Raw genomic sequence first — 144,179 nt, 5'->3', positions numbered from 1 at the left:
TGTTTTCGAACAAGGTGTCAGTTGGGTTGAATGTTTACCGTTGATTGAGTTTACTTACAATAACAGTTTTCATTCTAGTATCGGTATGGCACCATTCGAAGCTTTGTATGGTTGAAGGTGTAGGACGCCGTTGTGTTGGTATGAGTCAGGTGAAAGTGCTTTGTTAGGACCGGAAGTTGTGCAAGAAACTACAGAAAAGGTTAAGATGATTCAAGAAAAGATGAGAGCATCTCAGAGTAGGCAGAAGAGTTATCATGATAAGAGGAGGAAGGACATTGAGTTTCTGGTTGGTGATCATGTGTTTTTGAGAGTGAATCTTGTAACCGGTGTTAGTCATGCTTTGAAGTGTCGGAAGTTAACACCTCGTTTTGTTGGACCGTTTGAGATTATTGAGAAGGTTGGGGATGTAGCGTATTGGATTGCGTTATCGCCATCTTTGTCGAATCTTCATAATGTAATTCATGTGTCTCAGCTGCGGAAGTATGTGTATGATGCGTCTCATGTGATTCAAGTGGATGATTTGGAAGTAAGAGACAATTTGACTGTCGAGACTTGGCTAGTTAGGATTGAGGATCGTGAAGTGAAGCGTTTGCGTGGCAAGGAGATCGTTTGGGTTAAAGTGATTTGGGTTGGATCAACTGGTGAGAGTGCCACTTGGGAATCGGAGAGTAGGATGAAGGTTTTGTATCCGGAGTTGTTTCCTTCAGGTAATTTTCGAGGGCGAAAATTCTTTTTAGTGGGGGAGAGTTGTAACAGCCCGATTTTTCGTTAGATTTATTTTATTATTTATTTATTGTGTGTTATATGTGCTCTTATGTTATTATTTGCCTCTGTGTGTATTTTTGGTTGGGAATCGTAGAATTCGGTGTTAGAAGGGTATTTTAGTCATTTTGGACTTAGGGGTATTTTGGTCATTTTGAGAGTAAGGGTAATTTTGTCATTTGTTGAAGATTATTTTAGAGCTTAGTAAGAGTTGTTATTTTACTAAGAGCTAGAGAGTTGTAGTGATTTATTTAATTACCGGTAAGTCAGTGTTAGCGTTATATTTTACCGTTAAGTGAGTAAGTAACATTTTGGGTTAGAATAGAAATGGGTTAGGTCCATTAAGACATTATGAGTAGAGCCCAATTGAGTGGAGCCTATATAAACTCTAGTTGTTGGTGAGAGTAGGGTTTTACCAACATTTTCATTTTCATTAGAGAGAAGAGGTAGAGAGAGAAAGAGCAAGAGGAGAAAAGGGTTTGAAGAAGAGGAAGCTAGAGAGAAAGCTAGAGGGAGGTCAAACTTCAAGGATTGGAGCTAGGATTGGAGCTAAAGTGAAGCCCTAGTGTTGATTGTGAAGAATTAAGGTAAGGGGGTTAGACTTTAATCATAATTAATAGTTGTAGATTCTACCCTAATTCCTTAATTAAGTGGTTAATTTGATTTTAGATGTAGAAATTCGTGCTTAATTGTGATGATATGATTATATGCATGAATTGAATGTTAATTGTGTTGTTGTTGTTGAATTTGTTTGTCAAAATGGGTAGATATGAACATGATATGTTTTTATATGAAATTGATGATGAATGAAGTTATTGTTGTTGAATTGTGGATGACATCATGTTCAAATGTTGTTGTTGTTGTCTTGGCATATGTTGTTGTTGAATTGATGCAATGGGTCTCATTGGAACGATGAATTATTGATGAGTTGTTGTTGTTGATTGAAAGTTGTGGAAAATTGGTGAGTTGGTGAACTTTGATGAAGTTAAGTTGAATTGTGATGTTGATGATTTTAATGAATGAAACAAGTTGATTATCATGAGTTATGGTATAATGATTTTCTATTTTTGGCCATTAATTAGTATTGAGAAATCGTTTGGGAGAAAATTAGGATTTCTTGTAAAAGTGATTTTTAAGTGCTTTTGGAAATATGTGATTCTGGGATAAGCTGGTTTGAGAATGTGAAAATATAGTTTTTCAGAAGAATATGATAGGATTAATTGAGTAGAACGCGTAGGCGAAAACGGAATTGAATTTGGGTTAACGGTCGAGATTTTATGGACAAAACAGCGAACCAAAAAAGCCAGGACTGCACTGAACTGCAGCACAGGCGTCGGGTTGCTGGCTGCTCACGCTTGAGCGTAGCACACCTGCGCCTAGGCGCAGACAGGCAGCCCCTTCAGGGCAACAATTTTGTTGTTCCTTGATGGGGCGCTTCAGGACCAATTCCGGACTTCCAAAACCGATTCCTTTGATGTTTTCGCTATTTTCTAGGTCTTTTAAACCTTTGGAAACCTCAAAAGAATTGGGTTGAACTTGGCTCCTTGGATTTAATCAAGCTTATTGTTGATTGTTCAAGAAATGTCCAAGAACGCTGATTTTCTGAAAACTTGTTTTCTCAAGAGAATGAAGTAAGGTTAAGTATGTATGATGTTTATATGACTTCTAAAAATGATTGTGATTGGTTTCATCAAGTTTGAACTTGTTTTGATTTGAAAATGGAAATTTTGGGAAAAGTGGTAAAATGAGATGAACTTTGGGATTTTCATGATTTTGTTATGTTTAGCCGGTGAAACGCCAAGGTATCCTCTACTGCACCTATATGTAACCTAGATGTATACTTAGTTGAGGCATTGCATCTTGTTTACTTGGTTTGGTTCAATAATTTCGATTATTTTGAAAATGAGATAAGCTAGACGAATGTTATTAAAAACGGTTCCTTTGGACCAATTGCCTCGTGAATCTCTTGTGAATGGCTTTATATGATTAATTGAGGATATATGAATGGTTGTTGAAGGTTGAATATGATGTTTATCATAAATGTTGTATTATTCCACTTTGCTTGGTTTATGAGAAGTATGTGGGATTGTTGTGGGATATTATGTAGTTGATGATGATTTATGTGATGATGACTCTTATGTGAATTATGATTGTTGAATGTGTGGACATGTATACTTGATAATGCAATGTTGTTGAGATAGTCAATGTAATTGGAGGTGTACTTTTACATTGTCGTTGTTGTGGTGAAGTTGCGCATTATCGGGTCGTTGTTGTATGTCCATGCATCATATCATATTGAGTCATATGTTGAAATGTAAAAGGAGGTGTACTTTTACATAGTTGTTGTAAGACGAGGTGTACTCTTACATAGATGTGCGGTTGGCATCTAATGACTGTTGTTATGGTACCACATGCGAGTGTAGGCGCATTGCATATTGAAATGTTATCTTGTTGTTGTACGTGATTGATGACTGTTGACGATAAGTGTGTTTAATGAATACATACTTGTGACATTTGTAATTTAATGGTTGATGAGTTGTGACATAATTGAATATGTGACTTGAATAATTTGTGTATTGGTGAAATTTGGTGAATGTTGTGATTGTGTGGATTGGCGTATATGTACATTGGTGGATTTTGTTGATGGTTGTGAATAATTGAACTATGTTCTAATTGCATGTCTCACTTGTTTGTGCTTATACACTTGGTGAATTAATTTGATGATAACTATTTTGATAATAATGATGAGGTGAGAAATGTATAGGTATTTATATGATGTGGTGATTTCTTTGATGATGATGATTGCTTACTTATAACTTTGAAATGATGAATTATACTTGTTGAGCTAAGTATGCTAAATGAGGAATAGGGTGAGTAATTCTTTCATTGATTGATGTTAATAATGATGAACTCTTGTCGATGACTTGATTAGAGATCAAATATGTCTGTCATGCTATGATAATAATGTGATAGCTTGAAGTGCAAGTAATGGGGGATAATAATCATGTGATGCTAGTATTCTAGGAGGGATGGTTATGTATATGTGATATGTATGAATCCTTGAATGCTTATGTTTTCATATGTTGATTATGATTAATGTAATGCTTACCCCAGTGGTTTCGACCGCCTACCTATCTGTATGGATGGGTAGACGTTGTGCAGGAGTAGTCGCTCGGTGAGTTGCTTGTGGATGTTTGGATAGCGGCATCTATCTCCGCTATCACTTTGGTGTAGTAGTCTAGGGCTCTGATTAGGTTGAGTCGGTGTCCTAGTCTTGTTAGATTATTTTATGTTGAGTTGTACTCTCTGTTGAGATTTTAGAGGATTTTATGATGTTGATGTTATTTGACCGTGGCATATGTATGGATTGATTTGGAGATGTATTGATTATATTCACAGTGACTCTGGAAATATTTTATATGTATGTATTAGATGTTTGGATTTATGTGAGACGTAGCGTCTATTTCTTGAATATTTGTTATATTCGCGTGTTTTATCGCTTTAATAGAAATAGGGCGTTACAGGAAACAACTCCGAATACGAAACCTTCATCCTACTCTCTGATTCCCAAGTGACACTCTCACCAGTTGGTCCAACCCAAATCACCTTAACCACAACGATCTCCTTGCCTCGTAAACACTTCACCTCGCGATCCTCAATCATAACTGACCAAGTCTCAACAGTCAAATTATCCCTTACTTCCAAATCATCCACTTGAATCACGTGAGACACATCATACACATACTTCCGCAACTGAGACACATGAAACACATCATGAAGATTCGACAAAGATGGTGGTAACATAATCCGATACGCTACAACCCCAACCTTCTCAACAATCTTAAACGGTCCAACAAAACGAGGAGTCAACTTCCTACACTTCAAAGCACGTCCAACTCCGGTTACTGGATTCACTCTCAAAAACACATGATCACCAACCTGAAACTCAATGTCCTTCCTCCTCTTATCATGATAACTCTTCTGCCTACTCTGAGACGTTTTCATCTTCTCTTGAATCATCTTAACCATTTCCGTAGTCTCTTGCACAACTTCTGGTTCTAACAAAGCACTTTCACATGATTCATACCAACACAACGGTGTTCTACATCTCCTACCATACAAAGCTTCAAACAGTGCCATACCGATACTAGAATGAAAACTATTGTTGTAAGTAAACTCAATCAACGGTAAACATTCGACCCAACTGACACCTTGCTCCAAAACACAAGATCTCAACAAATCTTCCAAACTCTGAATAGTCCTCTCAGTCTGCCCATCGGTCTATGGATGACAAGTAGAACTCAACCTCATCTTACTTCCCAAAGCAGCTTGTAAATCCTCCCAAAACTTAGAAGTAAACCTTGGATCCCAATCCGACACAATACTAGAAGGAATACCACGCAACCTAACAATCTGCTCAATGTAGATCTCAACCAACCTCGCCACAGACATACCGGTCTTGATAGGAACAAAATGTGCCGACTTCGTCAACCGATCAACAATCACCCAAATTGAATCAAAACCCTTAGCAGTCTTCGGCAACGCTCCGACAAAGTCCATAGAGATACTACCCCACTTCCACTCTGGCACAAATAACGGTTGCATAAAACCCGATGGTTTCTGATGTTCAATCTTCGACTTCTAATAAACCAAACAAGCATACACAAACTATGTGATCTCTTCTTCATTCCAGGCCACCAAAACAACCTCTTTGAATCCTGATACATCTTAGTCGCTCCTAGATGAATACTCAGACTACTCTTGTGACCTTCTTCGAAAATCCGTTTCTTAAGCTCAAGCACCTCTGGCACGCAAACTAGGTCACGAAACATCAAAACACCGTTCTCATTCAACTTGAAGTCCCCACCTTTACCTTGATTAACCAACACCACTCATTCCACAAGTTCCAAATCTTCCTTCTGACCATTCTTAATCTCTTCCAAAATATTACTTTTCAGCTTCAACATTCCTAACCTCACACCATCCGGCGTCAACTCACTAACCAAACTCAAATCTCGAAAGTGCTCAATCAATTCTAACTCTTTAACCAACAAAGCAGACATATGCAACGACTTCCTACTCAAGGCATCAGCAACAACATTCGCCTTCCCGGGATGATAACTTAACTAAAAATCAAAATCCTTAAGATACTCCAACCATCTTCTCTGCATCATATTCAACTCTTACTGATCAAACAAATACTTCAAACTTTTGTGGTCATTGAACACTTCAAACTTAAAACCATACAGATAATGCCTCCAGATCTTCAACACAAACACAACTGCCGCCAATTCCAAATCATGAGTCAGATAATTCTTCTCATGCACTTTCAACTGCCTCGACGCATAAGCCACAACCTGACGATTCTGCATAAGCACACCACCAAGACCCATCTTAGAAGCATCACAATACACAACAAATGATTCCTTCAGATTCGGCAAAATCAATACTGGCACTGAAGTCAAACTCTTCTTCAACTCTTGGAAGCTCTTCTCACACTTAGCATCCCAAACATAAGCTTATCCTTTCCGAGTCAACTGCGTCAATGGCAACGCCAACTTATAAAATCCCTCAATTAACCTCCAATAATAACCTGCCAATACAAGAAAACTTCTAACCTCAAAAACAGACTTCAGAGAATCCCTCTGCAACACTGCAACAACCTTCGACGGATCCACCGCAATACCACCTTTCGAAATCACAGGACCAAGAAAACTTACTTTTTGCAACCAAAACTCATACTTCGACAACTTAGAAACAACCACTTCTCCTTCAAGACACCCAACACAATCCTCAAATGCTCAGCATGCTCCTCCTCGGACTTCGAATACACCAAAATATCATCTATAAACACCACCACAAAACGGTCCAGAAAAGGATGAAATATTCTATTCATATATTCCATGACAACACCTGGTGCATTAGTCACTCCAAATGGCATCACAGAATACTCATAGTGTTGGATATTTGTATGTTGGCTTCACTTTTGCCTAAAACAAATATTCACTTCAGATGTGGAACACAATGTTCCAACATCCAGACCTGATCTATACGTTCTGTGCTTTGCCTATGTTTACGCACGCGCTTGCTTGATTGAAGGAATCCACACCAGCTTGAGTTGGTCTGAACCGTGTGCAATTATGAGGAGAACAGAACATATGTGATTTCTTATGGAATTGTTAAAATGACTTAGGAAAGTTTTTTAAGGAGATGATAATGTGACTTTTAATGAGCCTACTTTCTAGGAGTTTCCTTATCCGGCTATGTTGTTTGAGCATTAAGTCACTGATCCGATCTGAAGCATGATTGAAGGGATGACACGCCTTGCTTCAGTATATAAAGGAGGCTGCAAGACCTGAAGAATCATTCAAGACATTGTTTACAAAATAGAGTTTTGTTTAGGTTTTGAGTCTTATATCTTGTGAGCCTTTCGTGTATCATCTTGATGCATGTTTAGGATTGTACTTTGAGTTGTAATATTGTGCACTACTCCAAAGCTTTTAAGCAAGGAGTTAGATAGATTGTGAACTGCATCTTAGCTTTTAAGCAAGGGTGCATGTTGTTATTTTTGAGGGTAACCTCATTTGATTTGAGTCTGTAATTTGGGAATCACAGGGGTTTGTGATCAGTTGTGAGGGAGTGAGATGGGATCTCAAATCTAGGCGTTCCTAGGTTGAAGTCTAGTTGGGTTGGTCCTAGGTCATAAGTGCAAACGTGGTTTGCTGAGAGCTTTTGAATACGGATTGCACTAGTGGATTTCCTTCCTGGCTTGGTAGCCCCCAGAGTAGGTGACGTTGCACCGAACTGGGTTAACAACTTCTCTGTGCCTCTTTTCTTTCTTGTCTGATATCTTTATCTTATTTTGTTTGTTAGCTTAATGTTCTAAACATCGTACACAACATCTATTATATGTGTTTCGTGTTGAAACATCGCATAGAACATCGTAAGACTAACGTGCCAGAATATTAATTGGCATCAGAGCAGGCACCCTGCCTGTTATTGGGTGAGATCCAGAGGAAATCTATTCTGGCAATATAGAGAAAGAAGGAGGCTTTGTTAACAGACCACCATTGTTGGATGGCTCTAACTATGATTGTTTGAAATCACGTATGAGTGCTTTTCTCAAATCCATCGATAGCAAGACTTGGAAGTCTGTTCTGAAAGGCTGGGAGCATCCTGTAAATCTTGATAAAGATGGGAACAAAACTGTTGTTCTAAAACCTGAAGAAAAATGGACCACAACAGAAGATGAGTTGTCTCTTGCAAACTCCAAAGCCTTGAATGCACTTTTCAATGGGGTGGATAAGAACATGTTTAGGCTAATCAAGAAATGTATAGTGGCCAAGGAAGCATGGGAAATTCTTAAAACTGCACATGAAGGCACATCCAAAGTGAAGAGCTTAAGAATCCAACTTCTGACCACCAAGTTTGAAAGCTTGAAGATGAAGGAAGAAAAGACCATACAAGACTGCTATATGAATGTGCTTGACATTGCTAATACATTTGACTCTCTTGGAGAAAAATTATCAGATGAAAAACTGGTAAGAAAAATTCTCAGGTCTCTACCTAAAAGATTTGACATGAAAGTCATTGCTATAGAAGAAGATCAAGATATTTCCGAAATAAAGATAGAAGAACTCATTGGATCTCTACAGAGTTTTGAAATTATCATCAATAATAGGGTTGAAAAGGAAGATATTAATGTTTTCTCTACGGATACTAAAGAAACTCAAGGGAATCTTAAGAATGATGAGAACTTGGCTGAATCTGTAGTGCTCCTAGGAAAATTGTTCAACAAAATTGTGAGTCCGGCTAACTGGAAGTCCAGAACAGATGGGCATAACATTAGATCCAACATCAAAGAAAAACAGAAAGATAAAGAATGTGAAGACCAATGTCATGATTGTGGAGGTTTTGGACATATAACAACAGAATGTTCTAACTTCTACAAGAAAAGTGCCAATGTTGCCTGGTCTGTGAAAGATGTTTCTAAAAGAATAAGTGAAGGTATGTTCTCTAGACAAGTAACTGCTCTAACAAGAAAAATCTATTCTGATGATGAGACTTGTGATGAAGAGTTGGACTATGATGATCTAGCTACTGTATATAAGGATTTGCACGCTAGAAGTACAGAAATCTATAAGATGCTAGGAGAACAAAAGAAGATAAATAAGCAACTCCTTTCAGAAAAAAAATGTTCTTCTAACAAAGGTATCTGAACTCAATGTTAAGGTAACTTGTTTAAACTCCCAAATTGAAGAGTTCAAAAACCAAGTTGAAAATGGGTCTACAATTCTGAATAATGTTGTAGATGGTGAAGGCAAGAGACAAGCAAAAGGTATAGATTTTGATTATCAGTCTCTGAATCGAAAACAACGCAACAAAAAAATTGCATATGCTGTGGAAGATCATGGAATGATAAGAAGAGAAGAACCTAACAAGCATAATAAGGCTACAGACATTACACGGAATAATGGGACTTTTGGTAGCAAGACAATGTTGGAACCTTCTCAACAACATCTGCATGAGAAAAGGAGAACTCGTCCTTGGATTTGTCATCATTGTAAGAGAAAAGGACACATTAGACCCTTCTGTTACAAACTATTTGGTTATCCAAGTAAATTCAATCACAAATGGATGCCTAAGAGTGTCAATGTTGGCTTAGCAGGTCACATCTCTAAAAAGTCAACATCTAAAGAAGTTTGGTACTTTGAGAGTGGTTGTTCCAAACATATGACTGGGAATGACAGCTATTTTGAATACATAAGACCTTGTGAGAAAGGGTATGTTACCTTTGGAGATGATGGTAGGGGAGAAATACGAGGTAAAGGTAAGTTGATCAGTAATGAGCTACCCAAACTTGATAATGTATTATTTGTTGAAGGACTCTTCTCAAATTTAATCAGTGTGAGTCAGCTGTGTGACCAAGGTCTGGAAGTGAGATTCAACAAACTTGGATGCAGGGTAACAAATGAGGAAGGACTAGTTGTAATGAAAGGAAGAAGGACTAAGAATGACTGTTACAAATGGATCCCAGAAGAACAGGCTGACATGTTGGTTAGGATACTGGAGCATCAGAAAGGTCAAAAGGTATCACACACTCAAGAAGGGACTAGAGGTTCTCAAAGAGGCTCACCTCTAGAAATTAATAAAATTCAGAAGAATCTTAGTGAAAATCCTGGAGAAGAAACCAGCTGCATCCCAACAGAAGAAATGGTAAGTGATAAATATGTAGAATTGATGGACTTCAAAAAGTTTGAAAAAATAAAGGACAAATTGGACATTTCTCTAAGGAAGAGGTTATAGCAGTTATCTAGGGGCAAGCATGCAAAAGAAGGTGGTGTTTCAGGTTACTTATTAGTGCACGCATATTTAGGCAGTTTTTCCCCAATTAACTTCCCTCTCTCCAGCAACCGCAATCATATCACACAAATCACTCCTAACCCTTGTCATTCTCTTCTTTCTCCTAAACCTTTCAAAACCGTTCACACTCTTTCTTCTCCAACCGATCTTCATAACTCTTTTCCTCACTCCATTCGATATCATCACTTTCACTTCACCATGAAATTCAAAAAGGACACTTCTGTTTCTTCTGAAAAGAAGGATGTTGCTCAACGTGAAACCGACTCTTCTGCTCCAAGGATGGTCAAACCGCTCAGCACTATTCCTCCTCCAAAAACTATGAAGAAAATTGCTGAGAAGTCTTCATCAAAGAAGAAGAAGACTACAAAGAAGGGTGAATCAAAAGTTGCTCTAACCATGACGGATCTCTATAATAAGGAGAATCCTTTTAAAGCCACCAAGGAAGGCACCTCTACGAAGAATGCTGCTATTGGTGAAGAAGGCACCAAGTTGTCCACTGATGTTGCAACACCTACTGAAGAAAAAGGTAACCCTGATTCTGTCCGTAACTCTGTTGAAACTAGTTCTGGTAAAAAATTAGGATTAGATGTGTTGAATGATGCTATAGAAAGTACTGAAAACTTGGGTGTTAGTAATCCTGATAATGAAACTGTTGGTGATGATTCTATTGAGAATGTTCCGAAAGAAACCCTAGGACAGGAGAATGTTGAACCGGATGTTAGCACATCTCTGGGTCAACCTGTTAAGTCGTCTGGTGAAGAGGAGGATGTGAGTGATGAAAGGGTACCTAGTGTTGAGTCTGATTCTGAAAAGGAGATGGTTCCAGAAAAGATTATGGACAAATCTCAAATAGAAGAAAGTAGGGACTCTGGTGATGATACTAAAAAGAATGACGAAGAAGCAAATGAAAGTGAAAGAGATGTGGTGGATGTTGATAAACTCAATTTGGAGGATGTTCCTCAGGAACAGAACATTGGTGATAGCATGGCCAAGAGATTAAGAAGTAACAAAGGAAAGTTTGTTCCATCTGCTAGCAAAACCTCTAAGAAGCCTGATACCACTATGACTGAAACCCCCAAAAGCAGGACAAAGTCTGCTGGCGTTGGTCCCAAGAAAGGTTGGAGTAAAGTGATGGTGAAAACTGCTACTGGTAGTTCGAGAAAAAGAAAGACTGTCTTTTCTAGTGAGTCTGAATATGATGCTGAGATGGATGTGTCAAACATCATCCCTTCTGAAACCAAGAAAGCTGATGGAAAGAAAGATCTACAGATTGTAGAAGACATGCCTATTGACAAAGTATCTTTTCATCTTCCAAGCTTTGCTCAGAGGTGGAAATTTATTTACCATCGGAGGCTTGCTTTAGAAAGAGAGTTGAGTGAAGAAGCCATGAAGTTTGAAGAGGTAATGAGTTTAATCAAAGAGGCTGGTCTGGAGAAAACAGTGTGCAAGCTAGGAGAGTGCTATGAAAAGCTGGTTAGAGAATTTCTGGTAAATATTCCCAAGGACTGTGATAATCCTCTCAGGAGAGATTATCAAAAGGTATATGTTAGAGGAGAATGTGTCAACTTCTCCCCCAACATCATCAACAATTTTCTAGGAGTTGAAGGAGGGGCTGCTAAAGTAGAGGCTACTGACAACCAGATCTGCAAAGAAATCACGGCCAATAAGGTGAAAGTTTGGCCAAAGAAAGGAAAGATTTCCTCTGGAAATCTGAGTATGAAGTATGCAGTTCTTAACAGAATTGGTGCTGCTAATTGGGTTCCCACTACTCACTCTTCAGATATTGCAACAGGTTTGGCTAGGTTTATTTTTGCTGTAGGAACTAATACTAAGATGGACATTGGGAGGTATGTGTTTGATCAGACCATGAGACATGCTAAGACTGATGCTGTAAAATTGCCTATTGCATTTCCCACCTTGCTATGTAAGATTATTCTGAGCCAACACCCTACTATCATCTCTGCTGCTGATCTGGCTATGAAGAGGGAATCTCCTCTCACTTTCCACCAGAAACTGTTTAGAGATCATCATGCTCCAGATCTTGTTGGAACATCTGCTTCTGTTCCTAATACATGTGTCATGCTGGATGAGAGGAAGGCTAAGTTTGAACTGATGATCCATACCCTGGAAGGAAAGGACGCTGGTGCAGAAGATAAGGAGGCTGAGAGTGAAAAGGAAGATGATGATGAGGATGAATCATAGAAAGTGGATGAAGAAGCAGAAAATGAAGATGAGGAAGCTGATAACAAGGATGAAGAAGAAGCTTCTGGGAGCAGCTCTGAGGCAGAAGAATAATTTGAGCATTTTATGTGCTTTGGTCTGTAACAACATATTGTTCTTTTCCTGCACTTTATGTTTCTTGGTACTCTTGTGTTGAACATCTTTGCAATTTGAAGACTGCTTTTCATCTAAGTATATGGTATTATTAATTTGGCATATTTTATGGCTAAAAAGGAGGAGTAGATATCTATGCCATGATTGTCATGTTTGTTATCAGTTTGTTATGCTCTTATGAAGAACTCCTGAATTGTGGTCAAATGTGCCTGTTGATGTTGAGACATTCTGATGGATGTGTTGGATGTGTTGAAGTCTTTCCTGTTTGTGCATGCATGTTTTCATATTGATCTAGTTTGAGCAAGATTCTTTTAGTATGCATATATTCAGGGGGTAAAAGATATATTTTTGTGCTCCTTGAGGGGGAGTAAACTTATGTGTCCCTGAATGTTCTTGTGGATGTTGGAACATGCTACTGGTTTGAGCTACTGAATATTGTTTTCCTATATTTCTCTAAGTAGCGTGTTGTGAAAGTTGATTGTCTGTTAAGGATGTACATGAATTTATTTTTCCTTATACGTCCTCTGCTGCAAGACTCTGATTTTCTCTCTGATGCCTTCTAGTTTCTATTGTCTGCTTTTTCCATGTGTTAATTATTGTGTAAAAATATTGGAAGTAGAATCTGAGACCTGTAATATATTTCTTCCATGTCCTGAAGATTATGTGTGATGACTGAAGAACTATATTTTGGTATCTTTTAGAAATATAAGAATGTGAACCTTTCTTCAAGGTAGATTTTTATTGTGAAGATTGAAGGAAAGGATGTGTGTGCTATCTCTCTGTTTTAACAGGTGTGGGCTTAATTTGTTTTAGCCAAAAATTTGCCAAAGGGGGAGATTGTTGGATATTTGTATGTTGGCTTCACTTTTGCCTAAAACAAATATTCACTTCAAATGTGGAACACAATGTTCCAACATCCAGACCTGGTCTGTACGTTCTATGCTTTGCCTATGTTTACGCACGCGCTTGCTTGATTGAAGGAATCCACACCAGCTTGAGTTGGTCTGAACCGTGTGCAATTATGAGGAGATCAGAACGTATGTGATTTCTTAAGTAATTGTTAAAATGACTTAGGAAAGTTTTTTAAGGAGATGATAATGTGAGTTTTAATGAGCCTACTTTCTAGGAGTTTCCTTATCCGGCCATGTTGTTTGAGCATTAAGTCACTGATCCGATCTGAAGCATGATTGAAGGGATGACATGCCTTGCTTCAGTATATAAAGGAGGCTGCAAGACCTGAAGAATCATTCAAGACATTGTTTTACAAAATAGAGTTTTGTTTAGGTTTTGAGTCTTATATCTTGTGAGCCTTTCGTGTATCATCTTGATGCATGTTTAGGACTGTACTTTGAGTTGTAATACTGTGCACTACTCCGAAGCTTTTAAGCAAGGAGTGAGGTAGATTGTGAACTGCATCTTAGCTTTTAAGCAAGGGTGCATGTTGTTATTTTTGAGGGTAACCTCATTTGATTTGAGTCTGTAATTTGGGAATCACAGGGGTTTTTGATCAGTTGTAAGGGAGTGAGATGGGATCTCAGATCTAAGAGTTCCTAGGTTGAAGTCTAGTTGGGGTAGGTCCTAGGTCATAAGTGCAAACGTTGTTTGCTTAGAGCTTTTGAATACGGACTGCACTAGTGGATTTCCTTCCTGGCTTGGTAGCCCCCAGAGTAGGTGACGTTGCACCGAACTGGGTTAACAACTTCTCTGTGCCTCTTTTCTTTCTTGTCTGATATCTTTATCTTATTTTGTTTGTTAGCTTAATGTTCTAAACATCATACACAACATCTGTTATCTGTGATTCGTGTTGAAACACCTCTTAGAACATCGTAAGACTAACGTGCCAGAATTTCACATAGTGTCCATACCTTGTTCTGAACGCGGTTTTGGATATATCTTCCGCCTTCACTCTAATCTGATGATACCCTGATCTCAAATCAATGTTGCTGAAAACCTCCACACCAACCAACTGATACATCAAATCGTCAATCCTCGGAAGCGGATACCGATTCTTAATCGTCACCTTGTTCAACTGCCGATAATCCACACACAACCTCATGCTTCCATCCTTCTTCTTAACAAACAACATGGTGCACCCCACGGAGAAACACTGGGCCTGATGAACTTCTTCTCAACCAACTCTTCTAACTGCTTCTTCAATTCACTCAACTCTGATGCAGACATCCGATATGGTGCAATCGAAATAGGACTCATTCCTGGTACCAAATCAATTGCAAACTCCACTTCCCTCTCCGACGGTAATTCGGTAATGTCGTCCGGAAAAACTTCTGGAAACTCTTGCACTACCGGCGAATCGCCAATTCCTTTCTCACTACTATCCTTCAACGAAGCAAACATCATAAACACACTTGCTTCACCGTCCAAAGACTTCTTCACTGGCTCTGCGGTCAAGAATTTCCCACCTTCCTCAGCTACCAGCTTAGAAAACGTTATAGTCTTGGTCAAACAATTAATGTTAACACCAAAAGATAACATCCAGTCCATACCGAAAATCACATCCATATGCTTCAACGGAAGACACACAAGATCCAACTCAAAATCAACACTACCAAAACGAAGAGGACACTTAAGACAAACCACAACCAACTGAGCCTCTGCCGCCAAAGATATTTTCCCTTGCCAGACCAACACACTAGAAGTAACTTGCTACTCCCCCACTACGATCAAACCCACCTAAAAGAACGGAACAACACAACAAATACCGACAATACTCCCTTACATGTCGCATACAACAGGGAAAAACAACCGGTTTTGGTCTGAACAAGACCAACCAAGCTCTGATACCAATTTGTAACGCCCTATTTCTATTAAAGCGATAAAACACGCAAATAATGAAAATATTCAAGAAATAGACGCTACGTCTTCACATCAAAATTCAAACGACATGCACATTTAAAATTCATCAACAGTCGCAGCGGATATAAGTCATACATCTCCAAGTATACATGTCACAAACTCCAAATACATCAATACATAAAATCTCCAAATCCCGGCATATGGGTAAAATCTCAACAACATAATCAACATAAAAAAAAATAACGACTGACATCCTAGATCAGAGCCTAGTCTAAGACATCGAAAAACAGATAGACGAGGTAGCTCCCGCTATCCTCAAGCACTCACCAAGCAAGCGACAAAACTAAACCTGCACGCCGTCTACCCATTCATACAAACAGGTAGGTGATCCACCACAGACCACTGGAGGTTAGCTTCACATCAATCATAATCAAACATAAATAACCATAAACATTCACGGATCTCATGCATAACACATATACATACCCATTCCTCCTATAATACAAACATCACATGAATATTGTCCCCCATTCCTTACACATCATGCTATCACAACTCTAACATAGCATATCAAGCATATTCAATCTCTAATCAAGTCATTGATATAAGCTCATCATTTATCAACATAAATTAATGAAAGGATTACTCACCTTATTCTTCACTTAGCATATTTAACTCAACAAGTACAATTCATCATTTCAAAGTTAAAAGCAAGCAATCATCATTATCAAAGAAATCACCACATCATATATATATATATATATATATATATATATACATATACAATTCTCACCTCATTACTATTACCAAAATAATTATCATCAAATAGATTCACCAAGTGTATAAGCACAAACAAGTAAGACATGCAATTAGAGCATAGTTCAATTATTTACAACCATCAACAAAGTCCACCAATATACATATACACCAATCCACATAAATCACAACATTCAACAAATTTCACCAATGCACAAATTCACCAAGTCACATATTCAATTATGACATAATTCATCAACCATTCAAATGTATGCATTGTTCTAGACTCTTCTAGATGCATGCGGTACCAAATCACCTCAAGGTCGTCACCTTCGATGCAACAAAAACATCGTATGTAAGATTTCACACCCGTCTTACATTTTGGATATAAAATCCGTCACCATCAGTCATGTATGCATGAACATATGACTTGACACAATGCATATGTTCACACAACAATTCACCACATCATCACCATCATTTTGCATACATGCATTCACCAACAATATCACCATCAAAATTAGCATGTATGAATTCATAACCAACAATCAACATTTAACATGTTCAACAAACAACATAACATAAACATGTTTATCGCCATTCATTCATCAAATGATCATCACCATTCATTTAACATATATGCATTCACCATCAAAGTCACCAACACTTGACATATATGCAATCACTAACAACATTCACAATTCAATCAACATATATGTATTCATCAATATCAACTTCTTCACATAGTTCAATACAAACATACAACTTCTCACAATCCAAGTAAAGAAGAAAATACATCATATTAAGATAAATATCATTTTCAACACCTAGCAATCATTCATACATCTTCATATAATCATAACAAACTATCCACAAAAGATTTGCCAAGATATTCGGCCTTAAAGATTATTTTTAACAAAGTTCGTCTCTCATTTCACAACTTTACAATAACTGAGACCATTGAACCAAAACCAAGTAAATAAACCCTAGGGCCTCAACTATGTATATACTTAGATCACATGAGTGTAGTAGCGTATACATGTGTGTTTCACCGGACAATACCGATAAATTCCAAAAATTCACCTAAGTTCGTTTCATGGTATCATTTTGCAAGACCAATTCATTTTCAAAATGAAACCAAATTAAATCACTCTTAAACATCACAACTTCATGTTTACATAATCATTTATTCACTATAAATACTTCTTAAAACTTTATATAAATTTTGAGGTTGTTTAATGATTTAGTGAAAAAGTTATGACAGGGTTTCATGAAAAATGCCGCATGACCTATGTGTAGTAACTTGGCCATAAATCAAGTTCTATAAAACATTTTGAAGTGGAACGAAAGCCAATAGAAAGATGGCATCCATATCTAAAACTTTTATGTTTACAACTAAGGTTGAATCGATTCACATCCTATTTGAATTGATTCAAACATGTCAGAAAGAAAAATGAGACGATTCAAAACTGTCTGAATCGATTCAAATTTGCCCAGAAGCAGATTGATACGATTCAAACCGTTCTGAATCGACTCAATAGCATGAAAACACATTTTGAGCTACGGGTTCATCCCCAAATCATCCCAAAAATCCCTATTTTGATCCTTAACATACCCAAAACGATAAAAATCATCTTCCAAAGTTCGAATGCAACAATTAGACTCTTTTTGCAACAATACTAAACAACTTATATAACAATTCACTTAATTCTTCAAGGTTCCAACAACAACTTACACACAACAACACATATGCCACCCCCAATTCATGAAATGACATTATCAACAATAATTAACAACGAAACACAAGCCACAATCATGAATTCATCCACAATTCAACAATACAATATCACAATTCATCAATTTGAGCAAAATTCATAAAGTACCCATTTATATATAACATGAACATGCAAATTCATCATCAACAACTCAATTATCATCAAACTCACATACCCAAACATAGCACTACAACAAGAGCACAAATTTCAACAATTAAAATCATGGTAATCACCTTGCAAAAATAATCACTTATGCATAGAATTAGAGAAGAAGCTACAACTAAGAGATTATGATTGAAATCTAACCCCCTTACCTCAATAATCAATAATCCTAGCAAAAGCTTCAATTTAGCTCCTAGAATCTCTATCACCTCTTTGATCTTCAAGCTTCCCTCTTCTAACCCTTTTGCTCTCCCTCTTGCTCTTTCTCTCTCTACCTCTCTCAAATTCTTACAAAATGAATGTGAACCCTAGTTTTCTACAAAGACTATAGCTTAAATAGTGTCCACACTAATGGGCTTAACCCTTAAAAAGTTTTAATGGGTCTAAGACCTCTAATAACTAAACCACAACTTACTCACTTACGGTAAAAAGTTATCGAATACTTATCGGCTCACAACTAATTACCACAACCCACCAGTAACTTAGTAAAAAAAATAATGGTTCTCACTTGAAACACTAAAAATAATCCTCACAGAGAAATTACTAAATTACCCTTTGCCACACATGACCAAAATACCCCTAAGTCTAAAATGACTAAAATACACTTCTAACACCGAATTCTAATAATCCCAACCAAAATACACACGGAGGCAATTAATCACGTATAAGCACGTGTAAACACATATAAAAACAATTACAATAAATCTAACGAAAATCAGGTTGTTACACAAAGTCTCCTACGAGTTAATCGACCATAAAACATTAGTTTGACAAAGTTCGGTTAAGTTATGAAAACTAGCATTTTCCGACAAATTCGCCAAAACCAAAGTAAACAAGTTCAAACGCCTCAACCGAGTATATACACAAATCACATGTGCGTGCAGTAGCATATACATATACGTCCCATAGGCTAATTCCGATAAATACAAAAATTCACCCAAGTTCGTCTCATTTTTTCATTTTGCAAAACTGATTCATTTTCAAAACGAAACCAAGTTAGATCCATCATGCTATAGGTTAAATACTCTTAAACATCTTAATTAAACTCTTAGTACTCAAGTTTTTAGGTTTGGAACCAAACTATAGCTTTTGGGTTCACTTAAAAATAGTTATGCTGAATTTTCGTAAAATTTCACCAAGGCCTACTTGGAGTATTTTTCATCATAACTCAAAATCCACAAATCATTTTCAAGTCAAACAAAAGCCATTAAAAAGCTAACACATTTATCTAAAACTTTCAAGTTAACACCAAAAGTCATTTCAAAAAGGAAAATGGTGAAAAATGACACACAAGAGGGCCCTGGGTGCTGGGTGCCATGAAGGGTGCTGAAGCGCCACCTCAAGCGCTAGCTCTCTGGAACTGGGCGCCTAGCGCCCCAGTCCAAGCGCTAGCGCTGCAAAAAGGGCGTTTTTGAGTTGTTTGTCCTCGGGTTTCCTGCAAAATCACCCCAAAAGTGCTTATTTTGATTCCCCATTCACCCAAAGTGTTTAGCAACTTATCCCAATGCTCAAACACATGAAATAAGCTCTTTTCACAACACTCAAAATGGCTTATACAACAATTGAATTGATTTTTCTTAAAACATCAAAGTTCCAACAACAACATTTCATTTCATTCAAAATCAACATAATCAACAACAACAACTCAACTTATCAACACGCAATCCATGAATTGACATTATCAACAACACCCAACAACATTCATAACATATAATCATGAATTCATCACAATTCAACAATAACAACATCATATTCCACCAGTTTGAGCAAAAACAACAAAGGTTTCATATCAGTACAATTCAACCATGTAAAATAAAAACAACATGTTTAACGTCAATTTCACATACCCAAACTTAGCATCAAAGAAGGGACACGAAATTGACATTAAAAATTCACAAAAAGAATCACTACTCACAAATAAGCACTTATTTAATTAAGTAGAAAAATAGATTATAGCTTATTCATGAAAGAGCACTACCCCCCTTACCTCTAACCTCCAAGAATTAGAATCCTATCTCAATTTTGCTCCAAAGCTCCAATCCAAGCTTTCTCTCTCTAGATCTTCTTCTAACCCTTGTTGCTTCAATTTCTCTTTGTACCTCTTCTCAAAAATGTTTTGCAATGTGTAAATGAGTGTAAAAATGACCTAGTTTCTCTTAAGACTAGAGTTTATATAGAGTCTTCATAAATGGGCTCAACCCTAAATTGTCTTAATGGGCTTAAAGTTTTCTCTAACTAATATGTCAAGTTTCTACTCACTTAACGGATAAAAATTAATGAATAGCTACAGTCCCTTATTTAATTACCCTAATTCACTAGTAACTTAGTAAAAATATTTATTGCCACCCAAAACACTAAAAATAATTCTCGTAACCAAAATAATTTTATCCTTGCTCACCAAATGACCAAATTACCCTTGGGTCTGAAATGACTAAAATACCATTCTTAAGCCAAAATCTACTAATCTTGAATAAAATACACACATAGACATATAATCACATACAAGCACATATAAACACACATAATCAATAATTAAAGGCTAAAGTGCACTTTCCCCTCTTAAGTTTTAAAAAGATGCGATTTTGACCCCCTAAGAACAAAAACTACAATTTTGGCCCCCTAAGATTTAGCCCCTTTGCAACTTTAATCCTTTTGGTCAATTTTGACCAAATTAACGCTGACATGGCATCTCATTAAACCAGTTGGCATGCCACGCGTGTAATTAACTATTTTTTAAAAAAATAAAAATGTCATGCGTGTATATGTTCAATTAAAAAAATTAAAAAAAGAAAGGAAATTGAAAAAACCAAAAAAAAAAAACTTTTTCTCTTCTACGGATCTTCCCTTATTCTTTCTCTTCTCTCTCTATCAAAAACTCTATTCTTCTTTTTCTTCTCTTGAAACCAAATCTGAATCTTCATACATACCAAGAAAGATCCAGGATTTATTTATACATACCCATAAATTTTAGAACCCAGGAATTTTATCACCACACCGGATCCAATTTTAGAAGAGGAATTGAGGAGGTATCAGACAGTGTGTTTGTAGTGTTTTCTGATTTTCGTTTGGATTTTGGGTATAACAGGCAATTAATATGATGAACTTAGGCATGTACTTGTGTTTGGCTAAGGCGTGTTTGAGGCTTTGTGGTTCTGTGGCCGCAAAGTTGATACGGTTGGGGGGAGTTTTTTGGCCTAACAGTATGCCTGTTGTTGCTGGTTCTGTTTTTCTCTCTAGGCTTTCTAGGCATTTTTTTTTGTTTTTGTGCTGCATTTTCCTCCTGTTGTTGGTACATGTATTTGTTTAAAATTAATTTGCTGCTGTTTTTGTGCTCCTGAACCTGGAAACTTAATTCCATATCCAAATCAATTTGATCTGATTGTTCCATAGGACCGTATGAAGTTCCTCTACCTAGTTAGTTTTGGCCTCGTCGAGCCTTCTGCCTATCCCACGAAGAATTACCCCGTTCGCTGATTCGGCGAGGTCGTTAGCTTGAGGATGTTCGACGGAAGTGAAGCTCTATATGATGTTTAAGTTTCTCAGGCAATCCTGGAATTTGCGATCAATAAATTGAGTCCCGTTGTCTGAGATTACGAAGGTAGATGCTCCGAATCTTGCCAAGATGTTTCTTTTGAAGAAACGAGTACATTTTTTATCGTAATCTTCGCCAGAGGTTCAGCTTCGAACCATTTTGTTGAGTGGACAGCCGCTACGACCAAGTATTTTAATTCTCCAATGACTTTAGGAAAAGGTCTTAGAAGATTGAAGCCCCACCACGCGAATGGCCAAGGTTAAGTCAGTAACATGAGCTCGGCTAGAGGGCGATATGCATGTCCCCGTGCCTTTGGCATTTATCACACATAGTGACGTAGTCCTTAGTGTCTTTTAACATGGCAGGCCAGAAGTATACTACTCGTAAAACCTTTTTGGCGAGGGCCTTGGCTCCAAAATGTTGTCTGCATATGTCGTCATGTGTTTTGGCTAGGGCTTATTGGGCTTTGGTCGGTCCAAGGCACTTAATTAGTGGGGTGATGATGCCTCTTTTGTACAAGGTTCCTTCTACTAAAGTAAATGAGCATGCTCTTCGTTTTAGCTTCGTTCTTTCATAAGAATCTGATGGGAGTTCGCCGCTAGTTATATAACGAATCAAGGGTCCTCTCCGATCCTGGATTTCAGAGATCTTGTTGATCTCGAAAAGACGAGTTTTTTGCCTTTGAACGCTTGGTTCAGTACGGACTTCTTATATGATGGTTTTGTTTTAGTTAGCAATCTGTGTGCTTGCAAGTTTGGAAAGAATATATGCTCAGGCATTTTGTTCGCGGGGAACGTTTACAACATCCACAGAATCAAACTCTATCATTTTGGTTTGCATGAGTTGGACATACTCTTGTAAATTTTCTTCCCTGACTTGGTATTCGTCGATAACTTGGGAAGCCATGAGCTGGGAATCAGTACAAATTTTGATCCTCTTGGCCCCCATGTCCTTAGTGATTCGAATGCTAGCTAAGAAGGCTTCATACTCTGCGGTGTTATTTGTCATTGCAAAGGATAGACCTAAGGACACTTCGGTCACAATCCCTTTGTTGTTCTCAATGATCACTCCGGCCCAGCTCCCTTTAGAGTTGGGGAAAGTCTTTTCTAGATGACCCGTCGACAAATATAGTTCAAACTCCTTCTCCATTTTCCTCTGTGGGAAAAGTCATTTCAGCAACAAAATCTGCAAACACTTGCACTTTCAGTGCTTTCATGGACTCATAATGTATGTCGAATTCAGATAATTTAAGTGACCACTTCATCATCCTTCCAGCGACGTCATGGCAACCCAAGATTTGTCGTATGGGTTGGTCGGTTCGGACTATGATTGTGTGAGCTAGAAATTATTGTCTGAGCCTTCGATCTGTTGTTACTAGGGAAAGGGTTACCTTTTCTATTTTTTGGTACCTCGTTTTGGGCTCTTGTAAAGCTTTGCTAGTGAAATAAGTAGGTCTTTGAGATAAAGGTACAATGTTTCACCTTGATATGGTCTAGACAAAACTGAAGGTTGGGATAGTGCGCTTTTGAGATGTTTCAAAGCGGTTTCACATTCGTCAGTCCATTCAAACGTTGTTTCTTTTCTTAGAAGTTTGAAGAAAGATAGATCATGTTGGGCGGACTTGGCGACGAAGCGAGGGAGTGAGGTTAACATTCCGTTAAGGGTTTGGATGCACTTTTTGGATTTATGCGTGGGGAACTCCGTAAACGCTCAACATTTGTCTGGGTTTGCACGCTTGTACCCCAAATGTCCATTTTTTCAAAATTTAACCTCATGTTGTATTTTCTGGTTTGTTCGAACACTCGTTTGAGATGGGCTGTATAATCATTCTCGTGCTCGGATTTTACGATCATATCGTCCATGTAAACCTTGTTTTATCTTGGTTTTTCGGGTATCAAACATTGATTACGTTTGAACCTTTTTACCCTTTGATATCTCATTTTTTCTTGGGAAGGGAAAAAATAAGCAAAACCCTTGAGAATCGAGGTCCGGGAGTTGTTTTCGCTACGGGAAGGTGTTAGGCACCCATAACGACTATAGTATCCTATAGGAACCGTCTTTACTTTCTACGCGCGCGCTTTATTTTTAGATGCTATTTGAAAAGTGATATTTACACCTAAGAGTTTACTAAGTGAAGAATTGGAGGGAGAAAAGATGTGTTTGAATTTCTAATTTATTTGAATTGAAGGAATATGGGTTCCTTGCCTACGTACCCTTTTAAGGGATCAAATCCACCGTAGTTCTCTTCCAACGATGTTTTTGTTTTTGTTGGTTGATTTTAATTTTAAAAATGGAATTTTGAAGAATAAGAGGGAGAGGCCTCAAGGGCATAAGATTTGGAAAATGTGGGGTGGAATTAGTTATCTTGCAAAATGAAGTCTAAGTATGATTAAAATTCATTAAGATTTTTGTTTAAGAAAATAAAGGGAAAATCAATGGGATTTTGATCCCAAAGTTTATTTAGAAAATGATTTGAGTGATGTTGTTCATATTTTTTGGAAAAGATAATTTTTCTAAGTATCGCGATTCCTAAGCATACATCTAAACATACATTTCCTAAGCATACATCTAAAGTAACCATGTGATATGTGTGCATGTGTCGGTGCTTGTGTCGATGTACATCATTAGAGTCCATTGTCCTTTACATCATTGGCCTAGATACATGCTATGGTCTTGCAAGAATTTAAGAGCGTAAAGTAAAGTACAAAATCCCTAGGCTTTACATTCTAACTTTTGCATGAATTTTAAAGTGTAAGAAAATAAAGACTAAGAATATAAGATGGAGGATGAGATGCTTATGGAATGTATGAAACATGAAGTAAAGTGGTTAGTAGCATAAGACATGATAGAATGGAAATTAAAAGCACAAGAAACACTAAAAAAAAAAACTTGACAAAAGATAACAAGACTCTTAACCTAAAAGTAGCAAAGTATGCCTAAAGTTTACCATAACATCAAGGCAATAATATGACCTATAATCCTCACATCATGACAATTTTCTAAAGGCTTTATTACAATTAATGATATGAGAATTATAAGAACACATGCAAGTCAAGAATCATGATATATTTTAGACATATTTGGCACTTTATTTTCACAAACAAACATTCACATGACTTGTAAAACAAGCAAACACATACAATATATCCACATGCAGTAAAAAAACACTTCAAAACAGTAAGAAATTCATTACAAATTCACAATTCACAAATCAATATCATGTATCATGATTAGGGATCAAGAACATGCACTTTTCACAAATTTTTAATATAAAACATCACAAAATAGCAAGAAAAGCATCACATTATTTTTTATCAATTTTTAATATGCAAAATCATCATAAAAATATCACAAAACTAACAAGAAATATACATGGAAATTTTTTAGAATTTTAAAAGATTTTTAGACTCAAGAACATGCAAAACTTCACAAATTTTAACAAAAATAGTAAACAATTTAGCAAGAAATACCACATATATTTTCCCTCAGGTTTTTACACAAAAATATCACAAAAATGTCAAGAAAAAGTCAAGAACATGTAGAAAATTTTTAGGAAATTTTTTATCAAAGTTTTGAACACATAGAGGTGCAATTATCAAAAGTAATGTACAAAATAGCAAGAAACAAGTAAAAAACGAAAATCTGTAAAGAAGCAGGTCCAGGCCCAAAGGGAAATGGGTCCTGGATCATCCAAACGCATCAGGGGCGTTGGATTGATCCAGTTCGTCCTAACCTTAGATCTAACGGTTGAAAGCTTGGTCCAGAGGTGAACCAGACTGGTTCAAACGAACCGGTCCGGTTCACACTCCCTTATAAACACAAGAAGCCGGTCTAAACCTCATTTCTACACTCTTCTTTCTCTCTCTTCTCTCAAATCTAGTGAGAGAAGCTCTCACCTCTCTCTTCACCGGCGTTCTTCCCTTCGCCGTTTTCTGGAAAAGAACGGCTGAGGAAGATGAAGATTCATCGGAATCTTCATCATCACCGCCGTGAATTCCAGATTCCGGCAACACTTCAGACAAAACGGTTTGTATGGATCTAAACCCTAATCCACTTGTTTTTTTCCCACAGATTACGAATATGAACTCAGTTCTTAAAAATAAACGGTGAATCTTCGTAGATCTATGTTTTAGGGTTCGGTTAAAACTTTTTTGAATCTTTTCAAAGTTCTTTCGAAGGAAAGTGTTTCTACGTCACCGATCTATTCTGATTCACCGTTTATTTGTGTTAATAGACCTTCGTTGAGCTTTTTGCAATGAAAAACGAGGAAGTTTTTGTGGTTACCTGGATTGAACTGGAGATTCGAACAAAGATCCTCCAGAAAGCTTCTGATTCTTCTAGTAAGTGTTGAACCGAAAATAAATCGGTGAAACTGTTCTTCTTCTTCACCGGTTCAAAACTTTGCTTCGATCTTTCTTCTTCTCACCTTAAACTGTGATCGTACAAATTCGTCTTTTGGTGACGAATTTGTGCTTGAATTGCAGTTATTCTAGTTCGATGATGAAGATTCAAGTTCGAATCTCTGAGAACTGCGATGAATTCACTTAATTTTGCTTCAATTTCTGGTTCTGGAAATTTAGGGTTTGATGAATGTTCTTGGTGTTTCTGGAAACAGTTACGATTTTGATCTTGATGAAAAGAGAGAGAGAATTGGATTGTGTTTGTGATGTGGCACTGAATGAATGGTGATTCCTTCTGTGCATTGATGAGTTGGCTCGTATTTATAGCTGACATGTGTACTGCTGGACCAATGAGCTTGTGACATGTGGACTTGGGCTTGTTTGGCTCGGCCTTGGACTAATTTTGGCTTAAGGGCCTTTGTGCAATTCTGGAAAGTTAGAGGACCAACTTGCAAAACTAAAAAAAAAGACAAAAATAAACTTGATACAAAATAAGGATCATTCTGCAATTGTTAGAAAAAAATGGGACTACTCTGCAATTTTAATAAAAGGACTAAAAACAAATTCGAAACAACAAGGACTTAAATGCAATTTTAGAAATTTGAGGACTAAAAATGAAAAATTAAAAATAAAATTGAACTAAAATTGGTAAATTTGACTAAACGTAAAGTGAAACAAAAAATAAAATCAACAAAAGGACTAAAATGAACCAGTTACATAAATGAGGTACTTCAAAGTAACCTCTCTCTGTAAAAATTTTATGTGAAATGACCAAAATACCCCTGGGGACTAAACTGACTCAAAATGACTCAGATGCAATTTTAAAATGGTTTTTTAACAGGGAGTTAAAACAAGAGTTTGTACAAGCAAATTAAAAGACTCAGGGGCAAAATTTTTAGAAATTAAACAGAGTTTTAACACTGGAAATGACTAAAATGCCCTTGAGGACTAAACTGACTCAAAATGACTCAAATGTAATTTTTGAAATGGACTTTAACATGGGATTGAAACAAGGACTTATACAAACCAATTGAAAGGACTCAAATAATTTTCAAGGACTAAAATGGGTTTGAATGCAGGAAATGACTAAAATACCCTTTTGTTATGAATCTTGCAAATAATATTGAAATAAAATGCAGAGAAACATGCAATTGATCAGAGACAACTTCAAAATGACTTGATTATGCAAGAAAACATTTGGATGGTTTTAAATGCAAGAAAACATAGACAAATAAACAGTTGAAAAGATTTTTAAAGCTAAACTGGGAGATAAAGCAGGGTAGAATATCAGTGTAAAACAACAGCAAACTGGCAATCTTTCAAGAGTAATGGACATATATCAAAGATGGAAAAACATTTTGAGCAAGTATTTTTAGGTCCAAAATTAGGGTATAATAGCTGCCCCTATTTAAGTTTCTTTGTCCGGAGGGTAAAGAGACGAAGTCTTTGACTTGACGAGACGAAGATACTTAAATATTAAAATTTGCACTGTTTTTGGACATAAAAATACGCTTTCAGATTTTCAAAAACATGAATGCCATGCAACATTTTGATTATGAATGCAAGACAAACAACTGGAGTCTACAAAGCATGTCATATCACTGGGGATTTAGGTAGACATTGACAGGGCAGACAAACCAGAGGACAAAAGATAGGTACAAGCTGTTCTTTGGATCGAACTAGCCACTTGACCATGTAATACAAACAGAGAGTGAGTACAAGCTGTTCTTTGGATCGAACTTGCTGCTTGACTGAGAATAGAGGTATAAAACAGGTACAAGCTGTTCTTTGGATTGAACTTGCTACTTGACCGGAAACATAGACATGTAAGTAGATACAAGCTGTTCTTTGGATCGAACTTGCTACTTGATCAATAACACAAACAGATAAACAGGTACAAACTGTTCTTTGGATCAAACTTGCTATTTGACCTGGAGACATAGACAAAAAGGTTGATACAAGCTGTCCTTTGGATCGAACTTGCGGCTTGATCAATGTCACAATATGTAGGTTGGTGCAAACTGTTCTTTGGATCGAACTTGTCGTTTGACCGATAACAAAATATAAGCCGGGTACTAACTGTTCTTTGGATCAAACTTGCCGTTTGACCGGAAACACAGGCATATAAGCAGGTACAAGTTGTTCTTTGGATCGAACTAGCCACTTGACCAATAACAAGACATATAGCAAGATACAAGTTGGAAGTTTGATTTGAAAAGATACAAATTGAGAGCAAGTTGATATTAACTTGATTTGAAGATAGACATGACCATTATTGTTGGCCCAAGAGCAAATTGAGGGTGGATTAGCATTGATCGAGACATTGAATTGGAAGTTTGATATTGAAAGAGACATTGAAATTTGAAAACAATCAGAGACATAGACAAAGACATAGACATAGACATTGAATTAAATTGAGAGTTTCACAGAGACATAGACATTGAATTGGAAAATTGAAATTGAGTTGAATTGGAAATTGAAATTGAGTTGAATTGAAAGTTAAGATTGAACTGAATTGAAAGTGGAGATTGGAGATGCAACATGTATGTATGGTATAACAACATCATCGAATGTATGAGCACATAGAATGCATGATTATGCATGTATGAATGCTTGGAAATGCATGATTAGTTTACAATTTGGCAGAGAAGTTTCGCAGAGACAGACAAAATATTGGAAGATTGGGCACGTAGTGGCTCGTGCTATAATATATACACATAGAAATCCTCTTTGAAGAGACCGTCGTTGAGAGACGTATCGAAGCCATGGCTGAGGGCACTATATCATATCACATACAAACTTGTAGAAGAGGGACCTTGGAAGATTCTTTGATACAGGTCGTCGTTGTTGGGCGTGTCAGTGCTGGGTAAGCATCGGATGTTTGTAGCTGTGGTCAATGCTTTTCATATCATTTTTCACTCTTTCCTTTTTATTCTTTCATTTTTCAATCCCATTTTTGCATGAATCGCCCTTTCAGGTTTTCGACTCACCGGGAATAAATTCTTTTCATTGCCCTATTTTTGCCTGAATTGCCTTCGTAGGTTGTCAATCAGCGGGGTGCTCATTTTTGCCTAAGCCGCCCTTTCGGGTTTTCAACTTAGCGAGCTTTTCATTTGCATTTTTTTCCAAATTTTCTTTCGTTTTCTTTCTGTTTTTTCAATCTTGCCATTGACCACAGATCATCCTGGGGAACAACCTGCTTGTAACACGTATTGGAATAGACGTTGACACTCATTTATTCATGCATGTTTCACTGGAATATACCCTATTGCTCAGGTTTGCTTTCAAAATAGAAGGAAAAGATTTTTCAATTTTCAAAAATGTTTGTTTCAGACATTGACATTATCAAAATGGAAAGAAAATATTTTTTATATTAGCATTGAAAGTAGAAAGAAAATAGAGTTTCAAACAATAGCACATGCTCAAATTGATGTAGAAGAGTGAGAGTCAGCCAAAGGCATGACTTCACGGATTTACAAAGCTTGGAAAATGGTAATTTTATTGGTTGGTGGTACATTGAACACGATGACCTCTACGTTTCATAGAAATTTTGAATTCACAGGTACAGAAGCTTCTGATGAAGATGATCATTGACAGTTGCAGATGCCCCAAGGGGTGATGGTGGTTTGCCAGATATAGTTACTTGTCTTTTATTATCAATCTCATTTTTGCATGAACCGCCCTTTCGGGTTTTCGGCTCATCGAGACGCTCATTCTTGCCTGAGTTGCGTACAATCTCAGCGAGCTTTTTCATATTCATTTTTTGTCCCTAACTTTTGCCTGGATCGCCCTTTCGGGTTTTCGATCCACCGGGATGCGCATTTTTGCCTAGGCCGCCCTTTCGGGTTTTCGACCTACCACACTGTTCTTTTCTTTTTAGATAAAGTATTTCTTGACTATATCGGCATTGACAGGATTCAGAAGTTCAACACCATCCATGTGTGTAAGGATCAATGCACCACCAGAGAAAGCCTTCTTGACAACATAAGGACCTTCATAGTTAGGGTCCACTAGCCCCTTGGGTCGGGTTGATGGCCTATCCTCCTTTTCAATACAAGTTCGCCTTCCTTGAATTCTCGAGGTCGGACTCTCTTGTCAAAAGCATTCTTCATTCATACTTGATACAGCTGTCCATGAGCCATACCATCCATACGCTTCTCTTCAATCAAATTCAACTGATCATACCGACTTTGACACCATTCAGCCTCAGTTAGTTTTGCTTCCATGATCACTCGAAGAGATGGAATCTCCACTTCCAGAGGGAGAACTGCTTCCATGCCATATACCAAAGAGAAAGGAGTTGCCCCGGTTGAACTGCGCACTGTAGTACGGTAACCATGCAAGGCAAAAGGTAGCATCTCATGCCAGTCTTTGTAAGTAGTGACCATCTTCTGAACAATCTTCTTGATATTCTTGTTAGCGGCCTCGACTGCACCATTCATCTGAGGTCTATAAGGAGAAGAGTTGTGGTGTTCGATCTTGAATTCTTCAAATAAAGCTTGCATCATGCTATTGTTCAGATTGGAACCATTATCAGTGATGATCTTGTTGGGAACACCATATCGACAGATGATGTTATTCTTGATAAACTTCACTACCACTTGCTTGGTTACATTTGCATAGGAAGCAGCTTCAACCCACTTGGTGAAATAGTCAATTGCCACTAGAATGAAACGATGTCCGTTGGAAGCCTTTGGTTCAATTCTTCCGATCATGTCAATGCCCCACATAGAGAAAGGCCATGGGGAAGATATAACATTGAGAGCATGCGGAGGCACATGAATCTTGTCAGCATAGATTTGACACTTGTGGCATCTCTTAGCATGTCTGTAACAGTCACGCTCCATAGTTATCCAGTAATAGCCGGCTCTTAACAGTTTCCTCGACATGGTATGGCCCGTAGCATGGGTTCCAAAAGTACCGTCATGTACATCATGCATCAATTTCTCTGCTTCTTGTTTATCAACACATCTCAACAAGACCATGTCATAGTTCCTCTTGTATAGGATTTCTCCGTCCAGAAGGAATCTACTAGCCCATCTTCTCAGGGTCTTTTTATCCCTGTTGGAAGCACCAGGTGGATATTCATGACTCTGCAAGAACTGTTTGATATTATAATACCAAGGTTTTCTGTCATTCACATCTTCATCAGCCTGATCTGGCATATTTTCAATAACAAACACATGAGCGGGTCTATCAAGACGCTGCACCTTGATTACGGGCACATCATTCCAGTGGTTCACACAAAACATGGAAGACAAAGTAGCAAGAGCATCAGCCATCTGGTTTTCATCCCGAGGGCTATGGTGCAACTCAACCTTGGTGAAGTATGTCAACAGACGTCTTGCATAGTCACGGTAAGGGATCAGCTTCTCATGATGAGTCTCCCATTCACCCTTTATCTGATTAATAACAAGTGCAGAATCTCCATAGATGTCAAGGTGCTTAATTCTCAAGTCAATGGCTTCTTCAATGCCCAAGATGCATGCTTCATATTCAGCTACATTGTTTGTACATTCGAAGATTATTCGAGCTGTGAAAGGAATGTGGTGCCCCTGCGGAGTTACGATAATGGCCCCAATCCCTTTACCATAAGCATTGACAACACCATCAAAGACTAATCCCCACTTGCTATTAGGATCTGGCCCTTCATTGATCAGTGGTTCTTCACAGTCCTTTGCTTTCAGATACATAATCTCTTCATCAGGGAAATCAAACTTAATCGGTTGGTAATCATCAAGAGGTTGACAAGCAAGATGCTCAGCAAGGATACTTCCTTTGATTGCTTTCTGAGCTTTGTACACAATATCATATTCAGACAACAACATTTGCCAACGTGCAATCTTTCCAGTAACAGCAGGCTTTTCAAAGATGTACTTTATTGGATCCATTCGGGATATCAACCAAGTCGTATGATTCACCATATAATGACGCAGGCGTCTGGCAACCCAAGCTAAAGCACAACAAGTCTTTTCAAGAATTGTATATCGAGTCTCACAGTCAGTGAACTTCTTGCTCAGATAGTAGATAGCATGTTCTTTCTTTCCAGTCTCGTCTTGTTGACCGAGAACACAAGCCACGGAATCATCTAACACTGACAAGTACATAATCAAAGGCCTTCCTTCCACTGGCGGGACAAGGATAGGTGGTTCCAACAAGTATTCTTTAATGCTATCAAAAGCTTCCTAGCATTCATTGTTCCATACAACAGGCTGATTCTTTCTAAGCAGTTTGAAAATTGGTCCGCAGGTAGTAGTCTTGTGAGATATAAATCTTGAAATATAATTCAGGCGTCCGAGGAAACCTCTGAATTGCTTTTCAGTTTGAGGGGCCGGCATCTCTCTGATGGCTCGGACTTTGTCAGGATCAACTTCAATGCCTCTTTGGCTGACAATGAAGCCTAGCAACTTTTCAGATCTTACACCAAATGTGCACTTGTTAGGATTCAACCGCAGCTTGTACTTTCTCAATCTTTCGAACATCTTTTTCAAATACACAACGTGCTGCTCTTCATCACATGATTTCACAATCATGTCATCAACATATACTTCAATCTCTTTGTGAATCATATCATGAAATAGAGTAGTCATGCCTCTTTGATAGGTGGCACCAGCATTTATCAAGCCGAACGACATCACTTTATAACAGAATGTTCCCCATGGAGTGATGAAGGACGTCTTTTCTCTATCTTCAGGTGACATTCGTATCTGGTTATAGCCAGAGAAACCATCTATAAAAGAGAACACTTTGGATTGAGCAGTACTGTCAACGAGCACATCAATATGAGGCAATGGGAAGTTATCTTTCAGACTGGCTTTATTCAAATCTCTGTAATCAACACACATTCGAACTTTCCCATCTTTCTTCGGTACTGGTACAATGTTGGCAATCCACTCAGGATATTCAGCTGTCATGAGGAAACCTGCATCAATTTGCTTTTGTACCTCAACCTTGATCTTAAGAGCCATGTCTGGACGAGACCTTCTCAATTTCTGTTTGACAGGAGGGCATTCAGGTCTTGTCGGTATCCGATGTTCCACAATCTTGGGATCTAGACCCGGCATGTCCTCATAGGACCATGCAAAGACATCTGGATAATCACGGAGAAGCTGAGTAATCTTCTTTTTCACCTCTGGCTCAAGTACAGCACCAATCTTGATCTCTCGCTTGTTCTCTTCAGTACCCAGGTTGATAAGCTCAATCTCTTCCTGGTGAGGCTGAATGACTCTTCTTTCTTGCTCCAGCAGTCGAGTGATCTCATATGGTATCTCTTCATCATCTTCCTCATCTTCAGCTTCATATACAGGGAATTCAAAATTTGGAGGAACCATAGGGTCACTGTGTTCAACGGGTTTATTGTGGTTCAATCTGCATAATATGATTGGGATGATTTTAGAAAAAAAATATTTCATGCAGATTTTTGAAATTAATAAGAAAATATAGATGTTTTGGTTTTTTCTGGCATTACCATTATTTCCAAGAAAAAGGCACTAAAAAGTACAAAAACAAAGAGTCGCGGAAAAGACGACAACTTTTATTGATAACGGCAATGCCGAAACAAACATGCCCTTACAAGGATATCACTTTCGCCTTGGGCAGAGCGAAAGGATTGTTATTTTGAAAACAAAGAAAAGCATGAGCAACAAGACACATTACATGGAAGCATGCATGACTAAAGGAACATCAATGGCCTCCCAATTTCTCACAGTGCCTCCTGGTACAACAAACGTAGGCACATAACTACTTTCAGCAGCATCTTCAGCAATAGCGTTAATGAACCCAGCACTGTAGAAAGTTCTTGTTGAAACGCCTGAGGTCAGGGAGAACCCAAGGCCCTCTTTACGCTTGTTTTCCAAAATCTGTATCACTTTGCCCCAGCCAGCAGCTTGCCCTTCTTGAACAGCTTTCTGGGCGTCTTTCAATGAAGCCATACTAGCACTAGCTCTCCGGGGTTCTGCACCTTCAACAGTCAAGCCTTGGAATGACGTCCCTTCAGCTGACCCTGCTTCAACACAAGAGAAAGATGACACTTGGCTAACCAGATATGCTTCTTCACCATGTACAGTGACAAGCTTACCATTCCTCACAAACTTGAGCTTTTGATGTAGAGTAGAAGTTACTGCCTCAGCGTCGTGAATACACGGTCTTCCGAGGAGACAACTGTAAGAAGCATTAATGTCCATGACCTGGAAAGTGATCTGGAACGTCTCAGGACCAATGGTAATTGGCAGATCTACTTCCCCAAGAACATCCTTGCGAGATCCGTCGAAAGCCTTAACCAAATAGCTACTTCCCCTTAGAGCAATTCCATGATGACCTAATTGTCTCAACGTAGACTCAGGCATGACATTTAAGGATGATCCAGTGTCCACCAGCACATTGGATATCATGTCAGACTTACAGTGTACTGAGATATGCAAAGCTAAGTTGTGGTATTTCCCTGCTTCGGGGAGCTCATCGTCACCAAACCCAAGTTATTGCAAGCAGTAATGTTACCCACTATTCCGTTGAACTGATCCACGGAGACTTCATGATCAACATAGGCCTGTTCCAGTACCTTCATTAACACTTTCCTGTGAGCTTCTGAGCTTAGGAGCAAAGACAAGATGAATATTTTTGACGAAGTTTGCAGCAGTTGGTCTACAATCTTATAATCACTCTTTTTAATAAACCTCAGAATTTCGTCCAGATTAGACTCTTCGATGGACTGGCCTGATGGGCTGGCGTTCTTGTCAATAGGAGGAGCAACTGGTGGAGTTATTGTGGCAACAGGTGTAACCACCTTCTTTTGGAACAAGGGTGGATGGACTTTTCCGCTTCTCAGAGCTGTAATTTCTCCAGCAACGTTATCAACCGTAGCTGGTGATACCAACGGCACTTCCACTCCATTCTTAACCATAGTTGCATCATACTTGTAAGGGATTGCCTTGGTAGAGGCATAAGATACCGGACCAGGTAACCTGATCACTAAGGGTTCAACATTCCTTGTCTGAGATGCACTTTCAGCCGGAGAATCATGAAACACTGGCACAATCACACAAACATCACTGGCAATCATGCGTTTGTCATCCATTAGGCTCTGTATATCATCTTGCACCACACAACAACCCATGGGATTTTAAAGACATTTTGAACAAGAAGCGTGATCGTGATTAAACAAAGAAGCCTGGCAAAGTTTGACATGTAGCGGTACCAAAGGAGTAGCAACATTACGGACATCTAAAGTGGGGGCTTCTCTAGGAACACAAACTCCTTCGAAAGCCTCGATCATGTTAACAGCAGCATGGTTTGGAAGTGGGTTGTCAAGAACATGAGGAACACTATTTTCAAAAGTCAACCGTCCTCTGTCTATCAGGTCTTTTACCACATATTTCAGAGCATAGCAACCCTCAACATCGTGGCCTTGAGCGCCCTGATGGAATTCACAAGTGAGATCCTGTCGGAACCTGGAAGGCAATGGTGTAGGCGGAGGCTTGCCTGGTCTGGTGACGCAGTGGCCTTTAGCAAGTAGAGTTGGGAGCAGATCAGCATACCGCATTGGTATTGGTGGGAAATAAGTCATGGGCCGAGGACCATGTTGTTGCTGCTGTTGCTGTTGAGCAGGAGACTATTGTTGTACTTGTTGAGCAATGGCATTAACGGGCACTAGTGGTTGGCCCGGTAGCAGAGGATATTGCTGGTAGAATGGTGGGAAGAAAGGATGTTGAGAGTACTGCATATATTGGTAGGGTAGAGGTAACTGAGTAGCAGCTGTAGACTGGTTACCAGATACCATCCCTGCTTCGGATTCCTTCTTCTTATGGTGGCCATTACCATATTTCTTTGGTGCGCTAGCTGAGGACTCACCCTTTTTAAAAACAATGATACCTTCCCTGACAGCCTCCTCTAGACGAGTTCCCATAGTAACCATGTCGGAGAAATTATTCGGAGTAGAGACTATCATTCTTTCAACATATTCATTCTTCAAAGTTTTCAGGAATGTTTGTGTCAGTTCTTCCTCATCAAGCCGAGGAGAAACACGGGCAACTGCCCCTCTCCATCTCTGAGCATATTCACGGAAGGTTTCATCTGACTTTTGAGACAAAGACTTAAGAGAATCCCTATTCGGCTTCAAGCGGGTGTTAAACTCATAGTGATTTTCAAAAGCAGCAGCGAGTTCATCAAAAGTATGGATATTGTCTTTGCTTAAACCAATGTACCAGTCTGCCGCATCTTCCATCAAGTTATCCTGGAAGCAATGGATCATCAGCGCATCATTATCTGCGTAGTTGGCCATCTTTCGGACGTACCGAATGACATGGCTATGTGGACAAGAAAATCCATTGTATTTGTCAAAATCTGGCACTTTGAATTTCTTAGGAACCTCAAATCGGGACACCAGGCATAGATCACGAGCCTTAGCAGAAACACCGTTCCCACGGCTAGCTTTGACCTCGCGGAGTTCTCCAGCCAACTCTCTTAACTGTTTTCTCATAGCCTCCATCATAGGGTCTTGTCCACGCAGGGTATCAACATCGATCACCTGTTGCACAGTGTGTACAATAGGATCGGTAACAACAGTAGTCACTTGAGGCATAGAGGTAGATGTAGGAGTAAAAGTTGTCACCGGAATCTGTCCTTGATTGCCAATACCAGAAACACCAGCCGCAATATTAGGAGCATAGAAAGCGGAGAGTCCATAAGGGCGTCCATTGGGCATAACGAACCGAGCATCAGAAACCAAAGTAGACAGGGGAATAGATGGAATCACTTCAGTAGAAGCTGGAACAGATGTGGCTGGTTGTTCTTGTGCAGCCATCATAGTAGACATAGCGTCATGAGCCTTAGCCAAGTCTTCTTTCATAGCAGCCAATTTGGCACGGAGCTGAGCATTTTCTTCTTCAAAGTTAGCCATGTTTCTTCTCTTGTATAATCTTGTTTGATGAACTCTATCTGGTTGGTAAACCTTACGAGCACGAGCCACTTTTCAGACTGCGGCAGAAGAACCAGGAGGCAATGAGCACGAGGGAAGTCTTTCGTGACCAATGAATGCATATGATGCGTGAGATGTGTAAATGCATATGCAAAAAAGACTCTTTTTATGCTATCGAAGGGTTTTAGACAAATTAGAAATTTGTAAACATTACTAAACAATTGAAACATCAAAACCAGACAAAACAATCAAACATCACAGAGTCTTACAAGATAATTCCCTTTGAAATACTAAGCCAAGGGATAGACTTTGAAATGAAAAACAATAACAACTGGAAATAACAACGGGAACAAAAATCCTCAAGCATAGGAAGTGGAAGTATCCTCAGACTCAGATTCAGACTCATAGCTGCAGTATCGGGCATAGAAGTTACGGGCCCCCTAGCCCTCTTGGAGTCCCTCAAAAGCAACTTATCCTTTTCTTCAATTTCTCTCCTAGCTTTAGCCAACTCTTTCTTCAGTGTCAACACCTCATAAGTCTTCTGCTCATCCTTCCCATCCAAGGTCATGATCAAGTTCTCAGCCTCATAGTATCTAGTCTTCCACTGATGCTTCTCTCGGCTCTCCATAGCTAGATGCTCCTGATACATCTCCTGAGTAGGTGGGAGTAGAGTCAAAGGCATGATTGGAATAGATGCAGACACATATCTCATGGCGGGGTAAGGCATACCAATCTTCTCAGCTTGGTTTATCACCCACTGTGTATAGGCCTCATGAGCAACACCGGACCTTACACCCATATGCTTCACCTCTTTCTTCCGGAGTTTAGACCAAGCTTCTATGAAATCTTCTCTTCTTCCTGTGGGTGCATTGGAGTAGTGGAAGAAGTAAGGAGATGTAGCAAGATGGATGGGCTTTTCTTTCATCGGGAAACCAAATTGTCGCAAGGCGAGCTCCGGGTTATAGTTGATTCCACCCCGGGTACCAAGAAGAGGTACATTAAGAAACTTTCCACCACCAAGGATAATCTTTTTGACCCTAGCAGCGGGAGTGAGCCAAACCACTTCATTAGGAGTGAGGGCCATGATCATCTGTGAAATAGTCCAATTCTCTAGATTATCATGGAAAAACTTCGGAAGGTGCGAAATAAACCACCTATAGAGGAGAGGTACATAACAAAGAATGTATCCACGACCCTTGTCGGATCGATCGTGAATAGCATGGTATGCGTCAGCTAGCAAAGTAGGAACCAGATTCTTGGAGTGGAAGATCATAATAGCATTCATGTCCACGAAGCCATCAAGATTCGGAAAGAGAATAAGCCCATAGATGAGTAGTGCAAGAATAGCCTCAAGAGTGTCCTGACAAGTAGTTTTGAGGTTGGCTTTCTCATGTAAATACTCCAAAGTGAACCCTCGGATGTGAGCCTTAGTGACAAGATTCTTGGAGACATCGGTGGTCTTCAGATAGAGATCTTTAGCAATAACCAAGGGAGTAGGAGGATGCTCAAGTCCCGCGAAAGGTGTCCCCTTGGCAATAGGTAGATCCATTAAGCAAGAATAAGCCTCGAGTGTGGGCACCAACTGAAAGTCGGGAAAAGTGAAGCACCGATAATCCCGATCATAAAATTGCACTAGAGTGTGCACAAGCTTCTCATCCACATTAGTCCGGAGAATGGTAAGTAAATCCCCATAAAGGTGTCGAAAACCAGTCGGATCCTCGATCTTGAGTGCCAAATCTCTCAAACTAGCCAAATCCACTTCCTTGAACTTGTAGGACTTAGTCTTCCCCATTCCTACAATGTTTAAAAATTCAATTGGTCTAAGCCCTTCGATAAATGCATGGAAAAAAGTTTATGCATGTATGCATGTATGCATGATCACATTCAAGTACGGAGAAAACATGGTGGGTTGAGATTCAAAGTCAAGGAGTCATGGGTGGACACGGTGTCCGGTGAAACTAGGTCTTTAGGTAATAGTAACCGGGTTCTAAAAAGGTTCCCAAGTTGCAACCTCTCCGACGTATATCATGGTGTCATGAGACAAACACTCGCTCCATGATTATCTGCAAGAAGGTCTAACTTGAGTGTAGCATCGCATGACGACTAAAATTCGAGACAACACTCGGTTTAGCCTCCGCACTACATCCTAGAAAATGGCCATGGATGGGTTTGGTTATCTACGGTTCATAGTGTCATAGAACAATCAGAAGTAAAGTGCCTAAACGCGACAACACGCGCCGACAACATCACCCCCAAAATGCCTCAGCTATGTGGGATTGATCGCATAATCCAATACACGAGGCAACTCTCGGAATGAATTGTCGATTATATCCCCCCTAAATCCTAAGTTCACTCAGCCCGGGTGTAGGGCTTTTGATATTCTCACCCCACACGTTTGCAAGAATTTAAACATTTATTCACATAAGGAAGTAAGTAAAAGAAGCAAGTAAAAACAAATCGCAAGCGTGAAAATAAAGACTAGTCGTAACTCTCGAATCCCCAGTGAAGTCGCCAGCTGTTTTATCTTTGTTTTTCGGGTATCAAACATTGATTACGTTTGAACCTTTTTAACCTTTGATAACTCATTTTTTCTTGGGAAGGGAAAAAATAAGCAAAACCCTTGAGAATCGAGGTCCGGGAGTTGTTTTCGCTACGGGAAGGTGTTAGGCACCCATAACGACTATAGTATCCTATAGGAACCGTCTTTACTTTCTACGCGCGCGCTTTATTTTTAGATGCTATTTGAAAAGTGATATTTACACCTAAGAGTTTACTAAGTGAATAATTGGAGGGAGAAAAGATGTGTTTGAATTTCTAATTTATTTGAATTGAAGGAATATGGGTTCCTTGCCTACGTACCCTTTTAAGGGATCAAATCCACCGTAGTTCTCTTCCAACGATGTTTTTGTTTTTATTGGTTGATTTTAATTTTAAAAATGGAATTTTGAAGAATAAGAGGGAGAGGCCTCAAGGGCATAAGATTTGGAAAATGTGGGGTGGAATTAGTTATCTTGCAAAATGAAGTCTAAGTATGATTAAAATTCATTAAGATTTTTGTTTAAGAAAATAAAGGGAAAATCAATGGGATTTTGATCCCAAAGTTTATTTAGAAAATGATTTGAGTGATGTTGTTCATATTTTTTGGAAAAGATAATTTTTCTAAGTATCGCGATTCCTAAGCATACATCTAAACATACATTTCCTAAGCATACATCTAAAGTAACCATGTGATATGTGTGCATGTGTCGGTGCTTGTGTCGATGTACATCATTAGAGTCCATTGTCCTTTACATCATTGGCCTAGATACATGCTATGGTCTTGCAAGAATTTAAGAGCGTAAAGTTGTTTTATCTTGGTTTTCGGGTGTCAAACATTGATTACGTTTGAACCTTTTTAACCGGTGATATCTTATTTTTTCTTGGGAAGGGAAAAAGTAAGCAAAACCCTTGAGAATCGAGGTCCGGAAGTTGTTTTCGATACGGGAAGGTGTTAGGCACCCATAACGACTATAGTATCCTATAGGAACCGTCTTTAATTTCTACGCGCGCGCTTTATTTTTTAATGCTATTTTGAAAGATGATATTAAGGCTAAGAGTATTCTAAGTGAAGAATTGGAGGGAGAAGAATGTGTTTGAATTTTTATTTTATTTGAATTGAAGGAATTTTGTTCCTTGCCTACGTACCCGTTTAAGGGATCAAATCCACCATAGTTCTCTTCCAAAAATGTTTTTTGTTTTTGTTGGTTGATTTTAAGTTTGAAAATTGGAATTTGAAGAATAAGAGAGAGGCCTCAAGGGCATAAGGTTGTGAAATTGTGAGGTTGAATTAGTCATTTTGCAAAAAGGTCTAAGTATGATTAAAATTCTTTAAGATTTTTGTTTAAGAAAAGGAAAGGAAAATTCCATGGGATTTTGATCCCAAGGTTTATTGAGAAAAATATTTGAGTGAGATTGTTCATATTTTTTGGAAAATGATTTTTCTAAGTGTAAATCCTAATCATTCATCTAAACATACAATCCTAAGCATACATCTAAACATGCATATTCTAGCCATATACCTAAAGTGATGTGTGTGCACGTGTCGGTGCTTGTGTCGGTGTACATTATTAGAGTCCATTGTCCTTTACATCATGCCCTAGTTTACATTCTATGGCCTTGCAAGGAATTAAAATTGCATAAAGGTAAAGTACAAAGAATCCTAAGTTTTTTACATTCTAACTCTTGGTAAAAATTAAAGTGCAAGAAATTAAAGTGAATGAGGAGATGAAGTATGGAATGCTCATGATGTATGAAACAATGAACAAATGGTTAGTAATAATAGGCATAGGATAGTAGAAAAATTGGCAAGGAAATAAAGCATAAAACATGGTAAAAATGCAAGAAAAAGTAGCAAAAATGCACTTAATAAAACACCAAAATTCCAAGGCAAATGCAAGAGACTCATAACTCTCCATTTTGGCATTTTTCAAAAGGTCTAGGTTCAGCCCCAGTGTGAGAGTTATGAGAAAATGACAAGTCAAGAAACCATGGTATTTTATTAAGCCTATTTTGCACTAATTCACATGTTAAAGAATCAAGTAATTTGCCATACAAGGAGTCAATTATCACATATCACAAACCAGCACCAAAACACCAAATCAATCACCAAACAATACTCCAAAATTATTCAACAAGTCACAATTATTATGAACCAAACAATTGGAATTAAAACATGCAAAAAACTTCACAAAATTGGACAAAACCACACAAGATTCAAACAATTTCTCCATGTATTTTCTCTAGCAATTTTCAGCATACAAAATTAACAAGAAACAATCCTAAATCGTTCAACAAAAATTGCAACAAGAATTCACCAAATTTTACAAGCCTTTCATCAAGATTTTTCAATAAAGAGTACAAAAAAAAGCATTAAACCAAGGCAAAATAATTCTCTAGTATTTCTTGATCAATCTTGACATGCAATATATCAAAATTGATCAAAATATACTAGAAAAATTATAGGAATTTTCTTGGAATTTTTCAAAGAGATTTTAGGCATGCGAAGGTGTATTTAGCGAGAAATAGTGTAGTAAACAGCAAGAAAATAAGGAGAAAGTAGTAACAAAAGTCCAGACCCAAGGTAAATGGATCCTGGATCATCCAAACGCGTGAGGAGCGTTGGATTGATCCAGCTAGATCTAACGGTTGAGGAACAAGAAGAGGAAAACCAAGTGAACCGGTCCGGTTCAAGCGAACCGAACCGGTTCGCTTGCACCTATAAAAGCCATTTTCGGTTCAAATCCTTCATAATTCTTTCTTCTTCCTCTCTCTACAAATTTTTAGTGAGAGAAGGTCTGCAAATGCAGCCTTCTTCTCCGATCAACCTCCACCGGTCCGGCGCGGTGGCCGACCACCGCGAGGTGGCGGCACCACCGCGTCGGAAATTTTTTTTTTGCCCTATCCAAAATTTTTTTAGCTTTTTAACAATCCTTTTTCGTTCTAATCACGAATCCGGGCTTAGTTTTTCAAGAAAATCAACGGTGAAGCGTAGATCTAAGTTTGAAGTTTGAGAAATTTTGAAAGAAAAAGTGACAAAAAAGATGGTAAAAAGCTTCTAAATCCTTACCTCACGTCGAATCCGGTTCGCAAGCGTTCCTCCCTCTCCGGTTAAGCTCCGACCACGCGCCTCCTCCTCTTCTTGTGGTGGCCGAAATCGGCCTTGCACTTGTGGAGGGAGATGAGTCCGAAAATGATTTTTCCGGCGGTGAATAGTGATGAACAGTGACGTGAATAGTGATGAACAGTACCGAAAATTGTTATATATGGGTTTTTGGATGATTCTTTTGTGATAATATTGTTGATTTGATGATTTTTGTCGTTGTTGTGGTTAGTTAGGGTGGCCGGAAAAGTTTGTTGTGGTGGTTAGAGTGGTGGTTTGGTGATGAATGTTCAAGAATGTTCTTGAATATTCATGAGATTTTGTGATTTTGAATTGTTTTGATGGAGAGAGAAAAGATGAAAGTGTTTGTGATGATGTGTAAAAAAATGAGTAGTGTTTTGACTTTGACTGATGACTGGGCTTTTATAGGTGATGTAGTGACTGCTGGACCAATAGGAAAATGACACGTGGACTGGACTTTGTAACAAACTTTTGTGGACAAATGAAAAATTGACATGTGGACTGGACTTGTAACAAACTTTGACCAACTTTGACCTGTAAAAATAACAAACTAAGGGGACCAAAATGCAAAATGACAAAAAGGACTAAAAATGTAATTAAAATAAAATTGGTAAAAAATGTAATTTGAAAACAACGTAAAGTGAAACGATTAAAAAAATGACAAAACGGACTAAAATGAACCAATTACTTAAATGAGGTACTTCAAAGTAACCTCTCTCTGCCGAAATTTCGTGTGAAAAGACCAAAATGCCCTAGGGACTAAAACGACTTAAAATGACTCAGATGTAATTTAAAAATGGTTTTTTGACATGGAATTTAAGCAGGAGCTTTATACGAACAAATTAAAAGACTCAGAGACAAATTTTAGAAATTAAACAGGGTTAATATGTGAAAAGACTAAAATGCCTCCTAGGGGCTAAACTGACTAAAAAATTCTTAAAATGGACTTTGACATGGAATTGAAATAAGGACTTATTCAAACCAGTGGAAAAGACTCAAACAATTTTTCAAAGATTGAAAGAAATTTTAACATAGGAAATGACTAAAATGCCCTTTTTCATGAATTTTGCAAATAATATTGAAACAAAATGCAGAGAAAGATGTAATTGATCAGAGACAAATCAAAAGACTTGAAATGCAAGAAAAGAAGAATTGAGTTAGTATTTTTAGGTCCAAAATTAGGGTATAACAAAAGTAAAGTACAAAATCCCTAGGCTTTACATTCTAACTTTTGCATGAATTTTAAAGTGTAAGAAAATAAAGACTAAGAATATAAGATGGAGGATGAGATGCTTATGGAATGTATGAAACATGAAGTAAAGTGGTTAGTAGCATAAGACATGATAGAATGGAAATTAAAAGCACAAGAAACACTAAAAAAAAAAACTTGACAAAAGATAACAAGACTCTTAACCTAAAAGTAGCAAAGTATGCCTAAAGTTTACCATAACATCAAGGCAATAATATGACCTATAATCCTCACATCATGACAATTTTCTAAAGGCTTTATTACAATTAATGATATGAGAATTATAAGAACACATGCAAGTCAAGAATCATGATATATTTTAGACATATTTGGCACTTTATTTTCACAAACAAACATTCACATGACTTGTAAAACAAGCAAACACATACAATATATCCACATGCAGTAAAAAAACACTTCAAAACAGTAAGAAATTCATTACAAATTCACAATTCACAAATCAATATCATGTATCATGATTAGGGATCAAGAACATGCACTTTTCACAAATTTTTAATATAAAACATCACAAAATAGCAAGAAAAGCATCACATTATTTTTTATCAATTTTTAATATGCAAAATCATCATAAAAATATCACAAAACTAACAAGAAATATACATGGAATTTTTTTAGAATTTTAAAGGATTTTTAAACTCAAGAACATGCAAAACTTCACAAATTTTAACAAAAATAGTAAACAATTTAGCAAGAAATACCACATATATTTTCCCTCAGGTTTTTACACATAAAAATATCACAAAAATGTCAAGAAAAAGTCAAGAACATGTAGAAAATTTTTAGGAAATTTTTTATCAAAGTTTTGAACACATAGAGGTGCAATTATCAAAAGTAATGTACAAAATAGCAAGAAACAAGTAAAAAACGAAAATCTGTAAAGAAGCAGGTCCAGGCCCAAAGGGAAATGGGTCCTGGATCATCCAAACGCATCAGGGGCGTTGGATTGATCCAGTTCGTCCTAACCCTAGATCTAACGGTGGAAAGCTTGGTCCAGAGGTGAACCAGACTGGTTCAAACGAACCGGTCCGGTTCACACTCCCTTATAAACACAAGAAGCCGGTCTAAACCTCATTTCTACACTCTTCTTTCTCTCTCTTCTCTCAAATCTAGTGAGAGAAGCTCTCACCTCTCTCTTCACCGGCGTTCTTCCCTTCGCCGTTTTCTGGAAAAGAACGGCTGAGGAAGATGAAGATTCATCGGAATCTTCATCATCACCGCCGTGAATTCCAGATTCCGGCAACACTTCAGACAAAACGGTTTGTATGGATCTAAACCCTAATCCACTTGTTTTTTCCCACAGATTATGAATATGAACTCAGTTCTTAAAAATAAACGGTGAATCTTCGTAGATCTATGTTTTAGGGTTCGGTTAAAACTTTTTTGAATCTTTTCAAAGTTCTTTCGAAGGAAAGTGTTTCTACGTCACCGATCTATTCTGATTCACCGTTTATTTGTGTTAATAGACCTTCGTTGAGCTTTTTGCAATGAAAAACGAGGAAGTTTTTGTGGTTACCTGGATTGAACTGGAGATTCGAACAAAGATCCTCCAGAAAGCTTCTGATTCTTCTGGTAAGTGTTGAACCGAAAATAAATCGGTGAAACTCTTCTTCTTCTTCACCGGTTCAAAACTTTGCTTCGATCTTTCTTCTTCTCACCTTAAACTGTGATCGTACAAATTCGTCTTTAGGTGACGAATTTGTGCTTGAATTGCAATTATTCTAGTTCGATGATGAAGATTCAAGTTCGAATCTCTGAGAACTGCGATGAATTCGCTTAATTTTGCTTCAATTTCTGGTTCTGGAAATTTAGGGTTTGATGAATGTTCTTGGTGTTTCTGGAAACAGTTACGATTTTGATCTTGATGAAAAGAGAGAGAATTGGATTGTGTTTGTGATGTGGCACTGAATGAATGGTGATTCCTTCTGTGCATTGATGAGTTGGCTCGTATTTATAGCTGACATGTGTACTGCTGGACCAATGAGCTTGTGACATGTGGACTTGGGCTTGTTTGGCTCGGCCTTGGACTAATTTTGGCTTAAGGGCCTTTGTGCAATTCTGGAAAGTTAGAGGACCAACTTGCAAAACTAAAAAAAAAGACAAAAATAAACTTGATACAAAATAAGGACCATTGTGCAATTGTTAGAAAAAAAATGGGACTACTCTGCAATTTTAATAAAAGGACTAAAAACAAATTCGAAACAACAATGACTTAAATGCAATTTTAGAAATTTGAGGACTAAAAATGAAAAATTAAAAATAAAATTGAACTAAAATTGGTAAATTTGACTAAACGTAAAGGGAAACAAAAAATAAAATCAACAAAAGGACTAAAATGAACCAGCCACATAAATGATGTACTTCAAAGTAACCTCTCTCTGTCAAAATTTTATGTGAAATGACCAAAATACCCCTGGGGACTAAACTGACTCAAAATGACTCAGATGCAATTTTAAAATGGTTTTTTAACAGGGAGTTAAAGCAAGAGTTTGTACAAGCAAATTAAAAGACTCAGGGGCAAAAATTTTAGAAATTAAACAGAGTTTTAACACTGGAAATGACTAAAATGCCCTTGAGGACTAAACTGACTCAAAATGACTCAAATGTAATTTTTGAAATGGACTTTAACATGGGATTGAAACAAGGACTTATACAAACCAATTGAAAGGACTCAAAAAAATTTCAAGGACTAAAATGGGTTTGAATGCAGGAAATGACTAAAATACCCTTTTGTTATGAATCTTGCAAATAATATTGAAATAAAATGCAGAGAAACATGCAATTGATCAGAGACAACTTCAAAATGACTTGATTATGCAAGAAAACATTTGGATGGTTTTAAATGCAAGAAAACATAGAAAAATACACAGTTGAAAAGATTTTTAAAGCTAAACTGGGAGATAAAGCAGGGTAGAATATCAGTGTAAAACAACAGCAAACTGGCAATCTTTCAAGAGTAATGGACATATATCAAAGATGGAAAAACATTTTGAGCAAGTATTTTTAGGTCCAAAATTAGGGTATAACAAACCTCAAAAATGTCGCCCACAGAATTTTTGTCGTACACTTTGTTCATCATTCGTTGATAAGTGGCGCCTACATTCCTGAGTCCGAAAGGCATTACTTTATAGTAATAGTTTCCTAATTCGGTTACGAACGTAGTTTTAATTTCATTGGTTTTAGCCATGGGTATCTGGTTGTACCCAGAATAAGTGTCCATGAACGATAAAAGTTTATAGCCGGACGAATTATCAACTGATTTATCTATGTTAGAAAGAAGATATGCATCTCATTGGAGAGCCAAGTTGTATACTTGGCCTCAGAAATGAAATTTTCCTCTAAGAGGTCTTTTATAGCTTTTTCAGTAGTCTCTGCTTTTTCAGGAGACTGCTTCCTAAGTTGCTGAGCTACAACGCTAGCACTAGGACTAACTGTCAGCTGGTGACAGGCGCCGTTAGGGTCGATTCTGGGCATGTCAGCAGCACTCCAAGCAAATAGGTCAGCATTTTCCCTTAGGCAAGCAATCAGTTGGGCTCGCACTAGTTCAGGAAGCTCTTTACCGATTTTGAAGTTCTTTGAAGGGTCGTCTCCAAAGGGAATCAACTCGAAGTCTCCATTAGGGATTGGCCTAAGAATTTCTATGTTGAGTGGGTGCTTATTTTCCTTCTTTTTCTATTTCAGTCTAATTTAGTGAACCTGGAGTCGAGCTCAACCATATTGGAATCCAGAATGCTCGCAGCAGCTTTTCCTTTATCATTAAGGACTATTGAGCTAGGGAAACCGAATCCATAATTCGGTAATACAAAAAGGAAAAAAAAAATAATAATCACCAAATCCTATGGGGACTTATCCTATTTGCCATATCAACATTTGTCAATGAGAACCTGATGTGGCATTCTTGTTTTTATTTTGTTAATCATTAAGCTTTTAAAAGATGATTTCCTTCTAGCCGCCCATTGTTGTGAAACATGACAGTTGTTTAATGTACAAATTCTTTAGATTTTTCACTGCTTTAAAAGGTGATTCTGCTTCCTAAAATCTAAGCATCAATTAGCAGAAGAGGCCCCATGATGTGGCTATATTACTATATATGTTATGGAGTATTCCCACATAATAATTACCGTACTTTAACAATAATTTTTCTCTTGGAAAATGCTATTTATCTAGAAAAATAGCATCAAGAATTTTTCAAGACACATGTGGCAAGTTTTAATTGCATGATTTATTTGTTCACTTCCTATTTTTCAGCCATACATCCTTGAATTGTGGCAAATAGTGCATTGTGATTGGCTGCTCTTTATTCTTGAAGAATTCTTGATGTTATTTTTCTAGAGATATATCATTGCTCTTTTCTCTTAATCATTATTTAATAGTTGATTTTGTCCTCCTAGAAAGCATGACATAAAACAGGATTAGGTTTTCTACCACAAAGTGAATAATATGTTACTTGCGTTCACATTTTCACACTAGAAATACCCGAATTCATAACCGTGTGTCCAATTATTATAATTATAACATCCTTAGTAGAAAATTATTCATGATTGAAACATGTGCATTTACATTGAAGCCGTCTTATAACAACCGCTAAAATATATGTCATAATCATATTGTTTTTCTTGTTGTGGATTATGCAATTTCCATGATGCATGTATCTCTTATAATAGTTTCCGTGTGTGATACTTCTTACACACAAAGAATGATTTTGCTAACGAGTACTCTAAGGACATTCTTTAAAGATTTTAGATTAAGAAATTATTCACTTAAAAAGTTAAATACTTCAATTTTCAATGCATTAAATTCATAATTTTTTTATAAAAGTTTATTATTTAAGGTCCTTTAAATAGTGCATTTAAGGCACTCGTTAACATTTCTCTACAAACTAAGGAAACTGTCAAACTTGTTAGACTAAATAGTTGCTATTTAATAAACAAAATGTTTGGATTTTCAAGGTGGTTGAGCCTTAACAAGGCTTGAATTGTCCGGAGATTCGAATGAACCTATTTAAATTAGACTAAATAGGTGAAACATCCATCATTATATAAATAGATTTTTTTTACGATCCATTATTGATGTTCTTACTTTGTGATAACTCATTTTACTTTCGCGTAAAAAGAAGACCTCATTTCACTTCTTAAGAAATGAAATCCACAAAAACTAAAGTTTGAAGGGGAAACAATAGTTAGTAATAATTATAGATAGAATCCAAAGAAATCGAATAGAATATTCTCATTGTCATTTCACTAAAACCATCAATTATTGCGTTTATGGTTTTCTTCTGGAAAAACAAGTTGTTTTTCGTTGGTTCTCATGGATTCTTTCCACTTGAAGTAGCATGACCCTTTTTGTAATCAAAAAATTCAAACGTTATAGACTTGTTGCAGTCTAGTCCTATTCGCTAAACCAGCACTATGATAATAAACGACATGGGTGTTGCAAGAGGATATTGACCATAATTGATTAATGATTTCTATAGGGAACAATGAAGATTTTCAAGGACCACATAAATCCCATCGATGACCCAATATAATTTCTACAGAAGACCACGCAAGCCTTTTTGCCAATCTAATGAAGTTACAAATTGATGTGGCCATAATATGAGGAAAGGGGTGATTAAGATGCCATGACACACTATACAAGTTCTACCAATACTTGAATCAGATTAGACTCGATAAAAATAGATTATAAGAAAAAGGGCAACCCTTAGCATACACCTGATTTTTTTTTAGGGAGAGTCAATGAGTTAAAATCAATTTTTTTTTTTTTTTTTTTTTTTTTTTTTTTTAGGATGAGTTAGAATCAATTTAACACTTAATAGAGTAAAACAATTTTTTCATTAGATATTATTTACCAACCCTTAGCATACAGCTGTTTTTTTATGGTGAGTCATGAGTTAGAATCAACTAAACACTTAATAGAGTAAAACAATATTTTTCATTAGATGTTATAAATAAAGAGACCTCGTCTGGGAAAATATGTTAAAAATTTATTATAAGTCTTACTTGTTATTAAAAATTATTGGGTCAACCCTATGTGCCCTTTAGAAAATCTAGAAATAAAAATGTATAGACAAAATAATCATACAAAACTTGTGCAATCATATCTAATCTTTTTTGTGGTGGCCGGGGTTTGAACACTACACCTTGCATATATTATGCATTGTTCCTATTAATTGAGTTAAGCTCACGATGACCAACCATATCTAATCTAATTACAAGCAAAAGGGTTAAAAAAAGTTGATGGATTTGTTCCAAATTTTTTGTGAACAATTTTTTATTGTAATTAGGAACGAGGAGGTACTTGGAATTTTAAATTTGATATAATGGTCACCGTGAGCATAACTTAGTTGGTAGGGACATGCATTGTTATAACAGGGGTCGGGTTCGAACTCTGGACACCCCACTTTCAAGGTGAATTCCAGCAACTAGGCTACTTGAATTGACCAATTTTTTTTTTGTTGATATAATGAGTTTTTTTTTATAATTTTTATTTAATTTTTTTATAATATTTAATCTTTTTGCTATAATTTAAAAAAAAGTTGTTTTAAAAGAAGCTTTTAATAAGAAATCGGTTTAATAACCTTCTCACAAAAAGTCATTGTAAGTATTTCATCATTTTATTACAATTTTTAATCACAAAATTTTAAACATCTATAAAATAAGAAATTATTTCGAATAGTTTCTCGTAAAAAAAATATCTAAATCTCTTTAACATGAATATCTGAATTACTCTCTTTTACATGGCTCAAGGCTAAAATGACAACATTTGCCTACACTTATCATGAGTGGTGGCAACACCTTTATTTTATCTCGGCATTTCTTTGTAACTGTTATTGCTGTTTTGCGGCAGCTCACCTTTGTCTGCTGCTTTTGTAACAACTCTTTTTGACTTCCCTTAACACACCTTGTGCGGGGGAGGTCCCCTTTGTTGTGTTAATAAATATCTCATTTTGACTTGTTCAAAAAAAAAATTTACTATTTTTTATTATTGTCTGTAGGTAGTTACTTAGTAGTATAAGTAACATTTTCCTCTATGGAAAACGGGTCACAATTCAATCATACTGAAAACTTACGTTCAAACAATCCGCCCGCATAAGGAGAAACGAGCAACAAGTCCTAATGTAAACAATTATACATTAGCGAAAAGACGGGCGCTCACGTGCCTGTTTTTTCGTTCTTTTTACTGCATCAACGTTTGAAAATTATGAATGATGTCTAATTATAAAATTTAAATTTTGATTAAAAGTAAAAATATAAATGTTTTTTCCTTTCAAATTATAACAAATCAAACTAACCATACTTATCTATTTCAATGAAACCAACAACATAACAAAAAAAAAATAATAATCTAAATTCTTATTTTTTTTTAATGACACCAACAACAATTATTATTATAAAAAAGTTGTTGTTTAAGAGTATAATTGGGATAATGAAAAAGTAAGTATAGATACATTCATCTAGTTAGTTACACTTTTTAAATGATAAAGGAGAAAACTGGACATTCGTGTTTGTTACACTTTTATTTTAATATTTAAATTTATTATTATCTATTTGTTGCATGTGTTATTTGTATTGAAAATTGAGGACAATTTTTGAAAGTGAAAAAGTAGTTTTTTTCTTTATATAGAGTATAGATAAAAATCATTTTTAAAAATATAAATTTAAAATAATTTTTTTAAAAAGAAAAAAGAAATCTATAACAAAGTACATAATTGTGTGAACTTATACGCAAGTACCTCTTCTCATTTGTTTCTCTCAATTTCCTTCTTTGTTTCTAAGCCTATGAGAGAGAGTCCCTACACGACCAATCAATGAACAAGTCTTCACGTGTCTTATGGACCAACCCATGCCCCCACCAACTTCATCTCTAAGCTGGTCTTTTTTCTTTTTGAATCCAAATAAGTTTGTCTCTTAAAAAATAAATTTAGTCCGGAAAACGCTAATTTCTATCAAATTAGTTTATATATAATTTTTTGAAAGAATCAAATTAGTTTATATTTGTAATGTTAATCAAAATGCAACTCTAAACAACAGGTAATTGAAATGACAGACAATTTACTAAGCGATTAGATCCAAGTGGATAATAAACTTAAGTTAACAACAATCGTTTTTAAAAAAAATCTGAATTAAGATTTTAATTAGAATCATCTTTGACCATTTTTCATTTACATTTCGATGGAACTTTAAATTATCAGGATTTCGTTCCCATGTGACCCGAGTGTTAAGACCCACAAAAAAATACGACTAGCAAATTAACAAATTAATTGATAATTTCCTCAACAAAAAAACGAATTAATTGATAGTATTAAGTAGGCAGCTCATTTGATAAGTTGAGAGATGAGGAAAATGGTATACCTAAGAACGAGCGTTTAAATGTAAAAACTAACATAATTAATGTTTACTAAAAAAAAAAAGTTGTAGAATCACATATTGTCCACTAGGTTGAAGTGAGTGTATTATGTTACAAGCAACATCATAATTAGCCAATGTTAGAATCACTCGTCATTTGCGGATTTAGGACTGATTTAGAATCGGTTGACAGTTGATGTAGAATAGACTGACATCTGAATCACTCGTCAGTCGCGGATAAGAATGACTACCTTGTTGAAAGGAAATAACTTAGCCGACATGTTAGTTTTATGTTGCTTTCGAGATAGTTACTTACATTGATGGTGTTAGCCATGATCATACTACCTTTGTTCCTTTTTAATTCTACAAATACCATTTTGTAAAGTTTATTCAACACAAACAATCAGTCAAACAAGTCTTTACATATCATTATCATTTTTCTTTTATATATTATGTCTTCTTGGATAATAGTTCACATTTTAACACTAGCCACAAGTACAAAGTCTCTTTTCCAACGTAATCACTTGATAAAAAAGGAAATCATTGTCACAAGTACAAATTATCTTACATATCATTTTATCAACCGACAAACGACTAATCAAACAAACAAACGACTAATCAACCGATCACTTTCTAATTGGCTAAACACCAAGTTTTGCACTATGAGAAAATTTAATTACTCATATTGGGATAAAACATAAAAATAAAACCAAAATAAAAATGTAGCAAGTAAACTCATCAATTAATGTACCTCAAAATCTTCAATATTCTTTTTATCTCTTGAAATTATAGCATGAGAGTCATTCTCATCCAATCTAATAGCAGGATACGCGATGTTTACATTCCGACAGTAGTGGACTCAACACACCAACATTTTCAAAATACGTGTAAGCTAGATGGCATAGGACTCACTAGTAGAAAAATTTGAACTATAGCTCAAGCAAGAACTTATTTCTAATTTTGGAAAAGGTATCCTTAAATTGGTTAACGAACAAAATATTTTTATTGTACACGTCTTTCCTTTATGTTACTATATGGTGAAAAAAATAAAGTAGAAAGATTTGTGAGATCTCTTTTTGTTGTTACTTTTCCTCTTCAACTTGGCTTCTGAATGATGGCTTTTATTCCATCTTGATTCTTGTCTATAAAACAAGCTATAACTCCAAAAACAAAATCCTAAAACTATAATTCCTCCTAAGGGTAACCTTGGCGCAACTGGTAAAGTTGTTGTCATGTGATTGAAAGGTCACAGGTTCAAGTCCTGGAAATAGCCTCTTGTGTAAAACAGGGTAAGATTGCGTACAATACACCAAATTGTGGAACCCCTTCCCGGACCCTGCATATGCGGGAGCTCTAATGCACCGGGTTGCCCTTTTATAATTCCTCCTAAGTAGACGGTCTTCATACGTATTCTCATGAGTCATAACTTAGGAATAGTTGACTTAGTCACTCACAAAAAACTTCTTTAAATTCTGGCCAAAACCTTATTTTAACTCAAAGAATCAACACAACACAACACAACCTTCTATCTAATACCAAAAAGAAAATGAGTTTCTTTGGAAAACAAAACATTGTATTCCTCAAAGGATTCATTATCTTGTTTCTTAGTTGTATAGCCACAAGGTTTAACTTTTGTCTTTCCAACATCCCTTTTTCATTAAAAACACTTCAACTAAAAGGACATTTGAGTTTTGATGAAACTAGCCTTAACAAAGCATCAAGAGATTTTGGCAATAGATACCAATATCATCCTATGGCAGTGATGCATCCAAAATCAGTTTCTGATATTGCAAACACAATAAAACATATATGGCATATGGGACATAGCTCTCATCTCACTGTTGCAGCAAGAGGGCATGGACATTCACTTCAAGGACAATCACAAACTCATGGAGGAATTGTGATCAAAATGGAATCACTCAAAGTACCTGAAATGAAGATCCATGTTGGCAATTCTTCTCCTTATGTGGATGTCTCAGGTGGTGAATTGTGGATAAACATCTTGCATGAGACTTTAAAATATGGGTTGGCACCAAGATCATGGACAGATTATTTGCATCTAACAGTTGGTGGCACTCTCTCCAATGCTGGTGTAAGTGGACAAGCATTTAAGTATGGTCCTCAGATCAGTAATGTTCAGCAGCTTGAGATTGTTACAGGTTTGTATATAATCTTCTTTTGAATATATACCATATTGAGAAGGGAAAAGAAAATGATGTAGTTGCTTGCAGATATTCTTTTTTAAGTTTCTTTTTATAGAAAAATTTTAGTAGGTGAATTATGTTAGTTTTCAATGTTTGAATCTTTAGGATTCTTTCTGATGTCCCTTAACTTACCAATCAATTAAGTTGTTTGTGTAACTCACCAATCGATTTGTTTGTAGGGATTGAAATGGACTAGGCCGGGTCGGGATTTGTAAGGCCTAAGTCTGACCTACTTCAAAAATTTAGGCCTCAGCCTAGTTATTATCTGTAGTAGGCTCATTTCAAAGTCTGACCTATTACCCGCTCTTGTCAAATATTGATGGATTCTCCATTATCATAATAATAATACTATTTTGGGACAATATTTTTTACAAAATGATCACTTATTATAAGACAGATGGAGTATTGTCTTTTGTAAAATGAGGATTCATTGGACCTTGTTGACGTAAAAAATGGGTATCTAGTAAGTGCGTGTAAATTATTCACTCATGTTAGTTTTCAGGATTCGAATTCTGAACCTTCTTTTTTAACTTCTTTAATGCTTACGACCTGAGTCAACTATTTTGTCTTTTGTGAACCAATAATTCATTTGACCTTGTTGACGTAGAAAACGTGTACCTAATTATTGGTTGTAAATGAGTTTTCTTTTTCAAATGAAGAAAGTGCTTTTTTTCTTCTGACTAATAAAAGGTGGTCAATGAATGAATGCAGGAACAGGGGAGGTCGTAAACTGTTCTGAGAAGCAAAATGAAGAGCTCTTCCACAGTGTTCTTGGAGGACTTGGCCAGTTTGGCATTATAACTCGTGCAAGAATTCTTCTTGAACCAGCACCTTCCATGGTACTAATCACTAATGAGCATTTAATTTTTATTAAAATTTTGTAAGCACCATGATAAAGGGGACAACCCTAGCACTAAAACTTCTGCATATGCAGAGTTTGGGAAGGGGTCCTACAATTTGGTGTATTGTATGTAATCTTACTCAGTTTTTTACACAAGAGGCTGTTTCCAGGACTTGAACCTGAAAAATGACAACAACTTTACGAGTTGCGCCAAAGTTACCCCTCTAAACACCAAGTGATATCTAATAAAAATTGTATTGTTTGCAACAGGTAAAATGGATTAGAGTGCTATACTCAGATTTCACAGAATTCACCAGAGACCAAGAGAGATTAATATCTGAAGAAAATGCATTTGATTACATTGAAGGATTTGTTATAATAAACAGAACTGGTCTGCTAAATAACTGGATATCATCTTTCAACCCACAAGATCCAGTCCAAGCTAGTCATTTCAAGTCAGATGGAAAAACTCTCTTCTGCCTAGAATTAGCCAAATACTTCAACTTTGAACAAATTGATATAGTAAATCAGGTTCGTGACCAAGAACTCAATCTAAAGATTTTATATACACACATTGTAGTAAGTGATAGTTGCTTAATTAATTAGTGGAGTAACTAAGTTTTATGAAATTCAATAAATAAAAGTATAATAATGAATACATATTATAAATGTTGCATTTGTATTCTAATGTGTCAATTGTTGGGGAATCTGGGGAGCCCTATTCCTAGTTGATGTGGGACATAATGATTACCCAACAATCTCCCCATCATCCCCATCAAATGTGAATCACCCACATCACTAGCCTGATCCACTCTAGGATCCCGCTCCCCACCAAACCTATCCAGGGCTCTGATACCAATTAGGGAGTTTGGGGGAGTTTGGGGAGTGGCAATGGGCTAAACGTTCAGGACCAATAAGAGACTTAGACGCCACATCTCCACCCAAAACTTTAAGGCATCAGGTATATGGGTCCCCTCACTTATATATCCAATGTTTCTTTCATTCCTAATCGGTGTGGGACATAATCACTCACACTTGATTTTCCAACAATCTCTTCCTCAAGTGTGAGTCACCCACATTCTCACAAAGCAAATATTTAAACTAAGTCATATATAAGCAAATATTTTGAAACAGAGAAAAAATGTAAAACAATTATTCTGAGACGGATAGAGTAATAGGATATTGGTGTACATAATATTTATCAAATTATGAAAATCTTTCTTTATTAATACGAAGACTCTACACTTGTCTACATGGAGACTAATTTTTATTATATGGATTTTGCTTAAAAAACTTTTTCTCACTATGTTTGTTTATTTATGCAGGATGTTGAGAGACATTTGTCACGTTTAAACTATATCCGATCAACTCTTTTTCAAACAGAAGTCACATATGTAGAATTCTTAGACAGAGTGCATGTATCTGAGGTCAAATTGCGTTCAAAAGGGTTGTGGGATGTTCCACATCCATGGCTCAATCTTTTTATACCAAAAAGCAAAATACACAGTTTTGCACGAGTTGTCTTTGGGAATATCCTTACACAAACAAGCAATGGCCCTGTCCTTATCTATCCAGTGAAAAAATCAAAGTATATACTAATCTTTTACCACTCAATACTTAGAATTTAATGTCACTACTAGATTGATACTCATACAGATATTTTAGTAAAACATAGTGATATGACATGTGAAATTTTTAGGTTTAAACTGAAGATTTTGTCCTCTCATTTTTAAAACCAAAACCATTAGTAGCATTTTTCACCCTGCTCGATGTTGGGTTTTTTATTTTATTTTTTGTACTAAAGTGGCAACGTCAGTGATGATGATGTCACATCGACAAAAAAAACCTCGAAATTGAATAGGGTGAAAAATCTTAAAAGATGTGAAATAGAGATAAAAAAGCTCGGTTTTAAAAATGAGCGGATTAAAACTTTAATTTATGCAAATTAGAAGGATAAAAGTGCATTTAGGAAATTTTTTATATTTTAGCTACCAAGTAGTTATTAAACTTCAATATAATGTATATATGTTTTTTGCAGGTGGGACAATAGAACTTCAGTTGTTATTCCAGATGAAGATATTTTCTACTTAGTGGCATTTCTTACCTCTGCAGTTCCTTCTTCAAATGGAACTGATGGCTTAGAACACATACTAAGTCAGAACAAAAGAATTTTAGAGTACTGTCAAAGAGAAAATCTTGGAGCAAAACAATATTTGCCCCACCACAATACACAAGAGGAATGGAGGGTCCATTTTGGTACTAAGTGGGAGACTTTTAGTCAAAGAAAATTTGTTTATGACCCATTTGCAATACTTGCTCCTGGCCAAAGAATATTTCAAAAAACAATAACCACCTCTTGACTTTAGACAGCCTCACTGTTAAAATGAGAATATATCTCTTATGGCACATGTGACAAATAAAAATGTTACATGCTAGCTTAGACATGTTTGAATATAGGACCACACAAATTGATAGTGCACAGAAAAAAAAGGAGAAAAATAGATTTATAAAAATATGCATGGTTCTCTAAAAAAAAAAAATATATGAATGGTTAGATATGTATGTCTTTCAAGTAAACTAGGAATGTTGACTTTGTACAATTAATATTGATGCCCAAATTACCGAATACAGATCCTCTCCCGTGAGAGGTCTTATCCAGTTAAATCTAAGTTGTGGTTTATTCTTGTTTGTTTGTTGACTATGTTTTCAGTCGATGTATTTCGGGCATATCTCCATGCAATTGTCTTTTCATTTGTTTGATGTAGTTTTGTATTGTTCATCCCAAGTTGAAAGTGTTTTAAACACCTTCCAACTTGCGGGAGGGGAGACTATTGGAAATATATGTTAGTCATCTAGTTATTAGTTAGTTAGTCACCTAATTACTAGTTAGTACCTATAAAAAGGCTTAAGGTGTCACATTGTAACTAATTTCTTTTGAAATAATATTTAATTTCATCAATACAATACTTTCATAATTTTTCTCTAATTCCTTCCATAGATAGTAGATACCATGTCTCATAACAACCAAATAATTCTCCGCGTGCTGCTCTCAAAATATTCAAGTATCAGACCAGGTTCTTCCTATTTTTAATTATTAAAGGAAAATCATGGACTAAGGAAATGCAATTCCTATGCTTCAAAACCAAACAAATTGTGAGTTAAACTTTAATAAAAGAAATACTTTCATAATTTTTCTCTAATTCCTTCCATAGATAGTAGATACCATGTCTCATAACAACCAAATAATTCTCCGCGTGCTGCTCTCAAAATATTCAAGTATCAGACCAGGTTCTTCCTATTTTTAATTATTAAAGGAAAATCATGGACTAAGGAAATGCAATTCCTATGCTTCAAAACCAAACAAATTGTGAGTTAAACTTTAATAAAAGAAACCGTAAATAGTAAAATGAATAAAATATTCTTTTTTTTCTTGTGTGCATTTTTTTTAGGTTTTATTCTACTTGTTTAATGAACTTTTCACCTCATCAATTACTAACATATATGTGATTAATCCTGGCTCAGGGACAAAAGGAAAGGTAGAGAAAATAGAGAAACACTCTTATATTCTCAAAGAAAAGTTATATTACTTGAATGATTCAATGCTTAAGTATGCCTAAACACTAGGTGGTGAGTCTTATTTATACTACTCTAGGAAGGCTCTCCATTACAAACTAAAAATATCTAGAAACAAAGAAAAGTCTAGAGATATGGATACTCTAGTACATAAGACTAGAAGAATCTAGAAAAGTTAAGATTTCCCTAGTGCTTATTTAGTAGTGTCTAGTAGCTTCCTTATTATTCCCTAGTATTCTAGAGACTTCCACATTATTCTCTAGTATTCTAGAGTCATCCATATTATTCTTCCTCATTCTAGAGACTTCCATATTATTCTTCATCATTCTCCCCGGGTTGGAGAAGACCCGTCCTCGAGTCGAAAGTTTTCTTCATCGCCAAAGTATGGTGAAAGATCAGCAACATTGAAGGTAATAGAGACTCCATAGTCACCTGGTAGCTCTATTTTGTAGGCATTATCATTGATTTTCTGCGTAACTCTAAAAGGACCATCAGCTCTTGGAGATAAATTGGCATTTGGTTTGTTAGGAAATCGTTCCTTTCGCAATGTTTGTCTTGCTGAGTTTTATACCTTGAATTTTGTTTTTCAATTCTTCCACGAACTTGTTCATGCAACTTCTTGATTTCATTGGTCCTTTGTTCCACATCTGCACTGTACTGCTGAGTGCTAGGTGATGGAGTTAAGTCCAGTGGGCTTAGAGGACGCATGCCATAAACCACCTCAAATGGACACTTCCCAGTAGCTTGATTGGTGGAGTTATTATAGGCAAACTCAATCTGTGCAAGGATAAGATCCCATTGCCTCAAATTCTTTCCCACAAAACTTCTAAGTAAGTTCTCCAGAAGTCTATTAATTTCTTTTGTTTGCCCATCTGTCTGAGGGTGACTAGCACTGCTGAATTGGAGTTTAGTACCCATCTTCTTCCACAATGTTCTCAAAAAGTGGCTTATGAATTTAACATCTCGATCGGATGTGATGGTTTTTGGGATGCCACGAAGACGAACAATTTCCTTGAAGTACAAGTCTACAACTTGGACAACGTTGTTAGCCTTCTGACATGGTATGAAATGTGCCATCTTAGAAAACCTGACGACAACTACCATTATGGAATCCTTTTGTCGTTGAGTTCGAGGTAGTTCAAGGACAAAATCCATACTAACATCTTCCCAAGGTGCCTTAGGGACTGGAAGTGGCGTATATAACCCTGTGTTCTGACTTTTGGATTTGGCCAAGTGACATCTCTTTCTAACTTAGGCCAATAGCCTTGACTAAGGCTACTGTTTTATCTCACCCAAAATGTCCTGCTAGTCTTCCATCGTGAGCCTCCCAAATAATTTCTTCCCTTAGAGAGCATTGGGGAATGCATATAGTTCTTCCTTTGAACAAGAATCTGTCATGTTTGTAATATCCTTGTGATGATTGTGGATTAGTGGAACTCCAAACTCTACCAAAGTCGGGATCATCTGGATACAACTCCTTGATAATCTTAAATCTGATAACCTTTGTTTGAAAAGTAGAAAGTAGACTATGACGTCGGCTGATGGCGTCTGCTATAACATTCTGGACTCCTGCCTTGTGCTTGAGTAGAAAAGGATAAGACTGCAGAAACTCACTCCAAGCAGCGTGTCTGCGACTGATCTTTTGTTGAGAGTTCAAATGCTTGAGGGCTTCATGATCAGAGTAAAGAACAAACTGCTTATTCAAACTCCTTATTCAACAAGTAATGGCTCCAATGCTGAAGAGCACGAACAACTGCATAAAACTCCTTGTCATATGTGGAGTACATGAGCTTCCCATTGTTGAGTTTCTCACTAAAAAAGGTTATAAGATGTCCCTCTTGGCTGAGAACAACTCCAATTCCAGTGTTCGAAGCATCACAACTAACTTCGAATATTTGGTCAAAGTTAGGAAGGCTAGCACGAGTGCCTCGGTCAAACGCTTCTTAAGTTCCTTAAAGCTCTTATCAGCTTCTTCAGACCACCTAAATTTCTCTCCTTTGATGCATTCTATAAGAGGGGTGGCAACCGAGCTAAAGTTTTTAATGAACCTTTTGTAGAAAGAACGTAAGCCGTGAAAACTCCTTATAGCATGGACAGACTTTGAAGTTGGCCAGCTGTTGATAGCTTCAATCTTGCTTGGGTCAATTTTTATTCCTCCAACAGTGATGATGTACCCAAGAAAATTTACTTCGTCGGTCAAGAATGAGCATTTCTTGAGGTTGGCATAAAGTTTTAGCTCACGAAGAGTTGGGAGCACTTGTCGGATATGCCATAAATGCTCTTCTTTGCTTTTGCTATAGATCAAAATATCATCGAAGTACACAACTACAAATTTACCAATAAAGGGCTGAAGTACCTAATTCATTAGCCAAATAAATGTACTAGGAGCATTTGATAACCCAAAAGGCATAACTATCCACTCATAAAGACCGTCTCTTGTCTTGAAAGCAGTCTTCCATTCATCTGCTGGACGAATTCTGATTTGATGGTAACCGCTTCGAAGATCAACCTTAGAGAAGATATTGGCACCATGTAATTGATCCAACATATCATCGAGCCTGGGGATTGGAAATCGATACTTAATGGTCCATGCACATTCTCCAACTACCATCCTTCTTCGGTACTAGAAGTGCAGGCACAACACAAGGACTGACACTTTCCCGAATCAACCCTTTCTTGAGCAACTCTTCAACTTGGCGTTGGACTTCGACATGCTCTATTGGACTCATCCTGTAAGCCGGTCTGTTAGGAATGGAAAGTCCGGAGATGAAATCAATTGCATGTTGTATGTGTCACATCGGAGGAAGTCCTGATGTAATTTCTGATGGTACGACATCTGAGAATTCAACGAAAAGATGCTCAACCTCCTTTGGAATTGTGGATCCTTCATTGGACTCGACCAACAGGACAAAGCTCATGTCTTGGACATCGTTTGTTTTGACCTTGAATGGTTCTTTTGAGACTAGAGATACTATTGGCTTGGAATCCTTTTTGCCTTCATCAAATGCATTGGGTGGTAGGGGCACCAACTTGATTTTAAGACCATCTTTCACAAAGGTGTAAGTGTTGGCATAACCGTCGTATAAGGCATGACGATCATATTGCCAAGGTTTCCCAAGAAGCAGGTGACAAGCATCCATGGGGATGACATCACACCATACATTGTATTGTACTTTTGCCCAATGGAAAAGGATACAAGGCAACGCTTAGAGACTCTGACCTTGTTACCTTTGTTGAGCCATTGTAACTTGTATGGATGTGGGTGATCTTTCGTCGGCAGCTCCAATTTTTCCACCATATAGTTGGATACAACATTCTCACAGCTTCCACTGTCAATGATGACATCGCAAACTTTTCCTTGCGAGGTGCAGCGAGTGTGGAAGATATTGTGTCTTAGCCATGGTTCTTCTTTGACTGTTGTGGTGTGTAAGCTTCTACTAACTATCAGTGATTCACCGCAATCAGCAAGAACAGGCCCTTTGTCATATATTGGCTCGCCTATCTCTTCTTGTTCTAGCGCTTCATGAATATCTTCTTCTTCAGAAGCTTCATGTATCTCCCCTTTGATGATGGTGATGGTTTTGCGATTTGGACAATCAGAAGCAATATGTCCAAACCCTTGACATTTAAAGCATTTAGGTGTCTTAGAAATGTTCTCTTTGGTGGTCTTTTGTGGCGGTTTACTTGAGGAGCTAGGTTCTTTGGTTGGTGGGTTGTTGTGATGGGAATAATTTCTGGTAGAGGAAAAAGGTTGGTATGATGTTTTTTTAGGTAGTTGTTTCTCAACCCGGATGGCTAGACAAATAACATCATCCAAGATCCAATATTGTTGAAGTTGGACTAGGTGTGCAATGTCAGTGTTTAGCCCTCCAAGGTATCGAGCAATCGTTTGCTCTTCCTTTTCTTGGATATCACATTTCATCATCAACTTCTAAAAATCTCTAGTATATTCTTCTACCGACATAGATTTTTGACGGAGATTTTGTAATTGAATAAAATTGTCCTGATAATAATCTGGAGGTAAAAACTTATGGGTTAGTTCTCGACGCATCTTCTCCCATGTCTTGATCTTGCTTTTCCCTTCACACTCTCGCTTCCTTTTAAGATTTTCCCACTAAATTGAAGCGTGTTTCTTCAGCTTGACAACAATGATCTTTACTTTTTGCTCCTCTGGAACCTTCTTATACTTAAATACTCGTTCAACAGTTTGTAGCCAATCCACAAACTCATCAGGTTGTAGCTTCCCTTCAAAATCTGGAATGTCTACTTTGATATCACTCATCCGAGTTTGACGACAATGTGAGCGACTACTTCTGGAAGATGAAGAGTCACTACCAAAGCCATCATCATCATTTCTTCTTCGTTATGCTTCCAATAATGCTTGTTAGGCGTTGACAGTTTCCTGGAGTAGTTGAATTTGTCACCTCATTTCTTCCATCTCAATTTCATGCAAAGGTCTTTGGTTTTGTTTTTTTGGTGGCAGTTTGACGATGGTGGTTTAACAAACTATTTGGTGAAGATTGTGGTGGTGAGTGGTGGTTTTGTTGGTGGTGACGACTTGTTAACCAAGGGTTTTCTTCACTTCCCAAACAAAATGACAGTGTTAGTTTTGCGAACAAAATGCCCGCAAAGTGAACTTTTCCAAAGGCAACTCCTTGCTCACTTGAAAACTCACTTTCCGTTGATTTTTTCGCTAAAACTCAACTCCGAGGTATCGTAACCAGCTCTGATGCCAAATCTGGCTCAGGGACAAAAGAAAAGGTAGAGAAAATAGAGAAACACTCTAATATTCTCAAAGAAAAGTTATATTACTTGAATGATTCAATGCTTAAGTATGCCTAAACACTAGATGGTGAGCCTTATTTATACTACTCTAGGAAGACTCTCCATTACAAACTTGAAATATCTAGAGATATGGATACTCTAGTACATAAGACTAGAAGGATCTAGAAAAGTTAAGACTTCCCTAGTGCTTATTTAGTAGTGTCTAGTAGCCTCCTTATTATTCCCTAGTATTCTAGAGACTTCTATACTCCCTCCGTCTCACAATAATTGTCTCTTTATCATTTTTTCTTTTTCTCAAAATAATTGTCACTTTAGAATACCAATGCAGCATTTATTATTTTTTTCCCATTATTATACTCTTATTTATTGAATTTCATCCAACTTAACTACTCCACTAACTACAATTAATAAGGGTGTTTTAGTAAATGATACTAATTTTATCATCAAAATCAACACAATTAATCATTTCCTTAATACCCGTGCATAAACCTTAAACGACTATTATTTAGAGACGGAGGGAGTATTATTCTTTAGTGTTCTAGAGACTTCCACATTATTCTCTAGTATTCTAAAGTCATCCATATTATTCTTCCTCATTTTAGAGACTTCCATATTATTCTTCTTCAAATCCCGCTATGACACTGTGATGCAGTCGATACTCGATATCACTGAAAATTCTAATGGTTGTACTTGTAACTATTATTACAAAGTTCATTTATATGCTTAAATTCAATTTCAAATATTTAAGTCGGTACGTATGTCCTTCCTTTATTAGATTATTTTAAAAAGGAATAAATGTTCCAATCACTTATAAAGGAAAAGATCTATTAAAAGGTTAACAGACAAAAGGAGAAACATGTTACTAGTGTCTAGGATATTCCATTACATGGGTGTGTTTCAAGGGAGAATGAACGATAATTAGGTGCTTCTTGAATACACATATCATCCATTGAAAGTTGCTTTTGGATTCTGGTTTCAGAACCACTCACCAGAAAACCATACAAAATGGAATAAAGCATAATAATCTTTACACGTAGAGAAAACACAATGCATTGATTGAGAAGATTTTTGCTGGCTCAAAAGTTTAGACCATTCAACAAAAGAGCTAAATATAGTTCAAAAAAAGAGAGCATTGACTTTTCTATAGAACCTAAAGGTCATTTAATTGCTTCAGAAAATATACTGATAGAAAGAATCACAACATTGATAAGATATGCTATATCTATCTCGGGAAATATGAGGATAAATGTAAACTTTTTCATGTGGCCTGCGAATATTTGTCATCATCATTGTATCTGCATCAATATTTAATGAGTATAGCTATATAAAGCGAATGAAACTATCGCGAATGCATAGCGAACTAGAAATTACCCACGTCAAAACTTGGAATTGAGCAGAACTTACGGTAAGGGCAATGCAAAAAGTGGAATTATATTCAATAAAAAGAGATTGGAATTCGCTTTAACTAGCAATTTCCATATTAAATTTCTAACGTCATTATTTTGCTCATGGAAAATGTTATTTCTCTGAAAAAATAGCATCAAGAATTTTTCAAGATACAAATGGCAAGTTTTAATTGCATGATTTATTTGTTCACTTCTTATTTTTCAGTCACACCTCCTTGAATTGTGGCAAATAGTGCATTGTGATTGGCTGCTCTTTATTCTTGAAGAATTTTTTATGTTATTTTTCTATAAATATAGCATTGCTCTTTGCTAATTAACATTATACTGAAGTGTTGTAATAATAAACGAGAATAAGTAAATGGGGTAGTTCAAGGTTTGAAAATTGTTTTTCACACTTCACTCAATGTTAAGAAACACTATGAAATGTTAAGAAACACTACTGGCCGTTAAAATCAATGGGCAGTTAACTGTTGATAGAGTTATATTGGTAATTTTGTGGTGTTTCATAGCAACCTTTGATGTGGGAACATCAATTTTCTCAAGGTTTAGCAAGAGCACTCACATATTTAGTTACTGTGGATCCTAGAGTATCATGTGAATCTTTCCATAATCCCCTCATAGGTTTTGGGCCTGAGTATAAAAAGCATGCAAAAAGTTAAACAATGAAAGTTGCTTTTTACCTACAGCGGTAGTTAACTACCGTTATAAAAAAACCGGCAGCAGTTAATTACCGTTGCTGCTGCGACCTGTTACTTAAAACAACACAGCAACATCGGTAAATCATTTTCCATAAACATAAAACAAACCACACAAATTGCTCCAAATTGCTCCAATATCATTTTGCACGAAAATGATCCAATTTTCTTCAACAATATGACAAGTAAGTATTTTCCATTCTATTAACATGCAATTCAGGTCGTATAGCCTTTTTTATTTTATTTTATAATTTTAGCAAAAAGTTAGTGTATAGGTTAGTTTGAAAATGTCATTTTTTTTAGATTAGGATGTTGTAATTGTATGTTGATGTTGTCATTGTTGTTTAGAGTAGGTTTAGGTACAATGTGGTTGTTTTGAAGTTCAATTAACACTAATTGTGATCGTTTGATGAAATGCACCCAAGGTGTTTGATGAAATGCCTAAGTGAAACATTCAATGTTTTTTGAGATTTTTATATACAAATCTCATGTGGGGTCTTTATGAATTCAGTATAAAATCATTGGGAAAAATAATAAATATAATTCATAGTGCATTTAGCTTAGTTTAGTTACTTTGAATATTTTGAATGATGGTTCTTGTTGTATAATCAAATGCTAAATCCATTTATTTTGCTTTTTTTGCTTTTGTTTTTGCACATATATGTCTGGGGAGGAGGAGGAGCGGCGTAGGATTGACGAGCGTAGAATGTGAAAGGGTAAAACGGCTATGATGAATAGCTATAGGAAGGAGCGGACGACGGCAAACACGCATATTCCTAAGCCCCGAAGACGTAGGAACCCGATAGGTGTAGAGAGCTCACAAGTGACCCAGTCGCAAGTGGTTCATCCAACACATGTGCCGCAGTATGACGATGGATACGATCCTACTAAACATCACTATGTGAGCAGGCAGATGATGTGTACTTTCAGCCGCCAGAGGTAGAGGAGGATGGTGCTGAGGTTGAGAGTGAGCCTGAGGGTGAGTATGAGGGTTGTTCTGATGCTGAGATGATGGTATGGATGGTGTCCCTGTTGTAGGGCCTCCCTTTTCTAGAGGTTCTGAGAACATATCAGTTTTGTCCAGATATGCAAAGCATGTTGCCGTGCCGCTTTTGTTTAACACTGATAATGTAAGTTTTTTTTCGGCTTAAATAAGTCTTTCGTCCCTGCAAATATAGGTCATTTGAATTTTCGTCCCTGAAGTTACTAATCATTCCAGTCTGCCATTGCAAAATTTAATCATTTGACTTTTGGTCCTAATTAGGTTTTTTTGCTGAGGTGGGCTGTCATTAGCGGTGCCCATGTGGCAAGTGATGATTGGGCGAGGTGGTTGGCTTAAATAGGTCTTTCGTCCCTGCAAATATAGGCCATTTGAATTTTCGTCCCTGAAGTTACTAATCAGATGTAATTAGGACCATTTTTCAAATGATTAATATTTGCAATGGTAAAATGGAAGGATTAGTAACTTCAGGGACGAAAATTCAAATGACCTATATTTGCAGGGATGAAACACCTATTTAAGCCTTTTTTTTTATTCTTTAAACATTTTATTTAATATTATTGATTTTGTAAATTTTAAATGTTATGTGTTTACGTGATTAAGTGATCAATTATTTTATTGTTAAGTGATTAATTGTTAAGTGCTTATGTGCTTAAGCTATTAAGTGATACATTTTTTTTTATTAAATGATTCAATGTTAAGTGTTTATGTGTTTAAGTGATTAATTAATTAAGTGATTAAATTATTAAGTGGTTAATTGATTTATTCTTAATTTATTTGTTTTTCAGATTTGCTTTGACGACACATATAAAACCGTTAATTATGGGAGAAAGGTGAGATAGCTTGGGGGTCCCTGAATAAGGTTTGGATTGGTTTTAGCGACATGTGAGGGCGTCTGGATTGAGTGATCTCTTATACATTCGGTATAAGATTGTGCACATGCCATGATATGTGCTTTGTGCAAGAGTTGGCACTTGGAGACTAACAGTTTCCATCTATCGGTGGGAGAGATGACCATCATGTTAGACGATGTGTCTAATCTTCTCCACAGTCCCATTGAGGGGCGTCTGCTAGATTTTGAGAAGAAGGTGTCGAGGGAGCATGGAGTGAGGATGATGACGAGGTATTTAGGTATGTCGGATGCTGCTACAACGAAGGCGTGCAAGGAGGAGTATGGTGTTCGTCTTACTTTTGTCGCTTTGAAGCTGCTTTATGAGGACCATCTGATTATGGCTAGAGACCTGGATGTGCCACAATCGAAGGAGAAGTTGCATGAGAGAAATAGAAGGAGGGAGTGGTGTGTTAGAAGTTTTCTATTATATCTCGTCTGGTGTACGTTGTTCGCTAATAAGACAAACTGACACATCGAGGTGATATATCTTGAGTGTATGGTGGACTTGACTGCGGTGAATAGGTGGTCGTGAGGAGGGATGACATTGGCGCACCTATATCATTACCTGATTCCGTCTGAGTGAAGACAAAGTTGATTGATGGTTGTGTGACCCTTCTAATGGTAATAAATTTAATTATGTTCGTCTATTTAATTAGTTTTTTTTCTATGTTTGTCTATTTAAATTAGGATTTAATTAGATTTTTTCTATGTTCGTCTATTTAAATTAGGATTGAATTAGATTTTTTTTTCTATGTTCGTCTATCTAAATTAGGATTAATTAGATTTTTTTTTTGATGTTCGTCTATTTAAATTAGGATTTAATTGATTTTTTCTTCCAATGTTCGTCTATTTAAATTAGGATTTAATTAGATTTTTTTTCCAATTTTCGTCTATTTAAGTTAGGATTTAATTGAATTTTTTTCCAATGTTCGTCTATTTAAATTAGAATTTAATTGAAATTTTTTTCTATGTTTGCATGGATGGATTTTGGAGAATTTGTCACGTCCTTACCCATGGAAAAAGAGAGATACTTGGAAACCCTATATGCCATGTGTCAGGAGATGGCTCCCTATGAAGGGGAATTCTCGTGTGATGCATTACCGGACCACGCTGGATCACTTGGAGGTTGATGATGTCAGGTTTTCTACGTACGATGACCGGAGGTTAGTCCATCCATTTGATGAGATATATAAATATTATGGATGGGTGCTCTGCGGAAAGCATAGGGTGTACCGTCACTTGCCTGAGCGGGTGAAGAGGCAATATGGGTTTGTGCAGGACATCCCCATACATCCCTTAGATGTGCTGACTATTTCTGTTGACCAGGTCCTTCAGGCTTTCAAAGACTTTCGTACGTGCTGCATTCCTCTGGAGAAGTGATGACCGGTGGCAGATAGACTTTTACATCATTTCCCTGGATATATGGCTTGGTATGCGAAGGTGTCTCACCCGAGGATTCTTGCTCTTGTTGAAGGATCTCCTCCTAGGTCGGCGAACCGGGAGCAACATATAGAGCATGATCATGCTAGAGATATGCCTGACACAATGGAGCCCATCAGTGTAACAGCCCGATTTTCGCTAGATTTATTTTAATATTTATTTATGTGTGTTATATGTGCTCTTATGTGATTATTTGTCTCTGTGTGTATTTTTGGTCGGGAATTGTAGAATTCGGTATTAGAAGGGTATTTTAGTCATTTTGGACTTAGGGGTATTTTGGTCATTTTGAGAGCAGGGGTAATTTTGCAATTTTGCTGAGGATTATTTTTAGTGCTTAGTGAGAGTGTTATTTTACTAAGTGATAGGGAGTTGTAGTGATTTATTTTAATTTACCGGTAAGTGACCGTTAGTATTACATTTTACCGTTAAGTGAGTAGTAACGTTTTGGGTTAGAATAGAAATTGGTTAGACCCATTAAGGCATTGTGAGTTAAGCCCAAATAGGTGAACCTATATAAACTCTTGTTAGTAGAGAGATAGGTTTTTTTTCACCAACATTTGCAATTGAGAAGAGATAGAGATAGAGAAAAGATAACGGTTTGAAGAGAAGAACAAGAGAAAGGGGTTGGAGGCTAGAGCTAGAAGAGGAATTCATCATCTAGGAGCTAAATTGAAGCTTTGGTTAGAGATTCTTGGTGTTAGAGGTAAGAGGGTTAGGCTTCACTCATAATTTCATAACTTTTTCCTTTTACCCATTTTTATGAAATTGATGAATTGAATCTAATTGTTGTAAATTCGTGCATGATTGTTGTTGTTATGTTTGAGACATGATATGTATGATAATTGTATGATTGTATGTGAATTAACATGTTGAAATACATAAATATTGGTATATTGTGTTCTTGAGCAAATTTGATGAGAAATGAAGTTATGGTGTTGAATTGTGCATGAACTTGTGTTCATTAGTTGTTGATGATTGTTGAACTGTTGGAACCAAATTGGTGTAACTGGAATCGTCGTTTATGGATTTGTGAGGAGATTTGTGGTTGTGTTGGTGTTTTGAGAAAATTTTATGATTTTGATGAAATGAGTCATTTTGTTGTTTCTAATGCTTGAATCATGTTTGTTAAAGTGTATTGAAGCTAATTTGACCCATAAACACTTTCTGGAACACGTTTTGGGACTTGGGGTAATCAAAATCGGGATTTTTGGGTGAAAATGGGTTGAACCCGAAAGTTTAACTTCTGAACTGAAGCAAGCTCGTTCAGAAGCAAGTCTGTTCAGAAGCTCCTGTTCAGAAGCTCCTGTTCAGAAGCCCGTGTTCAGAAGCTCCTGTTCAGAAGCCCGTGTTCAGAAGCTCCTGTTCAGAAGCGAGCCTATTCAGAAGCGAGCCGGTTCAGAAGCGAGCATGTTCAGACAGCATGCCCTATTTTGCGTTCTTGCATCTTTTTATCAAATTTCTGTTTTGATTTGGCTTTTGACATAAACACGAAAGTTGTAGATAATTGAATTAGCTTTCCATCGGCTTTGGATTGACTTGAAAATGTTTTATGGATTTTAAGTTATGACGTAAATACTCCAACTAGGTTTTGAGGAAATTTTAAGAAAACTTAGTATAACTTATTCCAAGTTAGTCCAAAACCTATGGTTGGTTTCTAAACTTCAAAACTTAAGTATTAGAGGTTAAATTGAGGTGTTTTATGAGTATTTAACTTATGTCTTGTTTAATCAAATTTGATCTTCCCTTTGAAAAATGTTTTGGTTTTGCAAAATGATAAAGAGAGACGAACTTTGTGATTTTCATGAATTCGTCTTATTTGGCCGGTGAAACGCCAAGGTATCCTCTACTGCACCCACATGTGGCCTAGAGGTATACTTAGTTGAGGCATTGAAACTTGTTTACTTGGTTTTGGCTTAAATGCTCGATTATTTCTAATGTTGTGATTTTGAGAGACGAACTTGATTGAAAATGATTTTTGAGAACCAATTGCCTACGGATCCTTTATGGATAGTTGTTATACCTTATGTGAAGATGATTGGTGGTGTATATATATATGTGACAACTATATGTTGCTTGAATTATGGATGTTGTTGGTGATTGTATATATGTTAAGTGGTGGTGAATTGTTGTTGATTGCATATATACAAGTATTGGTGATGTTGAGGTGATTTGTTTGTGTGAATATATGCATTGTAGTCGAGTCATATGTTCATGCATTCATGACTGATAGTGGCGGATTTTATATCCAATTGAGGTGATTACGATGTTTTTGTTGCATCGAAGGTGACGACCTTGAGGCGATTTGGTACCACATGCATCTAGATGAGTCTAGAGCCATTGCATACATTTTTGGTGAATTGAAATGCATTTGAGTTGTGCATGATGATTAAATTTGTTAATTGTTAATTGACATGGTTGAAATTGTGATACGTGTATGATACACTTGTTGATATGAACTTGGAATGATGATATTGAATGACCTTAAATGATATGAATGTTGTGAATATTTGTGAGTACATGTATGATTTGTTATTCATCGTTCTTAGATATATCTTTCATTCCCAATGTTCTTGTTTATTTTACTATGGATTATAATTATGTAACGCTAACCCTCAGTGGTTTACCACCTACCTTTCTGTATGGACGGGTAGATGGAGTGCAGGATGCTTAGACTGTTTGCTTGATGTTGCCGAGGAGCGGAGTTCCTCTTTTTATGTGCAAGTGTCTAGATTAGGGCTCTGATCTAGGGTAGAACTTGCATGCTGGATTATGTTTTGATTATGTAGTTTTGGAGTTGAGATATTGATTGTATCTGAGAGATGTATTTATTATCATGAGATTTGGAGATGTTATTCATATGGCTTATATGTATATTCTGCTGCTATGTTATGAACTTGATAATTTATACATGTATGTTTTGTTTTGTTTGATGGCGTAGCATCTATTTCTAGAACATATTCATATATTCGCGCGTTTTACCGCTTATTAGAAATAGGGTGTTACAAGTTGGTATCAGAGCCGTGGTCAGTCTTGTCCAGACTGGTATTCGTTGAATTTCCTGTTGTATGCGACATGTACGGGAGTACTGTCGGTACTTGTTGTGTTGTTCAGTTCTTTTAGGTGGGTTTGAGCGTAGTGGGGGAGTAGCAGGTTGCTTCTAGTGTGTTTGGTCTGGCAAGGGAATGTATCTTTGGCTGCAGAGGCTCAGTTGGTTGTTGTTGTTTGTGTTAAGGTTCCTGTTGATTTTGAGTTGGATCTTGTGTGTCTTCCGTTGAAGCATATGGACGTGATTTTCGGTATGGATTGGATGTTGACTTTTGGTGTTAACATTAATTGTTTAACCAAGAGTGTAACGTTTTCTAAGCCGGTAGCTGAGGAAGGTGGGAAGTTCTTGACCGCGGAGCAAGTGAAGAAGTCTTTGGACGGTGAAGCTAGTGTGTTCATGATGTTTGCTTCCTTAAAGGAAAGTAGTGAGAAAGGAGTCGGTGATTTGCCGGCAGTGCAAGAGTTTCCAGAAGTATTTCCGGACGACATTACCGAGTTACCGCCGGAGAGGGTAGTTGAGTTTGCAATTGATTTGGTGCCAGGAACGAGTCCTATTTCAATTGCGTCGTATCGGATGTCTGCATCAGAGTTGGGTGAGTTGAAGAAACAGTTGGAAGAGTTGCTTGAGAAGCAGTTTATCTGGCCGAGTGTTTCTCCGTGGGGTGCTCCTGTGTTGTTGGTTAAGAAGAAGGATGGAAGCATGAGGTTGTGTGTTGATTATAGGCAGATGAATAAGGTGACGATTAAGAATCGATATCCGCTTATGAGGATTGATGATTTGATGGATCAGTTGGTTGGTGCAGAAGTGTTCAACAAGATTGATTTGAGATCAGGATATCATCAGATTAGAGTGAAGGCAGAAGATATATCCAAAATTGCGTTCTGAACGAGGTATGGACACTATTAGTATTTTGTGATGCCATTTGGAGTGTCTAATGTGCCAGGTGTCTTCATGGAATATATGAATAGAATATTTCATCCTTTTTTGGATCGTTTTGTGGTGGTGTTTATAGATGATATTTTGGTGTTTTCGAAGTCTGAAGAAGAGCATGCCGAGCATTTGAAGATTGTGTTGGGAGTCTTGAAGGAGAAGAAGTTGTTTGTTAAGTTGTCGAAGTGTGAGTTTTGGTTGCGGAAAGTGAGTTTCCTTGGTCATGTGATTTCTAAAGGTGGTATTGTCGTGGATCCGTCGAAGATTGATGCAGTGTTGCAGTGGGAATCACCTAAGTCTGTGTTTAAAGTTAGAAGTTTTCTTGGTTTGGCAGGTTATTATCGGAGGTTCATTGAGGGATTCTCTAAGTTGGCGTTGCCATTGACGCAGTTGACTCGAAAAGGACAAGCTTATGTCTGGGATGCTAAGTGTGAGAAGAGTTTCCAAGAGTTGAAGAAGAGGTTGACTTCAGCTCCAATGTTGATTTTGCCGAATCCTAAGGAATCGTTTGTTGTGTATTGTGATGCTTCTAAGATGGGTCTTGGTGGTGTGCTTATGCAGAATCGTCAGGTTGTGGCTTATGCTTCGAGGCAGTTGAAAGTACATGAGAAGAATTATCCGACTCATGATCGGGAATTAGCGGCCGTTGTGTATGTGTTGATGATTTGGAGGCATTATCTGTATGGTTCTAAGTTTGAAGTGTTCAGTGATCACAAGAGTTTGAAGTACTTGTTTGACCAGAAGGAGTTAAATATGAGGCAGAGGAGGTGGTTGGAGTATCTTAAGGATTTTGATTTTCAGTTGAGCTATCATCTTGGAAAAGCGAATGTTGTTGCTGATGCTTTCAGTAGGAAGTCGTTGCATATGTCTGCTTTGATGGTTAAAGAGTTGGAGTTGATTGAGCAGTTTTGAGATTTGAGTTTGGTTAGTGAGTTGACGCCGGATGGTGTGAGGTTGGGAATGTTGAAGCTGACGAGTAATATTTTGGAAGAGATCAAGAATGGACAGAAGGAAGATTTGGAACTTGTAGATCGTGTGGTGTTGATTAACCAAGGTAAGGGTGGAGACTTCAGATTGGGTGAGAACGGTGTTTTGATATTTCGTGATCGTGTTTGTGTACCAGATGTTCTTGAGCTTAAGGAACGGATTTTGGATGAAGGTCATAGAAGTAGTTTGAGTATTCATCCAGGAGCGACTAAGATGTATCAGGATTTGAAGAGGTTGTTTTGGTGGCCTAGAATGAAGAAAGAGATTGCAGAGTTTGTGTATGCTTGTTTGGTTTGTCAAAAGTCTAAGATTGAACATCAGAGACCGTCGAGTTTGATGCAACCGTTGTATGTGCCAGAGTGGAACTGGGATAGTATCTCTATGGATTTTGCTGGAGCGTTGCCGAAGACTACGAAGGGTTTTGACTCGATTTGCGTGATTGTTGATCGGTTGACGAGGTCGGCATATTTTGTTCCTATTAAGACCGGTTTGTCTGTGGTGAAGTTGGCTGAGATCTACATTGAACAAATTGTTAGATTGCATGGTATTCCTTCTAGTATTGTGTCAGATCGGGATTCGAGGTTTACTTCTAAGTTTTGGGAGAGTTTGCAAGTTGCTTTGGGAACTAAGTTGAGGTTGAGTTCTGCTTATCATCCCCAGACTGATGGTCAGACGGAGAGGACTATTCAGAGCTTAGAGGATTTGTTGAGAGCTTGTGTGTTAGAGCAAGGTGTCAGTTGGGTTGAATGTTTGTCGTTGATTGAGTTTACTTACAACAACAATTTTCATTCTAGTATCGAAATGACACCGTTTAAGGCTTTGTATGGTCGGAGGTGTAGGACTCCTTTGTGTTGGTATGAGTCAGGTGAAAGTGCTTTGTTATGACCGGAAGTTGTGCAAGAAACTACGGAAAAGGTTAAGATGATTCAAGAGAAGATGAGAGCGTCGCAGAGTAGGCAGAAGAGTTATCATGATAAGAGGAGGAAGGACATTGAGTTTCAGGTTGGTGATCATGTATTCTTGAGAGTGAATCCTGTAACCGGTGTTGGACGTGCTTTGAAGTGTCAGAAGTTGACTCCTCATTTTGTTGGACAGTTTGAGATTATTGAGAAGGTTGGGGTTGTAGCGTATCGGATTGCGTTACCGCCATCTTTGTCGAATCTTCATGATGTGTTTCATGTGTCTCAGTTGCGGAAGTATGTGTATGATGCGTCACATGTGATTCAAGTGGATGATTTGGAAGTAAGAGATAATTTGACCGTTAAGACTTGGCAGTTATGATTGAGGATCGTGAAGTGAAACGTTTGCGTGGCAAGGAGATCGTTTTGGTTAAAGTGATTTGGGTTGGACCGACTGGCGAGAGTGCCACTTGGGAATCGGAGAGTAGGATGAAGGTTTCGTATCCAGAGTTGTTTCCTTCAGGTAAATTTCGAGGGAAAAAATTCTTTTTAGTGGGGGAGAGTTGTAACAGCCCGATTTTCGCTAGATTTATTTTAATATTTATTTATGTGTGTTATATGTGCTCTTATGTGATTATTTGCCTCTGTGTGTATTTTTGGTCGGGAATTGTAGAATTTGGTATTAGAAGGGTATTTTAGTCATTTTGGACTTAGGGTATTTTGGTCATTTTGAGAGCAGGGGTAATTTTGCAATTTTGCTGAGGATTATTTTTAATGCTTAGTGAGAGTGTTATTTTACCAGTAAGTGACCGTTAGTATTACATTTTATCATTAAGTGAGTAGTAACGTTTTGGGTTAGAATAGAAATGGGTTAGGCCCATTAAGGCATTGTGAGTTAAGCCCAAATAGGTGAACCTATATAAACTCTTGTTAGTAGAGAGATAGGTTTTTTTTCACCAACATTTGCAATTGAAAATAGATAGAGATAGAGAGAAGATAAGGGTTTGAAGAGAAGAGCAAGAGAAAGGGGTTGGAGGCTAGAGCTAGAAGAGGAATTCATCATCTAGGAGCTAAATTGAAGCTTTGGTTAGAGATTCTTGGTGTTAGAGGTAAGAGGGTTAGGCTTCACTCATAATTTCATAACTTTTTCCTTTTACCCATTTTTATGAAATTGATGAATTGAATCTAATTGATGTAAATTCGTGCATGATTGTTGTTGTTATGTTTGAGAACATGATATGTATGATAATTGTATGATTGTATGTGAATTAACATGTTGAAATACATAAATATTGGTATATTGTGTTCCTGAGCAAATTTGATGAGAAATGAAGTTTTGGTGTTGAATTGTGCATGAATTTGTGTTCATTAGTTGTTGTTGATGATTGTTGAACTGTTGGAACCAAATTGGTAACTGGAATCGTCGTTTATGGATTTGTGAGGAGATTTGTGGTTGTGTTGGTGTTTTGAGAAAATTTTATGATTTTGATGAAATGAGCCATTTTGTTGTTTCTAATGCTTGAATCATGTTTGTTTAAGTGTATTGAAGCTACTTTGACCCATAAACACTTTCTGGAACACTTTTTGGGACTTGGGGTAATCAAAATCGGGATTTTTGGGTGAAAATGGGTTGAACTCGAAAGTTTAACTTCAGAACTGAAGCAAGCTCGTTCAGAAGCAAGTCTGTTCAGAAGCTCCTGTTCAGAAGCTCGTGTTCAAAAGCTCCTGTTCAGATGCTCCTGTTCAGAAGCGAGCCTGTTCAGAAGCGAGCCGGTTCAGAAGCGAGCATGTTCAGACAGCACGCCCTGTTTTGCGTTCTTGCGTCTTTTTCTCACATTTTTGATTTTAATTTGGCTTTTGACATAAACACGAAAGTTGTAGATAATTGAATTAGCTTTCCAATGGCTTTGGATTGACTTGAAAATGTTTTATGGATTTTAAGTTATGACGTAAATACTCCAACTGGGTTTTGAGGAAATTTTAAGAAAACTTAGTATAACTTATTCCAAGTTAGTCCAAAACCTATGGTTGGTTTCTAAACTTCAAAACTTAAGTATTAGAGGTTAAATTGAGGTTTTTATGAGTATTTAACTTATGTCTTGTTTAATCAAATTTGATCTTCCCTTTGAAAAATGTTTTGGTTTTGCAAAATGATAAAGAGAGACGAACTTTGTGATTTTCATGAATTCGTCGTATTTGGCCGGTGAAACGCCAAGGTATCCTCTACTCCACCCACATGTGGCCTAGAGGTATACTTAGTTGAGGCATTGGAACTTGTTTACTTGGTTTTGGCTTAAATGCTCAATTATTTCTAATGTTGTGATTTTGAGTGACGAACTTGATTGAAAATGATTTTTGAGAACCAATTGCCTATGGATCCTTTATGAATAGTTGTTATACCTTATGTGAAGATGATTGGTGGTGTATATATGTGACAACTATATGTTGCTTGAATTATGGATGTTGTTGGTGATTGTATATATGTTAAGTGGTGGTGAATTGTTGCTGATTGCATATATACAAGTATTGGTAATGTTGAGGTGATTTGTTTGTGTGAACATATGCATTGTAGTCGAGTCATATGGTCATGCATTCATGACAGATGGTGGCGGATTTTATATCCAATTGAGGTGATTACGATGTTTTTGTTGCATCGAAGGTGACGACCTTGAGGCGATTTGGTACCACATGCATCTAGATGAGTCTAGAGCCATTGCATACATTTTTGGTGAATTGAAATGCATTTGAGTTGTGCATGATGATTGAATTTGTTAATTGTTAATTGACATGGTTGAAATTGTGATACGTGTATGATACACTTGTTGATATGAACTTGGAATGATGATATTGAATGACCTTAAATGATATGAATGTTGTGAATATTTGTGAGTACATGTATGATTTGTTATTCATCGTTCTTTGATATATCTTTCATTCCCAATGTTCTTGTTTATTTTACTATGGATTATGATGATGTAATTCTAACCCTCAGTGGTTTACCACCTACCTTTCTGTATGGACGGGTAGATGGAGTGCAGGATGCTTAGACTGTTTGCTTGATGTTGCCGAGGAGCGGAGTTCCTCTTTTTATGTGCAAGTGTCTAGATTAGGGCTCTGATCTAGGGTAGAACTTGCATGCTGGATTATGTTTTGATTATGTAGTTTTGGAGTTGAGATATTGATTGTATCTGAGAGATGTATTTATTATCATGAGATTTGGAGATGTTATTCATATGGCTTATATGTATATTCCGCTGCTATGTTATGAACTTGATAATTTATACATGTATGTTTTGTTTTATTTGATGACGTAGCATCTATTTCTACAACATATTCGTATATTCGCGCGTTTTACCGCTTATTATAAGTAGGGTGTTACAATCAGGGACTGCGTTTGGATGGCATATGGGACGTTGGCTAGCAGGGACCAGCTGAGCAGAGAGGATCTACTGCAGGTCTTGATCCAGATTAGCAGTACTGATCGGCCAGCCCTCACATATTCTATCGCCAGGAAGCAGAGGCAGATGTCGGGGGCAGAGGCATCATCGTTGATTTTTCTTTTACTTTATGTACATTTTGACTTTTGATGTAACATTATGACATATTCGCACTTATTTATGAATTTTATGACATTTAGCGTGTTAACTTTTCTAATTTATCGTGTTAAAATTCTTTTTTGTTTTATAATTTAGTTCAATGAATGTATGTTTCGATGAAGGGCACTTAAAATGCTTGGATGAGCACTTAAAATGCTTGAATGAATGGCACTTCAAATGTTGCAGAAACTGCCTCTAACTGAACAGCACAACGGTAGTTTACTACTGTAGAGTCCAGCGGTAGTTTACTATCGTTGAAACCAGTTGTAGTTAACTATTGCCGGTTTTATTTACGAGCGATAGTTAACTACCGTTGCGACCTATAATATTAATTCAAGCAGTAGCTTCATTTCCATACACTCTCTCATCAATTATCACTCTCTCAATTATCACACTCTCTCAAAATCTCTACCAAAGTCACCCAATCTCAAAATCGTCAAAATTTCTTCAACAAAATCATAAGTAATCATACTGCTATTAACATACATTTAGGTTAGTATATTTGTTTTTTTTATCTTATATAATTTTAGTTTTAGTGGTAGTTTAAATTTTTATTTTTATTTTTTTGGTAAAAAATGAATCAATGTTTACCTCTAAGGTATTATGAATACTTGTTATAATAGAGTTATGTTGCTTAAATGTTTGTATGTTTATGTTGTAGTTTTTAGTTTTAGGGTTTATGTATAATTCGCAATCCAAGTGTTTGATGAAATGTATGAATGAGTTTTTCATTGATTGTTTAATTTCTTATGGTTTAGATATCAAACAATGGGCAATTTGTTCAGCGCTCAAGTATGCTTCAATGGTGGAAACCCTTACTTTTTCAAGGTTCAGGACGATGTCACGTTAAAGGATCTGAAGGATCAACTGAATGAAATCAACCAAGGACTCAACCCCGGATACACAAGAAGGGAGGAACACATTCAATATGGATGTCCCAGGTTATTGCAGTCTGACAAGACAATGCTCACAGACTATGACTGCGTGAGGAGCATGTTCTCTGTATTTCATGAGCACCGCATCTTCTAGAGGATTGAGATGGATGCTACATTGTTGAGATGATCGCCTGAATATATTCTCAAGAGTTTGATTCTACCACAAGATTATGTTTAGGTAGAATCATTATTATTAGTGTCTTTATTTTGTTGGAATTTAAGTTTAATTCTTGTTAGTTTGTTGAAGATGTTGATATTAAAGTGTCTTATACTTAGGGTAAAGTTTACAAGTCTCTTTGAAAACTCAAAAGAATTAAGAGAACACAACATGTATTTCACCAAATCAACTATATAGGTTTTCACATCGAATTATTTCGTATAAGATGAGTGTGACGAAAGGGAATGCACTTCTAAGATGTTGTTTTGTGCTTAATCATGCTCCTTTGTCAATTGAAACTTGTTAGTAGGCAGTGCAGTAAGATTAAGTTCAAAAGATTGTATTGGAATGCACTCCCTTTTGTCACTACTCATCTTATATTAGGAAATTCAATGTGATAACCTATATAGTATCTGTTTGGTTGAGCGTTTGTGCTCTCCAAACGTGGGTTTGTGTCCTCGCAGGTTGATTTTTTTTCAGTGATGTTTGGATACAATCAAAAGCAATTCTGAAAAAGCAATTTTACATCCAAAATGTGGGTTAACCGGAAGCCACAAATTGTAGCTTCTGCGGCAACCAAAAGCAATTTTGGAGTTTGTTTTTTGTTAAGAAATATATTTTCCATAAATACCCATGATTCAACCCAAACTCCATTTTTTTTCTCAGGCTCCAATGTTTATTCTATGGAACACTTTCTCCTTATTTTTCCGGATCTAGTGAAAAATATCTTTATTTTTTCAGATTTGGTGAAAAACAAAAGTGGGGAGGAAGAATGAGGAAATACCCAATCTCCATTGAAGCTTCAACAGAAAAAGGGAAGAAAGGATGATGCCATCCATGGAACTAAACATCTTGAAACAGAAAACGGGAAGAAAGGCGACATTGAAATGGGTAGTATTACATAGAGCCAAGAGTCATCATAAATGACTTCAATTACCCATCCCTATATTTGTTATTTATTAATTAAAGGAGAAGTTCTAGAGAATTCTTATTTGTTTTTTTAAGATGATTTTTTGAAAATGATTTTAATTAATTAATTAATTAACAAGAAAATAATAATGAACCGAGAGATAAGTACTATTAATAATGATTAATGAAGCAATAAAAATCCAAATATGATAACTTGAAATAATTATATAAAATGAGATATTTAATTTTAAATACATTTAAAAGGATAAGTTGGTCAAGACATATTCAAAATAAATTTTGATTTAAACCATCCAAACATCATCAATTCATAAGAATCACTTTTACATTAGTGTATCCAAACATAAATCAATTCATATCAAACTCATGTTTAACCAAAATCAATTCTCTCAAACTCAATTCTATCAAAATCAATTCTCACCGCCGCTATACCAAACATACACATAGTTGATTTGGTAGAATACATATGTTGTGTTTTTTTCATTCTTTTTAGTTTTCAAAGAGACTTGCAAATTTTTACACTAACTCTAAGTACAAGACACTTTAATACCAATATTTTGAGCAAACTTTCAAGAATTTAATTTAAACTCAACATCATGATGATACCACATATTTGGGGAGAATTTAATGTAATGTAACAATTTGTTTAAAAGTAAATAAATTTGTCGTATTCTATTGTTTAAAACTAGTATGGATACCCGTGCCAGGCACGGGCTAGAATTTCTTCACATTTGAGGGAGATAATTTTGTGATGTATCAAGTGTAGGTTATAGTCTAACATTGAGTAGAAGATTGAAGGTTGAACAACATATAAGTGAAAAAATTCATACACTTAGTGCCTTAAAATATTGGGTGAAAATGTGGTATCGTTCTTATTTGTGTGGTTCCTCTCTATTCGATTCAACTTTGTGTGAAAAGCGGGAGTGATTCAAGGTGGTAGATCACAGATGCAAAGAGTCTCATACTTGAGGAAGAGGTGTTAATGTGTAAAGTGTGAGTTAAATTTTTGCATGAACGCAGGAGTAAATTTTAAAGAACATTTAAATGATATACCCATATACTTAGCTAATTCCTTAAAGTTCTATATTGGAGGTAATAGTAGATCTCAAAGAAGGTATCAGTAAAAAGACTCATATACTTGATGCTATAAGATTTTTTTTGTAAGGATGTTGTATCAATCTCACTCGTGTGGTTTCTAGTCTACTGTGGGAATCACACGCAGTGTGGATTCCCCGGTAGTTCCAAAATTATGATGAATTTTTTTTTAGTTTTTGGATCCCCGGTAGTCCCCCAACAGCTCAATATATTCCGTACACTCTCGCAGACAAAGCACAAACTCCTTATTTTTTCGCTTTATCATTTCTCTTATGTTAAAATCATTTTCATGCTATATTTTTATTCAACCTCTATTATTTTAAATTCCTTGAATTTTGGTATTTAGTGGGATGTAACAATGAAAAAATGCATATGTGTTATGTTGAGTTTACAAAATACATGCTTATTGAACATTTTAAAATGATATTGAGTTTTTTTTAATTAAGTTTAATTTGTTGGTAAAATAATTACTCAAGATTCCTCAATTCCTTCAACAAATCTATAAAATTAACGACAACTCGTATTATTCACTATTCTCTTATGGATAACTCGTATTATTCACAACTCGTATTATTCATTGCATATTTTTTTCGCTTATCATTTCTCTCATATCGAATGTCCTTTCTTGTATTCATTTTCTTTCTTCTAATTTTCTTTATCTCTTCTTGTGAAAGAAAGGAACATAAACATACATCCACTAAATCATCATCAACCCAAATTTTTGAACATGTTGTGTCTCTATTTTACTTTTCATGACTATGTCACATAATTAAGAACACATGTAATCACACAGTTGGTTAAACTATGGTAACATTTTCAAGTGTGAGTTAACATTCTACATATTGGATGAAAGAGTAGATTTTGATCAAGATAGAAATGAGATGACCCATTTACCTAGTGCCTTATAAGTTTTTTTTGAAGACGTAGTGTCAATCTAAATTGTTTGGTTGCTATTGGCGTAACATGATTATCCAACCTAATGCATGCTCTATTGGAAGGCCTAACATTATGATAAACTAATTTGTTAGTTTTTGAATGTCATTTGTTTGATTTTTTTTTATCTTAAATTTTAGTTATTAGATGTCATTCGCTTTAATGCTATATTTTTTATTCAACCTTAATTTTTTTTTTCAAATTCATTTACTTTTGGCATTTGATGTGATTTTACATTAGACAAATGCAGATGTATTATACTAAGTTGATAAAATACATGCTTATTAAAAAATTTAAAATGATGTGACGTTTTTTTGGTTTAGTCTAATTCTTCTTCTGGAAAATATTAAGGGTTAATTAAGTAAATGGTCCCTATAAATATTCAGAATTTTGATTTTAGTCCCTACAAAATAAAATCACACTTTTTAGTCTCTGTGACATTTTCCTTTAGCATTTTAGGGACCGAAAATGGTGACGTAAAATTTTTACAGGGACTAAAAATGTTGATGGAAAATTTTACAGGGACTAAAATTGCTGACGAAGAGACTAAAAAGTGCGATTTTATTTTATAGGGACTAAAAATGAAATTCTGAATATTTATAGGGACCATTTACAGGGACTAAAAATGAAATTCTGAATATTTATAGGGACCATTTACTTATGGGTTAATTATGTTTCTAGTCCCTATAAAATAGCGACCTTGTAAGTTTAGTCCCTACTTAATTTTAATAGCATTTTTAGTCCCTAATTTTGTTTTTCTGCACTGAGTATTAGTCCCTACTCAATTCAAATTTGTTTAATTTATGCTTAAACTCTTCAATTTTTGAACAATTTTTTGCAGACATGTTTAGAACATTACTAAAAGTTCGTCCGCAAAAAATTATCGCAAAATTTGATTTCTACATCCAGATTTTATTACTTTTTATCTTTAACTTTTGTCGTTTTAAAAAATTCATATTTAATTCATTTCATGTCAAAAAATTCTAAATTTTAGTAAACGAACCTTTCATAGTGTTCTAATCTTGTCTCAAAAAAATCGTTCAAAAATTTAAGAGTTTAAGGATAATTAATCAAACTTTGTTTTAGCAGGGACTAAAATTATAAGTAATTTTTTTTTTATAGGGACTAAAAATGCTATTAAAATTAAGTAGGGACTAAACTTACAAGGTCGCTATTTTATAGGGACTAGAAACATAATTAACCCTTTACTTAATTAACCCAAATATTAAATTTAAGTTTTTCCATGTTGCCCTCTTTCATACCATTTATTTCATTCAACTTGTATTATTTCAAATTCTTTTATTTATTTTTTCTTTGGTAGGATTTAACCTTGGAAAAGCAATTTTATGTTATGCTAAGTTGACAACATACATGTTTATTATAGGTTTTCAAATGATGTGGTGTGTTTTTAATTGAGTCTAATGTTTTGGTAAATTAATTATCGAGAAATTCTCAACCCTTTCAAGAAACTCATAAAATTACCAACAACTTTTGAAAAAATGTGTTTGATCGTGTAATTCCAAAAATCAATAACAATTAAACCAACAAATTGTTTTCAGTAAAAAACCAAGATGAGAGATGGTTCGTGTATAATGAATATGCTATTTATAATGATTAATTTGAATTAAAAATGCATTTTCTAGTTCATTGTGATTTTCCTACTCTAAGGGTTTAATCTAGTGGTAAAAAGACAAACTTTTGATTTAGAGGTTCCAACTCATGACAAAAAACACATTACATATCTTTTTCTCTTATCATTTCTCTCATATCCAATGTCCTTTTTCGTATTCATTTTGCTCTAATAAAATCACCACTCACATTTTTGAACATGTTTGTGTCTCTATTTTACTTTTTATGGCTACGTCACATAATTACGAATGCATAAAATCACACACTTAATTAAAATACGTTAATGTATGAAGTGTGAGTTAACGTTCTACATATTGGAAGAAAGAGTAGAATTTGATCAACATATAAATGAGATGATGTAACACCCCGTTCTCCCAACAAATTAATATTAAAAAATAAAATCAGAGTAATCACACAACGGAGTGTCACACTACTTTTCAAAATTTCATAATAGAAAATTGTCTATTTATTTAAAAATCGACATTTAAATTATCTTACAAACTGCAGCGGAATAATTCTTTAAAATATAAATTCAACCAAATTCAACATCAATAAAAGTCTTGGCATAAGGCCACAACATAATTCAACTTTATTCTAATAGCAAGTCTTTTCCAAAATATGTGATACATAAAAGAAATGAGAAGACACTCGCGACGATCCCCATCCTAATATGTATCAGAGCCCTAGACACTTGAGCCAATCAACCTACAAGCCATCATTACCTGCACATTACCCACGGTCGAGGCAACATATACGCAGAAGGGGTGAGAAACTTATCCAATAATGATAATATATAATTCATCAAATTAATGAAAATAACAATATATCACAACATGCATCATTAATAATGTATATAAAGAATACATATAACAACGACATAATCATTTTCGGCAACAAGGTACAACAACAACAACAACAACAACAACAACAACATTATCCACAACGACACCGATAACTCGACAATTCGACAACGACAACAACTCGACAATTCGACAACGACAACAACTCGACAATTCGACAACGACAACAACTCGACAATGCTACAACGACAACAACTCGACAATGCTACAACGACAACAACAACTAATGCATCATGCAGGTGGTACCAATCTACGCGCGTTGAATGCTAAGCATTCCAAGGCATAAGCCCCCAACAATTTGGATGGTTAAAGCATCCCAGGGCATAAGCCCCCAACAGGTGAATGATAAACATTCCAGGGCATAAGCCCCCAACGGGTTGAATGATGAACATTCCAGGGCATAAGCCCCCAACAATTGTGAGTATGCAAATGGACTCAACTTGTGTATATCAACATACAACTTCAACAGCGACTGCAACAACAACATATGTGCCTAAAACAATTATGACACACTCCCCAACTTCGACATCAGATGATACAACGACATCAACAACGGAAATCAACAAAATAACATATATATAAATCAATTACATTCATCTCAAAGTCTAAAACATCCCCCAAAAGCAATTAAGTTTTGATCAATAGAACATAAGTCAAATATCCATAAACACCTCAACTAAATCCCTAACACTTAAGTTTGAAGTTGGGAAACCAACCATAAGTTTTTGGACTAACTAGAGATTAATTATGCTAAGTTTTCTTAAAATTTTCTGAAGACCCACTTGGACTATTTTCATCATAACTCTAAATCTACAAATAATTTTCTAGTCACTCCAAAGCCATTAGAAAGCTAACTCAATTATCTACAACTTTTATGTTTACACCTAAAGCTAATTCAAAATAGAAACGGGTGAAAAAGACACAAGAACGCGAAACAGAAAATGCTGTCACTGGACAATTTCGCTAATAGCGAAAATTGAGCTAATAGCGTACCTGTTCCAGAGGGTTTCGCTAATAGCGAATTTCTGGCGAGTTTTTCATCTACTGTTACGATTTTAACACCATTTTCACCCCAAAAACCCATTTTCTGATCCCCTAATCACCCAAAATGAATTAGAACAATGTTTACAGGTTCTATATACAACATAGTAACTAAAACAACATAGAAACATGCCTCAAACAACACCATTCATCATATTTTCTTCAATTAACATAAAACTTCTAACCCTAAAACCAAGAACAACAATTCATCAAATTTCAGAATTATATACCATGATTATTGAAAGGAATCCCACCCTTACCTTAATTCAGCAACACCAAACGTCAAGCTACCGCAATCGATTCCTTCCTAGCTCTCTCTTGGCCTCTTCTAGGTTTTCTCTCCAAAACCAGTTTTCTTCTAATGTTTTTACGTGAAAATGTTTCTCTCCCTTTTTCTTTCTTTTACTTCAAAAATATCTCCCTTTTCTTTTCTCACCCAACTCCCTTAATTTCTATTAATTTCCACTTAATTCCCCTTAACCAAAAATAAATACTATTTCTATAATATTTCTATTTCTCATATTATTTCTATCCAATAATAACAACATTCATTTAAATAATACACAACCCCAATATTCATATAATAAATAGCATCATAACATATTTCATATAAAAATCATATAAAACATATATTTCACATAAAATCATATATATATAGCAATTAAAGTCATATAAAAATATTCACACATCTACTAAAATATTAGAATAAAAATGGGGCGTTACAACTCTCCCCAACTTATAGAATTTCGTCCTCGAAATATTACCTCAAGTAAACAAGTCAGGATAAGACTCCTGCATCTTACTCTCCAACTCCCAAGTAAGACTTTCACCAGCTGCTCCTCCCCAAACAACTCTCACTAGAGGTATCTCCTTGCCTCTCAACGTCTTCACCTTAAGATCATCGATCCTCAAAGGTAAAGTTTCTACCGTAAGGTTGTCTCTAACTTGCACATCATCTCTAGGAATGACATGTGAAGGATCCGCTACATACTTCCGAAGTTGTGACACATGAAACACATCATGCAAGTTCGAAAGATGTGGTGGCAAACCAACTCTATAAGCCACCGTGCCAATTTTCTCAGATATCTGATAAGGACCAATAAATTTTGGAGTCAGCTTCTTGGACTTCAATGCACGACCCACACCAGTCATAGGAGTGACTCTCAAGAACACATGGTCACCCTCTTGAAACTCAAGGTCCTTCCTACGCTTGTCATGATAACTCTTCTGTCGACTCTGCGACGCTTTCATATGCTCTCTTATCATCTTGACCTTCTCCGTAGTCTGCTGAACTATTTCAGGCCCTAACACAACACTTTCTCCTGACTCAAACCAACATAAAGGAGTCATACACCTTCGACCATATAAAGCTTCGAAGGGTGCCATACCAATACTCGAATGGTAACTATTGTTGTACGTGAACTCTATCAGCGGTAGATGACTATCCCAAGATCCACCTTGCTCAAGCACACACACCCTCAACAAATCTTCTAATGATTGAATCGTTCTTTCTGACTGACCATCTGTTTGCGGATGATAAGCCGAACTCAACTTCAACTGAGAGCCCAAAGCTTCTTGCAGGCTCTTCCAAAATCTCGAAGTGAACCTCAGATCTCTATCCGATACAATACTCGACGGGACACAATGCAACTTCACAATATTATGAATATAAATCTCTGCCAACTGAGCTACTGAATAACTGATATTAATCGGAATAAAATGTGCCGACTTCGTCAATCTATCGACAACAACCCAAATGGCATCATGCCCTCTTTGAGTGTTTGGTAAACTAGTCACAAAGTCCATGGAGATGCTATCCCATTTCCATTCAGGCACATCTAAAGGCGTCAACAAACCAGCAGGTTTCTGATGTTCAACTTTCGATTTCTGACAAGTCAAACACGCATATACAAACCGCGCGACATCTCGCTTCAACCCGGACCACCAAAACAATTTCTTCAAGTCATGATACATCTTTGTAGCTCCCGAATGGATACTCAAGCTACTTCTGTGACTTTCTTCTAAAATCAACTATTTCAATTCATCATTATCAGGGATACAAATCCTGCCTCGGAATCTCAACACTCCTTGATCATCAACCTAAAAATCACCATCTGCAGTCTGATTACTAGCAACCATCAAGTCTACGAATTTCACATCAACTTCCTGTGCTTCCTTGATACTCTTCAAGAAATCACTATTAATTTTTAACATACCCAACTGCATACTCTGAGGTGCCAATTCACAAACAAGACTCAAGTCTCTAAACTGTTCCAGTAATTCAAATTCTTTCACCATCATAGCCGACATGTGCAATGTTTTCCTACTCAAGGCATCTGCAACCACATTGGCTTTACCCGGATGATAATTCAAACCAAAATCATAATCCTTCAACAACTCTAGCCACCTTCTCTGCCTCATATTCAACTCTTTTTGATCAAATAAATATTTCAGACTCTTATGATCACTAAACACTTCAAATCTGGAACCGTACAAATAGTGTCTCCAAATTTTCAACACAAAAACCACAACAGCCAACTCTAAATCATGTGTAGGGTAATTCTTCTCATGAATTCTCAATTGTCTCGAAGCATAAGCCACTACTTTGCCATCTTGCATAAGCACACCACCTAAACCCAACTTAGACGCATCACAATATACCACAAAAGGTTTATCCGGCTCTGGTAAAATCAAAATTGGGGCCGTCGTCAATCTTCGCTTCAACTCATTGAAATTATTCTCACACTGAGCATCCCACACAAAAGCTTTACCTTTACAGGTCAACTGAGTCAATGGAAGTGCCAACTTCGAAAATCCTTCGATAAATCTTCTGTAATAACCAGCCAAACCAAGAAAACTTCTAATCTCCGTAACTGACTGAGGAGTCTCCCACTGTGATACCGCTTCAACCTTCGACGGGTCTATAGCAATACCACTACCAGAAATAATATGGCCAAGAAAACTTACTTCACTTAACCATAACTCGCACTTTGACAGTTTTGCATACAGCTTCTTTTCTTTCAGCACCTGTAAGACAATCTTCAAATGTTCTTCATGCTCTTCTTCAGTCTTAGAATAAATCAAGATATCATCAATAAATACAACCACAAATTTATCTAGAAAAGCATGAAAAATTCTGTTCATATACTCCATGAACACACCAGGCGCATTAGTAACACCGAAAGGCATCACTTTATATTCATAGTGTCCATACCGTGTCCTAAAGGCCATCTTTTGCATATCTTCATCCTTCACCTTAATCTGATGGTAACCTGACCTCAAATCAATTTTACTATACACACGTGCACCCACTAGCTGATCCATCAAATCGTCAATTCTCGGAAGTGGATACCTATTCTTTATCGTCACTTTATTCAACTGACGATAATCTATGCACAATCTCATGCTACCATCCTTCTTCTTAACTAGCAACACAGGCGCTCCCCAAGGTGACACACTCGGTCTTACAAACTTCTTATCTAGCAATTCTTCTAACTGCTTCTTCAATTCTACCATCTCGGAGGCTGACATACGGTAAGGAGCCATCGACACCGGCTTCGTACCCGGCACTAGTTCAATCGAAAATTCAACCTCCCTCTCTGGTGGCACATCCGGAATCTCATCAGGAAAAACTTCAGGAAATTCATTCACAACGGGCAATCTATCAATTATCGACTGATTCTCTACAGACAAATACGCCATCAAAGAAAACATCAAGTTTCCATCACGCTCTAACCGCTTCAACTGCTTGGTAGATAAAAATTCTGCTCCACTCTCTTCTTCAGCAGAAGAAAAGTACATCGTCTTTTTAAAACAATTAATATGAACATGGTTGTACTCCAACCAGTTCATACTAGGGATTGCACAACAAACAACAAACAACAATCAGGACAACAAGGACAATACAAAATTGTCACACAACACTACTAGGCTCGACACGACTCTACTAATTAGCCGGACGGACCGACCTGCTCTGATACCAATTGTAACACCCCGTTCTCCCAACAAATTAATATTAAAAAATAAAATCAGAGTAATCACACAACGGAGTGTCACACTACTTTTCAAAATTTCATAATAGAAAATTGTCTATTTATTTAAAAACCGACATTTAAATTATCTTACAAACTGCAGCGAAATAATTCTTTAAAATATAAATTCAACCAAATTCAACATCAATAAAAGTCTTGGCATAAGGCCACAACATAATTCAACTTTATTCTAATAGCAAGTCTTTTCCAAAATATGTGATACATAAAAGAAATGAGAAGACACTCGCGACGATCCCCATCCTAATATGTATCAGAGCCCTAGACACTTGAGCCAATCAACCTACAAGCCATCATTACCTGCACATTACCCACGGTCGAGGCAACATATACGCAGAAGGGGTGAGAAACTTATCCAATAATGATAATATATAATTCATCAAATTAATGAAAATAACAATATATCACAACATGCATCATTAATAATGTATATAAAGAATACATATAACAACGACATAATCATTTTCGGCAACAAGGTACAACAACAACAACAACAACAACAACATTATCCACAACGACACCGATAACTCGACAATTCGACAACGACAACAACTCGACAATTCGACAACGACAACAACTCGACAATTCGACAACGACAACAACTCGACAATGCTACAACGACAACAACTCGACAATGCTACAACGACAACAACAACTAATGCATCATGCAGGTGGTACCAATCTACGCGCGTTGAATGCTAAGCATTCCAGGGCATAAGCCCCCAACAATTTGGATGGTTAAAGCATCCCAGGGCATAAGCCCCCAACAGGTGAATGATAAACATTCCAGGGCATAAGCCCCCAACGGGTTGAATGATGAACATTCCAGGGCATAAGCCCCCAACAATTGTGAGTATGAAAATGGACTCAACTTGTGTATATCAACATACAACTTCAACAGCGACTGCAACAACAACATATGTGCCTAAAACAATTATGACACACTCCCCAACTTCGACATCAGATGATACAACGACATCAACAACGGAAATCAACAACATAACATATATATAAATCAATTACATTCATCTCAAAGTCTAAAACATCCCCCAAAAGCAATTAAGTTTTGATCAATAGAACATAAGTCAAATATCCATAAACACCTCAACTAAATCCCTAACACTTAAGTTTGAAGTTGGGAAACCAACCATAAGTTTTTGGACTAACTAGAGATTAATTATGCTAAGTTTTCTTAAAATTTTCTGAAGACCCACTTGGACTATTTTCATCATAACTCTAAATCTACAAATAATTTTCTAGTCACTCCAAAGCCATTAGAAAGCTAACTCAATTATCTACAACTTTTATGTTTACACCTAAAGCTAATTCAAAATAGAAACGGGTGAAAAAGACACAAGAACGCGAAACAGAAAATGCTGTCACTGGACAATTTCGCTAATAGCGAAAATTGAGCTAATAGCGTACCTGTTCCAGAGGGTTTCGCTAATAGCGAATTTCTGGCGAGTTTTTCATCTACTGTTACGATTTTAACACCATTTTCACCCCAAAAACCCATTTTCTGATCCCCTAATCACCCAAAATGAATTAGAACAATGTTTACAGGTTCTATATACAACATAGTAACTAAAACAACATAGAAACATGCCTCAAACAACACCATTCATCATATTTTCTTCAATTAACATAAAACTTCTAACCCTAAAACCAAGAACAACAATTCATCAAATTTCAGAATTATATACCATGATTATTGAAAGGAATCCCACCCTTACCTTAATTCAGCAACACCAAACGTCAAGCTACCGCAATCGATTCCTTCCTAGCTCTCTCTTGGCCTCTTCTAGGTTTTCTCTCCAAAACCAGTTTTCTTCTAATGTTTTTACGTGAAAATGTTTCTCTCCCTTTTTCTTTCTTTTACTTCAAAAATATCTCCCTTTTCTTTTCTCACCCAACTCCCTTAATTTCTATTAATTTCCACTTAATTCCCCTTAACCAAAAATAAATACTATTTCTATAATATTTCTATTTCTCATATTATTTCTATCCAATAATAACAACATTCATTTAAATAATACACAACCCCAATATTCATATAATAAATAGCATCATAACATATTTCATATAAAAATCATATAAAACATATATTTCACATAAAATCATATATATATAACAATTAAAGTCATATAAAAATATTCACACATCTACTAAAATATTAGAATAAAAATGGGGCGTTACAGATGACCCATATGTCTAGGGCTTTAAGGTTCCGCGTGAAGATGTAGTGTCAAATTAACTTGCGTGATTTCTATTGGCCTAACATGATTACCCAACCCGATGTAGGCTCCATTGGAAATCCCGGCATTATGATAAATTCTCACGATTTAGTCTAGTTAATTGTGATTTTCAAACTCTCAGGGTTTAGTCTAGTAGTAAAAAGACAAACTTTAGATTTAGAGGTTCTGAATTTTGAACACTGCTAGTATCATTGAAGATAGATGAAAGAAAATATGTTAGAGAGAGGAGAGAGAGAGTCTGGCGAAAATCTGAAGTGCAATATCACTATTCATCACCATCTTCCTTCGTACTGAAGCTTTCCCTCAACACCACCACCGACTGATTTTTCCACCACAACAACACCATGCCTTCTTTTCTGATTCCTTGGAAATGCTTAGATGATAACACCAACCCACCAATCATAACAAAAACCCAACCCAAAACCCTAAAAACATTTGCTCAGGTATTGGCGAATGTTTGTGAAATACCATCATCGCAGCTTCCTCAACCTTGTGTGAAAGGAGACGATCTTGCAATCTTGATACCAGAGAATGAGTATATGGCGAATATTGAAGCATGCAAACTGAATCTACATGGGCGTGTGATCTGGCCAAATGGTGCAACCCCCTTAACAGCAGTTGCCTTGAAGAACAAATTAGGTTTGTATTGGAAGAACCTGTCCAAATGGGGAATCACCTCTCTGGGAAAAGGATATTATGAATTTGTCTTCTCAACCATTGAGGATTTGAACAGGGTCAGGTCAGTTACTTCTTGGAACTTAAACCCAGGTATGTTAAAACTCTTTGCTTGGTCAAAGGATTTCAGCGTTAACTCTCGGAGAAGCTCAAATGCTCAGGTATGGGTTCGTTTCTATGGCCTGGCACAAGAATACTGGAGTCAAAATATTCTCTTTACTATTGCTGGTAGTTTAGGAAGCCCTATCTGTACTGATGCTACCACCGCAAAACCTAGAATTGATAGAACATTTGGACAATTTGTTAGGGTTTTAGTGGATATGGACATAGCTCAAACTATTCGATATAAACTGCTTGTTGAAAGAAAAGGTTATGCATTTTTCATTGATGTGGATTATGAAAACCTTCCTGACTTTTGCACTAATTGTAAAGCGATTGGTCACTATATTGATAATTGTAAGAAATTAAACCATGAGGGTTTGAATGGGCAGACACATGAGCCACCTGTGAGAAACACTCATCTTAAGAAGCCTGAGAAAGTTTATGTCCAAAAGGATGGCCGCTTGAATCAGGGAACATCTTTGGTGAATTTAGGCGACAAGGAGAAAGTGAATGTTCAGAAGGAACTTAGCCCTGATGCTTCGTTGGAAAAAGAACTGAATGAAGAATTGGCAAGGAGGAACGCACCAGAAACTTTAGCAAGTGTTGCTGCCGAAATTGAAATAGAACCAATAATTAACCAAAACAGATTTCAAGTACTGAACAATGAGGTTAGTGAAGAACAACATGCCCTGAACAATGATGAGAATGAGGCAGCAGTTGAGGGTGACGTTGAACATGATGCAAGCTCTCATGACTCTGAATTTGTGGATGCTACTCAACTGGTAGACAACACAGATGAGAATGAAGCACAATCTGATGACGACCATTCAGACCAGCTGTTAAACTCAGAAGATAGAAACCTTAGGAACTCTGAATTCTTGAAGGAGTCATGGTCCAATATTGCAGAGAGAGAGGAGACAGAACTTGCTTTGTTGAAGGCATTAGAGCAACCAGCTGACCATGTTGAAACACACCTTAACCCTCCCTTTACCATAGTTACTCATAAGAAGAAAACAATGCACCAACAGAGTACCTCTAAATCTCCTAAAACACTTTACCAAACCAGATCAAAGGTTTCCAACCCCAAACCTTTCAAATGAAGTGCATATACTGGAATATAAGGGGATTTGCCAATGCCCCATCAAGATTGGCCCTCCAAAACCTAATAGTTAATAACAAACCTGATTTTGTTTTTTTATCCGAACCTTGGATCTGCTATGATGATGTTCCTTTTAACTGGTTTTCTAGACTTAACCTGAAGCTTTTTGCCCTTAACAACAGGGACACCCTTCTTCCTAACCTATGGTGCTTCTGTAATCACAACCTCAACCCTAATATTCTCTATATTGATGATCAAAGTATTTCTTTTTCACTATCTGACAATGGTAAACTTTTTGCAATTTCTGCTATATATGCATCAACATCTTGCTATAGTAGAAGGCACCTTTGGCAATCTTTAAACAATTTACAACAACAACACAATGTGCCCTGGAACTTCATTGGAGACTTCAACTCAATCCTTGGAGCTCATGAAAATCAGGGAAACTTTCCTCCAGCTAGAACCCCAATCCTAGACTTCCAAAATTGGACCGACACTTTTGATTTATTACATTTACCAACTAGAGGTGCATTCTATACTTGGAACAATGGAAGGAGAGGTAGGAGACATACTCAGAGAAGACTAGATAGATCAATTTGTAACCAAGCTTGGCTTGACATGTGCCAGTCCACTTCTTGTTCAACCCTCATTAAAACTACTTCTGACCATTACCCTTTATTGCTTATCTTTGAAACTTCTGAAACCTCTTTTGCTTCAAGCTTTAAATTTCTTCAAATGTGGTCTATGCATGATAATTGTAAAGAAACCATAACCAACTGTTGGCAGACTAATATCACTGGTTGCCCTATGTTCATTCTCACAAAAAAGTTGAAGATTCTAAAAGAAAGATTGAAGATTTGGAACAAGGAAACTTTTGGAAATGTTCATGATATTGTCAAAACGGCTGAAACCAACCTATCTCACATTCAAACTCAAATCCAAACTGATGGCCCTTCTGATACCCTCTTAAACCTTGAAAAAACTGCTCAATATGATTTAAACCAAGCCTTGCGAAGGCAAGAATGTTTTTGGAAGGAGAAATCTAGAACACAATGGCACTTGGATGGTGATAGAAACACTGCATATTTTCACAGGCTCTCAAAGATCAAAAATAAAACAAAAGTTATTTCTAGTTTGAGAGATGGAGAGAATATCATCAGTGATCCTCAACAAATATCTGATCACATTGTGAATTATTATCAAAATTTGTTTTGTTCTAACATTGTTTTGCAGGAACAGGTACTTGCAGAAGAAGTTATCCCAAATTTAGTTAATGAAACCACTAATGAGCTGCTTACTGCACTTCCAACATATAATGAGATCAAAGCAGCAGTCTTCAACTTGAATAAGGATGGTGCACCTGGCCCCGATGGGTTTGGAGCCTTTTTCTTTCAGACATACTGGGACATCATTCACAAGGAGCTTGTTGATGCTGTGATGCAATTTTTTCTGTCTGGATGGATTTTACCCAACTACAATGCAAACACTCTGATCCTTATCCCAAAGCACCAAAATGCCGATAGTGTGGAGCAGTACAGACCGATAGCTATGGCCAACTTCAAGTTCAAGGTGATCACTAAAATCATAGCTGATAGGTTAGCCAGCATCCTTCCCAATATTGTTTCGAATAATCAAAAAGGCTTTATTAAAGGTAGAAATATCAAAGATTGTTTGTGTCTTGCATCAGAAGCTATTAATGTTTTAGATAAAAAAATCTTTTGGAGGTAACCTTGCTTTGAAGATTGATATTAAAAAAGCCTTTGATACACTTGATTGGAGATTTCTTCTAAAAGTCCTCAAATGTTTTGGCTTCAACACTACTTTTTGTAACTGGATAGCTTCCATTTTGGCTTCTGCAACTTTATCTATCTCTATCAATGGCACACAACAAGGTTACTTCAAGTGTACTAGAGGGATGAGACAAGGGGACCCCCTGTCCCCTCTTCTCTTTTGCCTAGCAGAGGAAGTGTTGAGTCGAGCTATCAGCAAGCTTGTTGATGAAGGAAAGGTTAATTTGATCTCTGGTGCAAGAAACTCTCAAATCCCTTCCCACTGCTTCTATGCAGATGATATAATGATTTATTGTAAAGGAAACTTTGAGGGTGCGTTTGATTTGCTAAAAAATGAAGGACATGACAAAACAACTTCAGTTGTCCAGTGTTTGATTTGTAAAACTGTTTCAGGTACATGACAAACTGGATGCAAGGGACAGGACAAAAACTCATATTTTTGTCCTTCACTAAACCACAACACAACTTTTTGTCCCACGTACAAGTTGTCTAAAAATCCAAAATAGCATTTCGTCCCCCAAAAATCATATAAAACAAAAAATTATTCAATGCCATAAAAATTTGTCCTGTGCTGTTCCGCCTTATGTTGTGCTGTTATGTCTTGTACTGTTATGTCCAGTGCTTACTATTTTGCAAACCAAACACACCCTGAGGGTTTGGAGGCACTACAACACCTTTTCACTAAATATGCTGAGAGTGCCGGTCAGGTGATAAGTGCTAGTAAATCAACTATATATGCTGGAGGTATCTCACAGGGTAGAATGCAAAATATTGTGAATCTCTTGGGTTTTGAGATTGGTTCTTTACCTTTCAATTACCTAGGGGTCCCTATTTTTAAAGGGAGGCCAATATCAATTTACCTGCAACCCATAGCTGATAGAATAAAGACTAAACTTGCAAATTGGAAAGCTTCTCTTCTCTCTATTGCAGGTAGGGTGCAACTGGTAAAAGCAGTCATCTTTAGCATGTTAACTCACTCTATGTCTATCTATTCTTGGCCAATATCTTTATTGAAAGACATAGAAAAATGGATAAAAAATTTTATATGGAGTGGTGACACCGCAAAGAGGAAACTTGTAACTGTTTCTTGGAAGAAAATTTGCAAACCCTATGATGAGGGGGGTTTGGGCTTGAGGAACCTTATTTCTTTGAATGAAGCTTTCAATATGAAACTTTGTTGGGATTTACTTCAGTCAGATGAAGATTGGGCAAAAGTGTTAAAAGGGAGAGCTGTTAGAGGAAGAAAAGCAATTCAACATCACATTTTTTCATCTGTGTGGTCTAGTATCAAACATGAATTCCCTGTTGTCACGGAGAACTCTAGATGGCTGCTTGGTAATGGTAAGTTGATTAAATTTTGGGAGGATGCTTGGTGTGGGGAACCTCTGCACGAAACAAGATTATCCTGAGTTTGTTCAAGACTACATTCACAATTTTCAATGGCGCATCCCACAGATGATTCTTGTTCAGCACCCTGAATTAAGATTGCTAGCCGAAAAAATCACTATCCCTATGGTGGACAAAGAAGACAATCTGATTTGGAATCACACATCTAGTGGTGACATGTTGTTACGTGACTCTTACGCCTTCAAAAACCAACCTTCAACTGTCCATCACTGGGCCAAGCTTATTTGGAGCATAGATATACCTACTTCAAAATCTCTCCTAACTTGGAGACTGATTCACGACAAGGTCCCAACAGATGAGAAGCTCCAACAAAGAGGCTGTTATATTCCTTCAATGTGTTCTTTATGTGGTGCTCACTCCGAAACATCTTTTCATCTCTTTTTTGAATGCTCATTTACGTTCAAATCTGGTGCTGGTTTGCTTCTATCCTTGATTCTCCTCTTCACTTTCAATCTGTTCCTGACATCTGGTCGGTTTGCGATAGGGGTTGGTCCCCTCAATGCAAAATTGTGATTCAGGCAACTATAGTTAACATCATTGCTACTATTTGGTACACTAGAAACCAGAGTAGATTTCACAACAAGGCTCCTCATTGGCACTTAGCTATTAACAATATTATATCTGCAGTGAATTTGTCTGGTAACCACACAAAGAAACCTTCCAATTCATCCGTCAGGGACCTCATCACCTTAAAGAAATTTAATGTAAGTATCCACCCTCCCAAACCAACTTGTATCAAGGAAATCTTATGGTCTCCTCCAATTTTAGGGTGGATAAAATGTAACACTGATGGCTCTTCTACTACAACCTCCTCATCCTGTGGGGGAATGTTCAGGGATCACAATGCTAACTTTCTCTGCGGCTTTGCTGAATACCTTGGAGGCGGGACTGCTTACCATGCTGAGCTCTCAGCTATTATGAGAGCAGTGGAAATAGCTTCTCAAAGAAGTTGGAAGAATCTATGGATTGAGACAGATTCTGCGCCGGTGGTAATGGCCTTCAACAACTTATCTATGATTCCTTGCTGCCTTAGGAATAGATGGCTGAACTGTAAAAAAACTCTTTGTGGTATGAATTTTGTTGTAACACACATTTATAGGGAAGGGAATAGATGTGCGGATATGTTGGCATCCAAAGGTTTAGAGATACAAGAGGTCACAATTTGGTTGCAGTTACCACAGTTTCTTCACAATCTTTTTGTCCATGATAGACTAGGGTTACCCAACTTTAGGGTTTCTATTATATAGGAGGTTTTGGTTTATGTCCCCCTCCTTCTCTTGTACTTTCCCTCTATTTCCTTTTTATGATATTTTGAGGAAGTAGCCCTTTGCTGCTCCTCCTTCTTCTTGGTTAAAAAAAAAAAAAAAAGATAGATGAAATCATATTTCATACCTTTCACAAAATCAACATTCGTCGACATATTTTTTTATTAAAAATAAATTCATTGTGATTTTTTTATTTTATTTTATTAACTTCGTTAAATATTATACCGCAAAAATTGTTAGTGCAATGATCATTAAAGAGTTATCCCATGTACATTTTAATTTATAAAATTAGACATAAATGCATTAAAAAAATTGTTATTAAAAGACATTTACATGCATTATGCTGTTAAAATGACACGACGTACTTTAAAAAAATTTGCAATACAGACTTTGTAGAAAATCAGTAAAATTGGAATTTATAAAAATTATCGGTTAGCTCAATTAATTTTGGGTAACATTCGATTCTTCTTCAAAACTTTGTTATTATTATTTCTATAACTATATGATTTTTCCATTTTATTGAATATTCTTTCCTAAAAAATGTTTTCAATTAATCTTTTTTCTTTTAGAACATGTTAAAATTTAGGCTTTCATTTTGAATCAAAAAGTTGAGATTTTTCATTTTTAATTTTTTTTTTAAATTTACAATTTAAAAAAAATGATAAAATGTTTAGATGAGTTAGGCTTCGGAAGCTCATCAGGGTCTGAACAAATCTCATGGCTCAAAGAGCATTTAGAGAGGTACTTGTAAATCATTCACTAAAGAAGTCCTTGCGCAAGCACCATAAGTTAAATCAATTACCTTGCAATTAAGTCAATTCTTTACCAATTGAGTCTACCTTCCTTTGTAATGCTACCATTAGTAATTTAGTATTAACTTATAATAAAAAAAATCAAAGACATGTTACCATATTTAAAAAAAAAAAACATGATAGCAATTATTAATGCTAATAACATCATTCAATTCTCCTTTTAAATGTTGTTGTTATTACTATTTCTATAATTATATGATTTTTCCATATTGTTAATTTTTTTTCTTTGGCTTCACTTTGGCCCTGTAACTAATTTTAAAGTTCAATTTAGTCCCTTTAAAATTGGTCAATTTAGCCCATAAACTTATTTTAAAATCTCAGTTTGGTCCCTTAATTTTAATATAAGTCAAATTGATCTCTTAACTTGTGTAAGTTAGTGCAGCTTGATCCTTTATTGTATAACAAAATCGAACTTTGTTAGTAGCATGAAAAAAAAGAAGCAAATTTGTATGTAGTACAAACCTATGCAATATCATTTTTAAAAAAAAAAGGAATAGGTGTAAAAATATGATGACATATTCAATTTCATTATTTTTAGAAAAGTAATAAAGACCGTTTAGTGGAAATTATATTGTTGTATATTATATGATTATTTTTAGGAAATATGATAATGAACATTTATTCCCGAAAATAACAATAATGGGTATTTATGTGTCTTTATATTTTTATTTTTGTTAATCCTACGTTTTCTAAGAGAAGAGTTCAACTGCGAAGTAACTAAAATTTGGGTTTTCCCAAAAAAGATTATTTGATGGAGTTCATAAACAACTTGAGCCAAAATACCTGGTTTTCGTATTTAATTTTTTAAATTACTATGATTACAATTTCAAAATTAATCAATTTTAATTTTTCAAGTTTGTAGAAGTGTTTTGAAAGAATTGTTTTTCCGTAGAAGTCAAGGATGAACGAATATTGTGGAAAGAATTAAATATGGAGTCGATTTTAAACCATTTGTGGTTATAAGTTTTAATAATAGAATGAATGCTCCTTAAAAAAAAAAGAACGAATACAAAGATATGGAGTTGAATAAAACATTAATATTTTTTTCTAAAAAAATATAATAATATAATAATCTTTAATTAGAATATTATTTTAATAATAGTATGAATTCATTTAAATATTTCATAAAGATGAAGGAAATAAAACTAAAAAAATCAAAAACACTATACACTAACGCAAGGTCTTGTTTTTGTTTTTTATTTATACGCTCATCAATTAATTAACTTTTTCCACTCAAATATCTATTTTGCTAATTATAAAATATTAGTTTTGTTGTTGTCTGTTTTAAATAAATCAAAGGAGCCATAAAAACATTTTTTTTAGTATATACAAAAGAAAATAGAAACATGAATAGAGATCCGGTCAAAAACAAAGAATATAGAAGCAAACACCAAAAGAAAATTTTAAAAGAGAACATGAATAGAAAATAACAACATAAGAAATCACAACAAAAAGTAACATACAAATAATGAATGTTAAACAACAATAAAAAATAAGAAATAAACAAATAAAAGAAAAAAGAATGGGTTTAAAAACAATGATTTTTATGGGAGGAAGATGTATGAAAATAATGAAAAACAAATTGTCTATATATATAGGAAAAAAAATAATGTCTTAATCAATTCTGATTGGCTCATTAAAAATAAATGAGTCATTGATCCATTTTGATTGGCTAATAAAAAATAAATGATTCAATATCCATTTTGATTGGTTGATAGAAAAGCATTAAATGAGATGAAGAGCAGGAAGATGCCACGTGTACTATCGCTTATAGATGTATGCATTTGTATTATATAAAGATAAAGATGTTTTGATAATGATTGAATGTGGTAAATGAGGTTAAAATGCACCAAAAGATGTAAAAAATGCAAAAAATTGAAGAAAGCAACACATCAGTTGATAACTACCACTGGCCCTAGCGGTAGTTTACTGCTGCTGGTTGATGTCAATGGTACTTAACTACCGTTGGAGGTAGTTACATAATTTTCATGTGTTTTTAGGAAACTTTTGATGTTGAAAAAGCAACTTTCTTAAACAATAGTAGTTAGCCTTAAGGGGCTTCCATAAAAATAAATGGACTTTCAAATTCTACAACCAATTTTTTAGTCAACGTTAAATCATAATAAGGGATCAAAATGTTAAACTTTCCACGTTAATTCTTAGATGCAAGTAGAAGAAAGTAATAGATAAATGGAAGATAACACCGCAATCGGTGGAGAATATCAAGAATTGACTTGTGATGTGATTCATCACTTAATAAAACAAATGAAATATTACATGGGGTAGCAAAGGATAATAATAATGATGATGATGATGATGATGATGATGGTGGTGGTGGTGGTGGTGGTGGTGGTGGTGGTGGTGGCGGCGGCGGCGGCGGCTTGAAAAGGCTTAAGGTGCCAAATAAGTGTTTTGGGTATATATTATATGATCAATAATTCATAGGGAACGGCCGCAAATCGGAGAAAAAATGACAGTCAACATGGAACACACAAATAAAAAGAATTATAATACTAGAATCGAATATATTTTACTCAAAGTCTCAGCGATTATGCTATACAACAAAAGGTGGTGATTTTGATAAGTATCTTCCGTAGCAAACGCAAATAGTTATCGTAATCTGATGGTCGGATTAGGCAAATATACAAAATCGTTTACCAAGTAATAAAGTGATAAGAAGAGTATCATATCCACATGGATTGACGTTTCAACCAAACAATTCGCGTTACTTATATGGGAACAAAATAAAATAAAAGAGATAAGGGTTTAGAGTTTTGCAAAGTTAATATGTTTGCAACAGAGCAAAGATTACCTATTTTGATTGCAGAATGTTAACGACGATTAGGATGTTTGAATCCTCTCTATTAAGTTGTTGGAATCATTTAACAGTCACATCTCATTTATGTTATTTATCTTTATCTATCAAAGTGATGATTTTGTGGGGTTTTACAACCTATCAGCTGTCAAGTTGCACCTTCTGATCACACGGTGATCGTTACTTGTGGGGTCTTACTCTCTCAGAGATATGAGATCATTCCCCTCTAGTTGTCAAGTTGCACATGTTGATCACACGTACGTACGTGTGAGGTCTTACTATAACACCCCGTTTTTCGCTAGGATTATTTATTAATTTATTATGTGTTTAATTGTTTGTTTGTTTGTTTGATTTGGGATTGGTGGAATTCTCAGACGAGAAAGGTATTTTAGTCATTTTAGGACTAAGGGCATTTTGGTCATTTGATGAGTGAGTGTATTTTACTAATCTTATAATTGAAGGGTATTTTAGTGATTTTGGTGTGGTGAGTTATTTTAGTGGAGTTAGTAGTAAATTGAGGTAATTATTTAAGATGGTGATGTATGAGTATTTAATAGGAGGTTTTATTGAAATAATTTTGTAGTAACATTTTAATGAGATGGGAAGTTACTAGACCCATTAAGAGAGAAGGAAACCTAACCCATTTAGGGAGACTATATAAGAATAAGAATTATCCTCTTTACCCAACAGAAAACACTCGCGCCCAACTGATGACTTAACTTACGCACCTAATAGCTCAGCGTGACTTAAATCATGCACCACTGGCAGGTGCGCGAGTTAACTCACGCAGGTTGGCCGGTGGTCTGAGCTCTAGAACACGCGTTTCTTGGACGGTGGTCAGCTTTTCAACCTTGATTCTGCACATTTTTTTACAAGTTTTACACGTTTTTTCACTACTATTATTGTAGTTATTGTAACGCCCTACTTCTATTAAAGCAATAAAACACGCGAATAATACAAATATTCAAGAAATAGATGTCACATCTTCAATAGTCCTCAAAAACATGCATACAAAAATCTTCTTAAAAACTTCGCAGCGGATAATTAGCATACATTTTCAAATAGCCATGTCATAAGCATCAAAAATACATCGCCAAATAAATAATACATCACCAAATAAATCTCCAATCTCAACATATGAGTAAAAATCTCAACAACATAGTCAACACCAAAATAAAAGAAAGACCAACATCCTAAATCAGAGCCCTATACTAAGACCCCAAAAACGGTAGACGAGATAGCTCCAAAGTTAACCTCCAGCAACTCACCAAGCAAAGATAAGCTAATCATGCACCCCGCCTACACCATATTTATATATAGTGAGTTGGTCAACCAAACAACCACTAGGGGGTTAATCCACAATTCATAAATAATTCAAATGAGGTGTTCATCAATTTAAACTTCAAATGATTAAGCAAAATAATAATTCAACTTCAACATTATTCATCAACACATATAAGTTCACATTATCACAAGTATACAATTTACCAATCACATCAATCACCAAACACATAAGCAATTAGGACTCATGCCAAATCATGCAATGCGTCTAGACATGACATCTAGATGCATATGGTACCAATCATCACCAATCACATCAACAAATAATTCACCAAATCATAACATCGACTAATTCACTAATTCGCATCATCAATGGTTCACCAAATCACAACATCAAATATAAGACATTTATTTAGACCATTATGCATGCAGTGTTAGATGCATGTGGTACCAAATCATCACCAACGGCTATGTGGATGTACAATATGCAATCAATGGCTATATGAATACAAAGTATTCGATCAACGTCTATATGGATGTAAAATATCCAATCAACGACCATATGAATACAAAGTATTCGATCAACAACTATATGGATGTAAAATATCCAATCAACGGCTATGTGGATGTACAACATCCAATCAACGGCTATATGAATACAAAGTATTCGATCAACGGCTATATGGATGTAAAATATTCAATCAACGGCTATGTGGATGTACAATATTCAATCAACGGCTATATGGATGTAAAATATTCAATCAACGGCTATGTGTATATACATGCATTCATCAACAATCACATCAAAATTAGCATGTATGAATTCACCACCAACAATCAACATTTAGCATGTATGACTTTCACATATCAACAACTAACAACATATTTATCATGTTATAATTCATCGACATAAACAACGACATAAAACACTGTCATCAAATTCAACATCATTAGCATAGTCATCAAAAGTCAACACTTTCAAAGAAAGTCAACACCTTGACCAAAATGTCAACATTAAGGAATTCAACACAACAATCATCAACACACCCTCATTTCATTCTACTATAATCATATAAACATGACTACAAGACATTCCTTAAGTCATCATACCATTAGGACACAATTCGACAAAGTTCGTCTATTGTTCACAACTTTAAAACAATTCTAGAAATTCTACCAAAACTAAGCAAACATGTTCAATTGCCTCAACAAAGCATATGCACTACTCACATATGTTCATAGTAGCTTAGGCATATGAGTATCCTAGGCCAATTCCAAGAAATCACAAAATTACGTTAAGTTCATCTCATTTTACAAAAATGATCATTTTGACTGTCGCGTCATTTTTCGGAGATCAAAGCTATTTAATTAGCATAGACTCACTATTTATTTCATGACTGAACATTTTAATTTTTTTAAGAAAAGGGGAAAAAAGTTCAAACTACCCCATTTTGAAAAGATTTAGGGTTCGGGGGTTAGTTACATAAAGGGAAGGTATTATCACCCTTTATGTTCGTAGTACTCTACGGGAACCTCTTGGTTTTATTTAATTAGTGTGCTATAAACTTGCTTGTTTTGAAAAAATGGAATTATAAATGATTAGAAAAACAAAGACCTAATTATCTACATTTTATTGATTTGGAAGGACGAGTGTCCTTTGCCTACGTACTCGTGGAGGATCAAAATCACGTAGTTCGGGGTTGAAATTGACGTTTGATTGGTTGTATGTTTTTTATTAGTTTTTGAAAAGGTTTTAAAATAAAAGCCAAGTGGCAAATGAGAATTGGTTTGTATTTTTTATATTGAAAGAAAATAGACTCAAAGTATGATTAAAATTGATTTGATATTTGATTAAGAAAGAAAATAAAAAAAACTATCACTTGATTGAAAATCAAGGTTTATTATGAAAATATTTTTGTGATTTTTGATTATTTGAATGTTTTTGTTGTTTTTGAATATTGAATAGAACATAAAATAAACTAACGTAGCAATAAAAATAAAAGCGTGAGAATTTTGTAGCGACGTTGGATCACCACAAAATCTCCTAACGTAATCTAATTTTTTTGTGTTTTTCGATATATAAAAGCGGTAAAGAAATAAAAGACACACACACACACACACTTTTTCTCATTTATGGTTTACATTTGGCCTATATACATTCTAAATCTATGCAATAAAATAAATGACAATAATTAAAATGCTAAGCAAAATGAAATGCAAAATAAAATAAAATGCGATGCAATGAGAATAAAACGCAATGAAAATAAAGATGCATGAGAAAAAAAATAAACAAAATAAAATAAAAGAAAGCAGGGGAATAAACTGGGCCCTTGATTTGATCAAGGGCCTTGATCTGATCTAAGAAGGCATGATTGCAGGCCGTTGGATCAAGCTCTGAAGGCTAGCAGGGGCGAGGGTGCATCGTAAGACTTGTACCCGTACGCATTGAATCACAAGGTTACATAAGTAACCCCACCATTCCCATCTTCTTTCTTTTTCTTTTTCGATCTTGTTCTCTCCTTCTTCCTCCTTTTTAATTTTTCTTTTACAAACAATAATAAAAAAAAACTAAAAAAAAGGAACTAAACCCAATGGTTTTACCTCTCTTGGATCCGGTTTTGAAAAGGTTTATTATGAGGGTTTGTGGTGTGATTGAAACTGTTGTTTGTGGTATGGGTCAGATGTGTGTGTAGAATTGTGTGATGGAATTGATTTGCTGATTGTGTTGAAGCAATTTGTGATGCTGGGATCGATTTTGATACTGGTTATGGTGTGAACCGTGACTGTTTTTTTGTGTTGATTTTCTCTATTTTCTTTGATTTGCAGGTTTTGCAATTGATTTTTTGTGTCCTCCTTCTGACGTTTCTTGCCTCTACTTATTAAATTTCAGACTTTCAATTTAGGCAACAAATTAAACCTGTTTAAAAGTGATATGAATGGCCTTGAAGGCTTGAAACGCGTTTTTGAACTAAAGGAAAGAGGGAAGAGCTGACTCTTGAAAGTTGCCACTGATTGTGGCGTGAACAAAAAAGATGGACCTTGGACATGTTTTTTTTGGACTTATTGGACATTTTTGACTCATGACTAAATTAAAATAAATGATAATAGAAAAAGAACAACCTAAAAGATAAATATGAACATAAAATGAAAACAAAAATAAAAGTAAAAGATAATAAAAAGAAACTAATAAAAATAAAAGGACTAATAAAAATAAAGTGAGAAGACGGCCCGAATCGGAACAAAAACATGAGGTATTTTAAAATACCTCTCTGCCGAATTTTTTCACTGAAAAGTCAGAGGCTAATCAGGGTCAGACGGCTTTTGAATGTAGGACCTTAGGTCAAAAATTGGGGTATGACATTGACATTTTCAAAACAAGACATCTTATTTCAAATATGTAAACCTTCAATTGAGTCCTAATATATCATATAATCATGAACATATGCCACTTACAAACTATTAAGTCTTAGTTCAAAGTTTCATCAAAGTTCATTTGTGAAAATTCTAAGTTTCGTCTATTCCGCATTTTTATCCAAAACTAAGTTTCATGTTATTATGACTATGCACCAAACCTACATGCTTCATCTAAGTTCATTAGAAATGTAGACCTATCATGTAATCACCTTTGTTCATAAAAAGTCCATTTTCTAATTATTTCCGAAAACCGATTTCGTCTCAATTCAAGTTTCTTATCATTTAATAAATCCAAAGTGAGATCAAGAAAATCATGTTCCAGCAAGTATATTATTGAAAACAACAAAATAACACACTTAAACAAGTGCATATACCCCTACACGTCGGCCCCCAAACACATATATCAAGTATGCATCATCATGTGTAACTCAAAATATTCACGACTTTAATTTACACATTAACTTCACAACATTAGGCACACATCATTCAATATCACAACTCCATGAATACATTAACATTTATTCATTCTAAAGACTTCCATAAACTCAATATAAATTTTGGGAAAGTTTCAAGGTTCGTAGAAAAAGTTATGATCAAGTTTCACTAAATCTCAAGTTCTAAAAATCATATGGAAGTCAAACCAACGCCATTAAAAAGCTAACATCTAAACCTAGAACTTTCATGTTTACACCTAAATCCAATTCAAAAATGAAAATGAATAAAAATGAAATACAAGAGAGCTCTGTGCGCTGGTGCCAAGAAGGTGCGGAAGCGCCAGCGCAAGCGCTGACTCTATGGAACTGGGCGCCTAGCGCCCCAGTTCAAGCGCCAGCGCTGTGAAAAGTGCGAATTCGGTTTGTTTGGCCTCGGGTTTCCTTCAAAATCACCCCAAAAGTGCTTAATTAGACCCCCCCTATCCTAAAACCATTAAAGTAATGTCCCAAGGCTCAAACACATCAAATAAGCTCTTCTTACAACCCTCAAAATAGCTTAAGAATGAAATCAATTAATTTTCAAATTACACATCAAGTTTCAACAACACAACACTTCATCCCTTTCAAAATCAACACAATCAACAACAACAACTTAACTTATCAACATTTAATCCATGAATTAACATTATGAACAACATTCCTAACATGTAATCATGAGTTCATACAATTGAACAACAACAACATTGTATTTCATCAAATTGTGCAAAAACAACAAAGTACGCATATCAATACATCTTAACAATGTAATTTCAACCACAAAAACTTATTTAGCATCAATTTAACATATACAATCTTAGCATCAAAGTAGGAGCACGAAAATCATCATTAAAATTCACAAAAATCACATTTCACAAATAAGCACTTATGAAATTAAGTAGAAAAAGTGATTATAACTTAAATTATGAATGAGCACCATCCCCCTTGCCTCAACTAAGCACAATCCTAGCCTTGACTTCACTTTTGCTCCTCAAATCTCTACCCTCTTCTTCCTCTCCAAGCTCTTCTTCTCTCAAAACCTTTTTCTCCTTTTTCTAGCTCTTTCTCTCTCTACCACACTCCATATTTGTGAAAATGAGTGTAAAGACCTAATTTCTTTTAAGACTAGAGTTTATATAGGCTCTACATAAATGGGTTCAACCCTCAATTGTCTTAATGGGCTTAAAGTTCTGACTAACTAATTCACCAAGTTTCTACTCACTTACGGGTAAAAATAACGAATAGTTACCGTCTCTTATTTAATTACCTCACTCACTAGTAACTTAGTAAAAATAATTAGTCCCCCTCAAAACACTGCTAAAAATAATCCTCATCGTAAAATGACTAAAATACCCTTCTTAAGCCAAAATCTACTAATCCCGGATAAAATACACACAGAGACAATTAATCACATATAAAAACATAATAAATATTTAAAATAATTCTAGTGAAAATCGGGCTGTTACAACTCTCCCCTCTAAAAAGAATTTTTGCCCTCAAAAATTACATGAAGGAAACAACTCCGGATACGAAACCTTCATCCTACTCTCCGATTCCCAGGTAGCATTCTCACCAGTTGGTGCAACCTAAATCACCTTCACCAAAACGATCTCTTTGCCTCGTAAACGCTTCACCTTCCGATCCTCAATCCTAACTGGCCAAGTCTCAACGGTCAAATTATCCCTTACCTCTAAATCATCCACTTGAATTACGTGAGACGCGTCATACACATAATTCCGCAACTGAGACACATGGAACACATCATGAAGATTCGACAATGACAGAGGTAACGCAATCCGATACGCTACAACTCCAAACTTCTCAACAATCTCAAACGGTCCAACAAAACTAGGTGTCAACTTCCGACACTTCAAAGCACATCCAACACCGGTTATAGGATTCACCCTCAAAAACACATGATCATCGACCTGAAACTGAATATCCTTCCTCGTCTTATCATGGTAACTCTTCTGCCTACTCTGAGACACTCTCATCTTCTCTTGAATCATCTTAACCTTTTCCATCATCTCTTACACAACCTTCGGTCCTAACAAAGCACTTTCTCCTGATTCATACCAACACAATGGCGTTCTACGCCTCCGACCATACAAGGCTTCAAATGGTGACATTCCGATACTAGAATGAAAACTGTTGTTATAAGTAAACTCAATCAATGGTAAACATTCAGCCCAATTGACACCTTGCTCCAAAACACAAGCTCTAAACAAATCTTCCAAACTCTGAATAGTCCTCTCTGTCTGCCCTTCAGTCTGGGGATGATAAGCAGAACTCAACCTTAACTTAGTTCCCAAAGCAGCTTGCAAACTCTCCCAAAACTTAGAAGTAAACCTCGGATCCCGATCCAACACAATACTAGAAGGAATACCATGCAATATGACAATCTGTTCAATATAGCACCTCGCCACAGACATACCGGTCATGATAGGAATAAAATGTGTCGACTTCGTCAACTGATCAACGATTACCCAAATAGAATCAAAACCCTTCACAATCTTCGGCAACGCTCCGAAAAAATCCATAGAGATACTATCCCATTTCCACTATGGCACAAACAACAGTTGCATCAAACCCGACGGCTTCTGATGTTCAGTCTTCAACTTCTAACAAACCAAACAAGCATAAACAAACTCTGCGATATCCTTCTTCATTCTAGGCTGATGAGTCAATAATTAGTGTTTTTAATATAATATTTAAGTCTGTTTTATTTATATTTGATTCCTTTTTATTTAATATTATTTCCTTTTTAGAACTATTTTACTTCAATTGCAAGTTATTTAATTTCAGGAACAAATAATTGAAAGATTGAGTCTTGGAGCAAAAGAAAAGGATTTGGAGCTAATTCAGGCTGAAAATACGAAGATTGAAGACAAAAATATGATTTCCCCAAGTCAGAAGCTTGGCACGGCTCGTGCCACCAGCCACACGGCCGTGCCAACCCCCAGGATCTTCTTTTGTTGCTTATGCTTCAAGGACAAGCTATCTATTAGTTTATTTCTGACCTAAAAGTCTGTGGTTTCTTGTGGAACATTCTAGTGATGTATTTCTTAGGGCTTAAGTCATTGTAAACTATAAATAGAGTATCTAGCTATCATAACAATTCATCTTTTGTTCTTGGAATTCAATAGTGATAATTGTCTTCTTTTAATAAAAGTTCTTTTTATTTTATGTTATTCTCCTTCTTCTCTTCTATGTTTACGATGAACATGAGTGAGTAGCCTATTCTTGTCTTGGGATTGTTGGGAAAGTCTAAATGACATAACTCTAATCAAACCAAGCCTTGAACCCTAATTTTATATAAATCTACTTTCTAATCTAATTTCACCGTTGTTGTAATGAATTAACAAATATCAAACTCATAAAGCGACAGCGGAGGGTTTGTATTTGTTAATTCATCATCACAAATATTAAGCGATGGATCGAAAGATGAAGTTTTAATATTGGAACAAGTGAAATTAGACAAGGATTGTGAAACATGAGAATAGTCTTGCAAACCTTGAGACAAATAAAGTTTAGTTCTTCAAAGATTCCAATAGCAATCAACCATGAGAATAGGTATGGTTGCTAGAGGAACACACTCACTGAGACCGAAAGGAGATGTGATAGGCTTAAGAGAAAATTGTCTTTAGAAGTGAATCCAATATAAAATTCTAGTTTAGGGTTTGTTTGTGAAGGACTTGTTATTTAGATGAACCAATAATCCCAAGACACTTTTTATTATTGTTATTTTTAATCTCTAAAAATTCAAACTTTACAACTGAACTTTTCTCTAATCACCCATAAAGGTTAATCGAATTGAACAACTCCCTGTCGGAACGATACTCTCTTTTTACTACTACGATAAACCGTGCACTAGTGGATTTATCTCATCAAGTTTTTGGCGCCACTGCCGGGGAGTTAACTAATTTGATTAACTTTTTAGTAGTGGTTAGATTTTTCTTTTTCTTTTTTACTTTTTCTTTTTCTTCTTTCTTTCTTTCTGTTACCTTTAACTTCTTGGGTTCTTATACTTTTATGTGTAGAAGCAAAAGTCTTGGTGAATTCGTCCCCAAGATCGAAAGTTCTTGCATAAAAGAAAAAGAGAAGCACGAAATAATATCGTTATGGCTGAACGCATTCTTAAGGAGTATGCGACACCCTCAACGGATGAGCCACAAGCTATTATTGTTTACCCAACGGTCGAGGGTGACAATTTTGAAATCAAGCCTGCACCACTTAACTTGGTGCAGCAAAATCAGTTTTCTGGATCACCCGCTGAGGATCCAAATCTTCATATTTCAACTTTCTTAAGACTCAGTGGAACCATAAAAGAGAACCAAGAAGCCGTAAGACTGCACCTTTTTCACTTTTCCTTAAAGGATAGAGCTAGCGCTTGGTTCCATTCCTTAGAAGTTGGTTCCATCACTTCATGGGATCAAATGAGGCAAGCATTCCTTGCCCGATTCTTCCCCCCTTCTAAAACTGCTAAACTAAGAGACCAAATCACACAGTTCAATCAAAAAGATGGGGAATCTCTCTATGATGCGTGGGAGCGTTTCAAGGAAATGCTTAGACTTTGTCCCCACCATGGTTTATAGAAGTGGCTCATAGTCCACACTTTTTATAATGGCTTATCATATACCACAAAAATGACTGTTGATGCAGCTGCAGGTGGAGCTTTAATGAACAAGAACTATACAGCAGCATACGCCTTGATCGAGGACATGACCCAGAACCACTATCAATGGACTAATGAAAGAGCCATCACTGCTTCTTCATCCTCTAAAAAAGAGGCAGGTATGTACGAAGTCTCTCATATTGATCATCTTGCTGCTAAGGTTGACGCACTCACACAAAAGTTTGATAAAATGAATATTAGTGCTGTCACACCTACTTCTGTATCTCCTCCTTGTGAAATTTGTGGTGTTTTTGGGCATATTGGTGTTGATTGCTAGCTAGGTAGTGCTGTTGAAAGTGTTGAGCAAATGAATTATGCTCAATACAACCAAGGAATAAGGCAAAATCAAAACTTTTATAAAAACCCTCAAAATTCCTATGGACAAATGGCACCACCTGGTTATGCAAACAACCAGAGAGTCCCTCAGAAATCTAGTTTGGAAATCTTAATGGAAAAATATGTCATGAATCAAACTAAACAGCTCCAAGAGCTTAAAAACCAAACTGGAATTCTGAACGATTCTCTTTCCAAACTCAATACCAAGGAAGACTCTATTGCTACTCATACTAAAATGCTTGAAACCCAAATCTCTCAAGTGGCCCAACATGTGGCTACCTCTTCTCAAACACCGGGAGTCTTTTCTGGTCAAACCGAAGTCAACCCCAAAGCCCATGTCAATGTTATTTTATTTGGGGGTAGTAAAATAGAAGATACCATTGCTAAGGCTATGAACGTTGAGGGAGAGAATGTTAAGCTTATAGGTGAGAGAGCCATGATAGAGGGAGAAAAACCGCTTGATAAACCAAAGGTTCCTTTCCCATTAAGGCTTGCTAAGCCTAACTTGGAGGCACAGTTTAATAAGTTTGTTGATATGCTTAAAAAGATTTGCATTAATATTCCCTTTGCGGAAGCTTTGTCTCAAATACCTCTATTTGCTAAATTTTTAAAGGAAATTTTTTCAAAGAAAAGAAAGATAGAGCAATAACTTTGACTAGGGAAAGTAGTGCCATCATTAAGAAGCCACCTCCCAAGCTTAGAGATCCAGGTAGTTTTACCATCCCTTGTGTGATTGGGAGTGAGATCATTGATAAAGCCTTGTGCGACTTAGGAGCTAGTGTTAGCTTGTTGCCTTTGTCCCTCTTTAAGAAGATATGGATAGGAGAGTTAAAACCTACCGAGATGACCTTGAAGTTAGCTGATCATTCTACTATCCAACCGGTTGAATTTGTTGAGGACATTCCCGTTAAGATAGAAGGGATAGACATCCCGACTGATTTTATGGTAGTTGACATTAAAGAGGACCTTGACGTCCCTATAATTCAAGGAAGACCTTTCCTCGCTATTGTGGGAACTATCGTTGATGTTAAGAATGGTAGGATCGTTTTTCAAGTGAGTTATGAAATGGTAGGATTTGAGTTGGAGAATATTATGAAAGATCCCTCTCTTTACTCTTGTTTCATGATTAAAGATCATGATGTGAAAGAACGCTTCCTAGCGTCATCTACACAATATGATCTATTTGATCCTTTCTAAGGACATTTTCTAACCGTTAAGCTAATGACTCTAAACGAGCGCTTCGTGGGAGGCAACCCACGAATTTAATTGCTTTTTTTTTGTTTTTTTTTTTTTTGTTGTTTTCAATTGTTTTGTAGGTAATTATCTAAGCATGATCCAAGAAAACGAAAAAAATTAAGCCTTGACTGACCAGAGACTTGGCACGGCCAGTGCCTGTGGTGGCACGACCGTGCCTGACCATGCCTTGCCAATACCCCCATTTTTCCAGAAAGATGCACAGCCCCGTGCCTGTAGTGGCACGGCCGTGCGCGATGTCTGTAGCCCTATACCTAAAAAAAATTCTTCCTTCTCCCTCATTCAATCGCCACAACTTCTCTCTTCTCTCTAAAACCTCCATAACCAAAAACCTTCAAACCTTCATATCTCCACCAAAACACAAAATTTCTTCACCAAACCAACCCCTTTTAGCCTTTTATTCACTAATTATACGGCTGTTCACCAAAGCAACCCGAAGATAGTTCTTTTTCGTTCTTGGTGGGCAGTGCAAGATCTGGAGGCTTTTGAACAATTCAAATGTGCAAAAGCTATATTTAACCACCTTAATGATTCTGTTGGAGATCTCAAAGAGAAGATGGTGGACCTTAATAAACAACATTTTTTCAAGGGGTTTGCTCCAGTTTTGGAGGTAAGTTTTGCCAAACAACTTTTCATAGTTTTAATCGTTTCTGTTTGGTGCATTTTTGTTTACACGTCCTTAACATTTGAGACTATGTTAGGCAATTATATATGAAAGGATACCATCTATGGCTCCGCCAAGGAATGTGGTAAACGTCTCTTCTGAGCTTCCTATCCATAAGTATGCTGCCACAAGGAAGAAATTGGAAAGAAACTGGATGAACTTACAGCCGTGAAGGTACACACTTGCTTGTAATTGTTAAAAACGGAATAATAAGATTCCTTAGTGCATCAGAATCTTATGTGTCTGAACAATATTTATTTGGGTTAATTAAGTTTTTAGTCCCTATAAATATTCACAGTTTTATTTTTAGTCCCTATAAAATAAAATCACACTTTTTAGTCCCGGAGACGTTTTCCTTAAGCATTTTAGGGACCAAAAATGTTGATGGAAATTTTTTATAGGGACTAAAAATGCTAATGGAAAAATCTTACAGGGATTAAGTCCCTATAAAATAAAATCACACTTTTTAGTCCTTATAAAATTTTCCATCAGCATTTTTAGTCCCTGTAAGATTTTTCCATTAGCATTTTTAGTCCCTGTAAGATTTTTCCATTAGCATTAGCTATATTAAACAATAATTTTACTTTTGGCCTCTAAAGTTTTGCGATTGTGTGATTAAGATCTCTTAAACAACATTTTATCTGCATGACCCTCCCATGTTTCATGTAAGTGTAAAGGATATATAATGGGATTTGCTAGAACACACCCACTAATTTTTATGTGGGAGTGTTTTAGCAAGCTACACCTTAAGGTGTGTTTAACTACTTTTTAGTTATAACTTGCTAAAACACACCTTCTAAAAAATAAGTGGGTGTATCCTAGCAAATGCCTATAGGAGTTGCTAACATACACCCACTTATTTTTTAGAAGGTGTGTTTTAGCAACATTCACCTTAAGGTGTATTTAACAACTTTTTAGTTATATCTTTGCTAAAACACACCTTAATAAAAACTAGTGGGTGTATCCTAGCAAACCCCATATATAATAAACTAAAGAACTTGTGTAAGGTCTTAATTGCTGCAATTTGTGATATAGGATCTCTAAAGTTTTGCAATTGTGTGACTATAGCCATCATAGGCTAAACTGCACTTTTAGCCCCCTATGTTTCAAAATGTTGCGATTTTGACCCCCTATTAAAAAAAATGAATATTTTGCCCCTCTATTTTGCAAAGCCAATCAGAAGACGCCACGTGTCCCAAAACAGGGTCAAAATTGCAACTTTTTGTAAATATAAAGGGTTAAACTAGCTTATTTCCCTAAAGATAAAGGGTTAAAAGAGCATATTTTCATAAAGTTAGAGGGCCAAAAGAGTGTATTTCCCTAAAAAAAAAAAAGGAAATTTTTTTTTTTTCAACAGGGACCAAAATCGCAACATTTTGAAACTTAGGGGGCGAAAAGTGCACTTTAGCCTAAATCCACAAAACCATCATCATCCGTTGGTTTCAATAGTGAGAATAAAAATGGTTCTCCAGTTTATACAAATGGCTTAAAGTTCCACCATTATATTTATCCCAAAACTCAAGCAGTTCCAACATAAACAATGGATTGTTGGATAGCATGTTCAATACCATTTTAGGTAAGAAAAATAGTCCTTGTTCAACACCAAAAATAGTAACATTCATGCATGCATGCAACATAATCTAAAAAAAATCACAGCATATGAGCTTCAAAAACACATAATCATAGAAGTTACATATTTTTACACAAATGGGTCATATTTTCATTGTCACAAAACCTTAAAAACAACAATCAATCAATAAACCAGTGAGTGATAATTCAGAATGAGTTAGGGTTTAAATGAGAAATCATGATATTTAGTTTTACAACAACATCAACAACAAAGGAACAAAACCTGAAGTAGAAGTTAGACTAAAGAGGGAACGCTGAAGCAGACTGGATCGCTGAAGCAGCAGTGATTGCCAATGTGTAATGTGTGACTTTTTAGTTCCCATAACAATAAATAGTCTTTTCCGATCTTAAGAAAAAGTTGGTATACTAAGAGTTAGATTTTAACATTCTCTCCATTCTCTCAGTTTGGAAAGATAAACACACAGAAAATATTGAAAAAGGTTGAAAATAATTAATGATGGTGGGACCATTTAATATGAGCATTCAATATTTAATTGTTGTGTTTATATCTCTTACTCCATTTATTTTGACAAATGGCGAAGATCTTGCTCCGTATACTAATATACTCCCTCTGTTGCTTAATATTAGCGCCTATTATCTTTTTAAGAAAAGTTTGTAGTGTTATTTTATATATGAATATACCTAAAATACCATTCGTATGGTGTATAGTAAATTTTGACCAATTTTTGAATCACAATTTTTTGACATTTTTTGTGACAACTTTCCCTTTCATACTCACATTATCTTTTTACTTTCTCTTTCTATTACTTTGGTTTTTATGTCAATACCTCATTTTTTTTTGTAAAATTTTAGCTGTCTCAAAAGTTGTTATGTAAATGGATGTTCAAATAAGATTTATGATTTCTACCTCCTCTAAGGAAGAGCTTAATTCTAGGGAAAATGGAATTTCCATGACTTTTATAAAAACCTCTAAATTTGTATCCATATTTTTAAAAATTAATTTTTTTAAAAAAAATCTGACCTTTTTTTTTAAATTTTGAAAATTTACTTTTTTGGTATTTTGAAAATTAAATTCCAGAATTTTTAAAAATCTTTTTAATTTTAAAAAAATCTGATTATATTTTCTGATTTTTTTAAATTTTTTAAATTTCAAAAAAAAATCCCAATAGTTTTTTTATTATTTTTAAATTTTTGGAGAAAATCTAATTTTTTTCGATTTTTAAATTTTTCGGGAAAAAATATGACTATTTTTCTGAATTTTTTAAAAATAATTTTGCCATTTTTTTATTTTTTTGGAAAAAAACTGAATATTTTTATGATTTTTTTATTTTTTAAAATTTATTTTCAAATATTTTAAAATAAAATCTGACGTGGCCAATTAAAAAAACAAAAAATGAGAAAATGCCAAATCAGCGCCACGTAAGCGAAATTGCTGAGTTGGATGGGCGAGGGGTGTTTTCCGGAAAAAAAAAAGTTTTACAAGGATGCAAATCAAACCAAAAATTTTACAGGGACGAAAATCGGAAATGACCTATATTACAGAGGTGAAAAACACTATTAACCCAAGTTAAATCAATGGATGATAAAATTAAAACAAAAAAAAAAAAAAATGGTATACCTCCCTGAGAGTAAGAAGACGAACATTAAAATAGATAGCTAGGAAAAGAGATGCGTGTATCTACACTCTGAAGCAAAAGAATGAATCAAATCAAAGATTTGATTTGATAATTTCTAAGCATTATCGAACATTAGCATCCCCAAAATCCTAAACCCTAAACCCTAAACCCTAAAACCCCAAACCCAAAACCCTAAAACCCTAAACCCAAGCCAAGCATATCGAACATTAGCATCCCCCACGATAATTTTTCGTGATTTCAGCTTGCTTCTCAAACAACTCCAATCGTGATTGCATCATTGTACTTGAGAAGGGGTAAATCTCAAGTACACTTTAGGGTGGTAAGCTTTTTAGGGAGATGGAGTTTTTCTTGACCATGACATGTCCATTTGCTCTTCATCTAATTTAAGACGGGAAGTCCAGGAAGGTGCAAGATATTTGGTAAGGTGTCTATATCTTGTTTTCTTGACGACTTCTACATGAGTGATGAGCATGGTTATGACCCTTCCATAGGGTATGAAATCTATATATCCTTGTTTTGATTGTTCGATACAAGACTTCATATGGTTGAAGACTGTGAGGGGTAGGTTGATCTTGTCTTTTCTTAATAAAAAAAATAGGAAAAGCCTGTCGATTGTTAGGGTGGGGTGTGTGACTTCTCTTGGCATGAAGTTACATACCTGAATTTGAAACAGTTGTTGAACAATAGGTTTGAGATCTTTGGTTTTTGTTCGGCCTCCAGAGAAATCATATAGTTTTCTTAATAAGTTTGATCGAAGGTCGTTGCAATGTAGGTACTTCTCGATATCGATGCCTTCTTCACTGCATTTGATGACTTTGGCAATACATTTAGGAGTAATGGTGACTGGAACACCAATAACCTTAGACTTGATAAAGGAATGAGAATTCTTTCTTTTGATAGATGCATTCTTCCAGAATTCTTTTACAAGTTGCGGATAGATGGGTCCCTCTAGAGAACTAAGATATTCTTCCCATCCTTGCTCTTCTATAATGTGGCGGATTTTTTTGAAATTTTGAAGATGGAACGTTTTCTCAGCAATGATCATAGCTAGGTTTTGATGAGGCCATGGTTTATGTATGATGGGTGAGTTAGGAAGGAACAAGTATAGTGAGGGTTTGAAAGGAGAATTGGGAATTAGGATGATGATTTGGGTTTGTGCCTAGGGTTTAAATAGTGTGTTATGTGTTATGATGCAACATTTGATATGCTATAAACAAAAATTATTTTTGAAAACATGCAACTAATGATGACAAAAAGATGCGATCTTTCGATCACAGTTTTAGAAAATCAATAATATATCCTGGATAAAATGAAATTTTATAAACCATTGTGATTTTTCAAACACAACTTTTTATTATAAGATTTTTTGAAGAGTTGCCTTGCTTCATGGACATTTTCTAAAAGCCTCTGTAAATATGTTTGTGATCATTACAATTAAAACCAACTTTCATATTCATAAAATTTTAAATGTAAAACTCAAGTTTTTTTTTGGTGGAGTTCATTAACCATTTCAACTCAATTGTTTGGTCAAATATACAAACTTGCCTTATCTTGTTAGTCCATTTAGTAATGTTGTAATATCCCGCCTGTCAGTGTCAGAATATTACCGTCGATCGGGCTATAAGATTAATATAAAGGAAAGTAAGTTATGGCGAATATTATTAAGTGATGACAGTCAAATACGAGCTAAGTCTCAGAGTCGTCTTTAACCCGCTTAAGACAAAGGGCATTTTGGTAATTGCGCATCAAGGGAGTATTTAATTGATTTTGGGGCCAAATATCTTCATAATCTTTTCCCTTTCTCTCTCTAGGGTTTGAGATGGAAAAATTGCTCTCTCTTCTCTCTTCTCCCACGCCTTCTTCTCTCTTTCTCTTTCTCTATCTTTTCCAACTTCTTCCATCTATGGCAAGGCTTCACCTTGTGATCTTTCAAGATACCAAATCATTAGAAGCGTGTATTGAGATGTCTTTCTCTTCTTCTCTACCTCAAGAATAGATTATGAAGTTAGGGTTGTTGATGTTGGTAGAGAATGATGCTTGGAAGCTTGGGGGTTAAGTGATTATCTTGGTGATCTCATGGTTAAGAGCTAAAGAGAAAGTTGATTGGAAGATTGGATTGATGAACCAAGAGCTAGGGGTTGGGGTTGTTTATGGTATGTATGGCAAATTGGAAGCAATTGGTAGAAGATTGAGCATAAGCTAGAGTGTGGATTGTGTTCTTGGCTAACTTAAAGCTTTGGAAACAAGGAAGCAAACTAGGGTTGGTTGTGAAGGGAGAATGATGCTTGCTTGAGCTTGAGGCTTGGAATTGCTTTTATAACTTGCAAGGTGAGTTCCTTAGTTAGATTACCACCCATGGTTTATGTGTTTTCTCTTGTAAGATAACTATGCATTTTTCTAGGGTTTACACATAGAAAAGTTGCCCCTTTCATGTCATGTAGCTTTACACATGTGAATACTTGCTCAATGTCTGTTTTACAAGTTGTATATGATCTCTAGTGCCATGATATGCCTTGGAATGATTGGAATTGAGGTTTTTGAGTGGAAAATATCATTTTTGACAGTTCTGGACTGTCACAGCTCGCCACGGCGAGCAAATGGCTCGCGAGGCGAGCTTGAAGGCCGAATGGGGGTGTCCACTCGCCTCCTACTCGCAATGGCGAGCAGGTGCTCGCCTCCCACACATAACCACTCGCCATGGCGAGCAAACAGTGGCCAGCTCATTGTTTGTTCGTTTCCGGGTGGTTCTGGCGTTTCGCGAGCGGTTCTTTCCAAGCACTCTTTTTAAACTATAATCCCTCAATCATGATTCCAAGGCATAAGTTGTAAAAAGGATTTTCTTGAAGGTAAAGCAAGTATTTTCTTTGTGTAAGGTAGCATGGCATATGAGTGAACTAATGACTTTACGAGCGGGTAGCAAGATATTCCTTAAGCAAAGGGAAAACTAGAGCCTCGACATAGTAGTCGAGAACTAGAATGATAGCAAGAATCACTATGGTGATAAGGAGCGAAGTATGTTTTCTTCGAACATGATTAAGATAGATATAGCAAGCATAAAGTCGAGGACAAGATAGTTATCTCTTCGCACATGATCTAGAATGACTTGGCTAGTATGTAAGTTGTGGATTGATAAGTTATTTCTCTCCACCATGTTATGAACAAGTAAGAGTTTACCACTAATCGGTTCGATTAAGGTTCCGAGGTAAACAATCGAGTATGTACATGTTTAACTTATGTATACGACAAGACTATGACTTAATAAGTGTAGGTGGCATGTCTCTTGTTATCCACATCAGGGGGATACAAGGGGTTCTCATAATGAGAACGATTCAAGCCGTAAGGGACCCGCATGTCACCGAGTAAACAAGACGTAGGTGTTCGTGTCTCTTGTTATCCACGCCAGGGGGATACGGGAGGTTCTCGACCTAAGGGGAACGGTTTAAGCCGCAAGGGACCCGCACGACACCGAGGGAGTCCGATGTACGTACATCGGTCATGTATGGGATTGTACTCGGGGTTACTCCACCCGGGACTTTCCGTAAAATGAACCAAGATAATAATGTTTGTTCAACGCTAACATAATAAATGAACTTATGTACGACATGTATGTTATGAGTACGTTTCTATGCACGATTATGTTTATGCTCATGAAGAGCCCATGTATGATTATATTTAAGAACAAGACTAGAGCACGAGATGCTGTTAGGCAAGAGCAAATTATGTATAGATCAAGTAGAGAAAGCTATGTCCGTGACGATCTTAGGTTCCCTAATCGTCCGGTTTAGGATTGTGTCATGAATACGAATATGATAAGATAAGTCTTGATGCGTTTAACGTACCTTGAGTTGCGGTCCTAGGATCCCTTGACCGCCATGACACGTAAGATAGTAAACCTATAACAAGTAAGATGGAATTATGACGGTCCTAGTATGCACCACCGTCTAAGCATGCAAGTCCTCACACACGTATAATCAACCGTTAGGTTGTGAAGTAGACACGTGGTGACCGTAGGTTTCCCTTGAGGTTGCCTATAGCCTAGGATTAGGTGGAGCTCACTGAGACATTATGTCTCATCCCAATCCTTATTTTGTTTCAGATAAACAGGTCGGACATAAAGCTAGTTTCCGAATGGATGAATCAACAAGTGTTCGTTCGTACCGCTGGAGAATGATATGGACGTTCAAGGATGCACCTTTTATGTTTTGGACAAGTTGGGTTGTATTTTTATGTACGAACACATTTAGTTGTATAATGTATTCATTCGAAGTATTATTTGTTGTAAATTTTTAATGTATCCAGTACTAAATTAACGCACTTGCTAGACTTTCTAGATACGTCTAGTATGGGTGTTACATTTGGTATCAGAGCAGGTCGATTCAGACCGTGCCTTGGGTCATTAAGTTGCAACTAAGGTAGTGGGACCATTGGGTTCCGGTAAATGTTTTAATTGTCATTGTTAGTTGAGCCTGATCAACTCAATTTAGCATTCGACAATTAGGATGGATGCCTGAGAGCTGAATAGGACCCAGGAGGAACGAAGTATGTGATGAGGATGACTTGAGAAGGTAGAACTCAGAGTGAGAATGGTAAGAGTCTAACCGCGCTAGATGGTGGCCGGTGAACTAATCTGGTTAAGTTTGATTTCTCCTGGAATGCAAGGTCATGTCAAGATGGGTTGATCCGACAACGTTTGGAAATGTCTAAAAGTGACCGGGAGATTCGGTAAGAGTCGTTGTTGGAGCAAGACTGTGTTATGGAAAGGAAATAAATATTCTGGAATGTAAGTACGAGGTTGCAAGATAAAAAGAAGTCGACATATGTTGATGAAATTTGGAAGTTCTCAGGGTTAAAGGTTGGCGAGTGAAGCTAAAAAATTTGAATGCCAGATCGGATAAGGCTCTAATGTTGGAACGTTGAGCGAGTCGACAGAGAAACAAGTCAAACCGTTCGCAGCAGATTAAGTTAAGATTTTATGTGGATATTTTATGATATCAGGATTAAGGCAATAATTTCTGATGTGCCGAGAATTGAATCGAATGATGTTGATGTTTGCCGTGCATATGATATGAATGTTTTAATGATGTTAAGAATGGATAATGTGCATTGGATTGCTTGAGAAATAAGATTTTGAACAAAAATATATATATATATTTTTGGAGAACTGAGACGAAGAAACTCGCCAATAGCGAAATTTTCGCTAGTAGCGAAATTACTTTAGATGATTTCGCTGATAGCGAATATGGGGCGAAAATTTCAGTTTTTCGAAAACTGTTAGTTCATCTCTAGGGTCAGCAGTGACTATTGGAGAGTTGTCTTCATAATTTTGTTTGCAATAACACTTTTTATAACATCAAGTAATGAATGCACATTACATCCTAAAGTTTTCAAAGGAAAAAGAGCATGAACAACCAGGACCGTCATAATATTCCTAGGGTCCTAGAAGACCTCCAGTAGGGCTCCAAAACCTCCTTAAGGGGCGTAGAGCCTCCAGAAAGGCATGGGCGCCCTCCAAAAGGACCCCCCGGGCCTGGCGCGCTCTGCTAAGGGCGTTGGCCCATTGGCCTTCTAGAAACCGCCTAAAAACTCACATAAATACATAAATACCCCTGTTACTTGGAGACCAAGTAAACAAAGCCCAAGCCCACGGCAGGCTATAAATACCACTCTTGGGAGCATTCCCAAGGAATGAAATCATCAGTCTAAACCCTAGAATCCTAGTATTCCTTACCGTACTTTCCTGCAAGTACAGTTGGCGCCGTCTGTGGGAAAAGGTAAAACTAGCCTTGACCACGTTTCTAAATCGCAAATCGTGATTTGGAAAACCTAAAACTAGACCTCTGAATCGTAAGACCCCCTTACGATTTGGAAACCCCAAACCTTTTTACAAACCTAAATCGCACCTCACGTACGATTTAGAGAAAAGCCTTTCATCATGGCAACAGCCGAAGAGTTAGAATCCATGCGAACTCAACTCGCTCAATTGCAAGATCGCAACGACGCCTTACAGGCTTCGATGGAGAACATACAACAGAAGCAACTGGAGGAGAAAGAGGAATCGCACCACGGCGAGATGGACGATCCAGAACCGCAGCCTCTGTCCGCCGAGATCTGGGGAGCGCCGGTTCCAGAGAACTTCAAACCACCCCATCTCTCCGTCTTCGACGGGAAGAGCGACCCTATGGAGCACGTTACAGCTTTTAACACTCGCATGTCCGTAGTCGGAGCCCCAGACTCCCTCAAGTGCAAACTACTGGCAGGCACTTTTTCTGAGGCCGCCTTACGATGGTACATGAACCTCCCCCGTTTCTCTGTCACCAGCTACCCAGACATGACAAGAAAACTCATCCAACAATTCTCTGCCAGTCGCCATCGCAAAGTACCCGCAACCAGCCTTTTCAACGTTCGCCAAGGACACAATGAGTCCCTACGAGACTATCTAGCGAGATTCAACGACACGACCATAAAAGTTATCAATCCCAACCAAGAAGTATTTGTGGGCGCCTTCCAGAACGGTTTGAAGGCAGGACAGTTCAATGAATCCCTCGCTCAAAAACCCGCCGATTCCATGGAGGAGATAATCGCCAGGGCAGATTGTTACATAAAGGGAGAAGAGAGCAACGCTGAGAAGAGGGCGAGGGACGCCAAGGAACGAACGTCTAATTCGGAGCGGCGACCTTATCAACCATCATCTAGTAGGGATCGCGCTCCTTACCGAAGACCTAATTACAGGCCTTACTCGCGTCCGGAGGAATTCACCCCCCTCAACACAAAACCAGAGCGCATTTTGAGGGAAGTCTATGAAGCCAAATTAATCCCAGACCCGCCTCCACCGCGATACGAGATCATGGGAAAAGACAAAAACAAATGGTGCAAGTATCACCGAATACGGGGACATGACACTGACTCATGCATACACCTACGACAGGAAATAGAAAAACTGATACAGAATGGGAAATTAAGAGGATACGCTCAGGACAGGAAGGACGAGAGCGAACACAAGATGGAAAAGAAGAAGGATGAAGGGAGCGAAGGAAAGAGACACACGCTCAACACCATCTCGGGCGGCTTCTCTGGTGGCGGGGAGTCCAATTCGTCACGAAAGAAATACGTCAGGCAGGTGATGTTGTGCCAAGAATACGAGACTCCAAACTCTGGGCGTGAACCCGACATCTCTTTCACTGCCAAAGATTTCCAAGACGTCATACCGCACGACGACGACCCCATGGTCATTACTTTGTAAATATTCAAGTGGGATGTGAAGAGAGTGTTGATTGACCCAGGAAGTTCGGCGGACATCCTATATTACGATACATTCGATCGAATGGGGTTGGACCCGGAACTGCTACAACCTTTCAAGGGGACCCTGGCAGGTTTTACAGGCGAACAGGTGCACGTGAGAGGTTACATCACACTCAAAACAACGTTCGGTAACGGCTCTCATTCAAAAACCATTCGAGTAAGGTACCTCGTCGTGAACTCGCCCAGTTCCTACAACATTATCATTGGTCGCCCCGCCGTCAACCTTTTGGGGGGTTTCCTGTCTACAAAGTTTTTGGTCATGAAGTATCCCCTGGATAATGGAAAGATCGGGACCATTCGAGGCGACCAGAAAACCGCCAGAGAATGCTACCACAATAGCCTGAGACTACAGAAGACAAGGAAGAAGTCTAGTAATGAAGAAACTCACGAGGTCAACATGATAGACCTCGATCCTAGAGAGGACTTTCAACAAGAGCGCCTCGAGCCCATCGAAGACTTGAAGGAAGTATCCATTGGTCCGGAAGCACATCAGACAACTAAGATCGGCACGTCTCTAAACCAGAAGGAAGAGATCGCCCTCGTCGATCTACTACGAAGAAACCTGTATCTTTTTGCCTGGCATCCATCTGAAATGCCAGGAATGGACCCTGACATCGCCTGTCACCATTTGTCAGTCAAGCCTGGAGTGAAACCAGTAGTGCAGCGGAAGAGGAAGATGGGCGAGGAAAGAAGGAAAGCCGTCGACGACGAAGTGCGGAAATTAGTAGACGCCCGCTTCATCAGCGAAATAAAGTACCCAACATGGCTGGCCAATACCGTTCTGGTAAAGAAGGCAAACGGAAAATGGAGGATGTGCGTGGATTATACAGATCTAAATTCAGCATGCCCAAAAGATCCTTACCCGCTCCCAAACATTGACCATCTGATTGACAGTGCCTCAGGATACAACACCTTGAGCTTCATGGACGCCTACTCTGGTTACAACCAAATACGAATGGACCCTTTAGACGCCCCCAAAACAGCCTTCATGACCAACACAAGGAACTACCACTATGAAGTCATGTCTTTCGGTCTAAAAAACGCTGGAGCCACTTTCCAAAGGTCTATGGACACCGCTTTCACACACCAGATAGGACGTAACCTGGAAGTGTACATCGACGATCTGGTAGCAAAAACAAAGGAAGGGGGAAGCCACACAGAAGATTTGGAAGAAATCTTAGGGCAAGTAAGGAAGTACAGGATACGATTAAACCCAACAAAGTGTTCTTTCGGAGTACAAGCCGGGAAATTCCTAGGTTTTCTCTTAACTAGGCGAGGTATCGAAGCAAATCCAGATAAGTGTTAGGCAATCATCAACATGAGAAGCCCGACCAACATAAAGGAAGTCCAACAGTTGACAGGAAGGCTGGCTGCCCTGTCCCGCTTCTTATCCTGCGCCGGCGACAAAGCTTTCGCCTTCTTCGCTTCAATTAGGAGGAAGGAAAAGTTTGAATGGACACCAGAGTGTGAGGATGCCTTTCAACAGGTAAAAAAATTTTTATCTAGCCCGCCAATCCTTCAGCGACCAAACCCAGATTCCATCCTTTTTTTATACTTGGCGATCTCCGCAAATGCTATGAGTACGGTATTGGTCGAAGACTCAGAAGAAGGAGAAAGGCCGATCTACTTCGTCAGCAGAGTGTTCAAAGGCGCCGAGCTACGCTACCAGAAGTTAGAGCGCCTGGCTCTGGCCGTAGTCGTCACAGCAAGGAAACTGCGTCCGTATTTCCAAAGCCACAGAATAGTCGTGAAAACAAACTATCCCATCAGGCAAGTGCTTGGGAAACCAGACCTGGCAGGAAGGATGGTCGCCTGGTCCGTAGAACTATCAGAATACGACATCCAGTTCGTACCAAGAGGAAGCATAAAGTCCCAGGTCTTAGCAGATTTCGTGGTAGAACTCACCTCCCCGTCCCCAGAAGAGTTTCCATTTGTGTGGCTTTTATCTGTTGACGGCTCCTCCAACTTGAAGGGAAGTGGCGCGGGCGTTGTCCTGGAAGGTCCCGAAGATATTATCATAGAACAATCCCTCAGGTTTGAATTCAAAGCAAGCAACAACCAAGCAGAATACGAGGCTCTAATCGCCGGATGACATTGGCGCAGGAAATGGGGGCTGAAAACTTACGAGCCAAAAGTGATTCTCAGCTCGTAACAAGCCAAATTACGGGCGAGTACCAGACGAAGGACCCTCAACTCACCAAATATCTGGGGAAGGTACGAGCCCTAGCCAAAAGGTTCATTTTCTTCGAAGCTATCTACGTGCCTCGAGAACAGAACTCCAGAGCAGATATACTGGCGAAGCTCGCAAGCACTAAACTACCGGGTAACAACAGAACCGTCATCCAAGAGGTAATCTCAGAGCCCAATACCAACGTTGAAACGGTTCACCACATCGTCGAAGAAAACGGCGGCTGGATGGAGCCGCTACTCAGGTATCTAACCGGCTCTTTTACACCCAAAAACAAAGATGAAGAGCAGATAGTCAGAAAGAGGGCTTCGAAGTTCACTATCATCTCAGGCAAACTCTACAAGCGCGGTCGAACAAGCCCTCTATTGCGTTGTTTAGCGGAGAACGAGACCCACCTAGTGCTTCTCGAAGTTCATGAAGGTGTGTGCGGCAGCCACATAGGAGGGCGAGCTCTAGCTGCAAAGCTCCTCCGCGCAGGATATTACTGGCCCACTATGCTTCAAGACAGCTCAGACTTCGTCAAAAAATGTGACAAATGTCAAAGATTCTCTGATAAAAAGCACGCCCCAGCAGTAGAACTTACTTCAGTATACTCCCCCTGGCCTTTTCATAAATGGGCGGTTGACATCATAGGACCCTTTCCTCTCGCCCCAGGACAACTGAAATTCCTCATAGTAGGAGTTGATTACTTTACTAAGTGGATTGAAGCAGAAGCCGTCGCCAAAATAACAGCTGAGAGGGTCAAAAAAATTTACTGGAAGAACATCATCTGCCGTTTCGGTCTACCCAAATTCATAGTATCTGATAATGGGACCCAATTCGCGAGCTCATCCGTAGTAGAATTCTGTAAACACCTGGGAATACAGACAAAGTTCGTCTCGGTAATACACCCGCAGGCTAATGGGCAGGCCGAGTCAGCCAACAAGGTCATCCTCAACGGCATAAAGAAGAAGTTGGAGGCCGCCAAGAGTCTCTGGGCAGAACAACTCCACGAGGTAAGGACATTGTCAATTTAATTTCTATTTTCAATTCAATTTCTCCACACTTCCAATACAATGTGCCACACGTATGAACGTCGCCCTGGTCAAAATAAGCACAGGTACTATGGTCTTACCACACCACACCACACTCTTCGACAATGGAGACGCCGTTTACGATGGTTTACGGCACAGACGCCATGCTCCCAGTAGAAATTGATACCCCCACTTGGCGGAGAGATACCTTTTCTAAAGAAGGTATCGAATCTTATATCTATGCATCTAACTTGTTGTTCGCAGGCAAACAGATTTCCCTTTTACAGTTTTACTTCTTACAACTCCACCGTATAAATTCATGGGTTATCTCTTTGAAAAGCTAATGAGACAGGTCTCGCTCGCAAGCTCACATAAGAGAATTCGCCGCCAAACAAAGAGCAGCACGCCGCTACAACTCAAAGGTGGCGCACAGAGAAATGAAAGAAGGCGACCTCGTGTTAAAGCAGGTGGTAGCCCCTACAAGGATAGGAAAATTGTTCCCCAATTGGGAAGGCCCGTATCGAGTTCGAGAGAAATGTTCCCATGGAGCTTACAAGTTGGAGGAACTGAGCGGAGAAGCTATCCCCCGCACTTGGAATATAGCTAATCTACGCCATTATTACAGTTGATTTTTTCGTTTTTCCTTTCTTTTTTAGTTTGTCATCTTTTTTAATAATAAGGCTGGCCTAAAGACCACCACTATGACTTATGATTCCTTTGCATAAATTAAATAAACAGAGGGTTAGGGTAGCACTCTTTTCCCCTGCAAGGGCAGGGGTTTTTAACGAGGCGCCCTCTCCTTTTTTCCAAAGTTACTAGCTTCTACTATTGCATGAAATGTTATTGTCAAAAATTTATATGCAGGCTCGCCAGTTCCGTCAACCCTGGAAGGGCTCTGACGTAGATAATTAACTTCAACCCTGTAAGGGCTCTGTTGCTCGCCCAAAATGCCAACCCTGTAAGGGCTTTGGCGGGGTTCGACTGAAAGTTCCGTCAACCCTGGAAGGGCTCTGACGTAGATAATTAACTTCAACCCTGTAAGGGCTCTGTTGCTCGCCCAAAATGCCAACCCTGTAAGGGCTCTGGCGGGGTTCGACTGAAATTACCGTCAACCCTGGAAGGGCTCTGGAGTAGATAATTAACTTCAACCCTGTAAGGGCTCTGTTGCTCGCCCAAAACGCCAACCCTGTAAGGGCTCTGGCGGGGTTCGACTGAAAGTTCCGTCAACCCTGGAAGGGCTCTGACGTAGATAATTAACTTCAACCCTGTAAGGGCTCTGTTGCTCGCCCAAAACGCCAACCCTGTAAGGGCTCTGGCAGGGTTCGACTGAAAGTTCCGTCAACCCTGGAAGGGCTCTGACGTAGATAATTAACTTCAACCCTGTAAGGGCTCTGTTGCTCGCCCAAAACGCCAACCCTGTAAGGGCTCTGGCGGGGTTCGACTGAAATTACCGTCAACCCTGGAAGGGCTCTGGAGTAGATAATTAACATCAATCCTGAAAATGGCCCTGATAGTCGCCCAAAATAAGGGCTCGCATAATTTTGATCAACGTAACGTTAACCTTAGAAAGGTTCTAATCAAATTCGACAATCACAAAACCTCGAAAAAGCTAAGAGCGCATCGTCATCCAGAGGGAATTCACGCAACATAAAAACAATAAAGTAGAAACAAACGGCAGGCTCATACAAGTGCGATAATATGATCAAAGTGCATCATGATTTAAAACTACAAAGTTTCCATACAGAATCCAAAAACAAAGCGTTAAGGCGCTGTAGTACGTCGCCATGACTTAAGTTACAAAACCATAAGATTATCAGAATTAACATAAAATCATTCATCGTCGACGAGCTCGCCGTCAACAATCACCTTAAATGGATCGAGCTCTTCCAACTTGGCGTCGGGGTTGAAAAAGAGCACTTGCTCCTTAGCGCGCCTGAAGCCATCTTCGAAATAGATCGCCAAAGCTCGCCTACCTTCATCCACCGCCGCTTCCGACTTCTCCAAAGCAGACTTAACCTCATCCCTCGCCGCCTCCGCTGCCTCTTTGGCTTTTTTCATCTCTTCGAAAGCTTCTTCGGCGGCCTTCTTGTCCTTCAAAGCCTCTTTCAGGCGGCCATCTAGCCCGGTGGATTTATGTTTCCACTTCTCAACGTCCTCAGCAGCGTCTTTATATTTCTTCTCCACTAGATCCTGTTTAACCTCCAGACAATGGGTCAGCAACAAAGTCCTCAAAGCAGCAGTACCAATATCAGCCACCAGGTCACTGCACTTAGCTTTCACCCCGGCCTCGACGTCAACCTTCGCAAAAGGCACTTGTTCTTTCATGTACCTGCAAGGCGCCAAGTCACAATATCACAATAAGACACCTCTCGTTCAAAACAAATAAAGAGAATCAACTAGAAGGCAGCCAAAAAGACCTACCGACGAATGTCGAACTCCGAGTGCCAGAAGGACTCCATGACCTCGTCGTTCAGTGACGTCCCACCGACCTCTTTCCCAGACGGAGGGCGGCCTCCAGCACCCTTAGCGCCTCGGGTGGTCCTTGACTTTTTCGATGAGGGAGATTCAATGGCAACAGGGTTGTGTGCCCCACCAGCACCCTCTGGATCGTCCACCTCTATAACCCCAGCCTCGCCCTTTCCAGAAGGCTCTTTACGTTTCAGCTTCCGTAGGGAGACACCAGCCGAGCTACTAGACACATAACCATCAGCATTCTTGTTCCTCTCAAGCTCGGCGAGATACTTCCTCATCTCCGCTCCAGTAAGGGGCAGCATCTCCTCTGAAAAGAAAACCAAATTCATCCAGTTAGTAAAAACATATGATAATCCTCAAACAAAACCCAACATAAGTAATTAAGAGAACACTCACGTAAATAAGCATTCAGACGAACCACGTCGCCCTCCCTATTTAGCAGCTCGTGAATATTGGTTAAAGGGGCCTCCTCCAAGAAATCCACAAGTGCACGCTCATAGGGCGACATGGCGTCACGAGCATAACCTTTCACAGCCAAAGGAGTGCTAGTCCACCTAAGTGGAAACTTGGGGAATCCATTCTCCAACACGGAAGATGTAGAACATTCCGGTGCACCCTGTACCCTAACAAATGTATCTCGCCATTCTTTCTTAAAATTACAGGCATAAGTAGGAAAAAGCCTTTTTCCAGAATGGGCCGAAATAGAGATCCACGTGCCCTTGTTAACGTCTTTGGTCCCGTAGAAGTGGAAGAACACGCCAACCGAAGGCTCGAGACCCAAGGATTTGCACAGAACCTCGAAGCCGCGAATGAACGCCCAACAGTTAGGGCGTATTTGAGTGGGCGCCATATTGAGGAGCCTCAAGACGTCCATCTCGAAGGGCGTGAAAGGAATTTTCACGCCAAACTCCTCCAAAACCGCGGTATAGACGAAGTAGGATTCGTCGCCCTCGCCCATCATCTCTTGGTCACAAGCGCGCTCATCAGGATCACAGGACAATAAAACTACGTCCTCCTCTCGCCCAGTTGCAGAGATATCAAACTTGCTCCTAAAGCAGTCGAGAGCAGAAACATCAACGTACAATGACTCTTCCAACAGCACTTCCTCGGCAAATGGGCTCATTTCCGTTAACCTAGAAGCGTTTTCGTCTCCAACCAACCCTAAGGGAGCCTGAAACGGACGAATCTCCTGGCACTCGTCCTCCTTGTGATTCGTCCCTGAAGTGGCAGACAAGAATACACAGTCACTATCACTACCCGAATTAGCGCTAGATTCGCTAGACAAATCGCTAAACAACTCCTCCCCGAATAAACCGTCATAATAAGTATCCCAATTTATCATCCCATCAGGACCGGTGGCATGTTTCAAGCATTCCTTTCTCAAACGATTTTTCTCAACAGGATCAATGGGTTGAACCAATCTCCCTTTCTCATCGCACTCCCTAATCAACACCATACCTAATTTCGAACTCTCACGAAGCGTAACAATAAAGTAAAAATTGAGAAAGGTTAAGGAGTTGAGAAATACCTGTGAAGGAAAATAGAAAAATCTGCTGAAAGCCGCTTAAACCGGAAGGAAGTTAGAAGAAAGAAGCTTGAACGCAGCAAACGGAAGCGAAGAAATGAAAATGAACGAAAAGGCCAAACACGTCCTTTCAAAAGATAAGATCGCCTCGGGAAGCGTGTCTGGGACAACGTCATTAGATCTCGACACGTGGCGATCATCGGAAACGAGGAGAATACGAAACGTTCAGAAGGCGAGCTACCGATGTCAAGCTCGCCACACGAAAAACGTCGCCAAAACTCCAAGCAAGGCGCCAGCGTAAAACAGTAATCGCCCAAACTGACGTCAGGCGTACTCACCTCTTCGCCTTGTCCCAAGACTTGTGCTTGGGGGGCTGTGGACCGTCATGGTATTCCCAAAAAGGGCTTAAGAAACCTCCGGAAAATCCACTCCTTTGTCATCATCACATCGCCTTGTCCCAAGACTTGTGCTTGGGGGGCTGTGGACCGTCATAATATTCCAAGGGTCCTAGAAGACCTCCAGTAGGGCTCCAAAACCTCCTTAAGGGGCGTAGAGCCTCCAGAAAGGCATGGGCGCCCTCCAAAAGGACCCCCCGGGCCTGGCGCGCTCTGCTAAGGGCGTTGGCCCATTGGCCTTCTAGAAACCGCCTAAAAACTCACATAAATACATAAATACCCCTGTTACTTGGAGACCAAGTAAACAAAGCCCAAGCCCACGGCAGGCTATAAATACCACTCTTGGGAGCATTCCCAAGGAATGAAATCATCAGTCTAAACCCTAGAATCCTAGTATTCCTTACCGTACTTTCCTGCAAGTACACAACCATTAATGGAATCGATTCAGTTTAAGGTAACTTTGGAGATTAATGTGTCAAGAGTTTAAAGGAGTTTAGACTAAGAGCTTAGAGGACCCGAAATATGGAACAGACGTTATGGACGTGAAGACAGGAAGTAAGGAGTAGAGTGGTTAAGACTTATGTTAGATCACAAGATTCTCAGGTTTTGTGGAGTGTGAATTACCCCTCGAATCTATGATTTGCTTAATTAATTTACTAAGGCTCGTTACCATGACAAATTCATAAAATTTTAGAAATGATATACGCATACCGGTGATTGGAATTGGTGTCCATGATTTTAAATGGAATTTCGTAGGTACCGGTCGGTTACAATACATGAAAAATAATTTGAACATTTGGATCAAGATTTGATGACACTGTTGTGTTATCAACTCGTTCCACGAATTTTATGGTAACGACCGAGACCCAAAATTCAATATGTTATAAATATAATAAAGAAACATCAACACCAATGATCCGTGTGCAACTTTTATGAATTTTTATTCAAGAGGAAATAAACGAGCTAGCATTAGTAAGATTAAGCAAAGCATAACATGCGAGAGACGAAGATGCAAGTAGGATGTTCAAGAAAGATAAGCACGAGGTGCATTATGAGCATGCTATGGGAGTTTGAGATCTGCTCAGGAATAAAAGTTAAGTATGGTATTACTATGGCAAAAGGTAAATCTAATATTAAGTATGTAAGGTTCAACCATAAGGAAATGTTATGAGAATACGGCGAGTCTATTATGAGATTATATTTAACAATGCCTTATGGAAAGCAAGTTGCGTCATTGGATGCCTAATGAAGGGTCTTTAGAAGAGTCCAAGAAGATGATGAAGCGTAAGAAAAAGAACGTGAAGTTTCACTCGTCTCTATGATTTTGAGTATTGGCCAAACGCAACCGGTGGGAATCAGAGCAGCGCAACGGAAGTAAATCGGTTAAGATGTTAACAGTAAAGAAGCTTCATGAGAAGTATTATGAGACAAGTGAATAGTTCTTGAATCATTAATGAAATGATCAGGTTGCTTATTGCTGATGTCGGGCACGTACAAGAAATGTTAAACGGATAGAAAGAATATGTGTCTGAAGCATACATATAATTAAGAAGGAATAGAAAAGAATCCACTTTTAAAGTTTAAGAATTTTATCACGGAAGCAATTACGATTTATGAGTTATGTATGATGAGATTCATACTCTCCGATGCCATGATTGTTAAATGATGACGATATTTGCTTGAATGGTACCAAACCAGGATATTTTAACTTTTAAAGTGAAAATGGGTATTAAGGGACTTGGAAACGAATTATTCTAAAAACATGATATTGTTTTTATTTTTTTGAAACCGATGACACACGCCATAAGTGAGTAAGTTCACTTAAGACGTGAGGACTTCCAGACCAACTCGACAGTGGCGAGCTTGGGCGAGATTCAACCTTTTTCCAAACATAGAAACTCGTCCTATGGTTCTGCAGTACCGTTATCGGTTTGATTTCAACATGTTTTCTTTAAAGGAAATACATATATTCATTCCAAGGATCCATATACCAATGTTTATAAGAATTCTTAGAGTAAAAAGATAGAACAAGTATCTTTATTATCTAACGGTATGTGGCATTTGAAAGTATGTAATGCACAATGGAAAATAAAGTTTGATGAAATGGATAGCAATGTTTTCAATAAGGACATCTGAGACGTATAAGTATATGTTAAGGATATTTAAGTATAAATGGTTTTAGTCGGGAAGTTTAAGAGTATATGAACCAAGAGACTGGCTATCGAATGTCAAGCATAAAGGCAAAATTTAACGTCGTTATCCATGCTAAGTTATATGAGTTACCAATGGAGTTGGGTGCAATGAGATCATATTGAGGTCGGAAGATTTTACTAAGACTCTGAAAGGAGATTCGTGGAATCGTCTGGTATGTAATGTAAGTAAGAGACAGGTGTCTCAAGTTGCATAAGATGGATTATGTATGGGCTAAGTGTCTACACAATGAGATGTTTATGGTGCAATTGAGCACTGCAAGGCACACCTGCATTCTAATGAGACTTCAGTTGAAAGGCAAATCCTGAGTGTTCCAGATAATGATAAGTTACATATATGAATGATTTACCATAAGCAGGTAAGATGTGGATCCGAGATATCTGGACCAATATGCCATAAGTATAAGTTTGAACATGATGTTTTAGGTTAAGTTAAGACTATGAGAAGAATGATTCCGACGATGCAAGAATTATTTCAAGATGTTATGTTAAACTCGTTACATGTTATGTGACCTCTAAATTTCCAGGACGAAATTTTTTTAAGGGGGTAGAATGTAATATCCCGCCTGTCAGTGTCAGAATATTACCGTCGATCGGGCTATAAGATTAATATAAAGGAAAGTAAGTTATGGCGAATATTATTAAGTGATGACAGTCAAATACGAGCTAAGTCTCAGAGTCGTCTTTAACCCGCTTAAGACAAAGGGCATTTTGGTAATTGCGCATCAAGGGAGTATTTAATTGATTTTGGGGCCAAATATCTTCATAATCTTTTCCCTTTCTCTCTCTAGGGTTTGAGATGGAAAAATTGCTCTCTCTTCTCTCTTCTCCCACGCCTTCTTCTCTCTTTCTCTTTCTCTATCTTTTCCAACTTCTTCCATCTATGGCAAGGCTTCACCTTGTGATCTTTCAAGATACCAAATCATTAGAAGCTTGTATTGAGATGTCTTTCTCTTCTTCTCTCCCTCAAGAATAGATTATGAAGTTAGGGTTGTTGATGTTGGTAGAGAATGATGCTTGGAAGCTTGGGGGTTAAGTGATTATCTTGGTGATCTCATGGTTAAGAGCTAAAGAGAAAGTTGATTGGAAGATTGGATTGATGAACCAAGAGCTAGGGGTTGGGGTTGTTTATGGTATGTATGGCAAATTGGAAGCAATTGGTAGAAGATTGAGCATAAGCTAGAGTGTGGATTGTGTTCTTGGCTAACTTAAAGCTTTGGAAACAAGGAAGCAAACTAGGGTTGGTTGTGAAGGGAGAATGATGCTTGCTTGAGCTTGAGGCTTGGAATTGCTTTTATAACTTGCAAGGTGAGTTCCTTAGTTAGATTACCACCCATGGTTTATGTGTTTTCTCTTGTAAGATAACTATGCATTTTTCTAGGGTTTACACATAAAAAAGTTGCCCCTTTCATGTCATGTAGCTTTACACATGTGAATACTTGCTCAATGTCTGTTTTACAAGTTGTATATGATCTCTAGTGCCATGATATGCCTTGGAATGATTGGAATTGAGGTTTTTGAGTGGAAAATATCATTTTTGACAGTTCTGGACTGTCACAGCTCGCCACGGCGAGCAAATGGCTCGCGAGGCGAGCTTGAAGGCCGAATGGGGGTGTCCACTCGCCTCCTACTCGCAATGGCGAGCAGGTGCTCGCCTCCCACACATAACCACTCGCCATGGCGAGCAAACAGTGGCCAGCTCATTGTTTGTTCGTTTCCGAGTGGTTCTGGCGTTTCGCGAGCGGTTCTTTCCAAGCACTCTTTTTAATCTATAATCCCTCAATCATGATTCCAAGGCATAAGTTGTAAAAAGGATTTTCTTGAAGGTAAAGCAAGTATTTTCTTTGTGTAAGGTAGCATGGCATATGAGTGAACTAATGACTTTACGAGCGGGTAGCAAGATATTCCTTAAGAAAAGGGAAAACTAGAGCCTCGACATAGTAGTCGAGAACTAGAATGATAGCAAGAATCACTATGGTGATTAAGAGCGAAGTATGTTTTCTTCGCACATGATTAAGATAGATATAGCAAGCATAAAGTCGAGGACAAGATAGTTATCTCTTCGCACATGATCTAGAATGAGTTGGCTAGTATGTAAGTTGTGGATTGATAAGTTATTTCTCTCCACCATGTTATGAACAAGTAAGAGTTTACCACTAATCGGTTCGATTAAGGTTCCGAGGTAAACAATCGAGTATGTACATGTTTAACTTATGTATACGACAAGACTATGACTTAATAAGTGTAGGTGGCATGTCTCTTGTTATCCACATCAGGGGGATACAAGGGGTTCTCATAATGAGAACGATTCAAGCCGTAAGGGACCCGCATGTCACCGAGTAAACAAGACGTAGGTGTTCGTGTCTCTTGTTATCCACGCCAGGGGGATACGGGAGGTTCTCGACCTAAGGGGAACGGTTTAAGCCGCAAGGGACCCGCACGACACCGAGGGAGTCCGATGTACGTACATCGGTCATGTATGGGATTGTACTCGGGGTTACTCCACCCGTGACTTTCCGTAAAATGAACCAAGATAATAATGTTTGTTCAACGCTAACATAATAAATGAACTTATGTACGACATGTATGTTATGAGTACGTTTCTATGCACGATTATGTTTATGCTCATGAAGAGCCCATGTATGATTATATTTAAGAACAAGACTAGAGCACGAGATGCTGTTAGGCAAGAGCAAATTATGTATAGATCAAGTAGAGAAAGCTATGTCTGTGACGATCTTAGGTTCCCTAATCGTCCGGTTTAGGATTGTGTCATGAATACGAATATGATAAGATAAGTCTTGATGCGTTTAACGTACCTTGAGTTGCGGTCCTAGGATCCCTTGACCGCCATGACACGTAAGATAGTAAACCTATAACAAGTAAGATGGAATTATGACGGTCCTAGTATGCACCACCGTCTAAGCATGCAAGTCCCCACACACGTATAATCAACCGTTAGGTTGTGAAGTAGACACGTGGTGACCGTAGGTTTCCCTTGAGGTTGCCTATAGCCTAGGATTAGGTGGAGCTCACTGAGACATTATGTCTCATCCCAATCCTTATTTTGTTTCAGATAAACAGGTCGGACATAAAGCTAGTTTCCGAATGGATGAATCAACAAGTGTTCGTTCGTACCGCTGGAGAAAGATATGGACGTTCCACCTTTTATGTTTTGGACAAGTTGGGTTGTATTTTTATGTACGAACACATTTAGTTGTATAATGTATTCATTCGAAGTATTATTTGTTGTAAATTTTTAATGTATCCAGTACTAAATTAACGCACTTGCTAGACTTTCTAGATACGTCTAGTATGGGTGTTACAAATGTTTAGGTTACGCTATACTTGAAGCCTTTTTCGTGTATCATCACTTTGAATAATTTATTTGCTTGAAGGCTTTAATGTGTTCTTCACATTTTTTCTAAACGAAGTTATTGTTGTAAATTTTGAGTATATTTCAAAAGTTTCAAACATTGTGTCCCATATTTTTAATTGAGGAATATCGAAAAATATTTTAATAGGAAATTATTATCATATTATTATTTATTAAAATTTTTGACTTAGTTTTGTAGACAAGTTTTTAATTCCCAATTTTGTAGCTGCCTTTGACCACATTATTAGTTGTTGTTATTTACTTGGTCAATATGTGCATGTTTTTATTCCAATCCAAAAATTAACGTTACACTACCGGGTCAATATCACTGCTACTTTTTTACGGTTTTGATTAGCAATTTAATTGCCACATAACTAACATGTGTATCAATTCAATGCATATAAAAAAGGGTAAGAAACCGATACTGTACACAAGCTGAGAAGCACACATACTTTTCTAAAAAATCATTTTTCTCTCCTCCATTAGATTGAGTTTCTTGGGTTACATCTTCCTGTTAAAATTTCTTCTTGCGAGTTCTGCATCCTTGATTTTATATTAAGAAGGGTCTGATAAATCCTGGGGGTTAGCGTATAATTACGCAAAAAATCCTTAAGGACAGTGCGATCAGCACGTCTCAGACTATTCATTATTTGTTCGTTTTGTAGCTGTTGATTCTATTTGATTTGGCTGTCAAAGATGTTGATAAAGTCATGGTCGGGGTTCTAATTCAACAACAATCTCAAAAGAGATAAGTTTTATTAATCTCTCTTGTTTATATTTGATTGATTCTTTTATTTATATATATTGATTATTATTTATAGAGATAATTTTATGTCCAAATATTACAACAATCTTAAGGATTTTTATTCGACATAGAATTATTAATTTTGTCTTGAATTTTTAAATTGACATTTACATGTTGTGTTTATTTTAATTACTACTATTCTCCTATAATAGAAGTCATATTATTATGTACTCTCGATATCTAATCATGTTTATTTGTAAAATTGGAAGATGCTTGTTGATGCTGAAAATTTTGATAGAGCTGGTGATCCTTTGATTTAAATAGAATGGTGAATAAGTTTCAGAAAATTATACTCTCGACATGTTACCCAGGTTTTATCTACTCCATCTCTTCTTGTTAAAATATGATCCATCTCTTCTTGTTAAAATATGATTTATTTGTATTAATTACAAAAGATATGTTTGGGTGCATGTTGATGCTTGTCATGCTAAATCATTCTGAGGCTATGCTAGTGTTTAATTAATGTGTAGAATTCACTTATTGACATGCTTATACTATTCTTCTAATTTTGGGCTTTGCTTGAGTTAATGAATGCTGTTTGAGGTTTATGTTACGGTACCAATACTTTTTTATGTGCAACTCATTTTATCTCATGGTACACATCTAGCTTCTTTTATTATTGTTAGATCTATTTTGAATTATAACTTGGATGAAATTATGTGAGAATATAATCTTTGTGTGTTGAACTTTGTGGTTGATGATGTACTAATGCATGATAGTTCTATACTGCTTGTGTAGTAATTACTTTATGCCTGACCATGTTAATACATAGTATGTAAAACTAGTCTGTTTAAAAATATTTTACGTTGATGGTTTCATGATAATTAGTGTGCTTATTTTGCTCATCACACTAGTGTGCAAAGCTGGGAAATTTTTGTGGGTATAAACTAATTTAATATGTCTCCCTTTAATTTGTGTGAAATATATTTTGTTGAAAGGACATATAGTATGCACATGCTCATTGAAGGATATTTTGTAAGCATTTTATTTGTTTATAGTTTGATGTTTGCTTGTGATGAATGATAATTTATTCTTGAACTTATTCTAAACTGGGTCATTAAAATAGAGTATGAGAAGATGAAATGAATTGAAATTATATAGCAAATTATGATAGTGACATGAGAATAAATTTGAGTTTGGTCATGTATGTCTCTGAGTGTTGCATATTCTTTGTACATATGTATGATTTTAGTGTCTTAATTTGAGGTTTTTACCTTACAGTTTAGAGGTGAATTGACATGAGATATTTCAATTATAAATTTGTGAAAAATATATTATGGATAATCCATTGTATTCAAATAATACAATGAAGTTAATGAAATCTGTACAAATGAGAAAATATATATTTATGAGATTTATTTTTATTGTGGGGGTGTTGTCACTTGAAAATTATTCAAGTAGACCTGTATAATAAATTCACACATTGAGTTATATTTTCTCAATGTGGGGGCTTGTCGCTTCGACTTTATCTAAGTAGACCTGATGAAGTATATCAAGGATGTCGATTTGACAATATATAAAATATTGTTTAGAGTCGAGAACCATTGCATCAAAATAATACAATGATGTTAATTGAAAGTGAAATTCAATGAGATTAAATCAAAATGTACAATTACAATTTACTTATTGTGGGAATGTTGTCGCTTGAAGTCATTCAAGCAGACCTGTTAATAAATCTACAAATAGATTTATATTTATCCACATTGATAGTGATGTCGCTTAATAATAATGCAAGCAGACATGTATAAAAATAATTATAGAGATCAAGTTTATTGTTATAGACTTTGATAAATATATGAGGTTGATTGACTTAGAGACGTCTTAGTCAATCTTATATGATGAAAGAAAATTGTCTTCATCATTTGTGTATAAAGTAGCTACTAAACAAAGCCCCTGGGATGAAATAAATTTGTGTACATCGAAGGGATTGGGACTTAAGCCATTCGAAATTAATAAGTGATGGGAACCCAACCTTTGTGATTGGAGATCCCATGAATAAGGTTCATATGGGTAAGAACAAGTCACTTATTAGTTCTGCTAGCACGAAAAATTAGTTAATTAATTTTTGTTCTCGTCTCTTTCCTATGGTGTGTGTGAGAAGTGCTAGACACTGCATTATTGAGAGGATAAGCCTATAAAGCTTTTAATGAATTTCATATCCCTTATGGGTGGTGTATGATTTGCAGCATACACTTGATGAAATCACCTATGTGAGTGTCAAGTGGGGTCGCTTGTATGAGATCTTAGCGAAATCTCTGGAGCACTCATGAAATAATCCAGGCACGCACACGGGCCTATTCGCGCACCACAGCGTCAACGACAAGAATTGTGGGGGTGTGATGCGAGTGGTATACCGCTAACATAACCAAATTATTTTGGTTCATATAGCTTGCTACACCAACTTCACTGTGTGTTAAGTATTATCATTCTAGGGCTGGTTCATATAGCTTGCTACACCAGTTTGATGCATCACATCTAGGATGTTAACCCAGGAAGTCCTTTTTCTAATTTATTTTAAACTTTTGAAATATGTGGGCGATTGTTGTAAATTTTGAGTATATTTCAAAAGTTTCAAATATTGTGTCCCATATTTTTAATTGAGGAATATCGAAAAATATTTTAATAGGAAATTATTATCATATTATTATTTATTAAAATTTTTGACTTAGTTTTGTAGACAGGTTTTTAATTCCCAATTTTGTAACTGCCTTTGACCACATTATTAGTTGTTGCTATTTACTTGGTCAATGTGTGCATGTTTCTATTCCAATCCAAAAATTAACGTTACACTACCTGGTCAATATCACTGCTATTGTTTTACGGTTTTGATTAGCAATTTAATTGCCACATAACTAACATGTGTATCAATTCAATGCATATAAGAAAGGGTAAGAAACCGGTACAGTACACAAGCTGAGAAGCACATACTTTTCTAAAAAATCATTTTTCTGTCCTCCATTAGATTGAGTTTCTTGGGTTACATCTTCCTGTTAAAATTTCTTCTTGCGAGTTCTGCATCCTTGATTTTATATTAAGAAGGGTCTGTTAAATCCTGGGGAGTTAGCGTATAATTACGCGAAAAATCCTTAAGGCCAGTGCGATCAGCACGTATCAGACTATTCATTATTTGTTCGTTTTGTAGCTATTGATTCTATTTGATTTGACTGTCAAAGATGTTGATAAAGTCATGGTCGGGGTTCTAATTCAACAACAATCTCAAAAGAGATAAGTTTTATTAATCTCTCTTGTTTATATTTGATTGATTCTTTTATTTATATATATTATAGAGATAATTTTATGTCCAAATATTACAACAGTTATTTAGGTTGATGTTTTCCAAAATTCTTTAGTTAATTGAATTATTTAAGTGGCAGATTCCTTCTCAAAAAGAATAAGGGGCAGATTCAGAACCCAGGATGAAAAATTAATCTCAATTAATTATTATCATTATTATAAATAAAAATGCATATAATACAAGAATAAAATTTAAAATACTACATATGTTAAATATGATTTTTTTTATGAACATATATTATGTGTGCAGTGTCTATGCATATATTAAAATAAAAATAATTTTAAAATAAAGCTCTTCTCTTTGGGAGAAAAGAAGGCCCGCAATAATAAGGCCTCAAAATTTCATAATTTTGTTGTGTCCCAGTACCTTGAAACAAAAATAATAACTCGCTGCAACATTTTTTTCATTTATGTAAAATTGAAACAATATTATTACTTTAAATATTTAATTATCCCATCTCAACATTGCATAGAAAATTTCTTTTTTTGACATGGAATACTTCCTATTGACACAAATAATTTACTAAAAAGCCCCCAACGGTAGTTAACTACCGTCGGAAAACCGCCGGCAGTTAATTGCCGCTGGACCCCATCGGTTGTTAACTGTCGTTGCAATGTTAATGATATGAACGCAGAAACTTCCAGTTCTAGTTACAGAACACATGCTACACAAACATCAAATTTTAATCAAATTCACCCAAATCTTCATTTCCACGAAAATCATCCAATTTGCTTCAAGTAAATCACAAGTAAGTTATTTTCTTTCTATTTACATATTGTTTACACTGATTTTTGGTAAACAACCGCTGGTTAAAAAATATTTACTTGCAATATCTAACTCATGATCCCAACGTTGGGATGAGGGTACATGAATAATATACACTAAAATCTATAAAAACCGACAGACCTTCAAAATAGACAGTTTCGAATGTAACTTCTACTGGTAGAAAAGAAGTAAACAAATGCTGATAGTAAAACAGACAGTTTTGAAGGTAATTTCTACTGGTGGAAAAGAAGTCAAAAACGTTACGCCTGCAATTTTGGGTGCACCTGAACTTTGAATAAGTAAAACGGATGAATATCAAATGACTCTTTGGATGTGTCTAAACTTGTCTATTTTAGCTTTGTCTTGATGTAATATATCTTGGAAAATACAAAGAAACCCTCGTTTTTGTTAGGACTATTCGAAGCAATACCAAAAGTTCAAGGACATGATGGCTAAGAAATGATACAGTCTAGTTTCAATTTTAGCATTTCAAACCAGTATGGCAGCTTGTTAAAAAAAACCCATTATGTCAGCTTAAGGTGAAGAAAAAAGCACTAATTAGTCCCTAAAAGAACACTAATTAGTATCTGGAACAAAGGACTAACCTGCATTGAAGTTCAAAAGAAAAAAGAATCATCAAAGGATTACAATTTATGAAACAGAAAAATTATTTTACCGCTACATGGTACCTTTTCATCCCCAGCTTTTCTTTTGTACGCTAAATTTTTTTAGAAATGAAAAAGCCTTCTAGTTTTGGTACAGAAATTTGTTTCTCCAACATTATTATAAAAGGAATGTGCATCCATTGAATTTGACTGAAGAGAATGAAAATGTTAACCTTGCTATGAATTTCCTTATAAAATACCTTGTTTGTGAACTTAGTAACATGGGATAAATACTGTAACATCCATACTAGACGTATCTAGAAAGTCTAGCACGTGCGTTAAGTTTAGTACCGGATACATTAAAATATACAACATAAAAACTTCGAATGAATTTATATACAACAAAACGCATTCGTATATTATCAATACATCATATCTTATCTAAAATAGGTAAATACATCCTTAATATCCATATTCTCCATGTTGTGGGTACGAACGAGCTCTTGCTGAAAAAACCATCCGGCTACTACCTTGACGTCCAACCTGATATCTGAAACAAATAAGGATTGGGATGAGACATAATGTCTCAATGAGTTCCCCTAAATCCTAGGCTATAGGTAACCTCAGGGGAAACCTACAGTCACCACATGTCTACATTACAACCTAACGGTTGATTATACGTGTGTGGT

At 36.8% G+C, this 144,179-nt stretch overlaps 4 protein-coding genes, 3 long non-coding RNA genes, 1 other non-coding gene and 2 pseudogenes across 8 annotated transcripts; 5 read left to right on the top strand and 5 right to left on the bottom strand.

Annotated features, from left to right (window-relative positions):
- The first annotated feature begins 7,871 nt into the window (after positions 1-7,871).
- LOC146929226 (uncharacterized) lies at positions 7,872-10,068 on the top strand. Its single transcript, XM_085707253.1, has 2 exons — positions 7,872-8,973; positions 9,074-10,068. The coding sequence occupies exons 1-2, from the start codon at positions 7,872-7,874 to the stop codon at positions 10,066-10,068; spliced, it is 2,097 nt and encodes a 698-aa protein (XP_085563379.1).
- An 8,186-nt stretch (positions 10,069-18,254) lies between these two features.
- Positions 18,255-20,116, bottom strand: LOC146929225 (uncharacterized). Its single transcript, XR_015005979.1, has 2 exons — positions 19,954-20,116; positions 18,255-19,401 (listed from the first exon to the last, which is right to left on the bottom strand). It is a non-coding gene; the product is annotated as an uncharacterized LOC146929225 (long non-coding RNA).
- Positions 20,117-53,577: 33,461 nt separating this feature from the next.
- On the top strand, positions 53,578-57,806 carry LOC146929224 (cytokinin dehydrogenase 6-like). The gene is made up of 5 exons (XM_085701241.1): positions 53,578-54,240; positions 54,997-55,124; positions 55,397-55,657; positions 56,452-56,714; positions 57,165-57,806. Exons 1-5 carry the CDS (start codon positions 53,628-53,630, stop codon positions 57,484-57,486), a joined length of 1,587 nt encoding a protein of 528 aa, XP_085557367.1. The 5' UTR covers positions 53,578-53,627; the 3' UTR covers positions 57,487-57,806.
- Positions 57,807-61,624: 3,818 nt separating this feature from the next.
- On the bottom strand, positions 61,625-63,063 carry LOC146929223 (uncharacterized; annotated as a pseudogene).
- A 21,490-nt stretch (positions 63,064-84,553) lies between these two features.
- Positions 84,554-86,685, bottom strand: LOC146929222 (uncharacterized). Its single transcript, XR_015008245.1, has 2 exons — positions 86,213-86,685; positions 84,554-84,773 (listed from the first exon to the last, which is right to left on the bottom strand). It is a non-coding gene; the product is annotated as an uncharacterized LOC146929222 (long non-coding RNA).
- A 3,317-nt stretch (positions 86,686-90,002) lies between these two features.
- LOC146929221 (uncharacterized) lies at positions 90,003-92,030 on the bottom strand. Its single transcript, XR_015005980.1, has 2 exons — positions 91,735-92,030; positions 90,003-90,301 (listed from the first exon to the last, which is right to left on the bottom strand). It is a non-coding gene; the product is annotated as an uncharacterized LOC146929221 (long non-coding RNA).
- A 19,477-nt stretch (positions 92,031-111,507) lies between these two features.
- LOC146929219 (uncharacterized) lies at positions 111,508-113,594 on the top strand (annotated as a pseudogene).
- LOC146929220 (small nucleolar RNA R71) lies at positions 111,871-111,977 on the bottom strand. The gene has a single exon (XR_015009068.1). It is a non-coding gene; the product is annotated as a small nucleolar RNA R71 (small nucleolar RNA).
- Positions 113,595-123,474: 9,880 nt separating the features above from the next.
- Positions 123,475-124,782, top strand: LOC146929218 (uncharacterized). Its single transcript, XM_085707252.1, has one exon. The coding sequence runs from the start codon at positions 123,475-123,477 to the stop codon at positions 124,780-124,782; it is 1,308 nt and encodes a 435-aa protein (XP_085563378.1).
- Positions 124,783-128,167: 3,385 nt separating this feature from the next.
- LOC146929217 (uncharacterized) lies at positions 128,168-128,671 on the top strand. Its single transcript, XM_085707250.1, has 2 exons — positions 128,168-128,298; positions 128,395-128,671. The coding sequence occupies exons 1-2, from the start codon at positions 128,168-128,170 to the stop codon at positions 128,669-128,671; spliced, it is 408 nt and encodes a 135-aa protein (XP_085563376.1).
- Positions 128,672-144,179: the final 15,508 nt, after the last annotated feature.

Source organism: Medicago sativa, chromosome 4 (assembly GCF_051527215.1).
Source record: "Medicago sativa cultivar Bolivia chromosome 4, Bolivia_mono, whole genome shotgun sequence".
Classification (NCBI taxonomy): Eukaryota; Viridiplantae; Streptophyta; class Magnoliopsida; order Fabales; family Fabaceae; genus Medicago; species Medicago sativa.
Note: the sequence above shows the minus strand (reverse complement) of the source record. Positions and strands in the feature narration are given on the sequence as shown.

What these genes read in the sequence shown, in the direction of transcription:
- LOC146929218 (XM_085707252.1), top strand. Translation starts at nt 123,475, where the DNA reads ATGGCAACAGCCGAAGAGTTAGAATCCATGCGAACTCAACTCGCTCAA.
- LOC146929224 (XM_085701241.1), top strand. Translation starts at nt 53,628, where the DNA reads ATGAGTTTCTTTGGAAAACAAAACATTGTATTCCTCAAAGGATTCATT. An exon ending in GCAGCTTGAGATTGTTACAG is followed by an intron (nt 54,241 to 54,996) that starts GTTTGTATATAA and finishes GAATGAATGCAG; the next exon opens with GAACAGGGGAGGTCGTAAAC. An exon ending in TTGAACCAGCACCTTCCATG is followed by an intron (nt 55,125 to 55,396) that starts GTACTAATCACT and finishes TGTTTGCAACAG; the next exon opens with GTAAAATGGATTAGAGTGCT.
- LOC146929217 (XM_085707250.1), top strand. Translation starts at nt 128,168, where the DNA reads ATGGAGACGCCGTTTACGATGGTTTACGGCACAGACGCCATGCTCCCA. An exon ending in ATCTATGCATCTAACTTGTT is followed by an intron (nt 128,299 to 128,394) that starts GTTCGCAGGCAA and finishes CTAATGAGACAG; the next exon opens with GTCTCGCTCGCAAGCTCACA.
- LOC146929226 (XM_085707253.1), top strand. Translation starts at nt 7,872, where the DNA reads ATGAGTGCTTTTCTCAAATCCATCGATAGCAAGACTTGGAAGTCTGTT. An exon ending in AAAATGTTCTTCTAACAAAG is followed by an intron (nt 8,974 to 9,073) that starts GTATCTGAACTC and finishes ATAATGTTGTAG; the next exon opens with ATGGTGAAGGCAAGAGACAA.